The sequence below is a fragment of the Ruditapes philippinarum genome, unplaced genomic scaffold (genome assembly GCF_026571515.1).
Source record: "Ruditapes philippinarum isolate M1 unplaced genomic scaffold, ASM2657151v2 ctg19_1_1_1_1, whole genome shotgun sequence".
Taxonomy (NCBI): Eukaryota; Metazoa; Mollusca; class Bivalvia; order Venerida; family Veneridae; genus Ruditapes; species Ruditapes philippinarum.
In genome coordinates, this window is record NW_026854201.1 from 411503 (window position 1) to 555681 (window position 144179).

Below are 144179 nucleotides of genomic sequence, written 5' to 3' on the forward strand. Positions count from 1 at the left end.
TATTAAGTTAATATGTCAAGTAACGGGGTGAGAAAGTCAAGAAATATTGCATATATAGATTCATTTACATTAATGATACCTTATATAGGCCTGTATTCTAGAAATATTATGACTAGAATGCCTGCAGGAATGTTTAACACCTCAAATGTTTACCGACTATTGGGACTATTGATCCAAGAACTCTCCTATTTCATTGTCTCTCTATTGATTCATGATATAGCCACTTTGCAATTTTTATCTTAGATAATGCTCCATTCATGCTCTACACAAACTTTGAAGTTAACATGTTCAGTTTCTTTTAACAGGGTGTTTTTGGATTTTAATATCTGAATAAGTTAGTTTGGTACATGTGATTATTGAAGTTCAAGTTTTGATCAGTGATGCTGCTGTAAACTCAGATAGTTAATCAAAGAATATGTGACAAATAAAAGTAATTTACGTGCTGGATTGTTAATATGCTACTGTTAGTTTTATATGATTATGCTATACATGTTGCTTATAAGTGGAGAAAAAGTATGTGTATATTAAATATAAAATTTTGCCCTGGGCAAATATAATTGCAACCAATAATGGGTGGCTTCCCAATTGAAAAAACCTTTCATTTCCCAATGTGTCTGAAAATTTCCCCAAAAAGAATGTTTCTGTACATTCTAATCATTTAACTACTTGATATTCTAATGAAGATCAATACATATGTATACACTCGGGGATGAATTTATCATATGAAAAAATTTTGTCAATGACTTCTTTATTGAGCTTGAATTTTCCAAAAATAAAATGCTAAGCCTCTTCCCAATTTTGGGGAGAAAAGCCCTGTTGTGTTTTTAATCTTCGTAAGTAACAGTAAGTGAGTTTTTTGTTTTATTTGAATTTTTTTCAGTTCATGTATCACATTAAATAATCTTGATTGTTACAGAGTAATTACTCATAAAACTTACATGTCTGTTGAGTAAGATTATAATTTATAAACTGATTAAGTTAGGTGTATGTAGCTATAACTAAATATCTCTACTTTATTGTGCAAAAATATTGGTTTCTGTAAATCCTTATGTTTATATATTGAGAAAACTTTACCAAACATGACTTTGTAATAAAATGCACTTGAATAATGTAAGATGATTTAAATATTCAGCTGCCATTTTTTGTAGCTTCAGTATTAATTCTCTGCATTCCCCACCAATACTTTATTGGAAATTTACCATTTTTCTTTCGATTTAGATAATTTTTTTCCTTATCAAGATACAGTTACAAATGTTCTACCATTTTACAGACAAGTCTGATATTTATTGCTTTAATTCTGATTGGTATATATGTTTTTATGTGTCATTGTCAACAAATCTAATTGGTTAGAAATTCTATCTGCAACTAGATATCTTGGTATCTTTCATCTCCAGTCAGGCTGCTAATTTTCACCTGTAACTATAATGTTATGTCAATATTTCATTTTAAAACTGAACAATGAGTTAAAGAATTCCTAATGCATGAACATTTATATTTTTTTCCATGGATTAAAATCTTTTGCAAGTAATCATTCTGTAAATTCTGTCCTGTTCTTTTTAAAATCAATGCAATTTAGGAAATATGAATATTTATATTTTTATTCATGATGCACAATAAAAATCAAAGGAAAATATATAAATCAGTACTAAGGTAATATGTTACAACAAGTGAAATTTCTTACACTTGCAAATATTTGCAATAGCAAAGTAAACCTGTGTGGTAACAGCTATGGCAATCATCATCAGCATCAATATAATGCAGGTTGTGCTCAAAACTCCCGAATGTTTTGGTTTATACAGAATTTATTTTAGTTTGATTGTATAGGAAGCTATAAGCTTTTAGACACACTTTCGAATCCGTTCCTGGAACCAACCTGTACTGAGCAATGAGTGTAAAGTTTCTTGCTAAAGGAAACAACATTGCCCCTGAGGGGGTTTAAAACCCATCGCCACGATCAAAAGATTACTTCTGACGCTTAACCACTCCCAGTCGCCACAAAAAAAACAATTTATTTTTTTAAATTTTTCATACATCTTTTCAAGAAACTCCAAAGGCTAACTATGTTTTTCAATTTAAACCTTTCTAAATTTAAACTAAAAAATTTTTGTATATTACAACAATCTGATTTAAAGACATGACGAAATTTTTGTTTCTTTAAGTAAAAAATCATAGATTTCCCATCATTTTTTCTTCAAGAGCTTTAATAGCTTAAGTGTGGACATATTGTTTATTAAATTTCCTAACCAGTATAGTTACACTTTTAAGAAAGTCCATTTGCTGTAATGTTTTTTACCTGATTATAAGTTTAATATTTTCCAGTTAAGGGATAATTAATCTAGCCCAAAAAAATTTATTTTTTTATGAAACGTGTTTATTCCTACAGATAGTAAACATTAGACAAAACACCAGTTTTTTTTCTGCTCTGTATCAAGATTTGCAGGGAAAAAAATTTTTAATAAAATACTGAAATTTTTTCCCAGTTTTTTGTGTTTGGGATAAATCTTGAAATAGTGCTGACTTTTTTGATTTGGTAATTTCGGGAAAAACTAAAAACAAGATTTTAAATTTTTTTGGGGCCGGTTTGGAGTCGGGGGGCTCACCAGGCTGAAAACTAAACCAAACCCCAGGAAATCTTTGGGAGATGCATTTACGAAAATTTGGTTTGCGGGTTCCGGCATCCTAGCGAGAGTCTTATCTACAAAGAGACCAGGAAAATAAACTTTACAAAATGCTACCAATATTCTGTAAAGTAAGTCATTTTAAAATCTGAATTCATTGTTGTTATATTTTATGGACTTATTTGCATTAAAAAAATCAGTGGATTTTTACTGACACTGATAGGAGAGTTCTAGGTGGCAGGGCCCGTGGAGCTGGGAAAATTGCATCATGGATGGAAAATAGCTGGGAAAGTTTAGTAACAGAAAAGAGTCCATTTAATGTTTAATTATCATACAAAACTATTACCTTAACTTCAAAAAAATGATCCTCTTTAAATATAATGGATCTATGGGGAAAAAAGAGAAAGAACAAGATTTCTTTAATAGGAGATAAGGATTCTTTTTTAAGAAAAAGGGGAAGTATATAGAGGTGAATGTGGCCAATTTTTGCCTCACATTGGCCCTTAAATCACTTACAATTGTTGACAATTATCAAGTGGATTTAGATCTTTGAACTCATAGATGAAATTAACTACAACCACATACTAAATATATGATATCTTATATAATTATGTACTATATTTCTTCTTGATTTGATTTTATTAAGGATTCAATCTTTTTTGTTGCATGTTAAGTTCTTCATATATTGAAATATTATCTTGTATCATGTAAAGATTTAGAATGTTAATGGCGATGTTATTATTGATTATAGATATTTGGAAATGTTGCTGCAAGCTCAATGACAGAGAAGTTTGGAGATATTCTACAATTTTGCTCTCATGTATCAAAGTTGATGGTAACAGAGGTTAGGAGGAGAGCTTCAAACCAATCCACAGGTACTGATTGGTGATACAGTATTTAGATATTTAGTTACTGAACTTTAAGTCAAGATGCAAGATAAAATATGAAAAGTTTTCATTATAAACTCATACCTTATTTTGAGATGGCAAATCTTCTGGTATCAGTGGGATAAGTTATTGATCTGTTATTGTAACTATATATGTAACTTATACAATATATGCATTACAGAGGAAGCAAGCTGTGCTATTGTAAAGTTCCTTGAGATAGAATCAACGGAGGAATCAAGTGCTGGCTGGATGTTACTAACTACCATTAACTTACTGTCTATGGGTAACCAGGCACTGATTGACTGTATGACAGCAGCTTCCCTTCCCTCAACACTCGTTAAATGTCTTTACTTATTCTTTGATTTACCTGAGTTAAAGGAGCTAGATGAATTAGAACAGGGCTGTGAATTTACACCAAGAGAAAGACGGGTCCTTTTACAGAAGATGTTTGTACAGGTTTGTTCCCTTCCTCATAGAAATATTCTTACTCATATACCAAAGATTTGTTATTTCAGACAAAACTACTTCAATGATTGTAATGATTTAACTAAAAATTATGATCGTGCAAAACAATAAGTTAATAAGTTAAACAATAAAAATTGTCCTAAAATTTACGTCTGGAATTACCATTTATAATTATTATGGAAAAGGAAAGCCTAATGAAAAATAATGATCTGTATCTTAAAATATTTATTACTATCGGTATATTACATAATTTTTGAAAGTGTACTAGACACAGTAGTGTAATTGACATGTTTGAACTAGGACTGACAAATTAACTTGTCATTTACAGGTGTTAGTACGACTATGTAACCACACATCACCAGCAGAGGAGTTGGCCAGAAAGGATGATCTTAGTTTATTATTTAGTGCAATAACCAGCTGGTGTCCCCCTCATAATGTTGTCTGGAGGAAAAGTGCTGGTGAGGTGCTGGTTACCTTATCCAGACATGGTCTCACTAATGGAGTCACTAAATATATACATGGTAATAATATTAAGCCATTTTATATATAGAAGTTACATGGTAAATGTTGTGTTTAAAAAGAATTTTAAAAAATTAACATTATGAATATTCAATAAGATGTTCTTTATAATAATGATCTTGTAATGAGGCATGGAGATGACACATTGCTCATTTAGACTGTCAATCTGTTCTAACAAATGTAGCTAGGAAAGAAATAAGTGCCTGTGAAGTTTAGCATTCATTCTGTTGCTTTTATGTTTTTAGCTCACCTGTCACAAAGTGACAGGGTGAGCTTTTGTGATCGCTTTTCGTCCGGCGTCCGGCGTCCGTCCGTAAACTTTTACTTTAAATGACATCTCCTCATAAACCACTAAGCCAATTTCATCCAAACTTCACAGGAATGTTCCTTTGGTGGTCACCTTTAAAAATTGTTCAAAGAATTTAATTCCATGCAGGATGGCAACCGAAAGAAAAAACTTTAAATATCTTCTTTTAAAAAACCCAAAGAGCTAGAGCTTAGATATTTGGCATGAAACATCTTCTAGTGAGTGTCTACAAAGTTTGTTCAAATAAAAGCCCTGGGGTCAAAATTTGCCCCTCCCCAGGTGGTCATTGATTTTCCCTATATGCATAAAGTAAAAACTTTAAAAAATCTTCTTTTAAAGAACCAAAAGAGCTAGAGCTAAGATATTTAGCATGAAACATCTTCTAATGAGTGTCTACTAAGTTTGTTCAAATAAAAGCCCTGGGGTCAAAATTGGCCCCGCCCTAGGGGGTCATTGATTTTCCCTATATGCTTATAGTAAAAACTGAAAAAATCTTCTTTTAAAGAACTCATTGGGCTAGAGCTAAGATATTTAGCATGAAACTTGTTCTAATGAGTGTCTACCAAGTTTGTTCAAATAAAAGCCCTGGGGTCAAAATTGGCCCCGCCCCGGGGGTCATTGATTTTCCTTATATGTGTATAGCAAAAACTTAAAAAATCTTCTTTGAAAAAACCTTAATAGCTAGAGTTTAGATATTAAGCATGAAACATCTTCTAGTGAGTGTCTACAAAGTTTGTTCAGATAAAAGCCCTGGGATCAAAATTGGCCCTGCCCCGGGAGTCATTGATTTTCCTTATATGTGTATAGCAAAAACTTAAAAATCTTCTTTGAAAAAACCCAAATAGCTAGAGTTAAGATATTAAGCATGAAACATGTTCTAGTAAGTGTCTACAAAGTTTGTTCAAATGAAAGCCCTGGGGTCAAAACTGGCCCCGCCCCAGGGGTGTCATTGTTTTTAACTATATGTGTACAGTATAAACTTAATAAATATTCTTTTAAAAAACCCAATGAGTTTCTTTTAAAAAACCCAATGAACTACAGCTTAGATGTTTAGCATGATTTCATTATATGTGTGTAGTAAAAACTTAACATCATGAAACATCTTCTTATGGGTGTCTTCCAAGTTTGTTCAAATAAAAGCCCTGGGGTTTAAACTGGCCCGGCTCCAAGGGCCTATATACAGGTGAGCGACCTCAGGGCCATCATGGCCCTCTTGTTCTATAAAGGTTTTTATTTCCAGGCCATAGTTATGATAATTAATTGGTTTGTGTAATATATATGTGGGCACTTTGTTGAATTGTTGAATGTTTATATCTTCTCCTTACTGAATTATAAAGCTTTATTCTACTGAACTAACCAGATGGGCCTAAATGAAGAAGAAAAAACAGTAGAATAATAATGTCATTATGTGCATCTGTATTTACTCTGTATGTATAGATTTTTGGTTCTGCATCTTTACAAGCCTTACATACATCTGAATTAAAGTGAATTGGATCAATCAATACTAGACCTAGTTTTCTTGATAAATGTGGCTCTATTGGTTTTATTCAGTCTGATACAAAGTCTTTTTTCATTGATGTTATTAGGTTTCATTAACAAAGCACTTTAGAAGCAGATGTCTATTTCAGTGCCATTGTTTTAAACATGTACATTTTTAAAATATTCATATTATTTGTATGACACAGATAAAGGTTGTGTGAGACATTGTGTGGAGAACATGCAGAGAGCTCAGGATTTATCACCACTAGATCTAGTAGAAATGTTTGTAACAGTGTTCTGTTTCCTGAAGGATTCTAGTGAGGTGTCACATACACTTCTAGATGACTTTAAATCCTGCCAGGGTTACACTTACCTCTCTGAGTTTATCTTAAGGTGATAGTGTGTTTTTATTAAAATAAAGTACTATTTATTGATGTATTACATTTTACTTATTGAAATCTTCTTAATTTGTTTCACTTTAAGATTTGTTACAAGTTATCATATCAGTCAGATAGCCAATTGTTGATTAAGTATTATAAATAAGTTTTTAAAACAAAGAGAAATAAAAAAAGGGAAATCAAATACATGTATGTTTCCTGATGTTTATCTTTATATTTAAATCATTGGTATTGAAGATTAGAGTTAGATACCAGTGAGGAGGCTGTCCAGGCCTTGCGCAATCTATTACTGTTGGTTGGGTCTCTCACCACCTGTGGCTACACAGAGATCAAACCCAGCACTGCAAGCTCCGGTTCTATATACCAGATACCAGGTTTCTCTCTGCCACAACCAGCTGGTAAAGGTAATTATCTAATGTGATATTTGTTGTAATGACCAACGTTATATATATTGTATATTATATATATTGTATGCATGTCTCATGTTGTAATATCTGTCAAGATAAATATCTTACTTAATGGTTAATTCAGTACAGTTTTTACAAATATAATCCTAATGAGTAATATTTTCAAAGGTCAAATTTATTTTTTTGATTGTTTACATTTAATACTAAAATGATGATGGTATAAAAACATGTAGATGTACTTTTGTAAAACAGTTACTAGGCTTCTTGTTAGAGACACTAGAACATTTCTTTACATTTCATTATTGATGGAGCCATGAAAATCAAAACTTATTGCCTTATGTGTTTAACTTATTAAATTTCTACTGTTTTCCTTTGGTGTTTTGTTGGATACATGTACTTACATGGTTTCTACACCACACTTGAAAGGAACTGTTTTATAAAGAATAGTCTTACACATTTTATTAAAACATATAAGATTGTAGCTATAGTGTATATATAAAATTTGCACTCTTTTTTTCAATTGTGAATAGTATTTAGAGGTATTGTACATTTAATTACATTACTGGTCTTGCTTTTTATTGATTTTTTTTTAATTCATTAAGCTGGGTATTAGGGGTACTTTATTTTTGATTTTGCAGGCTATATTTGGGAAATTGTTCCCTCTTATATACTAAAAATTTTTTTGTTTTAAAGAATAGTTTTTGTGTAGAATCTATGTTGTGTAGGATGTAGTGACCTATCAAGACAATAACGATACAGGGAAGAAAAAAACCCTTTCAAATACAATGTTAAAATAATGAGATACAATCTTTGCGAAATTGCTTTGAGAATGAGCTATTTGTCATATTTCTAGCATGCAATTTGTAAATTTTGTGATGTTTTACTATTATGTTACTTCAGTATGCATTTGAAAATACATACATTGTTTATGATGTATTTTTTAAGATTTTATTTAATTTGTTAAAAATGATAACTGCACATGGAAAAAGAGAAATAATTCAAAGACATAACATACTTAATTCAAAATTACTAGTTACAATAATTTGAAATCTGTGATAACAACATGTGTGTTTATTTTTAAAATGATGTAATAAATAGAGGATATTTGTTTGTTTTGCATGTAAGATTGAAATATAATTTCACTGAGTGAACACCAGATGCAATATTTTCATGAGTGGCGTAGCCACGAGTGAAAATATAATAGCTGGTGTTCACGAATGAAATATATTTCAATCTTATATGTAAAACAAATAAATTTTCTTTTTATTTCATGCTTTTTAAGTGATTTTAAGTAATTTTTACTGATTTTGCCGCGTAACGTCGCGCATTCTCCGTTGTGACGTCATCAAATCATGACGTCACAGCATGAATTTTAAAATATAGGTCTGTTAAATTTCTCTAATTTTGTTATATTTTTAACATGATGTATGATGACATCGACTTTCTTTTCCTACAGAAGCAAAATTTACGCATATCGGCAATTATTTCTGCCTGTTATTTCATTTAGTTATGATTTTCTTTTCATCCGCATTCAGATATAGTCCGGCTACAGTGAAAATTATATTTTATAAATTTCACTATAGGGTTAACGCACGTTTTTCCGTGTTATAACGTCTGCAGAGATCCGAGGAACAGTTGGTGCCCGAGCCCGGTAGGGCGAGGGCTCCAACAGTTCCGAGGGACTCTGCAGACTTTATAACACGAAATAAACGTGCGTTGTCGCTATTATAGCATAAAATTTTCAAACAGATTTGTGATGTATAGTTTATACAAAACACAATTACATTAAATTCTTGTGCTTGGACGGTATTTATCCTATTCTATGTTTTACGTATGCGTTTCATTTTTCCGGGGCCAACAACTTGGAAAATTCTCGGAACCGAACAAAATTTTGAATTTTAATTGATTTAACAAAGCTTGGCCTTTGGAGATTAATTATCTCAAGAAAAAAAAACGTTACATTACTCTACCCTCTACCCCAAGACAAAACATGACCCTCAGAAATTCTTAGAGTGATTTCAGATTGACGATAGAAAAAAGATCAGTGACATCAGAATCGGTTTGTTTTTTTCAAGCAAACAAGTTTATAAAAAAATCAGGCACTAAGCATTATTCTCTCAAAGAAATATAAAGAGCATTTATCAACATTTACATAATTAAAAAACATGTTCTCATATTAATTTTTCTGTTATCTAGTTTTGTAAGTTAATCGGGGTGTTAGGTAGATTCTACTGTATTTGTTTACATTGACAACTGTTCGTTTCTTAGAAAGGGCGACAACCAAGATTAGCACCGATGTCTATACGCCGTTTTTCCGGCATAGTTACTGGAATATGCGACTGAGGCCCTCGAATCAATAAATTTCAATATAACAAGAACGCATGACTCTTCGGCAAACAGGCCAAATCGTCATTTTTTGTCTGTTTGTTTACTGGGCCCTGTATGTATTGCGCATAGGTGAAACCGGGCTATAACAAGAGCGCGTGACTATGTTAACACATGGTTTTGGTCCCGTTATAACATGGGCAAAAGAGGGAAAAATAGCCGATTTTATGCTATAATAGTGGTTTATCAGAATATAATCATCTGATATATTACAATAAAACACTGGAAAGCATGAAATAAAATTTGAATATTGAGCTCTACATGTAATTAGCCTTTCTAATGAAGTGGACCTAATTTTTAGCCTGCCTGAGCATATCATTTTAAGCTGAGTTATCTTAGTCAATTTTACATGTAGTCTGTTGTGTGTAATTTTTGCATTGTCAGCAGATTCTGTTGTCGTTACATCTCCTTCTAAACCAATTAGCCAAACGTATTGAAACAACATGATACTCATTTATAAAAATACAATGTAGATATACAATTTCCTGGTTCACTGAATCAGACGACAGTCAGAGACAAAGACACATAGAATTTTGATAAAACTTCATTAGAATTTATTTTATGGTCCTTGAACAATGAAAATTGCCTAGACCACTCAGCAAGATAACCTCCAGAGTTAAAATGTAAATGAGCTTTAACTGATATCTCCTTAAAACAGTTGAGTAGATTTGGATGAAACTCAGTAGAAGGTCCTTAATTGGTCCTCTGCAAAATTGGTAAAACTCACTGTGTTCTGTTGAACAAAGCTGCCAGAGCTTGAATTAGAAAGGAACTCAAACTGACAACGCTTAAAACTCAAAGGAAATTATCCTTGTTACTGTATAAAATCTGAACAAGACAGCCACCAGAGCTTTAAAAGGGGAAGAAATGATCTGTAAATGACAACTCCTGAACCATTTGCACAGATTTTGATGAAACTTTAAAGGAATAATCTTTATGTTGCCCTTTACAAACACACACAAGATTGATTTATGATTAAAATAAACATGAGTATTTACAAGTTTGAGTTTAGAGAATATGAACCATTACATTTTGGCTTTGTTTCTCAAATGAGTAATTACTTAAGAAATATTTTTATATAACATTCGCATCTCCCCTTTTCTCCCCTCAGAAACACGCTGTTTTTATTTTTTTTGCATATGTGTTAGATTTTTCATGTGCAGTAAAACTATGCATTTGCTATTAATACAAAAAAAAAAAAAAATAGTGGAAAAAATTAATGGACATTGCTTATGGGTAAACTTCAGTAAGAAAGATTTTTCTACAATGCATGGAATACCTCTGAGTAAAGGTATAAATTCTATTTTTACAGAGATAATACATGTGAATGCTAGTCCCAGTTCCAGTTGAGTGATTTATTTATTTATTATTTCTATCTATGCGGGTGTGGGCTAACACTGGCTAGTATTTGTTGATATTATTATAGTCTTCTAACTTGCTTCTCACATCTTCTGTAAGTTATACACCACATGTAATTTGTAACTGTCTAGCCAACAAAAAAAAACTGCTATTTAATATCATTTCTGTCAAATATATAAAGCAATAAAAATAACTCCATTCTTAAATATTTCTATAGTTATTTAGATTCTGTTTGTGCTCTATAGCTTCTTAAATACACTTAGTCAACAAAATTAATGTTTTATTGTGCTTGACAAATAACTAGTATTTGGATGAAATGAAACTTTGATACATAATTATGTAAATCATTTCCATTGGTAATAATGTTGTTTTTTTTGCATTTATTTATTCTTGCATTTTGATTTATGTCTGCTTGTATCCTGTCCTTATATTTTATTGATGAAGGGATATTTATTTTAGAGAGCTAGAAACTTGCATGCTTGTACAATTGTTGGGCTAAGTTATTGTATGGATATAGGTGGTTCTATCAATGTTTTGTCATGTCTACTATGTATATATATATGTTTCTGTTAGGGAGACAGTTATACAAGAGGTTTGCTTGCAGAGGGAGTTTTATATAATATAACTTGTAAGATGGGAATATACATTTATGATATGTATAAAAGCATGATGGCTACATTCCTGTCTAAAATGAAAATATCACTAGTGATAGACTGATAGGTAAGGTATACAATGAGGTACATTCTGGTTTGGTTACCTTGGTGATGGTTTGTATTATTGGACTTAATTTTACAGATTTTTAGCTTGATTATTCCAAAAATGGGGAGCGCTTTTGTACTTATCACACTTTGGTCAAGTTTTTATGTGCAAGTTGAAATTTCCACAAATGCTGAGGAGAATGGGTTGAAACTTTACACAGAGAGCAAACTTTTCAGGACCAATAACTCTAACATAGATTTTGAAAGAATTATGGTCCTTTTTTAACTTGGAAAATTTTTCATTATTCAGGCTCTTGTTTTACTTTTAAGCACTGAGAATGATCCAGTATACTGTCCGGCCAACGATTCTTTGAATAAAGTTTCTTTTTATGACAAAATTCTTAGGTGAAACATTCAGAACTTAAAATGCTTTTTTTCTATAATTTTTATTTCTTGTTTGAAGTTTAGTAATAATATTAATCACAGCACAGCTTTGCTTGTATAACAGTGGTAACTATCAATTTGTGAGAATTTCTTTTATCATTTAGTCATCACTGTGTTAATATTTACCCTGCTGAACTTTATTAATGGTCTTGTCCTGTATTGAGTATAAAACAGTCTCTAATGAGTTTAAGTGATTTAAGCATCAATATACTGACACTTTGTAGCTAAAAGTTTTATGTATTAGCCTGATGAGACTGAAATTAATGCTAAAAAAAGAAAAAAAAAACTCATTATTATTAATTATGAGAATTTTTGTATGATTATATGAAATTAATGCTGAAAGAGATAGATTTATTTGATACTTTATGTAACAGTGTTCATACTTAAACTTAAGATATGTTAACTGCTGGTTTTTAAAAAAATCTATGGTTTCCCTATATACAGTATTATGTAAATTGTTAGGTAGTTCTTTTGATATTGGTACATATTTTAGTTACCGACATTAATTTAAATTTATTTTAGAGTCTTCAAACTATTAGATTTTATCATAACATCATATAAACTTCAATTATTTCAGGTGTCAGTGTAAGAAATATCCAGGCATTTCAAGTACTTCAGAATGTGTTCTTGAAGGTGAGTGTCAAGCATATTGAGTTTAATATGAGTATGAATATCAGAATAACGTTAGATATGAGTACATAAATTACCAGTATTATGTGTGAAGAGAAGTAGTTCCTGTACATAAAATATAATCATAACAATTATAAAGTGTAGTTATATCAGTCCTGTGTTTCATTTATAAATCATAGAAGAGACCATTTTTCCAGAGGTAAGTAGATATAGGATTCAGGAAATACAGTGTGGACTAAACGCTGATACTATTTCCTGGTACTGTTATCCCAAGGCATTCATTGGAACTACTAACATGCCAGTATGTTGCATAGTGTTCATGTATCTACTACATATTATTATCATATGCATAGCAAGTTAATTATATATCAAAGGTGAAAGTCGGTTCTTTTCATATTTGTTATATAATACATCTTTGATGTGGCTTTATTTAGGCAGTATCTATCCTATCCAGGAGGTACTTATTTAATCTTTATTGTAGACTTCCTTAAATCTAATCAGTATTGTTTGTATTATTGTATATTACAGGCTCAGTCAAGTGCTCTATGTAATACAATATTAGATGTAATGAGCAGTATATACCATCAAGATAATGCCAACTATTTTATATTAGAACCACAGCATACTCTCTCACAGTTTGCTGAGAAAATTCACCTGAAATCTCTTGATGTACAGGTAAAATATATATTAGGTGTTGTTTTCTCTCTGCCTATGTTATTACTGATATTGACAAACAATGAATTTTGTGTTTTCTGTAAGGCCCATTTAAAGTGAGAAATATGAAGGCTTATTGCTGTGTTATGATGAAGAATCATGAAAATAAAGTAGCTAAGGTGAACCAAACTGTTAAGAAAACTTAGTTGGAATACCTCAAACTTTCAAGGATTACGCTTTTTATTATATATCTTTTTATTATTTTATGTAAGTGATCCATCCAGTTTGCTTATAGGTATAAAGTTTCACACACAGATGTAAGGTCAATGGAATTTTTAAAAGCATTAATTATTTGATTTTTAATGATTAGATATTGTATAAAACACATACTTGGTAATGCTCAGTATAAAACATGAAATTTTTCTTTTGTATAAAACATGAAATTTTTCTTTTGTTGTCTATGATGCCTTTAGATGATACTAAGTCTGTAAAACAGAACAGCAAATGGTGAAAATATACTCTTTTCTTATATTTCAGGAGAAATTCTTTGAGTTGTTAGAATTCATAGTCTTCAATATAAACTTTGTGCCATGTAAAGAACTGATAAGCTTAAGTCTGATCCTGAAAACACAACAGTAAGTAAACCACATCATGTTTTTATTGTTGAAAAAGCAAATTGTTGTATATCTATGCCTTCACATATTGATGGATGTTTACATGCATGTTTAGTAGAGATCCATACTGTACGTTGATGAATGTAATCTTCACTTTGAACATCACATTAGGGACCATGGATTCTTTCATGTGAGGAATCTTATCTAGCTACCCAATGGAAGGTCAGTGGTCTTACTCAGACGTCTACTTGAGCCTGAAATAATGCATAGTTGCACCTCAAGTCTTCCTTGACCAGTAAAGCTTGAATGTTGAAGTATAACTTTTACAGTGTGGTTTGACTTCAAACTCTACAAAACAAACGGTAAAACATTGTTACATGATATTTGACTGTACATGTACTAATTTCAGCTCAGTGCCAAATAGCATTCTATGTATAAAGAGTTTACAGAAGATTCTACAATACCATGCTGTGTTTAAAGATGTATACAGGGAGGTTGGTATGTTAGAGGTGCTCATTACATGTCTACACAGATTTGCTGCTTTATTGAAGGACCCTCATGCAGATGGAGGTAGTAAAATGTTATCATTATGACAATTTTATTTTTTAACAAAATATTACAACATCTTTACATATATACATGATAATTTTTTGTGAATATTAAACTTCATTTTCAATGAAAATTCTTTCATCAAATCTAACAAAGATATTTCAGGTTTAATACATGTATGATATTGGAATTATTATAAGAAATTATTGGTCTTAATTTCCTGAAACTTACTTGTGCAAACAAGCTTTAGTAGGTTACAAAACAAAGTTTTATTGTGGCATAAAGCATGAAATACTGAAAAAAAATGCTAATAAATGCACTGAAGTAAAAGTACAAATTACATTGACTTATTTAAATTTGTAAATTTTAGAAAAGCTAAATTGTTTGTCATAATCATCTCTTTAGTGTTCAGTAATTATATATTCTGCTAAAAAATTGTGTTAAGATACATCACAGAAAGTTTAAAACATAGCACAATCTACTCAATCTCTCTGTCCCCTTTGTAGCATATTTGTAATGTGAAAAACTCTTTAAGTTGTTATCATTTGATATAAGCACATAATGTTAAGTTAATTAGCATGTGATGATTGAGTTAATTGGCATGTTATGGCATAATATCATTACAGTGAATATTTCAGATACTACCAGAATGACAGCAGAACAAAGAGAACTGGGATTTTTAGTGATGGAAGTTTTAGCTACGTTGCTTAGCAACAGTAATCAAAACACAAGTAAGTATTTGTTCTTATATGTCAAGCATGTCAAAGTATTACAATTTCTTAACCTGAGGACATATACATGATAAAGTAGCGGTTGCTGATGTTATCCATTAAAGGCTTCCCGTGGATTTGAAACTTTTGAGGTTTTTGAAATTCAGAAATTCCTTCAGCTAAGTTGGAAAGATAAGCTGAATGATATTTGTTTTCTCAAAACATTGAAGCATTACTTTAATGTTTACATTTTAGAAATTGCAGAATACATTTCCTTCAATGTTAATAAAATAGTGAAATGTGTATGTTATTTACAGATGTGTTTAGAGAATGTGGAGGTGCAAGATGTGCTCACAACATGGTACCATTTGTTGAATGTCGACAACAAGCATTAAGTATAGTACAACAGCTTGTTCTGTCACCAGGGGGAGATGATGACATGGGCACACTACTTGGTCTTATGAACACAGCAGAGGTTACAAACCTTGAACTCAAAACTGCAATATTAAAAGTGAGTTGTGAAATCAGTCAGTTATTGTGTGTTCTTTTCTTTTTTTGAATTTTTCGTATTGGTAGTACTTTAATATGTATTGAAATCAAGGCTTTAATATGTATTGAAATCAAGGGAAGACAAATCCATTACAAATACAGGTATTCAGTGAGATAGAAAAATCTAACAAAGTGAAATTATACTTGAACAAAACAAACAAACAAAAACAAGTATTTCTTGTTTATAGACTTCACAGTACAGCATTGTGTTTGAATTTAAGGTTATCATTTTGTAGAATGTTCAGTCATGTTAAAAAAGACCAATTAAGGTTAGGATATTGTTTATAGAAAAGTAAATATATAAACATGTATATGTGTTTTATTTTGTTATTACAATAGTTACATTAACAGGACTGTTGTGTTTGTATTTCAGTCATTATTGAATGTATTACGAGAGAGTCATAGAACACGTACAGTATTCAGGAAGGTTGGAGGATTTGTCTATGTTATGTCTGTACTTGTTATAATGGAAGGTTGTCTAGCTCATCCACCCAAACAACCATGGGACAAAGGTATAAATCATTATTCTAACTGAATTTCTGTATGAATATTACTGTATCTGTTGTCCAGAATAATGTTTTATATTGCCATGACATTTTCAATGTTGATACATATCAAGTATATTAAAGATTAAACATTATTTATGTGATGTTTTCAGTGAGCCGTTATGAGGTATTGACGATGTTAAAGACTGTGTTCAGCTCTCTCACTGTTGCAATGAGATATGAGCCTGCTAATGCCAAATTCTTTGCCACAGATGTAAGTATTAAATTAGTTTGTATGTTTCTCTAAAGTATATTGATGGGGATATGATTGTGTACCTGCTTTATTTAAGTTGATAAGATATAGATTAAATAAACAGTTACTGGACAGTTTATATTTAACATGATATAATTTAAGGTAGCTGATTTCTATGGTAATTACATTTAAGCTATTTATCAATCATTACCAAAAATTCTCAATTATAGATATACTATGATTATTTTTTGTGAAAATACTCTTATTGCAGAAATTTATTGAAGTTCTTACTACATATGTTGTCACTTTAGTGCAGTTATGGAGTAACTTCTATTAAATTATACTATATGAGAGTGCATAGACTATGTTTTGGAAGCTGCATAATCTTAGATACTTGTCAAGTTAATTTGGTCCTTTCTTTAAAGTCCTTTCTTTGTGCTCTTCGCACAAATTAGCTATTGAAGAGGGTAGACATAGAAATATTGAAAGAAACCAACGCCTCTGTACAAAATGCAATATGAAACAAATTGAAACTGAATATCACTTCTTGTTAGTATATCCATATTATAACAACTTAAGGAAAACATGTTTACCTAGATATTATTGCTCATAGCCTAATTTAAATAAATTCATATCAATAATGAAATGTACGAACAAAAATGTAATTGTTAACTTAGCAAAATTTATTTATTCAGCAATGCAACTGAGAAATGAATCTACTTAATACATTTGTTTGAAATTGATCTTTTCGAAAACCTAGCTAAACACCGTTTTCCGGTACGTTACCGTTTTAGCTCTGGGGAATTACATCAAATGAAGTACATAACACAGTTACGTGATATTTCGATTTTTCTATCAGTATTTAACCGTTTAAGGTGAAAAAATTGATGTTTTTGAAAATTATCAATATTCCTTTAATATCTATTCCAAATTATTCAAAAAAATAAATTGTTTATAATGAAAATCAATAAAATTCAAACAGACGTAGTGGAATCTTCCATAATAAATAAGGTTATTTTCTGCGTTAACTTGTGTATTTACTTTATTTTTTGTATGGAATTATTCATACAATGATATCTAATTATTTTCTTATAAAGAAATAATTACTTTATTTCAATTTGATTTTAAAAAAGGCCGAAAACATCGAGTTCGCTATTACACTCCATTGGGTGAATTCCCCAGAGCTATGTACAGAAAGTACCGGAAAACGGCGTTTAGCTAGGTTTTCGAATTCGTGAATAATGTACGCTGATAAATAATTATGTATATGTATAATTTATCATGTATGTATCTTACTTTTCTGTACTTTGTACTGCCAAAATGTTACTTGGCGATGAACATGTATATGTTTTTGCCAATAAATTATTTGACTTGACTTGACTTTAAAAAACTGCCAATTTGTTACTGACACTCTGTATTCATATTGTTTAACCTATAGTTTGTTGAGTTTAAGAAATAACATATCTTCTCATTGGGAACCCAAAACGTTTTTTTTACATGTATAGCAATTATCAGTATTTTCAAATATCAAATTAGAACGAATATATCTTTATCCATATATGGTGAACAAAGTTCACTTATTAAATAAAAATTATAAATATATATGCAAGATTACAGACAAAAATGTTAAACAGTTGTATATTGATTGATGACATATTACAGGTTAGATATGATAGTTTGACAGAAGCTGTAAGATTGTTGGGTTGTTTCTCATCTACCCCAGATATAACAGCACTAGATGATGATACTGACTGCTCCTCTCTCACTGAAGGTTACCAGGCATTTGAAGAATTGTTTCATCAAAACAAGGAACCAAGGTAAAATTGCCCAGCTGTTATGAATCATACAATCAATTACAAGATATTTTTGTGAAGAATATATTTTGCTGAAATCATATAGAGCTTGTTTGTTGGTCAAAATTTTGGTGATAATACTTCTATGAGCCACATGTTCAAATGCGTATTTTCAGACTTTTAAGTTACTTTAGTCTCTGAATACTTGTCAGCTCATCAACATTTTTACCTTATCATTTAATGTAAGGAATGGTTTATTGTTTCGATATATAAAAACTGATATTTTTTATTTCATAATCAGAATGAGAGAAGATATACCAGTGTTGTTAGCATCAGCATGTCAGATGGTCAGATATCTGTATGATATGGCACTCGATGCATTTGAAAGGTGATATATTTTAACTTTCTAGATCAGTGTTTAATTCAGTTGTATTATCATAAGTAAAGTGATTGATAATGTTTTTTTAATAATTTTAAGCTTGACCTTTCGAAGAATAATCACCTAGGCATCAATGTCATGTCACTTAAGTTTTTCCTTGCAAGTTGGTATCTCAAAAACTACTGAAGAGAATGGATTGAAACTTCACAAACTTATTTCAGAGCATAAAAGGAGGTCTTTGTTTAAGGCCCATAACTATGACAATGACAGAATTATGGCAATTTTTGGACTTGAAAATTTTTACATGATCCAGGCTCTTGTTTTACTATCAAGCATTGAGAACAGTCAAGCAAGCTAAACATAATTTCTTTAATCAAACAATTTCATTAGGGTATGTAGACTAGCTAACCTTAAAATTTTGCTAATGATGACATGTAAAAAGATATTCTAAATACATTTGTTTTTGGATTAACAATTATAAATTTGCTGTATTTATTGTTTAAGACCATATCTGGTGGCTAGTGCCAAGAAGAGTGATTCCCCTTTAACCAAGCGCCACACTGTGTTCCAAGAAAGTCCATCTGCTTCACCACAATCCTCACCAAAACTAAAGAGAGCAAGTACAGGCAGTTTATCTCTACCTGTAAATGCTGCACACCCAGAATTCATCATCCACGCCGGAGCTGTACTGTCAATATTTCATCTACTTCCTGCCGTAGCTAGTGACAATGATAAATTATCCAAAGACTTGAAAGTGTTTATAGCAGGATTGTTGAAGAATTTGTTGAGAAAAGAACACAATCAGCAAGTTATGTGTGATGCAGGATTTCCACATGAGTTATTAAGTCATGGAAATATATCACTGGCAGATGAATCACATCCTCTCCATCCATCATTACAGTATATGTTTGAACGTCTAGCATCTCAATCACTCACTCCTAGAGATTTAAGGTAACATCATAATTATATACTATGTTTATTTTTTCTGCAACTACATATGTTGTCATTTGCCACTGATTAAAAAATCATGTAGGATTAGTACTCATTTGTGGAGAATTATTCAGATAGCTTACAGAATGTGGTTGGTTCTACTTAGGTGCCTGTTCATGCCTGTAATAAGGCATGGAAGGTATTTCTCCACCAGTAAAACCGAAAAGTCGCCATATGACCTATAGTGTGTTGGTTTGATGTAAAACCCAACAAAAAAAACTTGTTGAGAAATCAGTAATTTCTTATTAGTTATTGAAGAAAGTGGGTTACTTATTAGTTATTGAAGAAAGTGGGTTAAGTGGATCTAATACAGAAATATGTTAAAAAAATATGAAAAAAGTCAGGGTAAAAACAAAACAAAAATACATTGCAGAGAAAATAGCTGTATGCCAGTAAGAGAAAGTTTCGGTTAACAGATCCTTGATGATATTTTGTTTAAATGACTAGTTGACATGTTAATTGTATTACATCATTAATTGTTAGCATCTATCCCACACCATAACTTCCAATAATCTAATTGCTTTGATTTATCCTTGTACAGAGACTTCTTGAGATTAGGGTCACCTCTTAACTGCCGACCAGCAGATGAAGATCTTGAACATTCTGAGAAAGTGAACAAAAGTTGGCCGCTATCGAGACATGCTAGTGTTGAGGAGAAGAGAACACCATTTGAAGTGGAAAGAAAATTGAAAACCACAGGATGTCCAGTGCCATTAACTAGAGTAAAATGTTTAGTATCAATGACAACACCAAAAGATGCAAGAATGCATGGATCAAGTGTAACTCCAGCATTTGTTGAGTTTAACATGAATGCTGAAGGGTTTGGGTGCTTGTATTTGCCCAGTATAGCCCCACAGGGACCACCAACACCTAGTGTAGTCAGTGGGGTTGTAGGTGCAGCAGATCCATCAGTTATAGGAGGCATTGGGTCAGGTAGTTACATGCTTCTTTCCAAATTTCAGCTTTCATTAATGACTGTCTTTTGCCTTTTGGTTAAGGTTGCTTGACCCTCACCTTTATGGGTTTCAATCCTGCCAGGGACTTTGGGTTCTTTCAAGTTGGGAAGCTATGCAGCTAACTTACAGAACATTGGTTGTTTGACTCAGGTGAAATAGTGCACAGAGGGGCAACTGAGATCTTCCTAAACTAAGCTGGAAAGTTGCCATACAACCTATACTTTGTTGGTGTGCCATAAAACCCAACCAAAAAGAAAGAAGCTTTTAAAGACATAAAGAATATTGTACTTTGGACTGATTTAATCAGTGATTCATCTAAAATTGCATGTTAAAGAGGTCTTAAACTGTCTCAAAATTCCACAATTTTGTACTTCATAACAGCAGGTGTCAAGTGCCGTGTGGCAGCCGTAAAAAGTTGCCCCGTACTTCACTTCAGTGTTGTTATATTTTCTGGTCCTTCGGGATCATTGATGCCAACACTATAAAGTGTTGAGAATTGAGTACCGCTCAAGCCGGTGCTAGGGGGCGTGAGGGATGTTGCACTTATTCATTATCCCACATGTACAGACTCAATCAAACCGAGTCTGCAATTCTTATGTTATTTTGTTGTGATTAATGCTTCCGAGAGATCACTTTGTTTCCAGAATTTTAAACATATGCTGAAAAAAACTAAAAAAAATTGTTGTATAGGTTTATCATGATTGTTAAATTTGGAGTATTGATTTTATTCCAATTTGAGTGATTGCATTTTCCATTGTTTGATGTTTCAGTAATTTCTTGCTTTTCTTTAGGAGAAAGAGTGTTCCCACCACAGTCAGGACTAACATTTTCATCTTGGTTCTGTGTTGACAAGTTTAGTGTATGGGGCACTGACCCACACCCGGTTAGGTTGTTTACCATCGTCCGTAATCTCCAGGGGCGAGAAGAAAACTTGATATGTCTCAGTATAACTTTATCACCGAGAGATAAATCACTGTATGTTTGTACACAAGAAACTCTCATGCCATCTTCTGGTAAGCATTCTTAAACTTTATCTTATCTGTTCTATAAATTTGTATGAGATATCATATGCATTATATAAATTTACTACCAAGCAGAGTTTGATATGATTTGTTGTCTCCAAAAGTAAACTCTACAGAATTTTGATATTGTATGCAAATCTTTATGATTGTTGTTATGGTAAAATATTTGCAATATTTATTTATTGAAACATATATTAGGATGTTATGGTAAAACCTGAATAAATTTATGATGAAAATTTGTTGCAGCCCCATCTGATGATCTAGGAGAACCAAAGTTAACTGATAATTTGGTAAAGTTTTGGCACCAGGACCTTGACCTAGAGGGTCAGTGGCACCATTTAGTGCTCATCTTCCATAGAGCTGGTATCATGAAGAACTCAAGTGTCAGTCTGTTTTTGGATGGGGAGCATGTCAATACTCATAAGGTATAATGTTTTTATGTGCTGATTTTAAAGATTATAATTAACTTACCAGCATATTTGACTTATTTGTGATAGAGAATTGACAAAGAGACACAAGTGTTACACACCAAACCTGCAGACATTTCAATTTTTTCGTTTTCAGAGTTCTTTAGATAATCTGTTTTCTCTTTATAAACTCATGATTATGATAATTTCTATCAAATTTAATTTCTTAGTTCATTAAATTAACTTCTGTGTTAATGTAGTCTCTTATTTAATATTACAGTTGCACTATATCTCTCCAAACCTCGGGGTAGGAGGCTCAGCAAGTCCAACAGCTTTCACTTCAGTGTTTGGCTATATTGGTACCCCACCTCAGTTGAGACGACAGTCTAGGCTTACATGGAGACAGGGACCATGCCATCTGTTTGAAGATGTCATTTCATCAGCTACAGTCAAAAATATATACACTCTAGGACCAACTTATATAGGAAGTTTTCAGGCACCATATTTAGGTATTTACATAGAAGTCTGCTTGTGTATGTTGATATTTGGCATTGTTTTCCCATCATTAACATAAATAATTCCAGATCTTTGTAAACCAAGGTATTGCCTAAATATGAAATTCAATTTTTTTGTTTTTGTTTTGCAGTTGCAAGGTCTTCTTGAAAATAAATTTTGAAAAAAGTAAATGAACATTTAGAAATATTGCTCAAAAGAATAATATAAAGTTGTGTTTTATTTTATGTAAATGACAAATGTTGCCTCTCTTTATACTGATATTTACTGAACTTCACTGTAAAACAATGATATTGTTATAAAGATGAAGCAAGGGGTAATTATATTTATTGTTATATCTTCAGAAGATAAAGACATGCAGGGTCCATTTATCAGTGAGGAGAAGCTTGTATTTGGTGTACATGCACATGCTATGTCACAAATGACTATCTCTAAAATGAGGAAGATTTATAACAAAGTTGACAGCAAGTCTATAGCTAAACAGGTAAAATCAGTCTGGTTGAAACAATATAGTAACTATTTCTTGTTTATGTGCCAGTGATAGCTCCCTCTATACTCTTGTCTGGTTAACAGGAACAGTTCCAAATTAATGGATATTTATATTTTTCTTAAAATAATTGAAATTTGGAACTCATTCTGTGTTTTCATTTAATAAATTAAAACAAAAGTTTGCTTATCTTTAGCTGGTATATAGAAGTCAAAGGATGTAGGCATTTAGATTTGCTATGTTTGTGATAAAAGTATTAGCGATCTTGTCAAGTGCTTTTCTGTTTCTATTTTCATCTGTGTCTTTGTAACATGTTTTATTTTTGCTTTGCTGATGAACATCTTTTTATTATCAAATCCTTCAAACATGTTCTCCAAACATGCTTCCAATAAGTAAGTTAATTTATTTGAGTCTAGATATACTTGATCTAAGTTAACAGATATATAGGAGTTTTTTTATTTCTGTTTTACAGCTGGCAATGTCATCACATGACAATGCTACACCAATCAGAATACTGCACAACTCAGCTGGACATCTAGGAGGCTATGCTAGATGTCTTGGTGCTATTCTCATGGGATATCTAGGTGAGTATTCTTGATTTTATCTCTGTGGCCTCTTATTGTGAGATAACTTAATAATTTTCAAGTGCTGATAACTGTTTATTTGCTAATTAATCCTAAAGAAGCTTAAGTTATACCTGTTTATTTCTGATGTAAGGTGAAGGTGTTTGTGTTACATTTCTATGGTTTTATTTGGTGTATGGTGGAGGTGATTTTTATTGGTTGAGGTTCCTGACTGATCTGTCCTAATCTTTGTTATTAGGAAGCCATTCAGATAGCATACAGAGGGATGAAGGTCCGGGCAGTTTGTCGGCCTCAACCAAAATAAAACATTCAGATATGTTACAACAGGACAGAGTTACTTGCCAGGTTTCTGCATGCACCAATATAACACAAACGAATAAGCAAACTGATATTTCTTCAGGAGTGCGTACATTTTGTCCTATGCCAGTTGCTAAGATGCTTCAGAATGTGGGCGGGACTAAGACATTACTTGGTTTGGTTGCTATGACAACTGATGTAGAAGGCTTGTATGCAGCTGTAAAGGCGTTGGTCTGTGTAATCAAGAGTAACAAACAGGCTCTTCATGATCTGGATAGAATCAGTGGCCATCAGGTAATTGTTATCATGGTAGTAAAACCATTTACATATGTTTAACAGTGTTTTACATTTAAAGACATGTTGTTTGTATTTTATTGAGTAATCGAGATGTGCTGCACCTACAACACGCATCAGTACACGTTAGTAAGTTTAAATTTCCTCAATGTTGGATAAATCTAGGAATCATAAAATTGTTCTCACTATATAGCAATGTCACTCATGCTCATCTTTTTACAAAAGTTTGATCTTTTTGAAACAATGCTTTCTTTGATATACTATACAACAAATTGAAAGATTGTTGAGAACAGGGCATTAGGATAATGGAAAGTCTAGTGATCTAAAGGTCACAAATTTAGTTTAGAATTACTTAATTTTCATAATATTTGAAGATATGTTAAATTGAATGGTTGGTCAGCTATGCTTGAAACTAACTTAAGTGGACAAATCAGATAGAACAATGTAAGCACTAAATTACTTATTTACATATTTTCCAGATTTTAGCCATGTTGTACAAGAAGAAACAAGGGTTATTAAACAGTCATATTCTACATCTGACGTTTTCTCTTGTTGGTACAATAGATAGTGGGAAAGAAAGCTCTACCATACCGAACAAAAAGGCATTTGAGGATATACTCTGTGATCTTGAGGTGAAAATATTTTATATTTTATCTTGATTCTGGTTGTTTATAGAGCAATCAACATTTGTCCAATGTGTCAACTTTCATTTGTTAATAATGTAAAATACATGTATGTTTTATTTCAGGTGTGGCATGATGCTCCATTTGATCTACAGAGATCACTGTATGAACATTTTTATGAATTGCTAACAGATTCCAGGTGAGTAAAATACTATATGATTGAAAATATATCATAATTTATCTGCTAAATAACAATGTCTTAAGTTTCTTTTAAGAAGAAATATTTTTAGTGATAAGCATGTTATACTTTTATCTGGAAATAATTATGTTCTAAAACCTATTTCATTATTTAACACCTTATTTCTTTAAGTCAAATGTTTATTTTCATGATGAGTTTAAAAAAAGGTATAGTTTGTTAGTGTTCTTACTCTTGTTTGATCGGATTTCAGTGACCAGTCCAACAATTTAAAATTGATGCGTGAGATAGGTCTAGTATCTAGGTTACTACATGTGATGAGAGATCCTCGTCTCTCACAGTCTACACTAGACACCATGGCCAGTGTGATAGGGCTGTTACTGGAAGGTCCACCAGATTCACAGGCATTGCTCAAGTTAGTTTACTACAACTATTTACACATACAGTCCTTCATGAAATATAAGTTTCATACTGTTTGAATCAAGATATTCAGTTAACTGTCATGAAATTTATTCAATAACTGTTGAAGAATGGTATTAAATAGAACCGCCTCCGTGGTTGAGGGGTTAGAGTAGATGACTTCTAATCCAGTTACCTCTGGCGTGGGTTTGATCCCCTGGAGATGCTTTGGTAGTTTAGCACGGAGGAAGGTAGTCTAGTACTGGTGTAACTCTCCAGGAACGATGGTTAGGAAACTACCTGCCTATATGACTAAAATACTGTTGGGGAAAAAGCATAAAATGAAACATGTATTGTTGTAATGCCAAGATCATAGAAACTATCAATACTTTGTACAATATTTATTCTATAAATAAAGTAAGTGGATTAATGTTTATAAAAGATGATGAGGAATCAGTTTCAGGTTCAAATTTCATACTATAATTGATTATGTTTCAGACTTGGTCAGTTTTTGGTATTCACTATACCAGAATCTCACTCAGAAAAGTTATTGGTCGTAGAAAACCCATCTACCCCCAGTGGGAATTACATCATTATAGAAAGTAAGTATAAATCTACTGAATTGTTTTTAATTCCATATACATCAGTTTAAAAGGATGTGTTAACTAAACTGTATTACTATTGTTAACTTTCTTTAAGAATATGTATCATTATGTTGTTTAAGCTTTCTAATCGTGCTTTATGAATGAAGTATAAATTTCAACTATATGTAACAGTGTGTCACATGTTTCAGTGTGTAGTATAGTAACAATGTTGAAATAACAAACATAAATATGTTGGGATTAAGTAAATATCTTTGCTTTTGTCAGTCTATAACCTTTTATAAGCATTATTAAATAAACAATTTATATTTCTATATATAATCAGCTGATGATCCAGGTGGTCCCTCTATACAGAAAGTAAGGTTGAGGAATACATTGCTGGGTGTTGTACACAGATTACTCACTCAGAGTTTATCATCTCCTAACAACAGGTGACATGTTGTTTCAATCTTGTACATGTTATTTAACTGAAAGATGTGTACCAATATTGAAAGAGTATTTAGCAAAACTCACTTTTCAACAAAATGTTTCTCTATCGTCAAATAATAGAAATGACAATTTTTCAAGACTAATTGATGAATATTTTAAAATGAAACAGGCATTTTAACCAATAATCTTTTTATAAAATGTAACACACCTTTTGAGTATATCTAGATTTTATAAAGAAGTTTTAATAAGTGATTGTTTGATTTATTACAGTTTTTGTGAAGAGTTACAGAGAGTCCTTGGTTTTGATTGGATACTTTTATTCCTACAAAGTCACATCCATTCTACAACAGTGATTAGAGCTCTCCAGATACTCTTGGTTATGTTCAGAAACGCTACCGTTGTTGCACGGTTTAGAGAGGGTCAGTATGGTGGAGGTTGGTTAAAGGATACTGAAATGATTGTGAAACAACATTCTGGACCAACTATGTTGGGTAAAATCTTCTTTATTGTTTAATGCACCTGATATGTGAGATAAGGTTCATGTTTTGTTTTTATCTGGTTATATTTTATGCTAAATATGATTGTAACACTCTTACTAGAATAATTTTAAGTACAATCTTTGACTATAGCACTGTAATAACTAAGACATTGTAGACTCAAATACGGAAATTAGACTTGTTAAATATTATTTGTTTTATTGGGCTTGTAGTTGCATCAGTAATATTATTATAGAAACAAAATACCAGCATTTTATTGCAGTAAAAGTAATGTTTATATTTTCAGGCTTCAATGTACACTCGGGACATCATAGTGAGACGAGAGAAGTGAATCAGGAGATCTGTCATGTACCTGGATTTACTGTATTACAATGGCTGTTACCTAAACATAACAGTGTACCAGAGGTCTATTTCTTACTAATGGCAATGCTTCTTGGTCAACCTGTCCAAACTATACCTGCAGATATTCAGGTATGACAAATGCTGAAAATGCTCATATATTTGACTGTTAATTCTTGAAGCTTCACATCTCCTGATGTACAAACAAATTTTTAAAATCATTTAACTTAGGAAAGATCGAGAGTTCAGTATTAAGAATAAGCATGCCATTATTATGAAGTTTTTCATGTTTTATGTAAAATATAGCTAAGTTTTCTAGTTGCATCACCGTACAGGGTTTTACGGGACGCAGAATTCTGCGTCCCTATACGCATAAATTTTGACATGTACGCATATAAGTTATCCACTTGCGTCCAAGTGTACGCACAAAAATAATCCTAGACAATAGATGTTATTGTTTCTGACCCGACATGATTTTATCTCTTTCTTCTCGAAGCTCACAAAATTCCATTTAAATCTAATACAGCGAGCAGAAAATACTTGCATTGTTTATTTCGGAAGTTAACATAATTGAAATCTACTGCGCATGCTATTTGCAAGTGCCCGCTGCAGAAACTGATGACGTTTATCGTGCAAGCTACAGTAACTGATGACGTTTACCGTAAAATCTATTTTAGGTAGCTGTTTTTGGTTTTTCTATTGCTATATTTAGACGGACTATTTATAACAAGCAATTACTATTGGTTAGCGTATCCAATGTCGATGCGAATGTATTTTGTACATGAACGGCGATAATAAAAAAAGGCAGTGCTTTTTGCAAACTTATTTTCATAGTGTTATAGAAATTAAGTCACTGGGTATGTTATTATCGTTGGTGTTATAAATATAATGGTTTCGGCGAACTTAATTTATGACTGGGTCATCAAGTATGTCCCAGCTTATGAGGAGGTGCAAAAGCGGTTTCGTCAGCCTTTTGTTATATGATATTTTTAAAAACGCAACATATTTAGCTGACTGGTCCGTAAAGATATCTATTGTGTGTTTACTAGTTCAGCTAAAATATTTACAAATAGATCAGTACAAATTTTCAGTCTGTTGGTGTAATCACCTTATCAATAAAAAAATATGCTACTAAAACTTGACATTCCAGCCACTCAAAGACTTAAAAGCCTTGGAAATAGCACATGATATTATTGTAAAGGGCTACTAAAGGGCTATAAAAAAACCTAGTGATAAAAGATATTGAAATCATATACTTCTTATGAAAACAGTACAATATACATGCATATCTCTTACAGGGTAAATAAATGATTTTAAGCAAAATAGAGTGGTCTTCATAGCCTTTTATAGTGAATATAATTTTGGACCCCTAAAATTCAGGCCTGGACCCCTACTTTTCTAGGCTGTGCATCCACTGGACCCCTAAATTTCAAAGAGATGTAAAACCCTAACCGTATATCTATGCCTATTTCTAATAGATAAAGTTCTTTCTGTATATTGTTTTTATCTGTTTCACCTAAATTATGTAGATTGTGGAAATTGCCGTAGACAGCTTAAATCACTATAATTTTACATTTAACATTATCTTTACTATTTACAAACCTTGTGTAACTTTCATAAACATAGCATACATCTGTAGGTGTGCTGCATTTAACATTATTTCAACATTAGGAAATATATCTCAACAATTTTCAATTCAGAACCTTTAAGACATTTAATTTTTGGTGACACAAAATATGAATATGTAGATATAGGTGTAAAATCTGTATCGTCAGTCAGTATTTGACAAAAAAAGGAACATTGAATAAGCTTTATTGATTACTTACAGTACATATATTGGTATATTTCAGTTGAATCTTGACTCAGTATGGACAGTATTGTTTGGAGCCCCATTAAGTAAACAGACAGCAACTTTAACAAGAGATAAGGGTATACAGCTGTGTTCTGATGCTGCACTTATATTGCTTACTATGATCAGAAGTATGCTTAACCCTGTAAGTTATATTCTTAATAATTTTATCATAATTCTTAGCCAACCAAATATTACACCTTTTTAAATATTTAATATTATTATTATATCATAAACAAGTAATATTGTTAATATTATGGTAAATTTTTAATTTGATTATTTTTTTTAAATCCCAATAAAATGTATTTGAATTAACATTGTATTGTCCAACAACATTGACCTGGCACTCTTGCATTTGACCCTGTAGTCGGTATATTCCGTAAGCTTTACGATCTGCTTGTAAATTGATATGAATGTAAATATTGAATTGTTGAAATTATGTAACTTAAAAATCCATCTTAGCGCAGTTGGTAAAGGACTTTCACTTGAAGAATGTAGACGTAATCTGGTAGTTCGAATCTGGTAGTTCGAATCCTATTACAGCAACTTATTTTTTTTTTCGTTTTAATTTTAAAATTACCATTAAAACTATTGCAAATCTTTTATTTGTTGTCACCATCAGTGAAGTATTTTTAATAATTGCCTTTATAGCGTGTATGCACAAAATCACAAACGATTGCATAATGTCACAAAAAGAACCGTTGAAAGATACTGTTATAAAATAAAATAAATATACAATTGTGTATAAAAACACCACGTAAAAGGTTTTTCTAAAACCAGGTCTAGTAAAACTATTTCATATTAATTCTTGCAGGTAAAAAAAAAATAACGTGGTGTTGGTAAAGATTCGAACCATAGATCTTCAGATCGGTAATCCGACATCTATACCAATACACCACGCCTCGCTGACGAGTGAAGTTAGCAAATATATTATATATTCAGTAGATACTGGTTAGTGTTTATTCAAATGACCTTTACGAAAATTAATGAAGTGCCAGGTCAATATTGTTGGAAAATACCAGTATCATTGCTGTACTGCAGCAAATTTTCTAATAGCAAATACTTTTTTTGCTGTGATATATTGAATGTTTAAAAATATGAAAGATTAATCAGAAAAGGTTCAACAATTTAACTAAATTGTGTACAAATTGTAACATTTCTCGTATAAATAGAGATTTATTAATATATAAAAATCTACAATAAGACATAGCAAGTCATGTTTGATTGCAAAGTTTGCCAATACATAAATATCACAAACATGAATATTTAGATTCATTTTAATTATTTATTACTTAATTATTATTTTCTTTTTAATTTGGAAAATTTCTGTATATGACAGGTGTTGGATCATGAGGGAGAGAACTGGGCGAGGGAGTATCCTGTTACATTGATACAGTTTTTACTGTTTCTCTACCATAACCATTCTGACTTTATACAACTGTCTACACAGCCAGATTTTATAGCTGCCCTGTCTGCTACATTGTTCCCTTACTTCTCACCAGACTCAGACGAGTGTGTCACCACTCCTGAAGATGAATTTAAGGTAAGATATTTACCATATATGATACAATGTCATTATACCCCCACCACAAAATGTGGGGGGGGGGGGGCTATAATGGATTCGCTTTGTCGCGTCGGTCGGTCCGTCCGTCCGTCCGTCCGTCTCCATTTTCGTGTCCGCTCTATAACTCCTATACCACTTGAAGGATTTTCTTCAAACTTGGCTCAAATGTTCACCTCAGCAAGGGGATGTGCAGAACCCATGTTGCCCATGTGTCAGCTCAAGGTCAAGGTCACAATTGAAGGTCAAATATCAAACACAATCATATATTAGACAGTATGTCGTGTCCGCTCTGTAGGTCCTACAATAATTGAAAGATTTTCTTCAAACTTGGCTAAAATGTTCACCTCAACAAGGGGATGTGCAGAACTCATGTTGCCCATGTGTCATTTTAAGGTCAAGGTCACAATTGAAGGTCAAATATCAAACAATCAAATATTAGACAGTATGTCGTGTCCGCTCTGTAAGTCCTACACTAATTAAAAGATTTTCTTCAAACTTGGCTCAAATGTTCATTTCAACAATGGGATGTGCAGAGCCCATGTTGCCCATGTGTCAGCTCAAGGTCAAGGTCACAATTGAAGGTCAAATATCAAACAATCAAATATTACACAGTATGTCGTGTCCGCTCTGTAAGTCCTACACTTATTGAAAGATTTTCTTCAAACTTGGCTCAAATGTTCACCTCAACAAGGTTATGTGCAGAACCCATGTCACTCTTTTTCCGGCTTAAGGTCAAGGTCACAATTGAAGGTCAACAATTGACTTAGAAAATGTTCTTTAATTTTAACATATATCTGAATATATCTGAAACTAGGAAAGGTATTTGCTTGAAACTTAAAATATAAATGAAGTGTCACAATTAAGATATGCTGGTCAAGTTTCATACTCTGTATTGCATTTTAACAAAGTTATGCCCCTTTTTAATCTTCAAATTTACATACAATCGCATATTAGACAATATGTTTTGTCCACTCTATAAATCCTATACTAATGGAAGAATTTTCTTCAAACTTTTCTCAAATGTTCACCTAAACAAGGTTATGTGCAGAATCCATGTCACCTTTGTGCAGGCTAAAGGTCAAGGTCAGACTTGAAGGTCAAAAATTGACTTAGAAAATGTTCTTAGATTAAAACATGTTCTTGAATATTTCGGAAACTAGCATAGGTATTTGCTTGAAACTTAAAAGATATATGAGGTGTCACAATTACGATATGCAGGTCAAGTTTCATAACTCTGTATTGGATTTTGACAAAGTTATGCCCCTTTTTAAGTCTTTAAATTTACATACAATCAATACTAGACAATATGTTGTGTCCGCTCTATAAATTCTATACTAATGGATGGATTTTCTTCAAACTTTACACAAATGTTCACTCCAATTGGGCGATGTGCAGAACCCATCTTACCCTTGTGCCAGCTGAAGGTCAAGGCCACACTTGAAGGTCAAAAATTGACTTATAAAAAGTTTAGTATATTGGGAAAATGAAAGGTTATTTGTAACTGTTTCGAACATGATTTGATAATAGATATTTTTACTATTACCTGTACAATTAGTCTTTTTTTCACCAGAGATAATTTCTTTTTATGTATTTGTGTCACTTAAGTTATTCCCTTAACCACCTTTCCAAGTTGTCTTCTGTCAAGGACATTGGTGGGGGTATGAGTCGCATTCAGAGATAGTTCTAGTTCCAATAGCTGGGCAATAAATGGCATTAACCTAGAAGCACTTAACTGCAAGCTATTGTTAAAGAAATCAAGTTATCATCTTTCTGGTAAAAGCAGTTAATATATATTTGATGAAACAAATCAACCTTAACCATAAACTCTAATAAAGCATTTGTAGCTGTATTTAAGAATTTAATATTAGAAAACTTCAATACAACCATTGGTTCTACAATACAAAGTTCAAATGTTTATCTGCTATATTTACATGTAATTATTATAATACCATACAATGAGGAAAGGAATTGAATTAAGTTTATACAGTTTTCATTCTTATCTTAAGCTGGCAATGTAGCATTTTCTATTATTATATTAAATGACTTGTGTTATTTATGGTATATTTTTTCAGCCATTTCCAGAGAGTGATGAGATGGTATATGTTAGATCACCTGATAGAGATAGAACATGTAAGTTAACCCTGTCATATTTATCAGAATACAGTGCAGCCTCTGCAGACTGACCCCCAGTGGAGTAATTACCTCTTTAAAACAAAAGCCTCTATAGAAAAACAGTATCAATTCTTCTCAAAGTAAGACTTCATAATAAATCTGACCTGTCTTGAGCTACACCTCTTAGCAAGAACCAGTATTTGTCATCCAAAGGGTATTGTTCTACAAAGGTTGTTCAATAGTTTTACCTTCCCCTGACTCTTGTATTATAGCATCATATTATGGTAAGTTTTTAAACAGTTTCCGTTGGGGTAGTTATGTTTTATTTAGAAAGAAGACAGGTTTTCATATAACTGAAGTAAAAATTACATTTGGTCAAAAGTTTTAAGGATGCCATTGCCTTTATGCCTTATGATATCAACTTGATAAAAAGCAGTATTTAAAATGACACCATTTTATTTCAGGTTTTTTGTCGTTACATCCAGCTAGGAAGTTTGTTATAGATTTTCTAAAGACTATTGTTATAGACAGTATGTCACAGCCAATGTCCACAAAATCAGCTTCAGTTATAGATATTATGTTAGAGGTGAGTTATATCAAAGTTTCTCATTTCTCTGTATATGTTGTTTTAACTTTCAGTGTATTTGCCTTATACCTAATTTACAAATATTTCCTTACAAGTTGAGTTTTAATTGAAATTGACTATAAGATGTAGTAATTTATAGTTCCCTGGTTTAAACCATTTGTCTGTATGAGGAGGAGTCATAACAAGTGTTTTGAGTATTTAGAAAGGGATGTATTTAATCATGTACTAGACAATATTCTGACTAAATATTTTGCAACATGCGGTACCTCTAGGGTAATTTTAATGGGAGTATACTTGACAGGCAATGTTTTATCTTTCAAATTTATTATACAGGCTACACCTGAGCATGCAACTCGTGCCCAGCAAAGAGAATATCAGACACAGATGTTGAAGAACATCATGGACCATCTGGTTGCTGTTGATGTGTTGCTAGGAGACCAGGCAGCAGTTCCTATCATGGCTGGTGGAAGTTTTTCTAACTTAGCTAGCAGTGTGTTCTATTTTACTAGTAGAGTCGTAGATAAACTCTGGCAAGGTATATTACTCTTTTCATATTTCCTGCTTACTGTAATAGATGTTGCATATATTTTGCCTTTGTATTTCTTACTAGTATTGTACAATATTTTAATATTTCAAGCTTTGTTTGAGGTGACTGATAGTAACAAATGACCAGACATTTTAGAAATCTTTGATTTTTTGTTTTGTTTTTGTTTTTTTTATGCAAAAATAAAGGATTATAATTCATTGAAAGAGTATACTGTAGTGGATACTAACTTGCAGTGTATGTATAGTGTATAAAAAAGATAAGGGTTCAGTCAGGGTCTCTCTGGCGTGGGTTCGATCCCCGGGAGATGCTTTGGTAGTTTAGCACGGAGGAACGTAGTCTAGTACTGGTGTAACTCTCAAGGAACGATGGTTAGGAAACTACCCGCCTATATGACTGAAATACTGTTGGGAGAAGACGTAAGATGAAACAAACAAACAAACAAAAACAGTCAGGGTCATACTTTAAACCATCATAAAATGATAGTGACGGTTTCCTCAATTGTCATTTGGCATAATGAGAATATTTCTAGAAAAGTGAAATGTACCTGGGTAGAATATTTTGTTAGTATGTTTATGATTTGATATATCGCTGGAGTAGCACTTTGGGGTTTGTGGTCACATATTGAAAGCTAAAAAATATTCAGAGTAACCTAAGTTCTGTGAAGTACTATGGGGTTATTGGAAAGGATTTGTATATTTGGTGCAATTCTCTTATACCTGACAATAACAATGTAAAAAGAAGTATTCCAACTTTATGCTAAAAAAGCATCAGGAAAAAGGCAATTTACCCAAAGTAAAGTTTTATTATGTTAAGAATGATAGTATATTTCTATTTAATGTTTGTGTTCATTTTCAGGAGTGTTTACAAGGGAAACAAAGGAAATATTTGACTTCATAAGCAAACTGATTTCCCAGGCAAAAAGAAAATGTAAGTAAACATGGTAACACTTTAATATCTGTGTTGGAAGTTCCTTAAATTTCATAGTTTTAGGATTTACTACAGAAAGGAAGTGTTCAAGATAAGAATTCAATATCAATGGTTGATCACAAAACTGTTGTAAGTACTTCTTTATTTCATATAAGTTACTGCAGTTTTATAATCAACCTTTCTACAAATTTATTAAGCTCATATGTCAGATGAGTGAGAATACTTTGTGAAAGATGTGTCTATTTGTTTTTATGCTAACAGCTTTTACCTTTGTTAAAACATCTTCATTTGATAAACATTCATACCTCTTGTTAATTCCATTTTGATATATAGAAGTACAACCTTGATCTTCAATGAATGCCTATTGGTTTATTTGAAATAATTAAATGGAACTGATAAATGTCTATGTCTGTATATTTTTACTTCCATTAATAAGAATATATTATAATTCCAGCATCAGGCCTGTCCCTGGAGTCTGTGTACAAGTCATTGAACCGTACAATCCTGTTCCAGTTGTCTAGACCTGTAGATAATGTAGCTGGTCAGACACAGGTGCTAGACTCACTCCACAAACTGACCAACAATAGAAGCCTGGTGTTTGGACCTAATAACTATGATCAGGAGTTTCTAGGTTGTCTTTGTTACTGCTTACTGAACCTGACAGATGATACTGCCAATAGGTAAACTACGAGCTGTGTGTCTGCTTCTCATTTATAACATCTCATAGAAATACAATACCAAATTAAATAATTTTAGTGCTTTGAAAATGTACATAAATGACTTTTTGTAAAGTTTCATTATGTAAAGGAGATATATCATGTTTGTGTTTTAGGCGTATTTTATTTACTAGTGATAATATTGAATAGTTGTTATCCTGTAACAGAATGGAAAATACATAAAGTTATTATTTGAAAACTAAAGTTACACTGATGTGTTCTTATTTCATATATACATGTTTGATTTTATGTTCATGTACATGTGTTTGATATTATGTAGTGAAAAATTACAATGATAGCAAACATTTAATATTTACTATTTTACTGTTAGCTACACCAATTTAAAAGAGGAGCAACCTATTCAGACAACATGGCACCTGAGTTTGGATACGGGAGGAGAGGGGTCACAGTCTGACTCTCCCAGTAAACGAGGTAGAGCTTCAACTGAAGGTTTGTTCCTCGTCTCTAAGGCAGCTAAACGTGTCTGGGAGGAGCTTTATGTCCATAAAAAACCTGTAAGTTGTTTGTTTAAAAGGAGAAGATTTAAGTTTTATTCTTGAAATGTTAGAAATCTGTGGACAAATACGAGGGGTTATCCGAAAATTCGTGGACTTTCTTTGTTGCTTAAAATATATTTAAGATATTAATTTCAAATTCTTACACTGCTTGGAAGAATTAATAACAAATAAACACAAAAAAATTCATGTGAGTAGCTTCTTACATTACAACAATATTTAATTTTACATAAACCCATGTCGGCGACAGCGGCGCACTCCAAAAAGATATTGACGTCAACGTCATAATAATAATGTACAATGTTACGCAGTCAATGACGGTTACTGCTTCTCAAAGTAATGTCCATCACTTAATGTTTTTATGCCACTTTAACACTAATGATCGTAAAATTTTCTTTTCTCTGTTCGTCTGCTGATTTTTATCAAATGTTTTTGTAGGTGTCATTTCCAAATTACAACAAAAATTTATGATCATGCAATTTTCTAATTACTCTGTGTCTGTCATATTCCCATTGTAAACAATAAAGGCGTCTGACGTTTCTAGCGATATCAACAATAATGAACGGAAATGACGTCCATTATTTTAAAGAATTACTTAAATGACATCATAGAAGAAACATGCGATGTTCAGCGGGTTTTCTACGTTAATTCGTTAATTTTTTAGTTTTTTTTTTTAGCAAGAAATATACGATGACTTACTGTGCTTTTCTACTGTGCGCCGGGTCACGTGTATGTGCTTATTTAAAAGCAATATAAAATCATTATTTATTGATATAATTAACTGTTCCTTTCAAAATGTGTTGATAATATTCTACAATGTATGCTGATAAAATTTCATTACAATACACATTGTCGTTCAAGAGATATTTAAAAAGTCCACAAATTTTTGGATAACTCCTCCTACATTTTTTACAAAATATGTAGAAATAGAATCAAAAGTCTACATGTTCTGTTTCTGTACATTGAAGTCTTAAGAATAGTGAGCTTATGCACCAGAAAGTGCAAAAAAGCTGGCAGTCATTATAGGGAAATTATAATGATGCAATCCTGTTGCATTTCATAATACATGTACTTGAAACTTTCTGTGTTCAAACCATATTAGATGTAAATAGTGAGACAAAATATTACCCAAATATAATTTGTCAAAATAATTATTATAGACATTTCACAGGTATTGTATGTTTTGCTAAAATTGTCACCATGTTTTTAGGTACTGGAAGAGCTATTTAGGACACAAATGAACAACAAAGATCTGGCAAAAACAGCTGATTTTACTGCCCCTGACCTTCATTCTGTCAGGTAATTCACATGTGTACCTTTGTAGTTAACAAGATAGTGTTTTCATAAAATTTTATATAGCTATAATTCAGTTCATCATTTTCACAAGTTTTAAAGGATTTATTTAAATCATGATTCACAGTATGTATTGAACTAGTATCACTGTTAAAACACTTGATTGATTGATTATTTTTACAGACCAGTAATTCAGGAACATGCATCACGTATTTGGGTTGTTTATGCTGAAAATGAACGCAAGGGAGCATACACAATGATTGAAAAAGTTCCACCACAAATCAAGGTATTCATACTTAGTCTTTTGTCGATGGATTTTATTAAGATTGGGCAGTTGCTCCTTTTGTAAACAAAACATGAGTTAATTCTGAAGTAAGAATTGAACTTTAATTCAGTAGAATGTTGTCTAGAGTAGTTCAGGCTTTGCGAAACTGCTGAAAATTTGCCTGACATTCGGTCAGACAAACTTTCAATTCTTGTCTGACCGAAAGAACTTTTGTCTGACCGAATTTTTTCCCCAAAATATATGTATATGGTAATACCTTGGTGTTTTTTTTGAAGACATAACAACTTTTAAAGATTTGCAACACAATTTTATTCCCTTAAATAAAACATTAGTTTATCCAGATTGATGGATTCTGTCTGGAAATTAAAACATTCATGATCAAAGCGGCCATTTTTCCATTTACCCACAAATTTTCTCGGCGGGCGCCTGGACTCGTATTCCTTTTGTTTCGCTTTTTTTTCTTCATTGGATAGTTTACGATTTTTGCCGGGCGTAGCGCCAGCGTAATAATGTAGTAACACCGACATTTTGGTTCTTAACAGTCGTATGTATCGGACACTTATAATGAAACGGCGAATCAAAACTCATTTTTCATTTTTTTATTCAAGGGAGAAAACTCGGTCTTGATCGGTCTTGGATATATCCCGGTATTCGTACCGGACATAAGGTCCGGAACTCCGAAAAAAAATATTGGACCGGCCTGATTTTTGCCGGACATGTCCGACGGTCCGGCAACTTTCGCGAAGCCTGGTAGTTGCGTTGAAATGATCATTAGAAAGGTGTATTCTAAAAGTTAAACAGTTACACATAGAGACATGGTCAAAGCAAAATTGTTTTTACACTCTCCTACCTTGTTATTATGCCAATAATTATTTCACAGAAAATCCAGAAGTATATTGTATTTTTCCATTAAAATAATCTCTTAAAGTATCAATTATTTGTGTAAAATTTCTTAAAACATGCATTTGATGTAGGAATTTCTTAAAACATGCATTTGATGTAGGAATTTAAACTTGAATGTTATAGTTTGGAACAATGTTTTTATCTATTTAAACAGACTATACAGATGATGAGCAGTAAGGTACTGAGTTTTGCTACAAGGAAGGCAAAAAGAGAACTTCCCCTTAAATCATCTCCAACTACCACATTCCATCCACATGTAAGTTTTACACACATTGCTTTACAAATAATACTTTTAAATATTTAAGGTTGAATTTTTTACCAATGTTATTGGAAGTGTTATTGTTTTTTTTCCAGTTATCTATGGTTTGTAGTTGTAAAATTATAATAGAATACATTTCAAATAAAGTGACATTATGTAAGGCTTGTAAAATTTCAATAAATACTATATAAATAAATAAACTATGATGTACATGTATAATACATTTTACATGTACAAACTGGATACCTTAATAGAGATAATCAAAATAATGTTTTATTATGCATTTTGCAAAAGTTTCTATGAAAATAAAAGTTTATTGTACAATCATGGTTCTTGTTTATGCAATTTCCAAATAAAAAATGTGTAACTTGAACAGTATTTTTTCATTTTGAAACTAAAAGGCATTGCTCAAATACAGATCTTCAGATAATGGGAGATGTTAAGAGGTATAGCTATAGACAGCTATGTAGTTTGATATACCTGTATATCATTAATAATATATATTGTTTTCAGGATTATATGATGTGGTCATTGGACCATTTATTACTGGTGAAAGATCTAGTTGAGCTACAGCACAGACAATATGTACAAACACAGGAATATATGGACAGGTTAGAAACTCATCTTCTTACAGCACTGTGAAACTGTGTATTGTATAACATTTAAACTGGTATTATAATATTCTTACATTTATACATGTGTTTGCAATATTTTAGGTACATGCACTGCATTTGAAGTCAGTATTTAATGTTGTGAAATAAAGCACATGAAATTTTGCTGTTTTTTATCCTTCCATGAACAGAAATAGATTTTAATTTTGACTATCTTTTTCAATTTGGCTCATTCACAAAAACAAAATTAAAATGTCTGATTATAAATATAAAAAGATTTCTGGCTGGTTTGCACAGGTGCAGACCCAGTTTATAGTGAATGTCAGGTGGCGGATGGGCAGATGAACGGGCGGGGAAAATATTTTCGTAACAGTTTTCTTAGCAACTACTTATCACAGTCTCTTGATATTTGGTATACAGCATTTACAGATGGTCCCATACCGTGAGATTCGATTTCAGGTCTGTCACTCATCCACTTCCTGTTTACGGACTTTGTTAAATTTTCTACATTAACCTTCAATGGTAGAAAATGTTCATAACATCACAGCCTCATGATATTTGGTATACAAATGCATCCTGGCCATTTCTGTCTTTGACCCATTTTTAATCTTTTTGAAAGAATTTTATTTGTTAATTCATTGTTTAAATTTTTCAGATATTTGACAGAAGAGTGGACAGAAATGGAGCATGAATTGTTACGTGAGAGAGGACTATGGGGACCTATAGTTGGATCTAGGCTAGATAAATGGATGCTTGATATGACTGAAGGTAAGGGAGATATAACAATATATTGTAGCTATTTGTGTTGATAAAATATGTGCCAACTGTCTGGCTGTTGGGTTTCAGCAAATGTTTTATCTGTTGCTGCAATATTATGAACTATTGCAGGCTTGAATTGATTTTTCAGTCAAATCTGTGCAAAATGCACAGTTGTTAAAAATAAAATCTTTTTTTGAAGTTTCTAAAGGCTTTCATTTATTGTGTGTTTGATTATAATATTGAAAATTAAGTTCAAGGACATTGTAGCAACACAGTACCTACAGATATGAACGTTTATTGCTTTAGATACATTTTTGCCTAAATAGATATTGATTATATGATATGTTGAATTAATAATCATTATGATTTGAATAGTTAATTTAAATCAGATTTTAAAGATCAGGAAATGTATAAAAAATATTGAATATTGTAGGTCCATTCCGTATGAGAAAGAAGATGGTGAAGAACAATATGTTCTATGTACATTATCCATACAGACCTGATATGAGCAATAGTGTAAGTATCGACATTTCTACATCCATAACTTTATTATAATGGTTTAATTACTGGGTTAATAGAAGTTTTATGAAAGCCATTTGAGAATTATCACAAATGATAACTATATCTTAACTTCATTACAAATAACTTTAAAAATGCAAACTGTTCTAGTCTTTTATTCTCAGTCTTTTATTTTGTAAAGAAAAATTTCTTCATATACCAATTCTTTCATTTCTAAAATATTTTAGTAAAATGCATTATAAAGCTTTAAAATGAACATCTCATAGTCTGCATATGTAATAGGTGTGTATTTTACAATATTTTTAGCCATTGAAATACAAGGTACCAGTTAGTAATGACAGTAAGGCGTACTATTTACAATACCGTCCACAAAGTTTATTTGGTGAGGATGTACTTCCTATCAAACTTGGTACAGAGGAACTGCCCTCTATTGATTCAGAGGTGGAAGAAAGATCACCAGAAGGTAAGCATACTGTTTCAAGAACAAAAATTAACTGTCATATTTATTGAAATTTATAATACATGTTCCCTTATTACTTTCAAGTTTGATAAGTATTGCAGAAATACATGTAATAAAGTTTTGATAAGCTAAATATGTATAATGATGTAACAATATGTATGTAATTACATGATCAGTTATTATTTGCACTGAAGCTAAATATATGATGATAGGGCAATATGTATGTTTTTATATGACCAGATATTATGAAGATTCCAAAGTTGCTACCAAAGAAGATACAGAAACCAATGCCAGAGAGTAATGATGATGATGATGATGTTGATGTAGAGAAAGTAGACCAGTCTGATACACAAGAGAGTTTAGATAACCAGTCTGAAACTGTTCAAGATACATCACAGAAGAAGGGGGATAACCAGGCTATATTGAGGTTACTTGGAGAAGGGGAAAAGGTAAAATGCTCAAATTGGGATAACAGATTTTAGAATTATTTTTGGCATTGAGGACTAGAAAAAATTTAATGATTTCCTTACATAATTATGATAATTTATGAAATCTTGACAATGCTTTAGAATTTTGGGTTAAAGAAAAACATTTATTTTTAAGTGATGGGTTCTTCAATTTATGTTCAACTTTTTTAGATGTTATGCTTTTATGAAGAAAATGGAAGGATTTATGCATGAACATTGGATTATATATATCAGAACAGTATGGCATATTTTGACATTTACCTGTTGTGTATTGTAGATATCACATATGTTCCGTCTAGCAAGGATTCAAGGTCTAGAGACAGCAGAAGGACTGTTGATGTTTGGCAAAGAACATTTCCATATTATAGATGGCTTCACTTTACTAGCAACTAAAGAGATCAAAGATATAGATACCTTACCTGATGAGTAGGTCTACTTTAAATATATTATATCAACATGTTGCTGTGTAACACCAAAGATCTAGCTAATAATGTTCATTTAGATTTTCACATGCAAGTAATATTCTTCTTCAATATTTTATTTATTTTGATATTTGCTGATTTACCAGGTATTTCTCAGATTGTTTAATTATTATTGTTGTTGCTTTTGTTTGTTTCAGCCTACATGAACCAATCATCCCAAAGGCACCAAAGAATCGGAAAAAGACGTAAGTCTGAATTTATAGTGCTTTTATGCTGATCATTTCTAATGTTTAACATCTTATGTACCAGTACTGTATAAAGAATGTGTTTATTTAGGCTATTTCAATTTCAAAGTATTTGAATTGATCATGTAGAGATTTGTCAGAATGCAAAGATGTTTAGTTTGCACAGAGATTTGATTGTAGGTGTAAACATGTCATTTTTGGTGCTTGTAGTTAAGCAATGGAGAAATTGATATATGTGTTAAGAATCAATTTGTTTAAATAACATTGACAATGCAGGTATAGAAATTTGCATAAAGAAACTTCAATAAATCATTTTACAGCAACTTCAGAAAGTTTGAATTATTTCATTGACAATTTTGAAAGTAGCAGAATATTAATATCTGATTATGATTTCAGGTACAGCAAGTTTGCGTATGAGGATATCCGTGAAGTACATAAACGTAGATATTTGTTACAGCCCATAGCTATAGAGGTGTTCTCTTCTGATGGTAGAAACTATCTACTAGCTTTTCCTAAGAAAGTCAGAAATAAAGTTTTCTCCAAGTAAGTTTTTGTCTCAATGTTTCTTAATTTTTTCAATTATTTCTTATGCTGAATACATTCCTTTTGACAATGAGTAGTTGATAATTCTATATTTTGTGTTTTTTTCCAGTCAATTTTATTGCCATAAGCTTTTTAGAGGTTAATTTTTGTGAGAATAAGGGGTGGGGTTGGGGGGATAGTGTGTTTGCAATAGTTTGACCCTTCACCCTGCCAGAAATGAAAACGTTTGCCACCAGTATAGAGTCAGGCCAGTATGCTCATCACATATACATATGTTTGTTATTTCTTGATAATAAATACATGTATTACCATATAACAGTTAATGTTAACTTTGATTATATCGTAGGTTTATGACAGTTGCTACAGCTATTACAGATAGTGCTCATCTCTCAGTGTCCGGACAGAAACAAAATGCCAGGATAGAAGCTGGGTATGTTATACTTCTTTAAACCACTTTGATCATGTAGATGGTTATCTTCATGGTCAATAGATTACACTTGATAAATTTGTATTACTTTACACTTATTGTGAAGGTTTGAAATCCCACTGATTTAGAAAAAATATGAAAACTATAAAGCTCACTTTTATTGTAGGTTGATGGTTTTTCTTACATTTTTGCTTGTGTATCAAGTATTGTAATTTCAGATCTACCAAAAATTGTTAGATTTAGTCTTATTAAACTTGATTTATATTTTAGTTTAAAAAAATTGTGAGGTGGAAATTTTAGTTTTTCAAGTTAGTGATCACTCCAAATATCATTACTGGTTTGTTTGTTTTTAGAGAGGATAGTTCCATATAATTTGTTTATGTTGTAGAACTGGTCTAATCAGCAGCTTAATAGGGGAAAAGTCAGTGACACAAAGATGGGAGGTAATGTTGTCTTACTTGAAATAATTATTGTTATGATAACATAAAGAATTAAGTGATTCAGCTTTAAACATAACATTACACTAGTGAAAAAAATACCCAAGATAATGTAGTGTTGTATTTTTTTTATAAATTTGCATGACGTTACCAATTTAGATGAATTTTATGATATATGTAAATTTTGTATTGTAGAGAGGAGAGATCAACAACTTCCAGTATTTGATGCATCTGAACACACTAGCTGGAAGATCATACAATGATTTGATGCAGTATCCTGTCTTTCCATGGATTGTTGCCGACTATGATTCTGAGGTATAAATGTTGAATATATCTGTCATGTTATATCACTTAGGGTTTCACTTCAATTTTAACAGTAAATAGTTTAAACTAGATGAAATGGTATGGATTTTATCAATGTTCACTTTGTGTCTTATCTGTAAGATTATCTTAAAATTTACTTGAAAATTGGAAATGTAATATGCCAAACAGACAATGTAGATTAATGAAAAAATAATACTTCCCTTAACATGAGACATGTTAAAGTATGAAAATGTATATATTTATATGAATAAAACAATATGATATATATATTTCATTAGGAGTTAGACCTTTCCAAAGCTGAGACATTCCGGGATCTTTCTAAACCAATGGGAGCACAGACTCCGGACAGACTAAAACATTTCAAGAAAAGATTTCAGGATTGGGATGATCCACAAGGTAATGTTTTTATAGTTGAAAGATTTCTAGACATGTCTTATATTTAAGATAATCATATTTTCTTTTTAAAAAGTGTATTTTTTTTATATCCTTAATTTTAGGTTTTCAAGACTTTTTGAATTTCTTTGAAACTTTATTTTGAATCTATGACCAATTGCTAGTTATGTGTATTTCATAAAAGTTATTCTACTTGTTAATAATTAGCTTTCATAATGACTTAACTATGCACCCAGGCTTGAGCCAGGCCAGCAACTCGTTTTGATATTATAACCACTTTAACATATATTTATCATATGAAATTTCAAATTAAAAAAAATCCCGTACATATAGACAACATTGTAAATTTAAGATATTTTGAACTTTCAATCAGAGCCTCAAAAGAAACATTCAACAAAATGTCTGCATGTTCTGATCTGCAACTCATTCATATCAGATGAATATAAACTATATATAGATGTTTAGATACATGTTTGTTTTGTGAATATTTAGGTGAGACACCACCATACCATTATGGAACTCACTATTCCTCAGCTATGATAGTGGCCTCGTACCTAGTTAGACTGGAACCATTTACTCAAACATTCCTTAACTTACAGGTAAACGTTTTGTACATTGTCAGACTAATGTCACTTAAGTACACCATTTATAATGATGTGATATTATAAGAATCTTACATTGGCTGCCGGTACAGACCGGAATATCTAGCTTGAGGGTAACTGTTTACGGCGGTAACGAGGCTCTGCCCAGTTTCCACTAAACAGTTACTCGAGAGCTAGATATTCCCGTTTATTATGAGCTTAATTTTTGGATTTATTTTATCATTCTTCCTTTTAACTAATATTGTGTTACTAATACAGTCATTGTTTATCTGTTACATTTCAAATTTGGTTACTTACATATTCTATTAGTGAAAAATGTCTGTTTTCTACAGAATGAGATTAACTGATTTATAAATAATTATTTATTGTCTTGTTTTCATGAACAAAGGGTGGTCACTTTGATCTGGCAGACCGGATGTTTCACAGTGTTAAAGAGAATTGGCTATCAGCCTCCAAAAACAACATGGCTGATGTGAAAGAACTAATACCTGAATTCTTTTACCTACCTGAATTCTTGATTAATGATAACAACTTTGACTTAGGTAACAAATTGAACTAGTATTATTTCCTTTTATGTTGTTAAAAGATACCATGTGAACTTTTTTCTCAAAACTGATCTAATGCCAGTTTGAAATTTAACTCATACTTTAAAAATTGATAATACTAATGCAAGAAGTCAAAAAGAAATTAAAGCATATTAATAGTCCAAAATAACTCAAGTTCTTTTGGTCATACAGGATATTATTCAAAATGTATGAGGATCAAATGAAGTATTAAATGAAGATGCATGTTTTGTTTATAGGATGTAAGCAGAGTGGTGTACAGTTAAATGATGCAGTATTACCACCATGGGCTAAAGGTGATCCAAGAGAGTTTATACGAGCTCATCGAGAGGTAATAACATTTTACTAGTGTATGTTTTCTTCTTATTGATGTATAGTGAGTATGTTTATTTTTCAAAGTAAAAAGTTTGATCTATAAAGATAAAGTGTAAAGTTTACTTTTTGATGGATTGGTATTACAGACTTTATCAGATAAAGAAAGTTTTAATAAAAGATGTATCTTTATGTTGACCAGGCATTAGAATCTGACTATGTAAGTTCCCGACTTCATGAATGGATTGATCTGATATTTGGATGTAAGCAACAAGGTCAGGCAGCAGTTGATTCTGTCAATGTATTCCATCATCTGTTCTACGAGGGGAATGTTGATATTGACAGTATAGATGACCCGCTGAAGAAAAATGCCACCATTGGCTTTATCAACAACTTCGGACAGATTCCAAAACAGGTGATAGTTTACTTAATATTGCTTCAGATTTTATATGTAATATACTAAGAGCTTTTTAGATTAATGGCTGTTCAGACAATTGCACATTTATAAATGTTGTGCAATGAAGAAAATGTTTTTAAACATATGTTTCTGACATTTAGAAATTTATAAACAATCTTGTAATTTATTAAATATAATGCTCTAGAACTGTCAGTGACTGTCTGACTCGTGCTATATTTCAGATTTTCCGTAAAGCTCATCCACAGAAGAAGTTAAGTCTACGAGGGGTGGAGCTTTCATCTTACCCAGCTGATAGATTGTTCTTCCATAATGTTGATAATCTCAAACCTTGTATGCAACCTGTCAAAGGTATTCTTTCATTTATATTCACAGATTGTTCATTTTGCAGGATAGAAAACATAATTTGTATGTAAAAATGACCAACATTATGAGGGCTATAATAGGTCAATTATTTTGAAGAACATTAGTTTATAATATGTATATATAGATGAATAATTTCGATCTCCTATTGTTGTTATATTATGTTTAGCATATCATTTACTGTATGTACTATCATGAATGTTTTAATATGTTAATTGAATTTTGATTGCTTTTAATTGGTTTGATCATTATGTTCAAAGACATTTTTTTAAAGATAAAGTTTTTTTTTAATCTGATCCCATGCCTTGTATCATTGAGTTTAATTTCAGAACTATCTGCCTGCTTATCACGGTGTTACTTTAAAATTATTTCTGATCTTTTCAATATTAATTGTTCCTTTATGTTTCAATTGAATTGTTTTTTTTTATAGAAATGACAATTGTTGACTGGTATATTATATAAAATATTTTAGAGTTAAAGAGTGCTGTAGGTCAGATGATGCACACTGACCGCTATGTCCTGGCTGTAGAACAGAACAAAGTTCTTATACCTACCAACTATAACAAATATCTCGCCTGGGGATTCTCAGATCTCAGTGTCAGGATAGGAAACTATGAATCTGAAAAGGTTGGTCATTCAAGCTATAATGTCACTTTGATTTTGGAAACATATCTTTAAAATTTAATATTTGAATTTCCACAGAAAAAAACAAAAGATTGCATGCCAGTTTATGCCTGAAATGATACATGGAAGGGCACATGAAGTCTTCCTCTACCAATAAAACTGGGAACTCGCCATATGACCTATACTGTGTTGGTGCAATGTAAACCAACCAAAAAAAAAAAAATACACTTACTGACTTATTGTATATACATTTCTCAGTTATCGATCTTTCTTTTCAGGCAACATCAATATTTGAAGGTTTAGATAATGGTGAAATATTGTGTGCTGCTTGTCCAAACTCCAAGGTGTTTATAACTGGTGGAACAAGTTGTGTAAGTCAATATTATTGTGCTTATTTCAAGCAAGATGTATTTATGAAATAGCAGTTTCATTTATAACATAGTGGATTTCTTTAAATTTAGAAAGTTTGAAGTAAACATCTTGTCTGATGTCACATATTGTCTTAATATTGTATGTGTAAAAATAAAAAGACAAAAACAAAATATTTCTCTTTTACACAATAATAAAGTATGTTGTGATTTATTGTAGTGTTAGTTCTATAACTGTACTTGAATTGTGTCATATTTGATGAACTATATATAGGTTGTGAATGTGTGGGAACAGAATATGAAGGATAAACGTGTAGACCTGAAACAACCTCTGTATGGTCATATAGAACCTGTAACTTGTGTAGCTGCTAGTGCAGGATATAACTTTATTGTGAGTGGGTCACGTGACAGGACATGTATAATCTGGGATCTCTGTAAACTTGTCTATGTTAGACAACTACGTGGACATACTGCTCCTGTGGCCGCTGTCTGCATTAATGAACTCACGGTAAATATCTTTATAATTTTAGAATTTCTAAAAATAAGAATACTTGTGTCGTATTTAATGCTTAGAAATAAATCAATTTTTTTCTTAAATGTTGTTAAAAATGTGAGTATGTCTACAAGTCAAAATGATTGTTTGTTTCCAGGACCATGAATACAGCTACCAATAAGTATGTCAAAACTATGTATGTATGTATTTGTAGGGTGATATAGCATCATGTGGAGGTACATATCTACATGTGTGGAACATAAATGGGGAAGAAATAGCCTGTGTAAATACAGCATCTGTCAGAAATCATCAGATACTGTGTGTAGCCATGTCTCAGGTAACCAGGTTCTTTCATGAAACATTAATTAATGGGATTGAGCAATATGAAAACAGAATATTTTAAATATTTGCATGAGTAGAAAACAAAATGTTTGATGAATATTTAAGACATTTTCATTTGTTTATGAAAGGAGAGAAATTTAACACAAATGTAGATATCTTTATTGACCTACCTTTATTTGATTAAAAAGGTTTATATAAATGTTACTTTGTTGTGAAACAATCTCTATCATTGTATGTATATGATATTTGTACATATAATTGATTGATGGGATTTTATGATTACAGTTAATGGAATGGGACAGTAGAAATGTGATACTGACAGGGAGTAGTGATGGTGTTGTCAGGGTAAGTGATGTAACTCACTATATTGCTGGGGTTAATCATATAAATTTCTAACTAGAGGAATAATGACTAATTGTGAGTAGAAAATGATTATCTGTGGATTAACAATTTCTGATTAAAGAGCAAATACTTAATGGTTGATGTAGTTTTTATCAAAAGACATGATTATGATAAAATTTTGTTCTAAAATTTTAAAATTTTGTTTTAATTAAGATATGAAATCCTGAATTTCTTTATTTAGATGTGGAGTGTGGAGTATGTACAAGTACCTGATGAAACCCAATTAGTCATACCAGAGAAATCCACACCACTGGCAGGTAACTCTGCTGGTACTGTTGATGTATCTGGAATTACCTCCCCTGAATCTAGTCAACCTGAAGATATTCCATATCGTAGAAAGCGCAGTGTATCATGTGATAGTTATGATGAAGATAACCAAAGTGCGGCAGACAGATTGCAAGACTTTAAAGACCCTGATCATTTGACTTCAAAGCTTGTTGAATTAGGTTCATCAGCTGACAGTAATAGTCATTTTATGTCAAAAGTGTTAGAAAAACTTGAAGGTACAGGAAAACCAGGCCGGGAATCTCAAGGTGCAATAGATAGAAATATCAGCACATCCAGTAGTATAAGTGACCTATACACTGGTGAGGAAGTTGTTGGTACTGATGCTGAACTGAACAGGGATGGAGAGGTGCAAAGTTTAAAATCTGCTGGTAGTATGTCTGTCTCTTCTGCAATGGAGGCAACAGAAGGTCTGGACCATGTAATAGATGCTGATGATAAGGTAACACCTTAATTTTTTAAAGATAATGTTTTAATCATAAAATATTAAAAATAGTGAATGGGCAATATAGTGAATTCTAATTTAGACATTTTTGGATCAATGTGAAAACGTTAAAAATCAGGTAAAAGGGTTATTCCTTGGAAGCAGAAATTACAGCAAAATTACATGAAAAGATTTCTATTACCAGTCAGCCAGTTTTGATTTTAAAGTGATTTGGTCCATAATGAAAGGTCTGTTTTATCATTAACATTTATGTTGATAGTATTTTGTATCATACCTGATGTCAATTTCAATTCAATTTCAATTCTTTATTAAGATGATTCAGGCCACCAGCCCATACATCACAATAAACATAAAACATAATTACATATTATAATACATAATCACAAAAAAAGTGAAAATTTACGGTAATTAACATAACAAGCAAGACTCGTAAATCACAATAAACACAAAACATATTTACATATTATAACACATAATCACAAATACGATGAAAATCTTCAGTAATCAACATATTTATAATATAAACAAGTATATAAGTAGTTTTATAAAAACGAAAATATAAACAGTGACTATTTAATTTGCCTGTTCCTGCATCTTGAAGAAACGAAAAACAAGAAAAAACAGGAACAAGGTTGTATTAATTCAAATATGCCCTTAAATAAGGGAGATTACCTTCAAGTATTAAATCTAGATAATCTAGATTGTTGCTATAATCAATTGACATAAAAAATAGTATAAAATATAGATAATCTAGATTGTTGCTATAATCAATTGACATAAAGATTAAAATTAATCAACATGTTAACACTGCAATAATGATGACCTCAGCTTTAGAGCATAATAAATAAACATAGCTAAACATTTTATTGTCTGTTCTTTTCTGGATGACATTAATACATGAAATTTGTTCAAAGTTGGATTATTATAATATTTTTTGTTAATATAATTTTCTCTTAGATGACTTTAAGTTGAACAAACTAAAATAAAATGAAATTCATTTTCAATCTGGTCTTCACAAAAGAAACAAAATCTTTGATTTCTATCAATACCTACGTGTCTCCCTTTTTCAATCATTAAAGGGTGTGATGATGACCGAAGACTTACTAAAGCATTCCTAAATTTCTTGATGTCAACAATATCAAGGTAATTTTCATACTCAAACACTGATTTTATAATTAATATAAGACGTAAGTTCAGCACTTGAATGACATTCAGCAAATCAATCTTGTAGATACTGATCATTAAGCCTTAAATTTAGCTGTTTTAAAAATAACTTTATATTTGAAGCATGCTGCTGTTTCCAACTATAACCAAACCAATATCTCTATCCAATACTGTCATAATACAACACCATATAGCAACATTTTTTGACGTATCTTTAGTCTTGCGAAGAAAGAACTCCTAGCCGCAATTTAATACAGCGCATACTTCAAAGTAACCAACAATTACAGCATTACAGGAACGTAGGGGTGCATTCATATATCGTTTACATGCATACAATTGTATTTTTAATATTATTCATATATTCAAGGCCCTAGAGTTCTGATCCACAAAAAAGAATGGGGGCAATTTTAGCATCAAACAACTTAAAAAATACATTTTTGATATAGGCATTTAATGATTCAATGATGATAATAAGGAGACTAAAACTCTCTTAGCTTTATTAGCATTGTTCTCAGCCATCTTTTGCATCGATAGCTTACTACTAAAATATAATCCAACGTAGGAGAATCCATTAACACATTGTAATTGGTTGTTATTATATGTCCATTTTTCATGACGAGATAAGTAGCCACCTTTTCTAAAGACCAAAATTTTAGACTTTTCAATGTTAACAGACAATTTCCAATCATTACAATATTTTGACAAAATATTTAATTGTTTCTGTAACCCATTTACAGTATCAGCAGTCAAAGCAACGTCATCAGCAAATAGTAAAAGTAAAATTTGTACAGTATCTGGTGTCAGCTGTATTCCAGCAATACCACTGGATGCTATAGCATCATATAGTCAAACTAGTGAAAAATAATATGTGGATGTTATTATGAGTAAATTCATGATCCGATATTTCTATGTATCTATGTATTGCAGATAATTAATTGTTCTTGAACAAAATATTGCTATTCATCATGTAAGTAGTATGTTAGTGTTCATACCAAGTCACTGAGAAATTTAAACATTGTTCTCAAGAAAGATTTTTAAAAAGGTATTAAATTGTTAAAGCTGCATGCCTCCAGATGAGTCAATATTTTAATAAAATCAAACTTGAGAAATATGTAAAATGATTCAAGATTCAAGCAATATTTTACATGTTATGTTCGGTTAATGACTGATATTTTAGTATTTACAACTATATTTCTACTGCGTTACTAACGCAGTAAGGGCTATTTATGCATATTTTGACCACTTTTTGGTAATTTACATGGCTTGAAAATGCCATTGATAATGTGGAAATGGCTTCCTTTTGGTTATATCACAATATTATACATTCAAATACAGTTTCAAAATTTTCATGAAAATTAGCATGAATCTGGAGGCGTGCTGCTTTAACTTTCTTCTGTTTTTATCAATATTTGAACTTTCTTCTGTTTTTATCAATATTTGAAATATTCTGGAAGATATTTCAATTGTAAAACAATCCACTTTAATGGGAAATAGTATCATAGTCTGAAACTATAACTGTATTTGTCTATATAACACTGCTAACAAATACATTTTCACAAGAACTAGATATATTCAGAAAAATATAAAGACTATCTGTTGATTTTAGGTTCAAACTGGACATATAGGACACAGTGTTAGTCATCCAGATATAAAAGAGGTGGTGGATTCTGACAATAAGAGGTCGTTGTCACTGGATACAGAGAACAAGAGGTCACTCTCATCAGAATTTGAAGTCATCTCTGAAAAAGAAATTAAAAATGCTACCTCAGCAGATGATATTTTGAAAAAATACAGCAAAAAGAGAACAAAAAATACTTTAAGAGATGGTAATTTTTATTCTCTATCTTTTAATTTTCAAATGTTTTGTTTTACATAGCTGATTTTCATACGTATATATATTTTCTACGTGAAAATAGTTCAACCTCGGTTGGCTCGAACTACCGATCTCTCGAACAAATTTGCACAGGCCCTCCGAGTTCGAGTGAACAAAGTTCGACTGTACATACATTTATAAATTTGTCAAAAGATATCTTCTAAGATAACTTGTTATTAAGTTCTGTATATATTTTATCAGGATTCCGATGGCAGAGACAGTTGGTGTTCCGTAGCAAGTTGACAATGCATACAGCATTTGAAAGGAAAGATAACAAGGACCCTGCTGCTGTTACTGCAGTTGCTATATCTAGGTTGATACTTACATTACACTTGTAGTTTTATAAATTAATGTTGTGGGGGTCTCCATATAAGAGTGGTTAAGGTCACTTTACACCTATCAGGTTAAATTTTAGGTCAGTGGTTCTACAAGTTCCTGAAATAATGCAAGAATGGGATCAGTACAGCTGGAAAATTGTACATTGTATAGTGACCTAAACAGTATCAGTGTGACCTAACATACATCCATAGTAAAGCTGAAAATATCCTTACTCAATACAAGCACAATAGTGCATTGCAAGTGTGTCATATAAAAAAAAACTTGTTTTGTTAGATGAAAATTAAATTGAATTGAAATTTCATTTCATAAATGGCACAGAAAAACTTACATAGTACAACTTTTGCCTTATAATGTCCATGTATGAACAATGTTAGTAATTGTGAAATGATCTCTTAGTTTACAATTGGTTGTTTTCACACAGGGACCACAAGACAGTGTATGTTGGTGATGCAAAAGGTAGAATCTTCAGTTGGACAGTGACTGACCAGCCAGGTCGTGTTGTAGCTGACCACTGGATGAAGGATGATGGTGCTGAGACATGTCAAGATTGTCATGTTAGATTCACATTCTCTGAGAGAAGACATCACTGTAGAAATTGTGGACAAGTTTTCTGCTCAAAGTATGTCACATTTCTTACAAATAAAAAACAAACAATCTTGTTCTCTTGCATTGTTTAAAACCAAATGAATTTGTTTGACTTATTCACTGACAATGTTCCAAACTATTGCCATGAATTTTGCTGTTTTCATCATACAGTAAAAACTCTGAAAACAGGACCCTGTGCGGACTTGACCAAAAGTCCGGTTTTCAGAGGATTCCGGTTTTCAGAGGTTTTATACATTCATTGATAATTATGATGTGTTTAAAAAATGACTGTTCAATCATTTTGTATTTACTTTTCAACCCTTTTGCCTAAGTCATATTTTAAGTTCTTTATGCAATAAATGTCTTAAGTTATTTTATTATGCAAATCCATGAATATAATTAAGAAAATCAGAAATTAAAACACCACATTGTCTGAAATATATCATAATATCTTTTTCATTAGCTTTGGAATATATAATTAATGGTATTTATTTAGTATTACTATTTTTGCATATAATTGATATCAAAACAAAGATAACTTCATGATCAAAATTTAAAGCAAAACAGGAATCATTTAAAAAAAAGTTTCTCAACTCTTTTAGACCTCTTATGTTAAAAAAATCATAACACTTTAAAAACATTTTTGAAAAATCATATCTACATGAGGAAAGACATAAATATGATGAAAGAGCTATAATTTAATTGACAATAAGAAATCAACATACACTGACAAGTGTTTTCACACCTGCATAGATAAAAGGAAATTACCATTACCTGGTATTTGAACATGTCACCTGTTGAGATTATGTTTAAATCTACATTAAAGTACACAGAAAGTTGACATTTGAAATTGCTGTCTGGTTTTTAGAGGATTTTTTATGCATGTTTAGCATTAGAAACAATAGAAAATCGTCCGGTTTTCGGAATTCAGAGGTTCCGGTATTCAGAGGATTTTTTTCAATGAACATATAGGGAGAAAATACAGGACTTTTAAAATGGTCCGGTTTTCAGAGGATTCCGGTTTTCAGAGGGTCCGGTTTTCAGAGTTTTTACTGTATTTAAAACTCAATTTTCATCACTCAATGAGTAAAATTTTACCTAGTTTTGCCCATGTACTAATTTACATATTAAGAGACAGTAGAATGGATTGTGAGAAGTATTTGATCATCAATTTTCTAAATAGATATAATGTTTGTTTTTGTTATAAACAGATGCAGTAGGTATGAAACAGAAATTAGAAGGTTACGCATCAGGAAACCAGTGAGAGTGTGTAAAGATTGTTACAGGAAAATTAAAGATCAACATACATTTGTTACAGAAACAAGGAAGTAAATCAAGCCGTGTATACACATTCCCAAATGGATTTCGTAGACTTGTGACAATCTTAATTGATTTGTGTTAGAACTTATAAGCAAAAGTATTGTTGATATAAAGAGGTGATATAATACAATAGGTCTCAAAAAATTGTATGCAATTTATTGTCTGAAAGCTTTATTGTGAGTAAATAAGAAGTCTGGTTTAAAGCAGAAAATTGTTTGAGTCATTTAATACCTAAATGAACTTGAACAAACTTATGCCAAGATTATAGAACAAGTCGTTTTCGCCATTTGGTAGAATGGTTTACCCAGAACAAAGGTTAAATACCAAGGATGGTAGTGTTCAGTAGGTCCTCGAACAAAAGTGTGATTGGCCTAAGTGTATTAAGCTTTAAATAAAACAGATGATATTTATACTTTATGTATAAATATTGGGTTATTGTTCTATAAACTTCTTCTAGTAATCTGTTAAAAGATTTTTTTCTTATTTCATTGATATACTCGCACATAATTTATTCATAGTGATGCGCTACTTTCTGTGTTAAGATATTGTTTTGTATTTTACTATATGTTGTTTTCTGTTATATATTAACTGGGTATGATGCAAAAATTTACCAGATTTCCAATATTTATGTTTGCAAAGCTGTACATATATGTCTAATGTTTATGTTTTAGGGCATTTCTCTAAATTTATTTGTCAATGAAATTTTTTTCATCTGTAGTTACTGTACATACATATAAGTGTTGATAAAAAGTATACATTGTTTTGTGACATTCTCCTTTATTTATGAAATAAAAACAAGTGTTCAAATAAGAAAGTAATTGTAATTGTTTCTTCTTTGCTTAAAAAGGTGATTTTATTGGTAATGATGAAAGCAGAAAACAAACAGAACAGCAGGAAAAAAACCTGAAATACACCAAGTTAGTTTAAATTTAAAGCTATTGAAGACTGTAGTCAACTTTTAGCTAATAACCAGATTTACATAATGAAATCCTTAACATTCCAGAGGCTTGTGTTCATTCTATATGTCTATATTTTATCTATGTATATCATTGTCTATATATATATAGGATACTTATAGCTAGGTTGTACTCTTTATAAATGTTCTTGTTCCTGAATTTGATAAAAAAAATTAAATTGAAGAAATATATATTCATAACTCTAGTCAATCTTAAGCCAGTTACTACAGCTCAAAATTCTTTACATTCTCTTATCATATTTATTAACAAAAATAAAGGCATTGAAATATTCTTCTTTTAGCTGTTTGTGATATCCTGGTTTTATTTCCAATGGTCCTGCTGTGAGCTTTATGTAAGAATACTTTATTTTTTCTGTATTAATGTACAAATTTAGTTTATAATTCCTGATATACATGTATCTATGAAATTATATATACAGGTATTCCTTGAACAAAACCTCTTCCAGCACTGTAAAATGTATATACTAGTACATGATATTGTAAATATACATGTAAATGATCATCTATTAATAGTATCATTGTGCAATATAAATAAAGTCACTCTGTTGTAATGTCACTTGTTAACATACATATATGTAACCACAAAATATATGCTTGTCTTTCTTTTGTATTTTTGTAAACCTGTTAGGGTATATTCAATTGCATACACATTTGTGTACTGTATAATAATAGTGTATTTAACATATGCAGTTGTGTTTATAACATCAACAGCTAGGATAAAATGCTATGTTCATATTATATTAATAAATTATTTAATCTTTTGTTTATCAAAGTCATATCTGACTCAAAATGGATATTTCTATCTACAAATGTATTTAAATATGTTTAGAATATGTGAGTATTGAAGCATATACTGCTAGAACAAGGTTGTAAATACCAAGGATAGTAGTATTTAGTAGGTCCTATAGTGAACTATGATTATCACCTGCAGTTGTATACCTGTATGTAAACACAGGCATAATGTTCGGTCAAGTCTGATTTAATAACCAAGTAGACCTCTGTTCAATTATGTGCAATTTATTTTGATCCAAAAGTTGATACTGTCATGTTGGTTTTTTATCCAACAGTTGATACAGATATGTTTTTTTTATCCAAAAGTTGATGCAGTTATTGGCTTAATGGCTTTATGGTGTCATTTATTATGGCATAGACTTGATAATTCATGTAAAAACCAAGGAGAAGCATACCGGTCATTCTTTAAATTCCTACAATAGCTTTAGTTTCAAGTTTATTTGCTTATGCCATTATTTTCATTAACAATTTGAGATAAAAGGCAATGGAGTTTTTATTATACCCCCGCACAACAAAGTTGTAAGGGGGGTATACTGGAATCAGCTTGTCCGTCCGGCTGTCCGTCCGTCCGGCCGTCCGTCCGTCGGTTTTTTCTTGTCCGCCCAATAACTTAAGATTCCTTTGACCCTTAGTCTTCATATTTGGCATGGAGGTTAGTCATGATTAGTAGATGACCCCTATTGATTTTGAGGTCACTAGGTCAAAGGTCAAGGTCACAGGGGCCTTGACTTCAAAAAGCTTGTCCGCCCAATAACGTAAGATTCTTTTGACCTACAGTCGTCATATTTGGCATGGAGGTTAGTCATAATAAGTAGATGACCCCTATAATTTTGAGGTCACTAGGTCAAAGGTCAAGGTCAAAGGGGCCTTGACTTCAAAAAGCTTGTCCGCCCAATAACTTAAGATTCCTTTGACCTACAGTCTTCATATTTGGCATGGAGGTAAGTCATGATTTGTAGATGACCTCTATTGATTTTAAGTTCACCAGGTCAAAGGTCAAGGTCACAGGGGCCTTGACTTCAAAACACTTGTCCGCCCAATAACTTAAGATTTCTTTGACCCACAGTCTTCATATTTGGCATGGAGGCAAGTCATGATTAGTAGATGACCCCTATTGACTTTGAGGTCACCAGGTCAAAGGTCAAGGTCACAGGGGCCTTGACTTCAAAAAGCTTGTCCGCCCTATAACTTAAGATTCCTTTGACCCACAGTCTTCATATTTGGTATGGAGGTTAGTCATGATTAGTAGATGACCCCTATTGATTTTGAGGTCAAAGGTCAAGGTCACAGGGACTTTGACTTCAAAAAGTTTGTCTGCCCAATAACTTTAGATTCCTTTGACCCACAGTCTTCATACTTGGCATGGATGTTGATCATGATTAGTAGATGACCCCTTATGATTTTGAGGTCACTGGATCAAAGGTCAAGGTCATAGGGACTTTGACTTCAAAAAGTTTGTCCACCCATTAACTTAAGATTCCTTTGACCCACAGTCTTCATATTTGGCATGGATGTTGATCATGACTATAAGGTGACCCCTATTGATTTTGAGGTCACTGGGTCAAAGGTCAAGGTCACAGGGACCTTGACAAAAAAAAAAGCTTTTCTTCTTAATTGCTAAAGAATGTCCTGTCCGCAATGTATTGATTTTGACATTTTCACATTTGAAGCATGTAGAATACATAACTTAGCAATGCACTGGCTTAGTAACCTCAGATTTGGCAGGGAGGTTGTCCTTGAGCTCTAAATGGCCACTGTTGATTCTGATTCTGACAAAGTGGTATGCGGGGGTATTCACGCCATGATAGTGGCAGTTCTAGTTTTTCTTGCAGATTTTTTCTGCACAAGTAAGCACTGTTTGTGTTACATTAATTGATAATTATTATATGTAGAGATGAATAATTCACAGTGACCTTTGATGTTACATAATTGTTGATAAAGTTGCTGTAATTAAGTCATGTGTGTATATTATTGAATGTGGAATATGTACATGGGCCATATGAAACATTCCTTATAACTTGCATAATTTTACATGTAACAGTGTGTTCAGATTTACAGATATCTGCACATTTTATTGTTTCTTTAATGTATGTGTTTTGATAATTTTAGGGTGAATTTAAAGGGAATGCTTCTTTCAGCCAAAAATTACTTGTGCATTTAAATGCTTTGGTAAAGGAGGCATTTACAAATATTACATCTGCTATATTTAAATATGATGAATAATTCAAGAATGTAAGTTTGGACAAATCCTAGTTTAAAGTGAATTGGTCTATAATTGAAGGTCTTTAAAACAATAAATGTATAATAAATAGAAATCAATAATATTGAGTATCAGACATAACAAAAACACAAAAGAATTATGTATGTATGACAAATGTTTGCTTATGTCAGAAACATAATTTGTTATAATGTATATTTATATAGCAGATAATAAAATTATTATTCATTATCATACAAAATCATTTAGAACTTTTTCAACATTTTTTCAAGCAATATTTTATAGGAAAACCAAATGATACATTTCTATTGTTTTTATCAATATTTGAAATACTTGTGGAAAATGTACCCATTGTAGACCAATCCACTTTAAGAATGATATATTAGTATAAATTATACTGTTGTATGATCAGTGTATCTTGTTCAGGTAATTAATGAACAAATACATGTCTTGTATACTTTACTACTTGAAAAAATACCTAATAAAGAAATAAATGTTAAGATATTACATAAAACGTTCTTCATGTGAACTGAATATTTGAATACATTCGCTAGTATTCCAGGGCAATGATATTTTTAGTCATATATGATGCCTGCAGTCTTTCTTCCAGGGCTATATTTAATTATTAATGAATGGATAAGTTAGAATGTGATCTACTATTCTGTTTTAAACTGTTCAATGTACAGCAGCTGTTTAGCTATACATGATGAAACTTGATTTATAATATACCAGAAAATTATTATCTGATATCAACTGCTTGTATTACATGAAACAAATGTGACCAAACAGAAAGGAAACCATGTATTGCATCAAAGTTTAATCTTCTATGAAGTCAGGACTTGAATTTCTGCCTGAAATTTAATGACATGTATAATAAATAAAATAATTTAATCTTGTATTGTATTTGGCTCTCATTGATTTTACTAGACTATATTACACTTGATGTTTTGTTTAGTGCTACCTAAAAATAGTCACTTGAGCAAAATATAAATCCAGGATTTTCTTATTATTACCATTTTGTTGCATTTTAAGGCATGTAGAACTTAAATTCTTTGTACTTAATTGTATAGGTTTATAATGTTGAAGATAATAAATAAAAGCAAGTTTTTCCTGTAATTTAATGGAATTATAATTTGTATTGAAGTATACACTGATAAGTGTTGATAAAATTTCAAAGCAGGTATAGCTGTGATTACCTACATGTTAAATGTTAGTTTGCTTATTGTCATTAAGTATACAAAAAAATCTGGAAAAAAAAATAAAGCAAAATAATGACAGTCTTTCCAGTGTTGTTATCTAATTCTATCATTTTTGTGTTGCCTCTACGGAGTAGTGGCGACATATAGGGATCACTTCTCCGTTGTCTGTCTGTCTGTCCGTCCGTCCGTCACAAAACTTGTCCGGACTACTCCTCATAAACTACTGGTGCAATTTCATCCAAACTTTACAGGAATGATCAGTACCAAGTCTAGTTGTGCATATTGTCAGCATTTTCCGGTTCAATGATTTTTGTCAGAGTTATGGCCCTTTAATAATTTTTGTGCCCCCACGTTAGTGGCGGGCATTTAGATTTACCCTTGTCCGTCCGTCCGTCTGTCCGTCCTTCCGTCCGTCCTTCCGTCCGTCCGTCCGTCCGTTCACTTTTGTGTCGCACGTAACTCAAAAAGTATTTGACCTAGAGTCATGAAACTTTACAGGAATGTTGATCAGCATGTGTAGTTGTGCACCTGGGTATTTTCGTCTGGATATTTTTAGTATTTTCAGAGTTATTGCCCTTGACTTAGTAAAATTTTGCAATTTTCAACTTGTGTCGCATGTAACTCAAAAAGTATTTGACCTAGAGTCATGAAACTTAACCGGAATGTTGATCAGCATATGTAGTTGTGCACCTGGGTATTTTTGTGTGGATATTTTTAGTATTTTCAGAGTTATTACCCTTGACTTAGTAAAATTTTGCAATTTTCAACTTGTGTCGCATGTAACTCAAAAAGTATTTGACCTAGAGTCATGAAACTTTACAGGAATGTTGATCAGCATGTGTAGTTGTGCACCTGGGTATTTTTTGTGTGGATATTATTAGTATTTTCAGAGTTATTGCCCTTGACTTAGTAAAATTTTGCAATTTTCAACTTGTGTGGCACGTAACTCAAAAAGTATTTGACTTAGAGTCATGAAACTTTACAGGAATGTTGATCAGCATGTGTAGTTGTGCACCTGGGTATTTTCATCTGGATGTTTTTTGTATTTTTAGAGTTATTGCCCTTTACTTAGTAAAATTTTGCAATTTTCAACATGTGTCGCACGTAACTCAAAAAGTATTTGACCTAGAGTCATGAAACTTTATAGGAATGTTGATCAGCATGTGCAGTTGTGCACCAGGTATTTTCGTCTGGATTTATTTAGTATTTTTAGAGCTATTGCCCTTCACTTAGAAAATTTTTGCAATTTTCAACTTGTGTCGCAAGTTACTCAAAAAGGATTTGACATATTCATTAAACCTTACGGGCAGGTTGCTCAGCATATTTAGATTTGCACCTGGGGTTTCGCTTGTGGATTTATCCAGTATTTGTAGAGTTATTTCCCTTGACTTAGTAAAAAGATTGACAGAACAGTGGCGCGGTGGGGGCACCCGTGTCCTATGGACACATTTCTAGTTATTTTTAAAGTTTGTCCGGACTACTTCTCTTATACCACTAATGCAATTTCAATGAAACTTTACAGGATTGATCTGTAGCTCAAGTCCTTAGGCATATTGCACGGGTTTTCCGGTTGAATGATTTTTGGCCGAGTTATGGCCCTTTGATAAAAAGGTGTTTTTTTCTGTGTGTTGCCAGATACACAAAAGCTTGTCCGGACTACTCCTCATATACTACTGGTGCAATTTTATCCAAACTTTACAGGAATGATCAGTACCAAATCTAGTTGTGCACTGTCTGTCTGTCACAAAACTTGTCCCAACATGAAATTGGCCATCATGAGGCGACACATGTGATCACTGATTGCTCTTGTATTAACCAGGTTTTCAATTTTAAAAATCCTGGTCATTATTAGATTAGTGTAATGTGAGAAGGTGCCAAACAAGATGGTTTCCGGTCAATAACTTAAGTTCGGATTGACTTATCTTATTCAAACTAGTTATATACATGATCAAGCAGGCTTATGTGGAGACCTCATTTAGGATTATTTTTGGGTCCTCTAAGGGTCAATGTCACAGTTTCTTAAAATAGAAGAACGGTTTCAGGTCAATAACTAGAATTAAGAATGAGATAGTTCAATCATGTCAATGAAACTTGGTGTAGAGCGAGTTTATGTGAAGACCTCACTTGTTGTGGTCGATTTAAGTTCAACCCTTACCATATGATTAACCTTTGCAACTAATATAGAGACTGGTCAGATCGTTGAGAAGTTAGCTGACCAACTTTAATTTTCCATCTTGATATCCCCAGTATTGTTGGTGGATAGTCTAAAAATGAAAGCTGGTCAAGTTCGAGTGACTAGGACAAAATCCCTCCCGGACAAAAGCCCTCCCATCAAAAAGTGACAAGGCGGACAAAAGCCCTCCCGTGAAAATGACAAGGCGGACAAAAGCCCTTCCGTGAAAATTACAGGGCGGACAAAAGCCCTCCCGTAAAAATGACTTGGCGGACAAAAGCCCTCACACAGCAAATACATATATGTACGTTGAATAGTTTATATTTTCTTTTCAACGCACTCAACATATTAAAATTGTAATCAGGAATATTTTGTTTTCCATTGGCATAAGCGTGTTTGTAAGAGCTTGAGCACATTCATGAGAGGCATCTGAATAATTAGTGCTAAAATCTGTAAGTGCACATTTATTCACGTAAATATGAAATGTGAAGTTAAGAGTAATAGAGTACTAATTGATGAAAAGAAGTTAAAATTATCTAACTTAAAAGTTAAAAACATTTATACTTTAAAATGTGACTTGTAATGAGTCAATTACTTTTAAAATTGACTTTGTTTGTGTAAAAAGTTACCTCGTTAAACATTTCAGGAAGGTATATTCAGAATAAAAAGGTACTTAGGTCAATTGAAAACAACAAGAAATATATGTTACAATTTTAATATGTTGAGTGCATTGAAAAAAAACAACAGGTATTCAACATACATATTTATTTTTGTTACGGGAGGGCTTTTGTCCGCCTTGTTAATTTCACGAGAGGGCTTTTGTCCGCCTTGTCTTTTTTTGACGGGAGGGCTTTTGTCCGGGAGGGCTTTTGTCCGTTTCCCGGTCAAGTTCATGTTAGAAATTATACAGGTTAAAGGGTATAAAGCTATATCTTAAGAAATATTTTAAGAAATTTAAAATTAAACAGTAAAATTATACATATATTGTTTTCCTATCTTACGGTTCAATAACATTAAAGGTCTATCACACATGAATTTTGCTTGTAAAAAGATTAAAATGTTCAGTTACAAAATATGCTCCTATTTTATTTAGGGTTTTAAGCATTTAGCAATGATGTAATTCATGCAATATTCGCTTTTAGGGCAATAAACTGCCATATTTCTTTCATACAAGCATTTTGAAGTATTCTATAATAAATTTTGTAGCATATATGAAGCTTTATACACTTTAAGGCTTAAAACGTTGGAAATTTGCTATTAACAAAAGCTTATTAAGCTGCATAATAGATAAATACAGTGTAACTTCCGAATTCTGAAATCCGAACATTTTTCAGGGTCCCGAAATTTCTCCTATTTTCTTTTTTAATAAATACCTTTGAATACCGGAACTTCTAAATTCTGAACGATTTTCCTGTAAAATTTGGGTTATATCTATTCTAATTTACTTCTAAAATCCGGAAATTGAAAAAGGTGTGAAGGAATATTATAATTGAGATTGTGTAAAACCTTCAAAATGTCATTATCGTCCAATTAGCAGTCACCATTTATCTTGGCACCTATTAGAATCACAACATGTCAAACTCTTCAATCTTAAAGTGTGAAAAAATGAGAAGTATAATCTGATGAAAAACAAAAATTTACAAGTTAATAGGTACATGAAATATACTCAATAAATTATACATTATGCATTCGTATCAACAAACCAGTAATAATGAAATTTGATATACAATGTAGTTCTAAACTTTTTTAAAGTCCTAAACTTTTGCCATTTAATGAATTTAATTAACTTCATGATTATATTTTTCATCATGTCTTACTTAAACAATTGATGTCTAATTTATGTACTTGTTAAGATAATAACGAACTTCTGAATTCCGGAAAATTCCAAATTCCGAACTTTTTGGCTAGTCCCACAGGTGTTCGTTTTTTTTAGAAGTTACACTGTATATCTTTTATATAGATACCTGCTTCTTGTGTGCTACACTATGTTTCATGATGTACACTTGTGAAATGCTCCAGACAAAATCTGTAATCATCACTGGTGACCTTGCCTATATTTTACCTATATCAAGCTGCCAATACCCACGTGTAAACATGTATTATATTAATTCACACTTGTGATGCAATCCCTCAGTCCAAAACTACTAAATTGTCCTTATACACATTTCATCTGACCTAGACTAAAAAACGAAAATAATTTGCACAGTACTCTGCCTGCAATTGTACAATGTGCTATCCAAATCCCTCAATTCATGTAGTTTTGCCCCTGATAAACCTTTTCTTGCACACGAGACTGGCGTTTCCTTTAATTTTACCCATGCTAGAAAGTTCATCTGACATGGGGGGAGGGGGGTGCCTGACGAGGTGTGTGTTATACAATGACATCATTTTAGCGCATTTTATGAATAAGCTCCGTTAAAATAAAGTTATTTTGGCGTATTTAAGAATGAAACTGTGCCTTGGATGATGTCATTTCACTATTATGAATGAATGTGTAAATTCATACAGCATACGCTATGGTTACAGATAAAATGATATTAATTTTCATGAAAAATTGTTTTATTGAGAGAAAGCATTTAAAATATGATAGAATATGCAAGAAATAATATATGATGTGTTTGGAATATCTGTCCCTCGGGTAACTGCCAATGGGTGGCATCTCGGAAAGCCTCATTAACCAACCAATGGACAGGTACCCTCAAGACGGATATTCCAATCCAAACCGCAACACACAACATATTATTCCTCTGACATCAGTGGTCTCAGGACTCTTGACCTAGAGACCTGCTTCATGTGTGCCACACCAAGTCTCATGGTATCAGGCATTACAGCAATCATGTAGCAGATATGCTCTAGACAAATCTAGACATTTCATCATCTCACTGACCTTGACTTTGCATAGATTGACCTTGCTTATGCTGATAACAACTCAGTTTGTGAACATGTTTATCAAATTTCAATTCAACACTATCAAACCATCCATACATACACTACCTCAATATGGTGAACATTTGTACCAAGTTATTTCAGAATTTTGCAATGTGATTTTGCTCTAGTTTAGCATTTTCCTTTGACTTTAAGTGTGACCATGACCTAGATGATATGCCTGACACAATGTGAAATGGTGGTGAACATTTGTATAAAGTAATACTTTAATCCCTCCATGCAGGTAGAAGATACACTCCTGACAAAACTTGATGATGTGTCTGTTTGCCCACCAGGGACCATTTCATAATATATATACATCTATTTATATACTTTTTTTTCAAATGGAGGCATAACTGGATCTATATCTAAATGGTCTTATATTAAACAGATTTTACTTGTTTGAACAAAATGCATGGCCACACAGATTTAATTATCAGTTAACTTTTAAACTCATGTTCAGATGACAGGTATGCTATATGTCCTAATTCTAACAGAATGATTGAACTTTCACCAAAGCAAATTTCCTTTAATGTTACAATACAGTATATGAACACAAATGGACAGCATCATGATATAGCATCATGATCTATAGCATTTATTAACATAATGAAAGACACATTTATAATAGTATTACTACGACAAATGAAAATTTTACAATGATTTTGTATGAAATACATGTACAAAATTGAAATACAACATAGTTCATCAATTCAAATCATTCCATGATACACTGCATATATAGTCTTTCCTTCACTTTATAAAATGTTAAAACATGATTTAAATATAAATTTTCTTAATTTCTTGAAAGCTTGGACATTTCAAATTATTGTTGCTTATAATAATTTCATTTTTACAATGTATCACTATGGCAATATTTATATTCAGTTGAAATAATTATATCTCCCTCAAGTTGTAGTGATGTAATGATATCTCCCTCAAGTTGTAGTGATGTAATGATATCTCCCTCAAGTTGTAGTGATGTAATGATATCTCCCTCAAGTTGTAGTGATGTAACTATCCTGAACAACCTCGACATCCACAGTGAATACATTCAACAATCTTTCCCTGAAATATTAAACAAATAAACTTAATAAAAGATACATGTATTAAACATGAGATTAAAATAATATCAAAATGCATACACTTGACTAGCGTAAATTTGCATGCAGAGGAATTATATACTTTTGGTACAGATATTTAAAGTGCTATATGGAGCTAAAATCAGGTTTGAAAGGTACATGTATTGGTCACCATGCCTGTTTTTTAAATGCCATATTTTAAAGGTCATTAATCAGAACTAAAAACCTATGTTTAAACAAAAATCCTCAATACCATACAATATAAAAATAAATTTACATAACAGTCACTATTCCTCTATTAAACTAAATATTTTGAGCTTTTCCCCCAAAATTTATAAAACTTAGTACTAATATTGAAATAACACTGTTTTTATGACTGATGTTACAAAATTCATGTGGTAAGAGCTGTAAATGGTATAATTATATACTTAAAAGAAAACTAGTTTTATAGTATTCCTCCATTTTTGCATACTGATCAAGTTTTGCTTTGAAGTTTGAATGTCCTTTGATAATTTCAAGAACAAAGTTCTAAAATGGAGCAGTAGTTGACCTGCTAATATACAGCGAAGTCTGTCTACAAGTTAGCGTTGACTCAATTAACTTCAAATGTCATTCGTAAGTAAGTAATGAATAGCTTTGGCTAGATTCAGTATTGCATGATTGGTACATTGTACAAACATGATCTTTTAACATCCTACATAATATAATATACCAAGATTTACACACACACTGTTTATAAATTAATCAAGATGGGTCAATTATACTCACAGCTTCAAGTTTACTTTTAGGTACACGGCAGATACAGTTGGTTCCGAAGTTTGTATTTCTTGGTTGAATACAGCGTAGGCAGCATAGATTCTCGTAACCCTGTTTCTTCCATTTAGCAATCAAGTTTGCATCAGCAATTTTCTCTTTGAGGCAGTAGTCATACAACTCTGAAATTCAATCATTACAATGAAATTCATTATATGAAATTTTGCTTGCCTGAATTATTCAATTTTAAACTAATAATATTAATAATATTGTAATATTCTTCTGTAGGCCCATGTTAAAACATATTAATGCATTTTTAGTTTGATAATTGCAATTCTATGAACAGCATAGATTTTTCTAAGACATGTTAGTTACAAAAACAATAACTGTTGAGTGCAGATACATAATCCAAACCTCCCTTTGTAGTAAAACATCGTCAACACTAGCTTAACATACCTTTTCCCAGTGTCACCACAGGTCAGATTATCAGACCCATTCCCAATGGCAAATATGCTTACTTTTTCCCAATCTTAAAAAAAATTCTCAATTGAACTGAAATTCTCGATTTCAAAAGTGACAAATTTGTTGGAGTTTTATTCCAGTATGGTATCAGAAAGATGTTTCCACACATTTCATTGTCAAATTTTAATGTATTTTTTATGCTTTGATGATTATTGCATAGGTTGGAATAAACAATTTTGCACATTTCAAAAAACTATGCCAAGAGAACTTGAAGGAGGTTTCAAAGGTTACCATATATTTTTTCCAAGGTACTTTTACCGCATATAGACATGTTTTGGCGGCTTTTTGCTTCCCCCCCCCCCCTTGAAATGCCCTACTTAGGCCCCAAACACTGTTTTTTCGTTTGAGAAATGTTGTTAACAAGAGCTGTCACAGGAGACAGCAACGCTCGACTAATAAAATACTGGACCCTGTAAGGAAGACAAAACTATGAAAGAAAAATCAATTATGTATAATTACGTATTAAGTTATAGAAATATACAAATATACATATGAAGTTTCAAGTTTGTATCTTTAATAGTTTCAGAGATATGCAAAACTTGCATGTTAAACTTAACCAAGAAAAGGAGATTTTTTTTAGTACAAAAGGGTGCATAATTCAGTCAAAATACATGGCAGAGTAATGAATCTTGAGATGTGACCTTCAATTATGACCCTTAGTACATGTGTAAAGTTTCAAGTAAATATCTTTGAAGACCTTTACCCTTTAACCAAAATTAAAAGGTTAACCAAAATTTCTAAGTTTCAAAGGGGCAAATAATTCTGCAAATATTGCAGGCAGAGTTATGCAATTTTGCAAACTGATGAACATTGTTACTATAAATAAGTATTGTAAATTTCAATTGAATATCTCAAGCAATAATTGAGATATTTGACTACAAAAAAACTTTAACCAAAATTTCTAAGTTAAAAAAGGGCATAATTCTGTCAATATTGTAGGCAGAGTTATCCAACTTTACAAAAAACTTTAACCATCGCGGACGCCGACGCCGGGGCGACTACAATAGCTCTCATTAATTCTTCGAATAGTCGAGCTAAAAACAACATTGGAACAGCAACAAATTTCCTAACTAAGGGAAAAGTTGTCACAAAGAAGAAAACTACCATTAACCTGTATAAACTAAGTTGCATAGGCTTCGTTTCCATTCTCAAATTGGTAATTAATGTTTAGTTAACCTGACTGCAAAAATACATGTATGATCAAATATGTCTTGAATTAGTAAAAAACCAAAACATACAAAAAACTAATCAAGTTGTTAGCTTATCAAAAACTAGACAACAAAAACCTCTAAATTAATCTCCCAGATTTTGACTCACCTCTACTGATGGCTTTTCTCCTGTAGAACAGATCATAGATGTACCTTGACCTCTGATGATGTAGTCTGAAGATAGGCCAGAGTGCTTCAACTTTCCTTTTCCCTTCATGAGGATCAGTCTCGGCTGAAAGGACAAATTTTGCATATCTTTTTTATAAAAACTTAAGTATTATGATTGATCTCAACAGGAATTTTGAAAAAATCGCTTTACAAAAAAAAAGTTACAAAAATATATAAAATTGGCGAAAACGGGTAAACTGCTGGAAAGGACAAAGGATTACCAGAATCGGCCTGTAATTTGCTTATTTATGAATTTTTTACAAATTTTTTTGCAACTTAAATTAAATATAAACAACCTAAAGAAGGGTATATATATGTAGTACTTGAAATAACAATAACTTTTTTTCCAAAATTGGAAAAATTTGCGACACAAATTTCCAAATTTGCCATGTGGCATTTTCCCAAAATACAGGAAAAAAGGCCTGGTGTCACCAATTCAGTTTGATTTACGCCTGGAGGTGAGGATTAAATTTATTGACATGCCCTGTGTGATATGAGGTAAGTAAAAAAGCGTGGCAAAGTCGATTTCGCTTTGATGTTCAAAACTCGGCTATGTTCAGAAACTTTAGGCGACTAAGTCGCCCAAATCGCCCAGTTGCAAGAGCCCTGTATAAACCGACCTGGTGTTTTGATGTGTTGTTCTCCCCTCCCAATCTTTTAATTTATTGTTAAATATAAACAAGATCAACGATATGTTATTATGTAAACATTTGTCTCTTATCAATGGGAATATTATTGTTTTATTGCTATACCTCCGTAACTGATATACCAGACTACCAGTTACATAAATATAAACCTATCCAGCTCGGCTGATGGTTAATTTTCTATATGTCATAAAAGTATAACTTAACTTCTTAAGAAATATTGAACTTGACGTAAATGCATGGTCTGTCAAAAATATTGACATGCCAAAGCTAGATTCTGAGATATGTTTGGGTCAGAATCTTGTTTCCAGCCTGGAGATATTGCCAATACACAAAATAGCAAGATACATGTATCTCACTGCCCCAAGTAGTACAATTAGTTGGACAAATGCATGGTCTGCCTTGTCCCAAATAAGGTCCACCCTGTCCCAATCTATGGGTCCGCAATGGTACAGTCATTCCTGTTCCAAGGTCCGACCTGTTCCTAAATCAAATTAACATGTCAGAAGTATGGTATTTAAGCTATGAAATACGTTGGGACACAAAGTCACATTTTTAGTCCCAGGAAATAAGGGAGGATGAAATGTGTGAACCAGATTGGTATTTAAACTGTTTTGGGAGAGAAACATCTGCAAACCTGAAGTTCTTCATCAATCTACATGAGTACATCTGTACGTTAAACTGTCAGACTTGACATTTCTTTAACGGTGTGCAAGAAAAAAGACAAAAGAGAAATAAAATAGGAATAAGGATAGAAAGAAAAAGGACACGGACAGTTTTTGCTAGATGGAAATTAAAAAGAAATGAAGTAACTAAGCAGAAAGTAGTTGTACACTGTAGTATCATCGTACATGATGAACTTGAGCTGACCTATGTATAATGCTTGTTTGCACATGCTCCGTATTTCTAGTAAATCTAAGATCACATGTTAAGGGTTTACAGAATAAATTTATATCTTGTGCTGAACACTCGTTGTGTTTTACTTTACTTCATTGTATCAACGCACTTGGTTTAATTTCTATTAATTATTGTTCATAATAAACGAACATTACAACATGGTGTCAGAGTAAAAACGTTTAATAAATAATCGGACATACGATAAAAAAAAAATTGGAATATTTATCTAAAAAAAAAATAAAGTTACACAATTAAATTAATATTTGAAAACAAAATGGAATTATCTGGATTGTCAGTGCCCCAAATGGACTGGGAATCTTCGAATTTACCTGAAGCTTATAATAAATTCGAGCGTCACGCAAAACTAATGTTTACAGGACCTTTGAAGAAAAAGTCTGAAGAAGAACAAGTTTCTTACTTTCTTTTATGGATTGGTGATAAAGGGCGGGACATCCACTGCACGTGGAAAGATATTTCTGAAGACGATGCCAAAAAGATCAAAAAACGTTCTACAGAAAATTCAGAACTTATGTGCAACCTAAGCTCAAGCCAATATTTGCTAGGTATAAATTCTACAATCAAACGCTGGGAGAAGAAACCATCGATTCGTTCTTGACAAAATTACAAATCTGTGCACGAGACTGCAGTTTTGCAAACACAGACGAAATGATACGGGACCGTATTGTATTTGGCACAAATTCTTCTAAGGTTCGAGAAAAGCTAATCAACGAAGGTGCAGAATTGACCTTAGATAAAGCTGTACAAATCGCTCAAAATATGGAATATTCCAAACAGCAATTGAGTTCAATGGCATCTGCGGCGGACAAGGACGTTCACCACGTGGCGAGACCTAGAAAACGTTTAATCCGAAGGCGGGAAAAGCCACAAGACAGGGACGAGAAAATGACCTGTTCTAGATGCGGGACAACACATCAAGAGGGCAAAACGTGTCCAGCAAAGGGGAAAACGTGCAGGAAATGTGGCAAACTGAATCATTTCCAGAAAATGTGTAAATCACGTAATACTGTGAACAATATAAATTGTGAGTCGGACTTATCGAGTGACGATCAGGATTTTTATGTATGCACGGTAAATGATTTCATTACTTCTCGACCTGATTGCGCAATGGTTCAGTCTATGGAGGATAAAGGGATTATCCAAAAGGTTACTAGACCGACTGACTGGGTCAAATCATTGGTCTGTGTGGAAAAACCCAGCACTGGAAAGCTGAGGGTGTGCTTAGACCCTAAAGCACTAAATGATAATATCATGAGACCGCACTACCCTATGAGGACTATAGAAGACGTGACAAACCAATTGACAGGTGCTAAGTACTTCAGTGTATTAGACGCAACGAAAGGTTATTGGTCGATAAAATTGACGGACCAATCCTCATATTTGACGACATTTAATAGTCCCTTCGGTAGATACCGATATTTGCTGCTTCCTATGGGTATCAAAAGTTCCCAAGACATATTTTGTCAAAAAATCGACGAATTCTTCGAGGACGTGACGTCAATAGTAGACGATCTTCTTGTGTATGGACGGACTATCGAAGAGCACGATGCAAACCTGACACGTGTTTTGGACCGAGCACGTGAAAAGGGTATAAGGTTTAACCCAGACAAATGTGTTATCGGCTCTCAGAAAGTTAAATACTTTGGTCACGTACTGACAGCTGACGGTCTTAAGCCCGATCCCGAAAAAATCAGGGCAATTGTAGAAATGAAAGCCCCAGAAAATAAGTGAGAGTTAGAAACTATTCTTGGCATGATCACGTATCTGTCAAAATTTGATTCAAAATTGGCAGAAATGGTAAGCCCTATGCGTGACTTGTTGAAAAAAGACATTGAGTTTATATGGGACAGTGCGCAAATTGACGCCTTTGAAAAGGTTAAACTCGCAATGACTAAGGCACCAGTCTTGGCATACTACGACCCGAAAAAGCCTGTCACATTGCAAGTCGACTCAAGTGCACGTGGTTTAGGTTGCACGTGCTTACAGGACGGCAAGCCCATTGCATTTGCATCAAAGACATTGACCCCTACAGAGAGAGGTTATGCTCAAATAGAAAAAGAGACATTAGCTATACTTCATGGTCTTGGACGTTTCAAGCAATACTGTTACGCAAGACATACTAAAGTTGAATCTGATTGCAAACCTGTAGTTTCAGTTATGAAAAAAGAAATATGTCGGTCGACCCCCAGACTACAACGTCTCTTATTACAGATTCAACAGTTCGACATAGAAGTCGTACATGTTAGCGGGAAAAGCATTCCCGTAGCGGATACATTATCCCGTCATTTTGTCAAGGACACGTATCCAGAATTGTCTGACGGACTTGACGTGCACGTGCACACGGTTATTAATAGTTTACCGGTTAGCGACGGAAAATTACAAGACCTCAGACTTTCCACACAGCAAGACAGTCAGTTTCAGACATTCAAACAAACAATTATTGACGGCTGGCCTGAATCTAGGCATGAGTGCCCGAATTCTATATTAGAATTTTGGAATCATCGGGATGAACACTCGACTGTAAATGACATAATTTTCCGTGGTCAAACAATGGTCATTCCAAGTTCATTGCGAACTGAAATGATTAACGCTGTTCATGTAGGTCATATGGGACTGACTAAAACGCTGAACAGGGCCAAGGATATTATGTTCTGGCCAGGCATGGTCAAACAGGTCACAGACCACGTGTTAGCATGCCCTTTATGCCTAACACACAGAGCATCAAATGTGAAGGAACCATTAAATCCCCACATCGTGCCCCAAAGACCCTGGCAACATATTGCCACCGACTTATTCACGCTTGACGGACGTGATTACCTTATAACTGCGGACTTCTACAGTAATTACTTTGAAGTCGATGCATTGCCAGAAACAAAAAGTAAAACTCTTATTAGAAAATTAACAATGCATATGGCTCGCTATGGTCAAGTAGAAACATTGAAAAGCGATAATGGGCCACAGTTTAGCTCAGAAGAATTTCAAAAATTTGCTTCTGACTGGAATTTTAAACATGTAACATCTTCACCTGGATATAGCCAATCCAATGGTTTCATAGAAAAAATGGTCTCAATAGCCAAAAAATCAATGAAAAAATGCCACGAGACAAAACAGACCCATATTTAGCATTTCTTGAATACCGTAACACACCTTTAAACTGCGGCTATTCCCCAGCACAACTGTTAATGGGCAGACGGTTAAAATCCATTTTGCCTACAACTAATGAGCAGTTGAAACCATCTTTCATTAACCACAAATCAGTAAGAAAATCTCTGCAAGAAAACAAGGTTACGCAAAAGAACTATTACGATAAGAGTTCGAGGTCACTTCCCCCGCTAAACAAAGATGACTCTTGCTGGGTACAATTTGGGAAAACTTGGAAACCAGCCATAGTTCTAAAAAAAGAAGGGGAGAGATCATACAAAGTGCAAACTGAAGATGGCGCTATTTACCGCCGTAATCGCCGCTTCATAAACAAAACGCGGGAAAGTTCCCTATCAATACAGAGTCCTTCCCTAATATTCTCCACCAAGGTCAAGATCCTCATGATATAATCTCAAACAAAGCACCTTTAAATGAAACAGGTATTTCCCAGAATATTAGCCATGAAACAAGGTCAGGCACAGGTTATCAGACGCGCAGTGGTCGAGTAGTAAAACCTAATAAACGTTACAATACCGATGAATGGAGCACTGTTTATTAATCATCCGGAATTGTTAGACAGTATAATGTAAAAGAGAGAGAGAGAGAGAACAGAAATAAAAAATAGTAATAATAATAATAAAAAAAAACTTTGTGACTTTAAGACTATTTAAATTGTTCTCTTCAGTATGTATATGCATTTTTAATCATCATAATTGTTTATTATCATATACAATTTTATTAACATGTGTTGCTTATTTTTTCTTTTAAAAACAGGGAGATGTAGTATCATCGTACATGATGAACTTGAGCTGACCTATGTATAATGCTTGTTTGCGCATGCTCCGTATTTCTAGTAAATCTAAGATCACATGTTAAGGGTTTACAGAATAAATTTATATCTTGTGCTGAACACTCGTCGTGTTTTACTTTACTTCATTGTATCAACGCACTTGGTTTAATTTCTATTAATTATTGTTCATAATAAACGAACATTACAACATACACAGTTACTTTTCAACCATCTAGGCAAGACCAATGCAGCTTCCGTAGTGGTGCCCAGGTCCGAGATCCTGCTGGCATAGCTCAAGCCCTTCACTTGTCGGACCTTCGTAACTATGCATGTAAGTCCCCTTTAGAAGGTTAGTTTAGACAGCTCATTCTTGAAGAATGCCAAAGAATGAGCCTCAGCAACAGATGCTGGCAGGTTGTTCCACAGAAGAATACAACAAGGAAAGAAGCTGAACTTCATAACATCAGTGGATGTTGAATATTTGAGGAATCGGGTACTGTGTAGCGACCTTGGTCTGGGTTCTTATTAAATTGAGTAACATAAAATATCAAAAAGTAAATTATGAGGGGCCATTCTGTGACGTTACTCTGTCGTCTTAAAAAATTATGGAACATTATTCAGTATCAGGTCTAGGATTTCATGATATTTATTGACAGTCTGTAAATCTATGGACCAATTGTAATTTAATTGATTGTTATATATGTAAATTTACAGACATAAAGTACAAAAATAGTTTAAGTTGTATTGAAATTTAAAACCGCATGTTAAAAAGAATAAGGTTACTGGCTATATGATTTTAATAAATGTAGCAGTATTCTAACTTTTAAAATTTCAGTCATCATACAAATATGAAACTTACCTGATTTCCTCTGAAAATATAAACAATCAATAAAACAACTCGTCTTAAGCTGCGGATTTTAGTATAAAACTAATTTGCTCTGGAAAACTTAGAATCGTGAAATTTTTCAAGTTCTGACCTTCTCTCATTTTTGCATCCAATTCATCTAGGGTTGGTTCAATTAGTTCCCATCCATCTGGTGGTGGTTTCCTACTTCTTCTCACTTTAGGCATTTTTATTTGATCTAATTAAAAATAAAACCTTTTTTAAGAAAATAATTATCGATACGTTTTTGTTTTTTATTTCTCATCAAAGTGAATATAACGTAGTGTTGATTTCACGTTACCGACACGGGAGCGGTTCATATATTGTTTAAAAATACATAGTCACAAACGCGTATCTAAATAGTAGTTTGTAACTTAATAGCCGATCCCCTGATCACGCAATATCTGCAAATATTGTGACAAAATTGTTTAAAAATGCCTAGAGGTTGGTATCATTGTGTGAAAAAACAAATATAATATACACACGTTCACTAATCAATCTTTCAATTGTTCCAATTTTTATCTAAAATAAGGCATTTGCTGTTTAAAGTTTGATGACGTAAACTGTACCAGTTGTCGGATTGGGAAAGCGGTGGTTAAGATACCCTCCAATGATCTATATTTGCGGTATTTGGCACATTCGTGAGAAATTATGTGGAATAAAATATTAAACAAATTATAGACATACAGTATGTTTACAATTGGTCTTATAGTCACTTAAAAGATAAGATAAGTTTTATTTCAAGTCGGCAAGTTTTCAATAATACAACACAAGCTCTAGAGTCAGTGTACCCGGAGTCGTACACTTTTTTAAGGAAAAATAAGAAAATTATCTTATAGTTAAAAATTCTTCTTATAATTGATAATATGAAATTAGGCAAAGCCTATGAACGGGGAAGTCGGTAAAAAATCCTTTCATTTTTCCGTTTTAAAGGTGTCATTCGGTATTATATGTACTTCCGTTTTCACTCGGAACACTCGACGATTATTATTAATCCGAAAAGTTGAGATTTGTTACGTTATCGGAATACACCGCCTTTTATCATTGAGTTACATTGTAAATGGCGGCGCCTAACTAGAACTGACACTGAAAATTTCATTGATAGGTATAGAATTCTATATATTTTTTAATTGTTTTTTATTTGAATTTTCTTTTAGATTAAATATACACATGTAGTCTATAGCCGGGCAAGCCAAAGCCAGCGGGCCCGGACTTTGACTTCCCCGTATTATTTTGAAAATTACATCCTTTGCCCATAAAAACTGATGACCAAAACGTTTCTATCTTATGTAGGTCATACTTCTAGGCGCACTTGATTTTAAGCAACACGTATAGGCCAAATATGATAAATAGTGGACTCGGTTCCGCACACAAGGCCACTTATATACTGAAAGGTTATTGTACATCTTAAACATGTTTTATAAATTATTTAACATCTCTAAGTCCAGATAAGTTATATTGTTTTGCAAATTTTCAGGAGTTCAAATAAATTTAAAGCACAGTCATTCTTACTACAGTATACAAACATTTATTTCCAAGCATAGTAGCACACAGGAAACATGTAACAGCAATTGAAAGATACTTTTTTACCACTTGTAGGTAGTAAACACAACATAAAACATTATTATTGAAGGTTTTTTCATCTGTTTAGTTATGACTTGTTCGATTAAGAGTTTGGTATCATTTTAAACAAAAGAATCAAGGTGAAATGACTTGACGTTTGGTTATTGGGAGAAGTTAAATCATGTGCATATATTTCATAACTAACAGCAAATTTGCCAAAACAAAAACATATATTTATTTTCAAATATATATTTTATAAAAATCTTAACATTAAAATAGAAATTAGCATGGTTTAATTGCTGAAAAAGATGTTTTTATGTGTGACCTACACAGCCATGTACATGTATTTACATTTTTGTCTGCACTACTTTTTGTCGGGCCCGTATGGCTAGCCAAAAGTTCTAGCCGTACGTGAGTCACGTACGACTAGCCAGGACACACTGTATTGGCTAGTCGTACGGCACTTTTCAAAAATATATATGGAAGGCGAAAGTGCATATGTTAATTATGACTTAAAGCGAGGATTTTAGTCAAGAATGTTTACTTTTTAGAGATTAATCGACGCGTTGGCTACAGTAAAGAATGTACTTTGTCATCTCAAGACGTCGAGAAAAAAATAGCGTTTGGTTGCAGTTAAATAACATCAATTGAAACAGTTTACAAAATTTTGATAATAATCCTTTTTTTGTTTCATAAAGTTTAATTTTTAAATTGAAAAAAAAAAAACAAAAAACAAAAAAAAACACCGAAAATAATTGTTGTTGGGCTCTGATAATTGCGTCAATTACCGTCGGTATAGAAGTTTGTCCATCGTCAATCATTAAGGAAAGTTTGTATTATTAAATTATTTTTCCTTTTAACCATTTTTTTCTAATATTCTTTTTATTTATTTATTTATACCCCTCCGATCATTATTTATTTCGATCCATGTGCTTAATTAAAAGATTAAACAATTCATCTTTCATACAAATCATAAGCATGAAAATTAAGGACGTTATAACATGCAACGACACTTAATTTTATTAATTAAGATAGATTATACAACGCTTACTGGTATTCATTTTTTTTACAAAATTGCGGAGCATCTTTATTAAAGTGAACAAACTAGGACAAATGCGGAGATTTGATTAAAATCGTCGTTTAAAGACACAAAATAACATATGCACTTTCGCCTTCCATATATATTTTTGAAAAGTGCCGTACGACTAGCCAATACAGTGTGTCCTGGCTAGTCGTACGTGACTCACGTACGGCTAGAACTTTTGGCTAGCCGTACGGGCCCGTACGGCTAGCCACTTCCTTTAGGGAAAGGCTGGGGTGCAAGATCCCAGATTATGTCATATCCTGTTGAAAACATGCCAGTTCAGTAAAACACAAATGAAAACTGAATAAATTCATTTGAATTTTCAAGAAAAACTGAAAAATGGGAAAGTGTGCGGGACCGGGTCCTGTGCGGAACAAGGTACACTGACTCTAGGAGCTTTTATAACCGACTGTATATAACATAAAGTATAAGATCAACAAAGATAAGACAGCTACAATAAAAATTGATTAGACATGATGTATAACACTCGCGAGAGGGGTTGGCAGTACTTAGAGATAGATAGATAGATAGTATACATAAAATAGTCCTTTTTGGATATTTTTATAAAAATGAATCAGATGCTAAAAAACTAAAATGATAGTTTACCCAATTCTACATCACTAACTTGTATTGACCTTTTGAAAACCTAGCTAAACACCGTTTTCCGGTACGTTACCGTTTTAGCTCTGGGGAATTACACCAAATGAAGTACATAACACAGTTATGTGATATTTCTATTTTTCTATCATTATTTAACCGTTTAAGCTGAAAAAAATGATGTTTTTAAAAATTATCAATATTCCTTTCATATCTATTGCAAAGTATTCAAAAAAATAAATTATTTATAATGAAAATCAATAAAATTCAAACAGATGTAGTGGAATCTTCCATAATAAATAAGGTTATTTTCTGCATAAACTTGTGTATTTACTTTATTTTTTGTATGGAATTATTCATACAATGATATTTAATTATTTTCTTATAAAGAAATAACTGTTTTATTTCAATTTAGATTGAAAAAAGGCCGAAAACAACGAGTTCGCTATTACACTCCATTAGGTGAATTCCCCAGAGCTATGTACAGAAAGTACCGGAAAACGGCGTTTAGCTAGGTTTTCGAATTCGTGAATATTAAATTTTGCTTACAATGTCTAGTATCTAAAACATTTTACTTAAAGTTCAATAATAAACCGATTAAACAATTAAAAATTTAATGAATAGTTAAATAAATAAATAAAAATACTAAAAAACGTACAGTTTTTTTTTTATATATATAATTTAAGGTAGACCATGGGTAATGGACACCATAAGGAACTGTAAAATTGACAACATAGGACAGTTATATGTCTTCAAGGTCACCTGTATGCAAAATTTAAATAAAATTTACCGTGTGGTTTATGAGTTATGGATATATTTCCTAACTAAGATTTTGCCCTTAGAAGGGCTTATTTTCAGAAATGAGGAAACTGTAAATAATCTGTAATATAATCATTATAAAAAATGTTTTTCTATTGCTCATTATTAAGAAACAAATAATAACATTCAGGTAACACATTACACAAGCAAAATGTTTGTTTCTAAACAAAATGTTCTTAATACGTATAAAAATGTTACCCTACCCCACCCACTTTTAACACTAATTTTACCATTTCCCTATCTAAAATGCCTCATTCAAAATATCCCTAAAATTTATCGAAATGAGGGTCTGTTTTCAAAGTTTGCCTAAATTTTCTCAAAGGCATATTAGTTGATCATGCGAAATATAAAATACTTTTACCGTGTAGTTTTTATTTTATTGAACTTTGAAAATATCTGGTATCATATTTGCTATAAATTTTGGCATTATTTAGCAAAAAAAATACCTAAATTAATTATATAATTTAAATCAAACCTTTTTTCTTCCATAAGGGATCAGAGAGATACATAAATAATGTTAAAAAGAAAAAAAGAAAGAAAAAAAAAAGTTGCCCCTTCTGGGGTTTGAACCCACGCCCCTCAATTTCAATGTAGTTTACAAGCGATTCTAGCCTATTTGAATACTATTCAAAGTGGAGGTAATGCATTACCCATGGTCTACCTTAAATATGAAAGACTATGGGTTATCAGGGTCTTTCAAATAGAATGGTCTGGAGACGGACCAATTTTACGAAAAAAGCTGTCTCGGTTGAGTCACGTGATTGGGTTATCTACCCACCGTGATCTGGCATAGCACATCACCATTCAAATATCAAATTATAAGATTTTTTTTGTTAAATCAACTACATTATATTATCAGTTTATACTTTAAAAGTAACAATTTTATAGATTTGCAATGAAATTAAGAATTTTCAGTTCCCGGTATCAAGGTAAAAATCTACCGCTCATATTTGAAAATAGGTCCGAGTTTAAGGAGCGTTTTTAGCTCACCTGAGCACGAAGTGCTCAAAGGTGAGCTTTTGTCATCACTCTGCGTCCGTCGTGCGTCGTGCGTCCTTCAAAAAATGGCGTCAAACTTTTCAAACAACATCTCCTCCTAAACTACATGGCCAATTGCAACCAAACTTTACAGAAATGATCCTTAGGTGGACCCCTTTCAAAGTTGTTCAAAAATTTAAATTCCATTAAAAACTCTGGTTGCCATGGCAACCAATAAGAAAAACTTAAAAAATCTTCTTCTAAAAAACCGTAAGAGCTAGAGCTTAGATATTTGGCATGAAACATCTTCTAATGAGTGCCTACCAAGTTTGTTCAAATCAAAGCCCTAGGGTCAAAATTGGCCCCGCCCCAGGGGGTCATTGATTTTTCCCTATATGCATATAGTAAAAACTTAAAAAATCTTCTTTTAAAGAACTCAAAGAGCTAGAGCTAAGATATTTAGCATGAAACATGTTCTCATGGGTGTCTACCAAGTTTGTTCAAATAAAAGCCCTGGGGTCAAAATTGGCCCCGCCCCGGGGGTCATTGATTTTCCTTATATGTGTATAGCAAAAACTTAAAAAAATCTTCTTTAAAAAAACCCAAAATAGCTGGAGTTTAGCTATTAAGCATGAAACATCTTCTAGTGAGTGTCTACAAAGTTTGTTCAAATCAAAGCCCTAGGGTCAAATTTGGCCCCGCCCCGGGGGTCATTGATTTTCCTTATATGACTGTGTATAGCAAAAACTTAAAAATCTTCTTTGAAAAAACCCAGATAGCTAGAGTTTAGATATAAAGCATGAAACATCTTCTAGTGAGTATCTACCAAGTTTGTTCAAATAAAAGCCCTAGGGTCAAAATTGGCCCCGCCCCAGGGTGTCTTTGATTTTCCCTATATGCATATAGTAAAAACTTAAAAAATCTTCTTTTAAAGAACCCAAAGAGCTAGAGCTAAGATATTTAGCATGAAACATCTTCTAATGAGTGTCTACAAAGTTTGTTCAAATAAAAGCCCTAGGGTCAAAATTGGCCCCGCCCCCGGGGGTCATTGATTTTCCCTATGTGCATATAGTAAAAACTTAAAAAATCTTCTTTTAAAGAACTCAAGGAGCTAGAGCTAAGATATTTAGCATGAAACATGTTCTCATGGGTGTCTACCAAGTTAATTCAAATAAAAGCCCTGGGGTCAAAATTGGCCCCTCCCCGGGGGTCATTCATTAGCTTGACATTTTTTTTTTATATATATACATATTATATATATACATATATATTTAATATATATATATATATATATATATATATATATATATATATATATATATATATATATATATATACATGTATATATATATAAATGTATATATATATATATATAAATGTATATATATTATATATATATATTATATTTATATATATATATATATATATATATATATATATTGTATATATAGATATACATGCATACATATACAACCAAGTTTGTTCAAATAAAAGCCCTGGGGTTTAAACTGGCCCCGCTCCAGGGGCCTATATACAGGTGAGCGACTTTGGGCCATCATGGCCCTCTTGTTTAAATTTATGCATTGTTCAGTGACAAAATAGAAATTGATTTTACACAGAAAAGATGTTATCAAATCGTATCATGTAGAAATATTATAATATTTCATGATGTTATTTGCAAATATTTGATGTTTAATTTGGTGCATTTTCAAAATGGCGCCGTTTATCGGCAAATATTCTGAACAAGCAATCTATGTTTTTTAAACAAATATAGGTTTAAAAAAACATTATTTTCTGAAATATTTATCCTTTTTTCACAAGTTTAAAGATTTTTAAATAACATCATGTCGTTTAAATTTTCATTTTTGCTCTTTTATTTAATATTCGCCCTTTTCTTGAACACTTATATAATTTGCGTATAGCAAACTATACCGAGTAATACCGAGACATGTTAAATTGAAGCGAGAAGGGTTTACATAGCGTGTTTCCAGACCATTCTATTTGAAAGACCCTGGGGTTATCAAACAAATACACAAAGACAGAAGGGATCATACATGTAAGTCAAACAGTTGAACTCATTTAACAGCTAGCTTGAGTCGTGCTGGAAAGATAAGCAAAAAAAAAAAAGATCACAAATAAAGCAACATCATATCTAGAAACTAAATGATAATATTAACATAAGCAGCCAGAAATCATGCAGGGAAGAAAAGCAAAAACACATTTAAAGCAAAAAAAAAAAAAACTCACTCAGAAACTAAATAATGAATGAGACCAAAAAATGTTCATACCCAGAAAAATAAACAAAAAGTGAAGTAAATAAAGAAATAGAAGTTAGCTGCAAGCAATACATTTGCACTGTTCCAGGATGAAATTAACTTTTAAACTGAGCAAAATTTGAACATTTTCTAAAATTGTCAGGTAGAGAATTCCATAAAGCAGGTGCAGCATACCTGAAAGATTTTTTTACCAGTAGTTGTAGTTCTTACTTGCGGGATCTGCAAAATATTTGAATATTTAAAATTTATACCAGATGTTTTCTTGACAATAAGGTCAGACAGAACAGCAGGAGACATATCATGAATTTTTTTTAAAAGTTTCAATGGCCATAGCCCTCATTCTTCTTATTTTTAGAGTTGGTATATTAACTTTTATCAGCATATCTTCATAACTTGAATTAAAATCATTATAGACAAATCTAAGTGCTCTTTCCTGTAGTTTTTCCATCTTTTTAGTATTATTTTCTGAACAGAAATGCCATGACATAGGACAAAAATTAAAAATAGACAATATAAAAGTATGAAAGACTGTTAACCTATTTGTTTGATTTAAATTGTGACCTATTCTTTTGAGGATGTTAAACTGATTAGCAGCTTTTTAGCTCACCTGTCACAAAGTGACAGGGTGAGCTTTTGTGATCGCTTTTCGTCCGGCGTCCGTCTGGCGTCTGTCCGTAAACTTTTACTTTAAATGACATCTCCTCATAAACCACTAAGCCAATTTCATCCAAACTTCACAGGAATGTTCCTTTGGTGGTCACCTTTAAAAAGTGTTCAAAGAATTTAATTCCATGCAGAACTCTGGTTGCCATGGCAACCGAAAGAAAAAAACTTTAAATATCTTCTTTTAAAAAACCATAAGAGCTAGAGCTAAGATATTTGGCATGAAACATCTTCTAGTGAGTGTCTACCAAGTTTGTTCAAATAAAAGCCCTGGGGTCAAAATTGGTCCATCCCGGGGGGTCATTGATTTTCCCTATATGCATATAGTAAAAACTTAAAAAATCTTCTTTTAAAGAACCCAAAGAGCTAGAGCTAAGATATTTAGCATGAAACATGTTCTAATGGGTGTCTACCAAGTTTGTTCAAATAAAAGCCCCGGGGTCAAAATTGGCCCCGCCCCGGGGGGTCATTGATTTTCCCTATATGCATATAGTAAAAACTTAAAAAAATCTTCTTTTAAAGAACTCAAAGAGCTATGGCTAAGATATTGAGCATCAAACATGTTCTTATAGGTGTCTACAAAGTTTGTTCAAATAAAAGCCCTGGGGTCAAAATTGGTCCCGCCCCAGGGGGTCATTGATTTTCCCTATATGCATATAGTAAAAACTTAAAAAATCTTCTTTTAAAGAACCAAAAGAGTTAGAGCTAAGATATTTAGCATGAAACATGTTCTAGTGAGTGTCTACCAAGTTTGTTCAAATAAAAGCCCTGGGGTCAAAATTGGCCCCGCCCCAGGGGGTCATTGATTTTCCCTATATGCATATAGTAAAAACTTAAAAAATCTTCTTTTAAAGAACTCAAAGAGCTATGGTTAAGATATTTAGCATCAAACATGTTCTAATAGGTGTCTACCAAGTTTGTTCAAATAAAAGCCCTGGGGTCAAAATTGGCCCCGCCCCGGGGGTCATTGATTTTCCTTATATGTGTATAGCAAAAACTTAAAAAAATCTTCTTTGAAAAAACCCAAATAGCTAGAGTTTAGATATTAAGCATGAAACATCTTCTAGTGAGTGTCTACAAAGTTTGTTCAAATAAAAGACCTGGGGTCAAAATTGGCCCCGCCCCGGGGTCATTGATTTTCCTTATATGTGTATAGCAAAAACTTAAAATCTTCTTTGAAAAAACCCAAATAGCTAAAGTTTAGATATTAAGCATGAGACATATTCAAGTAAGTGTCTACAAAGTTTGTTCAAATAAAAACCCTGGGGTCATAACTGGCCCGGCCCCAGGGGTGTCATTGTTTTTAACTATATGTGTATAGTAAAAACTTTAAAAAAATCTTCTTTTAAATAGCCCAATGAGCTAGAGCTTAGATGTTAAGCATGAAACATCTTCTTATGGGTGTCTACCAAGTTTGTGCAAAATAAAAGCCCTTTGGTTAAATTGGCCCTGCAACGTGGGGGGGGGGGGGGGTTGGGGGCCTATATACAGGTGAGCGACCTCAGGGCCATCATGGCCCTCTTGTTTTTAACTATATGTGTATAGTAAAAACTTAAAAAAATTTCTTTGAAAAAACCCAATGAGCTAGAGCTTAGATGTTAAGCATGAAACATCATCTTATGGGTGTCTACCAAGTTTGTTCAAATAAAAGCCCTTGGGTTAAAATTGGCCCTGCCGTGGGGGGGGGGTGCGAGGCCTATATACAGGTGAGCGACCTCAGGGCCATCATGGCCCTCTTGTTCAAAATATGCTCATGTGGTAAAAGGTTTTTCAAGGCCTTGTGTGTCTATAATGGCTAAAAAAATCAAAGGAAAAGTAACATTAGTACCATTTCGTAAGTATGTGCGTCTGTCCGTCCGCTTTTCTTGTCTGGTACATAACTCTGTAACAACAAGAGGTATCAACATGAAACTTTGTAGGTGAATAGATCTCACTAGATAGAAGTGCAGTGCTAAAGAACTTTAACTCTGCCTTGCCTAATTTTGGAGTTATTGCCCTTTGTTCATTTTTACACTTTGAACCTTGTCCGGGACATAAATAAATATCAACATGAAACTTTGTAGGTAGATAAATCTCATTGAGTAGAAGTGCAGTGCAAAAAATTATAACTCTGCCTTGCCTAATTTTGGAGTTATTTCCCTTTGTTCATTTTAACGCTTTGAACTTTGTGTAGGACATAACTCTGAAACTATAAGAGATATTAACATGAAACTTTGTAGGTAGATAGATCTCATTGGGCAGTTGTGCAGTGCCTAAGAACGGTATCTGTGCCTTGCCTAATTTTGGAGTTATTGCCCTTTGCTCATATTTACATTTTGAAATTTGTCCGGGATTTAACTCTGACGCTATAAAGATATGAACAAGAAACTTTGTAGTTAGATAGATATCATTGAGTAGATGAGTAGTGCAAAGGACAGTAACTTTGTCTTGCCTAATTTTGGAATTATTGCACTTTGAACTTTTTTCGAGACATAACTCTGAAACTACAAGGTATATACTTTTCTGTGACCAGTTCTTGTTAAACTTGGTAGGGATATTGTTTAATCTTGTTGGAAGATGAGTGATTGTAATAAAATGTACTAACTTCACATGTTATCATTTTCTGCTTATTAATAAAGATAGTGCCACACTTTCTCAAAATAAGTGGTAGGTGTTTATAAATTAACAGCCTATAATTTTGTAGTAAGTGTAAAGGATCATCAAATATATTTCACAGTTTTAAATCAAGAAAGTATGAGGATTCATTAAGACAGACACCAATTTATAGGTAGATGATAAACAGAGGTGATAAAATGTATTCTATTCTGTGACTATAAATATAATATGTACATAAGTATTGTTCTTTAACACTTGAAGGTGGTGGAAGAGCTCCAAAGAAAAATTATAAGGGAAGAAGTCGTCACTTCACAGATGAAGAAACCTTGAAAGAACAGTTGGATAAAGAAAGAAGAGAAAAACAGTGGAGGGTATGTAAATTTAATCATTTAATGATTATTTTGATGTGTTAGCAGTGATACACTAGAGTAAATAGAAGCTTTTAGATTACTGTCAGGGCTCTTGTTTGGTCAAATTTGGGGCCGTATATGGCCCCATTCCCCCATTAAAATAGTGTGTTTTTCTTCTTTAAAAACAAAAAAATTGCTACTCAAAAATAATATTTAATGGCCATAGATCAGGGATCATATTTATAAGTTGAATTTCACACAAAGTATCAAAGGTGTATTCAATTTCATTGGAAATAACCAAAATATTTCATGACAGCAGCTTATTGTTGACAAATTTGTTAACTGACTCTTGTTTTTGCTTGTTTTCAATGAATTAATTTTTTCTGTTGAAATTCCTCCTTGAAAATTATTAATGTATTGTAGAAACAACGTGGTGATGATGTTCAAATGTATGCATATTAATGTATTGTAGAAACAATGTGGCGATGATCATTAAATGTATACATATTAATGTAGTGTAGAAACAATGTGGCGATGATGATTAAATGTATACATATTAATGTATTGTAGAAACAACGTGGTGATGATGTTTAAATGTATACATATTAATGTATTGTAGAAACAACGTGGTGATGATGTTTAAATGTATACATATTAATGTATTGTAGAAACAACTTGGTGATGATCCTTAAATGTATACATATTAATGTATTGTAGAAACAACGTGGTGATGATGACGATGAGGAAGAAGAAGAGGAGAAGAAGAAGGAAGGTGCTGAAGGTGGAATTGCTGAAGAGAGTGGTTCAGAATCAGACAGCTCAGATTCAGATAGTGTTAGTTACATTTATAACTACTTGTTCATAGCAGAACTGAAATTGTTTTTAACTTACTTATTTACAGTAAATGCTAACAAACTTGGTTACTGAATAAATAACATGTTAGGTATATTTGAATCTACTCATTTAAAGCAATACTTAATTCAGTGTAGTTATTTTATTTTTAAACAACTTTATTCACCAAAAAATACTATATTATTGGTATATACATTGTCAGGATAGCACTATTTAAAGTCAGCAATCTCTAAAATATGTATTATCTCAAGTTTGATATAGTAAAGCTGTTATTAAACATTGGAAATGGTAAATGTTTACAGTTTTGTACATTCTAGGATAGACATAAAGGCGTGTCACACTTGATAGCAATAGAGAATCCTAACAGAGCTCTCAAGAAGTCTAAGAAAATCGATGCACTAGACACAGCACCAAGTGCTGGACCTCAGCTCAGTAGGAGGGAAAGGTTGCTATATATAATATCATAGTCAAATGAAGAATTATTTGAGCTGCGCCATGACAAAACCAACATAATGGGTTTGCGACCACCATGGATCCAGACCAGCCTGCAAACCCTATGACAACTACATAACTGACAGCGAACAGCATGGATCCTGATCAGACTGCGCGGATGCGCATGTTGGTCTGGAATCATGCTGGTCGCAAACCCATTATATTGGTTTTGTCATGGCGCGGCTCATTTCACTTTTGCTTAAAATATTTATGGTTATTTAACTGTACATTACTGCAATATATTTGGACGAGTACACAGCTGGATAAACCACATTGGACGAACTGCAAGGCATATCCAATTTGATTTCTAAAGCTGTGATTGTATGTACAATAAATAGCTTTAGTTGACTAGCAATGACAGTCACTGATAGCTCACAATTGATTTCTGTTTTGTAAATATAATATATAAATGATGGATGCAAATAGTGGATAATAAACAAGTAAATGTACAAAGCAAACAAAATGACCAAGCATCATAATTTGTGTACTATAATCTAATGAATAGTTTAATATTATGAGTAAAATTAATTAGTTATTAAATTTATTGTTTGTAATAATATGCGTCTAATTGGATACAATCATCATTTTAAATTTTTAGAAAAGATGCAAATTAGTATTTATCTATATTATATACTTAAAATAATTAAAAGGCCATTATTCTTCCAAAAATGTTTAACAATACGCACCAGGGCTTAGGGCACCTGATGAAGCTTATGTAGAAAAAAATGTTGAAAACTTGGTGTAATCACATTGCATCATTTCTTGTTTATTACTGAGTTTTAACCTTGTGTAAACAATATCATGATATTTCCCGGAATAAGTGATAACAAAATATAACAATTTTCTGTTATTTGTAGAGAAGAATTAGAGAAACAGCAGGCAAAAGAACGTTACAATAAGATGCACATGGAAGGTAAGACTGAGGAGGCACGTAGTGACATGGCTAGACTAGCTATCATACGTAAACAAAGAGAGGACGCTGCAAAAAAACGAGAGGAAGAAAGATTAGGTAAAATTTTGTCTTGTTAAACATCAGTAAATAATCTCATTTTTGGGGGGTTCCATGGCCGAGTGGTTAAGATTCTTTTATGTGAGGAAGCTATCCAGCTAACTTATGGAAAGTCGGTGGTTCTACTCAGGTGCCAGTTTGTGCCGGAAATAATGCACGGAAGGGCACCTGAGGTTTTCCTTCACCAGTAAAGCTGGAACATCGCCATATGACCTATACTGTGTCCGTGTGACGCAAAACCCAATCAAAACAAATCAAAACAAACTCTCATTAATTTTGTAAATGAAAGAAGCTGATAATCTGTCATAATTTGATTTATTATAGAATGATTTATAAATAAAGTGAGTTGAAATTTTTATTAAGATTTCAAGATAAGAACTGAAATGATTTCTGTGTATTTCTTGTGTTATGCATCAGTAAATATTCTTTCTATAGAAAATAATCAAGTATATTTTTATTTATTACCCACTGTTAAAGTAAGTGTAAAGAAAAGGGGTAAATAAGAGCTTCTGTTCGAACCTTGGAAAATGTTGTCCAGAAAATATTGTAATTTAACATTTTTGTGTCGCCTCTACAGAGTAGTGGCGTCATATAAGGATCACTTCTCTGTTGTCTGTCCGTCCGCCCATCTGTCAAAAACTTGTCCGGACTACTCCTCATAAACTACTGGTGCAATTTCATCCAAACTTTACAGGAATGATCAGTACCAAGTCTAGTTGTGCGTATTGTCAGTATTTTCTGGTTCAATGATTTTTGTCAGAGTTATGGCCCTTTAATAATTTTTATTTTTAAAGTTTGTCCGGACTACTTCTCTTATACCACTAATGCAATTTCAATGAAACTTTATAGGATTGATCTGTAGCTCAAGTCCTTGCGCATATTGCACTGGTTTTCCGGTTGAATGATTTTTGGCCAAGTTATGGCCCTTTGATAAAAAGGTGTTTTTTTCTGTGTGTTGCCAGATACACAAAAGCTTGTATGGACTACTCCTCATAAACTACTGGTGCAATTTTATCCAAACTTTACAGGAATGATCAGTACCTTGTCTAGTTGTGCACTGTCCGTCTGTCTGTCCGTATGTCACAAAATTTGTCCCAACATGAAATTGGCCATCATGAGGCGTCACATGTGATCACTGATCGCTCTTGTTATCCCCCGCCGATGGAATCGGGAGGGGGATATAGTTTTGGCGTTGTCCGTCCGAATTTCGTTTCCGGAGTAGTTCTCTGCAACTACTGGCTGGAATTCAACAAAACTTTATGGGAATAATCAATATCAAGAGGAGATGTGCATATCGTCGGCTTGTTCCGGTCAGACACTTTAACTCACGAGTTATGGCCCTTGATTAGTTATGCAGTATCCATATTGAAAAATATTTGTTTCCTTGCTACTTCTCTGCTACTACTGGCTGAAATTCAATGAAACTTTATGGGATACTAAGAGGAGATATGCATATAGTTGCCTTGTTCCAGTCAGATACTTATAACTCAGATTTATGGCCCTTGATTAGTTATGTAGTATGCATACATCTCATTGGCATTTCCAGATTTTACTATTTAACACAAAGTTATGGCTCTGTTATTGCCCTGAATATTTATCAAGTTCAAAGAATATTACTGTTTATGCCATGATTAATATATAAATAAAGCCTTATGTCTTCAGTTGTTGTGTTAATAATAACCAGTACTCGGCGGGGGATATAAATTCAACGAATTTGCTTGTTGAAAGAGTTATTGTTGGCCCTCTGCTGATGTTTTGTCATATGTAGAGAAATACTCTACTGTGTGCAACTCCTACAGTTCTCCAGGGATTTCAACTAAACTTTAGAAAACCATTGTTACCATGTGAACTTGTGCAGATTGTTAATACACTAGGTCTCATTCTATTGTGTCAACTTCTGTTATTTGTTATAGTTCATGAATGATTTTAAATAATTTAAATTGTGTTGTTGTTATTCTAATTTCAGCAAGAGAAGCAGCAAAACAGAAATCTTGATGTCATATGAACCATTGTTAGTTAGTGAATGTCTGGTTCTTGTGGAAATTTGTTGATTGTTGACTATAAGTGCTTCTCATAACTTACAATAAATTTACATGATATGTTGTCACATATTGTACTAGTGCAATTATGATACAGTTATGTAAAAGAAAAGGAGTGTTCATCTCTATTTTTATTCAAACTTTAAATGTTATTCTCAAGTTTTCATAATTTCAACTTCTTTCCATCCTGTTTGATAATCTTCAGAAGTATTGAAGAAAAGTTAAAACATTTTCAGAAAATTATATGCTTAAGCCTTTAGTATTGTTGCTTTGTTTGTCTTATACAGGTTCAAAACAAAGTTTATACAAATGATCAGTAGCTATTCCTCCAAAAGTTGACTACAATATTTAATAGTCAAGCCAAGAGAAATTCTTTACAACATTAACAAGATAAAGTTTCCTTAAATTTTATGTTAAATACTTCTGTATAGTTAAGAATCTTAGTGTCATAAAATCAAATTTTACAAGAAATTCTACCAAGTTTGACCATAGTCTTTGTCAACCTTTCTAAATTTTTGTTACAATTTTAAATGATATCCATATTATCTAAAAGACTAATGCAAGAAATATGTCTGTAAGTAAAGTATGTTGATTGAACCATTGTAAAGCAGATATATAAAGCAATTTAACTGCTGAGTGAGACAGGAAGGTATTGAGTAATTGGTAATGTTTTTAGATTGATGTGAAAACAATTGCCTTGGTCATTTTAATTTACTTCTTGAAACAAACCAGCTTCCAGAAATTTGCTGAAATAAGATGAGAGTATTTTGTCTCTAGGTACATTTATAAGGAGATAGGCAGCTTAAATAATAAGTACATTTGTATGTAAACTTGATGTAGTTCACATACATGTACATTTGATGTTTGATTTTCATAAGCAAGTTATTTTTATGAAATGCATTTACTTTATTTATTTCTTCATCATTTGAATATTGCATTCTTCATTTTCCCAGTTTGCAGATTAATCTTTTACAATACTTTCTTTAGACTAAATTATAATTGATATTTAACCTTAGATTTGTTCTATAACTTATTAGCTGTGACTATGTATTTGACCAAGGACATATTCAGATATTGCAAACTGGGATATTGTCATTATTTGACAGAAATGTTTTTTCTTCACTTGAATATATGTATGTAACAAATGTATGTATAAATGACATGATTTTATAGATGTCTCAGTTAGTGAATGTTCCTGAGAAACATAAATTTGATGTTTTGTGTCTGGCAAAGAACAGTTGAAAACTGAAAATATGAAATTAAAAGACCAACCTAATCAAAGTTAGTGACTATAACTAAAGAATTAAGTATATTGCAACACAAGTATAAAAATGCCATATTCTTGCATCTGAAATATTACAACCATATATCAGAATATACAAAGGTTGTTGTACATTTGAATATTTGTAATTCAGGGTTTTGTCGTTTTATATTATTGGGCTTCTATGTTATACTTTACCTCTTAGATATTTAAAAAATATATACTTTATTTTACACTCTAAATTGGGTCAGGCTGTGTTTATATCTCATTATGTAAGAGCACTCTGTTTTAAACATTTGTTTTCAGTTTGTGATCATTCTGTATAATCTTATAAAGTTCTTTTTTTTTCTGTAAGCTGAAATTAGCACAGTCTTAGATTTTCCAGAAAACTCTAGTTGTTGTATGTACACACATTATTCTAATATCAAATATGCTTTTGTATTCAATATGAAAAGAATTAATTGGTTAATATCTTTAAAAAATCTTCTAAAAATCACAACATTATGTTCATCAGAAAGCACAGCTGTTAGATATAGATGTAAAGAAAAGTGCCAGTAATTATTATACTGATAATAAAAGTGTATTGGTTTAAAAAGGTTGGGAACAATAGTTTGACTTAATGCTTCACTAAGTTCAGATTTTAACTTATGTGCCAGGCTGTTTGATTTTGCATGGAGTAATCTGCCCTCCACATATCTGGAAGAAACAGTGACTTTCCCTACATCAATATGAGTCTGCTGCAGATATTGTACATGATAATATGTACGTGTAGTTTTGATGCATAATGTAAAAAACATGTCAAGTTCTAGAACATTTCTGTAATAATTTAAATATTAAATAAATTTATAAATTGTATTTAGTGTTTTGATTTCTTGAGTACGGAGACCCTAAGGTGAGATTTTTGACACTTTTTCTCGGGCAATTAATTGTTTTTACGAAATATTAATTCATTTTTACGAAATATCAATTCGTTTTTACGAAATATTTCGTAATTTCGAAATGTTAATTCGTTTTTACGAAATATGAATTCGTTTTTACAAAATCTTATTTAAGGTCATTGTGAGCTTGACAAAGAACCTACTAATCTCACAAAGGGATCATTTTCAAGCCTGGATCAAACTTGCGATTAAAAGCCGAATGGTTCTGAAGTTATTATAAAGTGAACAGAGTTTTTGAGTGAGAAGTCATTCTCTATCCAAAATGGCCCCTTTTTCCCCCAATGTCAAATACATGTTCCTATCAGCATTATTTTAATTTTTGAGGCAATTATTTTTTTCTGACATGTTTCTTTTTGCTATGTTATTTCTTTTATCATAGTAAAATTTAAGGGGGTGGGTGGGGCGTTCTCCGGACTTTCACTTATCTAATCAATTTAAAAAAGTATATTTCCTTACAATTTATGTATGGGCACCATGCGATCATAAAGAAACAACATTTTATTTCAAAACTCAATAATTTTGACAGAAACAAAAAAATGTCCGTGTTTGGATTTGAAGCACAGGACCCCCATTTTAACTAAATTTTCCTAGCGCGTGTACTACCACGAATGTGGCGGCAACGCTATTCAAAGGCGACTATTTTAATTAATATAGAATAGTGTTAAGTTATAAAACTTGGGGAGAAAAAAAAATCACTATTAATATTGCATTTACATGAGGAACTTAGTTTCGAGACTTTATAAATAACTATGTGAAACCCTAGAAAAAAAATTCGTTTTTACGAATTAATATTTCGTAATTACGGAATATTTCGTAATTACGAATTAATATTTCGTAATTATGAGATAATATTTCGTAAGAAACGCATTATTATTTCGTAAAAAAACAATTAAGTTGAGGGGGGGGGGAGTTGGAAAATGTCAACTTAGGGACTCCGTTCTTTAGTTTTGTATTTTGTAAATGAAATTTTACTTGGCTTCTAAGCTTTAAAACTACAGTTATACTGACACCAAAATTTTGTACATTGAGAGATTTTACATCTGCAATACCCTTAAGCTAACAAAGAGTAACATAGGACACGAAAGTTTTGCTCTTTAAAATAAGAAGCATGATTGTCTCCTGAAGTCACGGCCACCAATATTGGCGACCTTTTATCAAATATCATAGACTAATATTGTACTAGTTAAGAAGCATCAAAGGGCTAGGAATGTTTTCAAATCTGCATCTTTTCTGTTATTGATATGCTGCTCAAATGCCCAAATTGACTTGAAAGAACATTGTACTGATTAAAGGCTTAGAAAGAAACCCTTTTCAAAGAAACTGTTACTCAGGTGCTCGTTCGTGCCTGAAATAATGCAATGCACGGAGGGTCATCTGAGGTCTTCCTCCACCAGTAACCACACGACCTCTACTTTGTTAGTACCACGTAAAACCCAAACAAAAACAACTACAATTGATACAAAGTATACTACAAGGCTTATTTCGTACGCAATAAAGTGCTTATTTCTTAATGCTTATTTTGTACACATTTATAGTGCTTATGAATTGTTATTACAATGGAAATGGTGAAACAATAAATTATTAATGGAAGTCCTGGTTTATGTTATTATGCTTTATACAAAATCAGCTGTAAATTCTATGATAAGCTCATTGTACGTAATACAAGATAAATAACTGTGTTTGAATTTATTGTAACTGAATTCTCAATATTACTCTCCCTTATATATATAATGCTGTTTCATAGAAAATTTTGCATTCCGAGTATAGACCTCTATATGGTATAATGTATCATAAATGGGCCCGAACCTGAACGATGACTGCTCACATGGATGACATATATTTCTCGATAATTACACGCGCATACCGGTATCTTGACTGTGTGTCTTGACTAACGTATGATTTGCCTTAACGTATGCTTTGCCCTTACATGATTTTCAGTAACGAAATTTTGCCCTCACGTATGATTTGTCTTAGCGTATAATTTGCCTTAACGTATGATTTCCCGAAATGTGCCCCATAGTTTAACTCAACGTTTGCAGTGTATCATAGACCGATCCTGCTTACCATTGGTTCTATACCTGTTTGGGTGCTTTGATTTACTTACCGCCGCTGTATGCTTTTTGTATAGGTTATACACGTAAATGTATACTCGTAATATAACCAATGATGGAAATTAATACAAATATTAATACTTTCATACATCAATATCCTGTAACAGTCTTCATATTGGAAATGTCGGACTTAAACACTTCCATATATTAAAATACTCTCAGGAGATAATTAATCTTCTACACCCGTTCGTCAGATGTATGACTTAACGTTTTTTCTCAGAATGAAACAAATTACAAAAACTTTCCTAGCAATTTAGTTCCAACATTGGCAATCATCAGTCGATGTCGCGGCTATATGTGTATTTCTCTAGCCAGCCATCGTCACGTGCAAAATTACTTGAGTCCTAATATACAATTAAATGTTTTATGATACATGCTAATTTCAAATTATTCATTCAAAAGATGAGACAAAGGAAATTTTGGAAAGTTTTCAAAATTCTTTGTTTTGTATTAACCGAAAGTTATCAAAATATATCTTTTCCGCTACCAGCATTTGAATTATAGACGTTTATGTCAACTGCCTAGTTTTTGCAGCGGATAAAATATTACGATTTTAAAAAGAATTGCTCCTTTATCTTTAAAAAATAGTACAGCTCTAAGTATATTTATAAGTACAACAAGTACAAAAATTCCAAATAGAATATTTGTCTCAATGAAATACAGGTCAAGTTCGGATATGGGTCATCTCGGGTCATAAACTAGGTCTCAGCAGCTAAAAATAGAAAAATCTTGTTAACACTCAAGTGGCTGCAGTTATGATCCAAATATCCTGGAAATTGATGAGAAAGGTTGTGTTGACGATTTCTAGGTTAAGTTCGAATATGTGTCGTCTCGGGTCAAAATGAAGGTCACAGGAGCTAAAAATAGAAACATCTTGTTAACACTGTAATGGCTGCAGTTTTGATCCAAATATTCTGGAAATTGGTCAGGTAGGTTGTTTTGATGATTTCTAGGTCAATATAGACTATGGGTGGTCTCGGGTCAAAAACTAGGTCACAGGAGCTAAAAATAGAAAAATCTTGTTAACACTCTACTGCCTGCAGTTTTGATCTAAATATCTTGGACATTGGTTAGGAAGGTTGATTTGATGATTTCTAGGTCAAGTTCGAATATTTGTCGTCTCGGGTCAAAAACTAAGTCACAGGAGCTAAAAATAGAAATATCTTGTTAACACTCCAGTGACTGCAGTTTTGATCCAAATATTCTTGAAATTGGTCAGAAAGGTTTTTTTGATGATTTCTCGGTCAAAATAGAATATTGGTAGTCTCGGGTCAAAAGCAAGGTCACAGGAGCTATATATAGTGTAACTTCCGAAAACCGAACACCCATGGGACTTGTCAAAAAGTTCGGATTTCAGAGGTTTCCGGAATTCAGAGGTTTATGATAATGTGGACAAGACTAAGCCACTTAATATCACTAAATGTCAAGGAAGATGTGGCCATTACTGTAATATCATATATAATAGTCTTTTAATCAAGATAAAGATGTGAATGAAAAGAATACATTTTTATCTTACCTGCAAATGCTTTTGAATTTCTATCAGTTTGTAGAAATGTTGTTAATTGCATAAACTTACATATCGTCCGATTCTAGTTAATATATTATTACATCAAATGCAATAAAATCCCTAAAGACGTTTGATGCATACATTGTCCAATTAATTGTCATTTAATCCGCTAATAAACACTTCAAATTAACTGACCGCCGTAAATTACTTTGATTAACCGCATCACTTCAACCATACCATTTCACAGTTTGTGATTTTAACGCGTGTCAAATTACACGATCACCGCTATTTAGTAAACAATCGAATGGGAGATTAAATCTTCCTGCAGGGTAAACATTCTCGATTTACAATGTATTTCACACCTTTGGATATTTCCGGTTTTTGGAGGTAAAATTGCATTGATTTCACTCTAATTTTACGAAAATATAGTCCGGAATTCAGAATTTAGAAGTTCCGGAATTCAGAAGAATCATATACATAGAAAATAGAAGGGAAAAAATCGGGACCGAAAAAATTGTTCGGTTTTTAGAAGTTTCCGGATTTCAGAAGTTCCGGAATTCGGAAGTTACACTGTACCCGGTATCTTGTTAACACTCTAGTGGCTGCAGTTTTGACCCAAATATCATGGAAATTGATGAGGAAGGTTGTTTTGATGATTTCTAGGTCAAGTTCGAATATGGGTTATCTACTGTAAAAAACTAGGTCACTATAGCTAAAAATAGAATTTACTACATACAGGAGCTTAAAAAAACCCCAGAAAAATCTTAGGTCTTCTTGGGCCAAAAACTAGGTCACTCTGCCTAGATATGGAAAAACCTTGTTAACACTCTAGAGATCCCATTTTTGACTCAATTGTCATTAAACTTGGTCAGGATGCCTGTCTAAGTAATTGCTCGGATGTTCGATGGGTCAGGCGAGCGATGTAGGGCCATCTTGGAAATCTTTTTTAATTTAGTAAAAGCAAACAGAAAACAGTCTAATATTTCGCAAGTCTACTGTAATACATATAAATGCATATCTTTCGTTAATAGCATATACTGTTTTTGATAATGAACATTACGATAGTTAGATGTATACATGTAGAATATACATGTATACTGCCAAATGCATGCTGCATGCATCACTGGAAAAGTTAGCCGGCAATTTAGATCGAGGTTTGAAATATATCTTAGTAATGACCCAATATGTATTACATGTACTCTACGGCCCAACATGTAATACGTAGTTTAAGACCAAACATGTAATACCTGGTCTACGACCCAACATATTTTACGTCGTTTACGACCCAATATGTAATACGTGATTTACCTCCAAACATGTTTTACGTTGTTTAAGACCAAACATGTATTACGTAGTCTATGTCCTAACATGTATTACGTAGTCTACGACCGAACATGCATTACATAGTCTAAGACCCAGCATATATCACGTGGTCTAAGACCCAACATGTATTTCGTAGTCTATGAACCAACATGTATTACGTGATCTACGATCCAACATGTATTACGTGGTCTGTGACCTAACATGTGTATTACGTAGTCTATGAACCAGCATGCATTACATAGTCTACGACCGAAAATGTATTACATAGTCTACGACCCAATATGTATTACGTAGTCTACGACCCAACATGTATTACGTAGTCTACGACCCAACATGTATTACGTAGTCTACGACCCAATATGTATTACGTGGTCTACGACCCAACATGTATTACGTAGTCTACGACCCAATATGTATTACATAGTCTACGACCCAATATGTATTACGTAGTCTACGACCCAATATGTATTACATAGTCTAAGACCCAACATGTATAACGTAGTCTACGACCCAACATGTATTACGTGATCTACGACCCAATATATATTACGTGATCTACGACCAAACATGTATTACGTAGTGTACGACCCAATATGTATTACGTGGTCTACGACCCAATATGTATTACGTGATCTACGACCAAATATGTATTACGTGATCTACGACCCAACATGTATTACGTAGTGTACGACCCAATATGTATTACGTAGACTACGACCCAATATATATTACGTGATCTACGACCCAATATGTATTAGGTGGTCTACGACCCAATATGTATTACATAGTCTACGACCCAATATGTATTACATAGTCTACGACCCAATATGTATTACGTGGTCTGTGACCTAACATGTGTTTTACGTAGTCTACGACCCAATATGTATTACGTGGTCTGTGACCTAACATGTGTATTACGTAGTCTACGACCCAATATGTATTACATAGTCTACGACCCAACATGTATTACGTGATCTGTTACCTAACATGTGTATTACGTAGTCTACGACCCAATATGTATTACGTGGTCTGTGACCTAACATGTGTATTACGTAGTCTACGACCCAATATGTATTACATAGTCTACGACCCAATATGTATTACGTGGTCTGTGACCTAACATGTGTATTACGTAGTCTACGACCCAATATGTATTACATAGTCTACGACCCAACATGTATTACGTGGTCTGTGACCTAACATGTGTATTACATAGTCTACGACCCAATATGTATTACGTAGTCTACGACCCAAAATGTATTACGTGATCTACGACCCAACATGTATTACATAGTCTACGACCCAATATGTATTACGTAGTCTACGACCCAATATGTATTACGTAGTCTACGACCCAATATGTATTACGTAGTCTACGACCCAATATGTATTACGTAGTCTACGACCCAATAAGTATTACATAGTCTACGACCAAATATGTATTACATAGTTTACGACCCAGTATGTATTACATAGTCTACGACCCAATATGTAGTACGTAGTCTACGACCCAATATGTATTACGTAGTCAACGACCCAATATGTATTACATAGTCTACGACCCAATATGTATAACGTGGTCTACGACCCAATATGTATTTCGTAGTCTTTGAACCAACATGTATTACGTGATCCACGACCCAACATGTATTACGTGGTCTGTGACCTAACATGTGTATTACGTAGTCTAAGACCGAACATGTGTTCCGTAGTCTTTGAACCAACATTTATTACGTGGTCTAAGACCGAACATGTATTTCGTAGTCTTTGAACCAACATGTATTACGTGGTCTAAGACCCAACATGTATTACTTAGTCTAAGACCCAGCATGTATTACGTTGTCTAAGGCCCAACATGCATTACGCAGTCTAAGACCCAACTTGTATTACGTGGTCTTCGACCTATATGATCTACGACCCAACATGTATCATTATATGGTCTATGGCCTAACGTTTATTACGTGGTTTTAACATTGTAGGAAATGAAATTGATATGCTGTTCCATATAAATAACTTTAAACCAGAGTACAGGCTTTTGTGTACTTTACGAAACTTGTGGTCAATGACCTGAAAACTCAAAATGAACAAAATAGATCTGCTTGACAAATTACATTATGAAAATAGGGACAGCTGTCACTACAAGGTCTATATATCCCCATTCTAGCAATTATACTAAATTACCACAGGCTGAAATGAGAAAGAACGAACGTATTTCTCAATTGTTCAATTTTCCCCCCTACGGAATAACAGGATGATTATATATGTTCCTGAAGAAAAATTGTCTACCAAACAAGACTCATTAGAACTGAAACGGTCGTAAATGAACTTTGCTACATTAGAGAATTGATGTGACGGAATTTATCAAATAGTTTCATAAAATGATCTTTGGAATACCTATCACTCATTAGCAGGTTATATTTTGTATAGGAAGATATGAAAGCAAAATTGACGGTCGTTGTATTATAAACGCGCTAGCATAGGGTACCGATGCGTACATTTTTTTTTATAATGAGCACTGAATATATCCAAGGATTGTATATCCTTTAATTATCAGTTAATAATAGTTTATTGTATTGTAACGTATTCTACTCCTAATAATATAATAGTCACAATGGAATTGTTATGATGTTTTAAGAACGAAATCAATGTTATTTCAGACATAAAAATATTCATAATACCAGCAAGTTACAAAACGGAAAATGTTTTGATAAATGAAATCCTTGATTGTTTAATTTAATGTCCAGACTATATCACAATATGCCACATGCATAAAGAAAACCAAATTTTAATGGTATTTATAGTGTTACTATTGTTCTTTACATTATAAAGCATTGTATTGTCATTAAAATGATAACATGCTGTAAAAATCAGTCTCAGAAGTACAACGAATCAGTCTCAGAAGAAGATGGAAGGCAGTGGTTTTTGTTAAGCTTTATTTCACAGTACGTCAAATTTCTAAATCAGCAAAACGAAAAGATCAAACGTTCTGTTATTCTAAGAAAGAATACAAAGGCCTATATGTGCACACGTCTACATTGAATGTAATATGTCCGACTAACATGTCTTGCCATGAATATAATATAGAGTATAAACGTTCTAACATAAATGTTCAATTACTTTATTTACAGATGATAAATTGTTTGTACTTAGCATAGAATTATCATATAAATATGTTCAAATATGTATTGCGAATAATATATACAATGCTCGTACCATTCATAAAAGTAGTTTCAATTATTAAGTCCTTCGAAATGACGAACATAACTGTTATAATGATTTTATTTGGAAAAAGTAACATCTGAAAATGTTTTTTTCTACGGCGTTGATCATAGAATCATCAACGTGACACTTTCATATGATTCCTTAGAATAGATCAGAATACCTTTACCGTTTAAAAACGCTTATATACTGATAGAAATAATAAACAGTGTATATAATGATTTATTTTTTAACACTTAAAAACTGCTTGACACATCTAATGATATACTTTGTTCACAATTAGGACGTTCAATGTTCATTAATTTGGTGAAAGGTCAGACAGTTACTATACACAATGGATTCAAAAGATTTATAAAACATATTGAACAATTCAGACGACACTCTCTTACTGAATTATATTTACATAATATTCTCTTTCATCACTATTTCAGTCCAATAAGAAGAAAAAGATGAGTCTGGGGAACAAATTACAGCCACGTGATGTGTCGAGTTAAAGTCAAAGTGATAAAACAGACAGTGCATTAACAAAAAATAGATAATTCTGCAACATGCAGTATGACATAATTTTCTAGTTAATGATTGTATAATTCTAAACGCGTATTTTAAGATGATTTGGTATAAAACGCTCATCGCTAAACGATGCAAATTTCTCTCTTGCAACAGAAATAAAATGCTGTAAATTTTGTCCTTTCAGAACCGAAATCAATAACCAACAGTACCACGTTACATAAGACATGTGTTTCTCACGAACAAACTTTTAAAGCAGCATTCCTCCAGATTCATGCTAATTTTCATGAAAAGTTTGAAAATGTATTTCAAAGTAAAATATTGTGAAGTGAACAAATAAAGTAATTTACACATTGCAAACAGCACTTACAATCCACGTCAATTGCCACAAAAGAGGCCAACATAAACAAAAATACCTCTTACTGCAATGCAGTAGAATTTTAGTGATTGATACGGCAAAATCAGTCATTAATAGTACATAACATGTAAATAATTAATTAGATATTGAATATTTTTACTTTTCTTAAGATATTAATACATTTGTCTAAAGATTGAATTTCTTGAAATATATTTTGGCTCATCTGGATGTGTGCAGCTTTAAGACAGCTAAATAATATAATAATAACAACACTGAAACACAACTGGAAGAAAAACATGAAAAAACTATATTTTGTACGTCTGAAATACTTTGTTTTCTGAATATTTTAAACATTCATTTTAAGTTCAAAGTTCGAAACAATTAATCGGATATTTTTTGTTTCAATTTTCAAAAACCTGCAACAACTATTATCAGTATCTTTGCAGTTTTATTTCAGGCCTGACATTTTCACCAGAAAGATAAATAGTGGGGATATTTAGACGACCTTTCTGTTCAGATATATTCATTATTCTTTTATTAACATTGTGTAATTCATATTCCAAAAGTAAGGAGTTCAAGTGTCTAAAAGACAGTTTTTTGAACATTTTGTTCTTTGACTTGTAAACAAAAACCATGGAAACTTGCAAACAATACGAAGAGGAACTTAAGAAGTAAAGCCCCAACAGGCATCATAAATTTACTTGTTGAGTCATATGTGATAAAGATTACACATTGGTTGTTATCCCTAATAGAACAGCGTTCTCTCAACTACTTCCTGAGTGACTATAGCTAGTCGTTTACTGCTCACTTCAACTTTATCGTTATTTTTCAAAATACTTTCATTTGAGCACGATTTATTTACTTGTCAAGTGCTTGTAGATAATTTGTTTCCTGACTGGAATTAAAGGTTTTCACCATTTTTTCACCCATCTCACCCTTATGTTTACATATCAGCCCTGTTTGGAATTTCATTCATTAAACACATTATCAGGGGATAAATTGGAAATATGTCACCTATCATCGTGGGAGGTCTATGCAACAAGAGTTAAGAAATAGAACATGTCTTATCCTGTAAATCAAGTATTAAGATGTCCAAATTCAAATAAATAGTAGCCTTCACACATTAAGGTTTGCTTGTACAACTAAGTAATAATTGATGTTGTACTTCAAAATCCTACCGTCTGTTGAGGCCTTAAGACAAATTGGAATTACGATATTAAAATGAAACAATTCAAAAATCTCGACAGTTACTTAGACATGAATAAATGTAATGTATACATTTTGTCGTGTACGTAAATATTCACAAAGTACTAAACTTTCCTTTCGCAATATGAATGCGTGCCAAATATACATTGTTCAGTACATAATCATTATTTAAAATCATTAAATTGTTAAATTTATTGAGTGTAGAAACATTTACACGCAATTTTCTAGGAATGTCTTTCTCAAATGTTTGATGTTGTTCCTTGCGAAAGGGCGACAACTAGTACTGGCAAACGGTTTGAATTAAAGCTTACCCAGGAATGATGAACTGTGCTCTGGTTAATTCAATGTATCTCCCTGTCCTGTTACCACCATCACCATTTGTACATCACTATTGCAAAGCTTACGAATTCGTGCTGTCTACAAGGCCATGCATGGATCATCTTAATGTTATTAAATTATTTAATTACGAAGTAATTCTTAATAAAAATACAAAGGAATGGGTTCCACCATTTTAAAGCTGTTCTATTTGCGATGACGTCACAACGGAATTGAATCGAAAAAAAAACAACAAAAAACTAGCCTTCGTCCAGATATATGAAACATATAGAAAATGTTGTAAATATGATAGATGTTATGTGATTTAAGCACAATTAGTTATCTTTGGATCTAGAGACAAAACCCGACTATAATGTCCCAAGATTTACAAACTTAAAGATCGAAATATTTTTAATACGGCGGTAGAGAAATGATGGCAAACAAAACATGCAATGTATCACTTGCATAGAAAACAATCATATCTTTCATACAATCTTGATTTTTTTTTATTATTTGCTCATTTATATTGATGATCTATAAGAGAGCAGCTTTAATTTCAGAATAATTTAGCTTTGTTCTCTCTCAACATAACTATGATTCAAAATAAGACCGGGTATTTTAATGATTTGTTTTTCTTGGACATCAGTTTATAACGATGCATCAATTACTTGAATTCAAACGTTTAGCAACAATAATGAAAATGTACATACATGCATATGTTGGTAACATTTGAATTTGAAATTGCTTGAAGGCATCTGAATAGAATATGGTACAAAATATCTACAGACATAGTACTTTAATAACGGTCATGTATATTAAAATTGATAAAATACTCGGATATTTGGTGGAAATATTAATTTTAACAGCATGGCAGTTGGACGCTTGATAAAACTATAACGTGCCGACGACAACAACATCATCAACATCAACATCAACATTTTATTTTGTAAATAAAGGCCTCCGGCCCAAAATACATAATATAATCAAAACAGAAATACATATTTAGCTGTGTCTACAATATACATTGTACTTTCCTATTGATCTATTGATATTAATTATCAACAATTTTCATAATTTCATGAACAAAAAAAGCAATATTCTTTATGTTTTCTTCATTTTTAGTTTTAATCAAATTACAAAAATTATGGAATGTATAATCATGACTGTACCATGGAGATATATAACGTTGTCTTTGTTGGGAAAATCTATTACAAATAAAAAATACATGAAATTCATCTTCGATGAACGAATTGTTATAATTTTGCAAACAGTGTTGGCAAATTCGCTCATTTCTTGGTATACCCAAATGTCGTCCAGTTTCTATATATAATTTATGACTAGAACATCTAAATCTCGATAATGATCTTTTTACATAAAATGGCATATCAATAGATAAATACTTTTCAGGATTTAACATAGATTTGAAAAATTTATAGGTGTCACATCGGGGTGAATTCTGAATTTCTTCCATCCAATTTTGTGTCTTACAATCAATAATTCTTTGTTTAAATTGACAAATAAATAGATTGATATCCCCAATTTCTTGACTTAGCCATACAAAGCCAAACCCATAAGTATACAATAAGTTTTTTACTGAAGTAGCCCAATTTTTTCTTTCCAACATTATCTTGTCTAGTTAACATCAAATAACAATTTCTAGGATATCTGTGTTCTGGCATACAAAGAAGTTTACACCAATATTTGATAATTTTTACATGATGATCAATACATAAAGGCATCCTTCCACATTCTCCCAATGCAACATTATCATTAACAGAATAATTTACTCCTAGAAAATCTTTACAATATTGTATTTGAACTTGTTCAAGAATTTCGGAGATCTCACTTCCATAAATTTCGGCACCATAGGTAAGTATAGGTTTTACCATAGAGTCAAATAATTTAAAATAATCAGAGTGTAAAAACTTTCCAAAATTTCTTTGATATGATTTAATAGCATAAATAGATTTCCTAGCTTGTGCAGCAAGTTTAGTTTTTGCTTTTGTCCAAGATAATTTAGGTGTAAATAAAAGACCCATATATTTGTACATTGGTGTGACATATACTGAACTGCCGTTGTAAAACCATTTTTCATATGACCTGAGCGGTCCACCGTTTCTAAATACAATAATTTCAGTTTTATTCTCATTTATAGACATACCGGTATTATTACAAAAATCTGAAATTGAATTTAATTGAGACTGAAGTTCGATCGCAGTATCGGCGCAATTTGCAACATCATCAGCGAAAAGAATGCATATAATATCGGGAATTTGATCCGTAATGAATATACCGCGATGTCCCTTATTACGCAGAAAGGGAGATAACTCGTTTATATACAGGTAAAACATTATCGTACTTGTTACGTCCCCTTGTCTTGTACCTATGTTACATTTAAAATAGTCTGTAGTTTTGGTAGTACTAACTTGTACACATCCACGCAGTTTTGAGTACATTGATAAAAGAACACGAAATAAATTCCCCCTAACGCCACATCTGTTTATAGTATTGAATAAATTAAAATGTTTAAGTCCATCAAATGCTTTTTTAAAATCTACATAAAGAACATAAAATCGTCCGCCCGGTTTACTAATATATTTCTGTACCATGCTTTGTAATATAAAAATATTATCAATTGTAGAGTAACCGGCTCGAAATCCGGCTTGGGATTCGTCTATTTTATCAAATTTCTCAGCCCAATTACATAACCTATCATATATAATATTAGAAAATATTTTATACATACCATTGATTAAGGAAATTCCTCTATAATTAGAAGGGTCATCCTGAGGCCCCGACTTGTACACAGGTACTATAATACTATCCCTCCAAATGTCTGGGAAAACCCCAGTACTAAATATCTTATTAAACAATTTACAAAGGACAGGTGCGATAAATGACGAAGTATTTTTATAGAATTCTGCTCCGATGCCATCACTTCCCTGTGATTTTCCGCATTTCAATTTGTTTATACTTTTGATGACTTCATCGGAGGAAATTTCAGAATTTAAATACTGATTTTCCTCATCAGTATTAACTCTAAAGTCCCAATTACTTTCACATATATTAGGTTGGTTACTTTTAAATAATAACTCATGAAAATAATCAAACCAAGCTCCCGTATCTATCAATGAAGATTGTTCATTTATATTACCATTTCTAGATTTTAACAGTTTCCAAAAGGCTTTGGGATTTGATCGTAACGTAATTAGTTGATCGCGCTTAGACTTTTGGTAAAGATACTTTTTTATATAACAAGTTTTTTTAAAACGTTTTCGGAGCGCTACAAATTGTTGAAAGTCTAAAGTGTTATTAGTCCAGCGAAAACGTCGTAGAGCTGCGTATTTAAGCTGCTTAGTTGTTTCACATTCTCGGTCCCACCAGGGTTGATTATTATTCACACTATTTTGCGATAAATATCTAACGCGCATATTTGCTGATGATTTTTTATAAATATTAATGATATGATTAACTGCATTGTTAACACTTAGATCTATTTCATTAAGTAAATTCTCTCGTATAGAATTATACTCCGCGGTAAATAATTGTAAGAAACCCGCCATGTACCTATCATTCCATCTATATTTGTCGACATGTACTTCATTAAAGGTTTCATTTTTCTTATTATATCTAACAAATGGTTGCCCTCGTTCTAAAGTCAATCTTGCACAAATTGGTAAATGATCTGATTCGTGACGCTCTTCAACGTTAAAATAACTTATATGAGAAAAAATATCAGACGAGACAATGTGATAGTCAACAACACTTGCTCCATTGTAAGTTAAACAAGTAAAATTACCTGCAACATCATTGTATAATCGACCATTTAAAATATGGATACCATGAAACCATTTTAATTCTACAAGAGACTTCTCAGATAAGTTATATCTCTCAATATCTTTGTTATTTCTCGTCTGAATCATATTCAATTTCTGTATAAAATATTACACCAAAATATTCATGTGATATATAATGTAACAAATCCTTCGTACGTGGATTGAAATCGCCACCTAAGTATAAATATAGATTTAAATACATATTAATTAAAATTTCAATATTACTTTGAATGGTTTTAATTCCGTTTTTTCCGATTTTTGTTATAGATATTTGACCCTTCAGAAGAAACATAAACAACGTAAAAAATTATATCTTGCATGGATCTATACAAAGCACTTTTAATATATATAACTATACAATCTTGTAAGTCGGTGCATATACGTGGAATAAAATTGTTTTTTATCAGGTGCGATTTAATATACACGGAAACACCACCACTGTTTCGTAAAGAGCCAGAAGATTTTAAACGTATGTTATCAAAACACGTATAATCATACAAAATATTTGCAAATTCATTTTCAACATCATTCCAAGTTTCTATCAAACCAATAATGTCAAACCTTTGTAAATAATTTAAGAAATTGTAGTCATGTACATGTTTCTTTAAACCGCAAATGTTCCACGTGACAATGTTTATATTTACACTTGGGCCTTGACCTGTTTCCTAGTCTCCGCCTAAAACCTCACTTTCGATTCCACCTTCGTTTCCTGATTGGTCGCCATCGCTAACAAATGTATCATGTGACACTGTTTCCCGCCTAAAATTTCGATCACGTGGTCCTGTAACACGTTCGCCTCTCACTCGTGTAGATCCGATTCTGGTAATCTGATTGGTTAGATCGTCATATTTGTAAACACTATTGTCAACAATAAGTTTATCATAGCGTAGTGACGCGTATTGTCCACTATTTCTAGCCTGTACTAGTTTTTGACCTAATTCACGCCTTTGTAACTGAACACGTTCTGTGAAATCTTCCCTTACTGAAAAAGGAGACCCTCTATTCAAAACTTGTCTCGCTTTTTGGATAATATTTTCGCGATCCTTAAAGTTGGCGAATTTACAATTATTTAAGATTCTTGACAATAATGATCACTGACATAAATACCAAACAAACATAATTTCTCGAAAATTCTTCTATGACACCAATGTCATTTTAGATTTAGATATACGTTCTTTGGAGAACAAAATGGTTTTGACAAACATTATATGACTTTGCTTTATCGTTATGTGTCAAAAGGGGAGCAGCCGTTTTTCTTAATTTCACAGCTGACAATAGCTATGATTGTCATTTACCAATGCGTGTCATTTATAAAGATTCAACATTATGTTTTACAAAATATAAATAGCATCAGAGACGTATATTATATTTAAATATAGCTCTCTGATAACGCTAATCGAACTGACTTATCCCATAAATATATCATTTATGTCGTCATAAAATCGTGCCAGTTTAAAGAAAACAATATTTTAAAAAGCCTTATTTGAATGTTTTCTTCATCTGTATATTTTATGTACATGTGTATATCTTTCTTGGATTATTTAAAATTCGATATATCACAATTCTTACTCGTATAAAGCTATAGTCTATATCTGACGCAAAAGAAATTGTTTTATTTGTTTGAAAAGTATGCTTCCAAAATGCTTGAATGAGATAAATATGCTAATTTATTGCCTTAAAAGCGAATGGTGCATTCACAAAATCATTGCTAAACGGATAAAACCATACTTAAAATAGCAAAATAATATTTTTGCCGGAACATTTATTCTGTTTGTTTATGTACATTATTCATGTGTATTAAATAACAAAGACATTCTGTGTTACAACTCTTTTCGGGAATCAATCATATAAAAATGGAACCAGTATAATTTTACTGTTGATATATCTTATTAAAAATGTCATAATGTATAGATTTATACATTTTAATATATATTCTAATTTTTCAAATTGACACTATTGTTAAATATGACAAGGGTCGAAGTCAAGATGTCATATTGTTTTATTTTTCAATGCTATAACAATGTATGTATTACATTTCACACGATTTGTTATTGACAGATTAAACGGAGTAAGAATTAGATTTGAAGATAAAAAACACCATTCCTGTTGCATTTTTAGTAATCATAAACATAGGAATTCAATAGAACATAGATGATATTTCTTGATGCAATAAATCAAGCACAACTTTTCCATGAGATTTGTGATCAGTGAACTGGTAGTGTGAGAACATAAACAAATACATTTAATTTATAAGATTGAACAAGATGAATGCTATGATTCGCATCTTGTCAGTCTTCATGCTTGATATCAATGAGTGACACCGTACTGACACGTAAAGGTCAACTTTTCCGTCATTCTCCAAGTTCGTTCAGGCATAATGTTTTATGTTGTCCAAGTACTTAAAATAAAGCAGAAAATAGCACGCAATCATTTGTAAAGTTTATAGTTGATAAAGACATTATTAATTGCAATCACATTTTACAATTTGAAAGTGGCAATCGAACGTTTCCAGATTTTTATTATTTTTATTTAAAAACATCAAGGTAAATTACACGCTACTATTTGATTATAACGAAAAACTGTTTTGATTGTATGTATATATAATATATAATTACGTATAATGAGTAATTAGGAAGAACGGAGGGAAATTTCGGGTCACTTTTATTTTTTTGCCAAGACTCCGCCTCCTTTCACGCATGTATTGGTTTATCGAACATAAACGTTTGTATTGGCAAACAGATGTGACTCCATAAGTCTTCATTTTAATTCCGAAACTAGGGATATACCAGGTTCAACATCACTTTATTACATTATCTCTCTCGCACAATCTTCTTTTTAAATACCCCGCACCCCCCCCCCCCCCCAAAAAAAAGAGTTTTAAAAAACCATTCTTAATTTGAAATTGATTCTGAGGCAATACTTTATCACTATTACAGGCATTACAAACATAGTATCTAAGGCCTAAAAATGTTCACGGAGAAAAAAATCAGATTTATATATAGAAGATAAGACTCTTGTTACATATGTGAGAAATGATATACGTCACCTTAAATGCCTGACTAGAACATTTCCTTGAATATAAGAACACAATCTGGAGAGGTTCAAATCATTACAGCCATTCATCTGAGGAAATTTTTCCTTTAATTTATTCTCTACACAGTATTTATTATGTTACATTGAAACTGTTAGTAATATCAGTTTCATTGAACGCCGCCTTTCCTTGTTGATCTTGTTTATCATATTTTATTGAACTAAAAAAGGGTTACTTTATTATTTGTTCATTTATATTTTATGTTTCTAACAGTTTCGCATGTATGGGCGACTAACAGAAACATAATAATTTCTACCTTAAAGGCATATATAAATATCAATAAATATTATCAATCATAATCAGTATTTGTTAGTAATCTTTATATTGTTAAAACGCAAAGTTGTTCTGCATGTTTTAATCACATTTCAAGTTCTTTTTACTGGACTTACCACTTATAGTGTCAAATATATGTGATTAAACATATTAGTGACCTTAGTAGGACTACGACCAATTAAATAAATACATACACCACGAAGTTTCTATAATCATACATAACTAAATATGTAATGATATGTGTAATTTATCATGAATACGCTTCCCAGAATAATAGAAATAATGTAATCTCTATCTTTGCTTATAATATAGCTCCAGATCTTATAAATATAATAAACATTTTACAGAAACATTGACTTCTATCCGGCCCAAAGCGAATTATGAGGTCAATAACCAATACACAATACAAATTAATATAGTTAGTACAGTTAGTAGTAAGCGTGACAAATTTCATAACAACAGTTTGGGGCAGTCAATACAATATTTGTATGTACATGTATCTATTCACAAATTTGCCAATGATTAGATGAGAAGGAATAAGTGTTATCATCAAATGTTTATTTTCATTTACGGAATGATATAATTATTGTATGTATTACTTAAGCTTTGGCAATATTGGAAAGTATAGGCAATTGAGGGCATCTCAGAACTTATAGTACTATGATCATGGTATATGAATTTGCTTTGAAAATATTTCAGCAAAATGTTTCATTCACAAAATGTCAACTTTAATGAATATTGAATGGCACAGTATTTTTGTCGGAAATGATGTGAACAAGTTCAATTTAGTGCAAACACATTCGATCTTATAATATCTTTTCATTAATACTTTATGATATTTGCTTTTTAGTGTAAATACCCGGATATAATTTTAACAAACATTTATTGTTACAAAATTATCAATGCAGAATATTCTGCTGTACTATCGGACAGCAATTAACTAATTTATGAAGTAACACTATTTAGGTTTTTACAATGGATAAACAGAGTTTGGAAAAACAAGATAAAAAGGTTAAGAAATCATAACGAAAGTCGAAGTCAATAAACCATTACTTTAACGTCACAGAGAACAATACAGAGAACTTTAACTGTTTGTTTGTTTTCTGTTGTTTTTTTTACATCAATTTTAACATATGTTTTGGTAATATTTCAGGGGCCGATCCACCAAACTGACTTTCTTTGATAACTTACCAATAATAACCAATTGTCCTCAAGAGAGTGACTACATATTTCTGATTTCTGAAACAGTGCTGAGAAGGAAATTGCCAATAGAATCAAAGTTGGGGATCAGTGACCACTGGATTACTAATCCGATACTCAAGGGCATATTTAAACTCTTTTCCGAAAGATGAAGGTTATTGTTTAGATGAATTCTTTACTTTACAACTTGGGTGTCAATAGCAGAGTTATTAAGGTCGTTGACTTTAAGCCACTTGCTCCTCACCGCTGTGCATTTGCATCCCGCAAGGGACTTTGCATTATTTCATATTTAGCTGACTTAGGGAACACCGTTGGTTGTCTTCGGGTTGTCCTCGGGTGCCTGTTCGTACCTGAAATAATGCACGGAGGGTCACATGAGGGTTTCCCTTACCAGTTAAGGTAGAAAGTCGTCTTATGACATCTACTGTGTTGGTGCGACGTTAAACCAAACTAAAAACATCTACAACAAAAAAAATCAAAACAAAAAACTAGAAAACAACATAAAACACACATTTTAAAATACAAAATACTTATAAACGTTTTGTCTATTTATAAATCAATATTAAATAAAGGTCAAATGTTTTTCTTTCATCTCGCTGGCATGTTTCGCGTCCTTTTCCTTTTATCTTTCGTTTCAAACACGAAGATATAACACGTAAACAAATTAAATTACAGAGAATCTATAAGAGATACTTTATGTTTACCGAATTGCAATACTTTATTTCTTTTATCCATTATTTATTCATTTCTTTATACTTTCGTTCCATTGTCTTTCTAAATGTTCACATATTGCTTTTATTGTACTTAGGAATGGTGGATCGCTCAGATAATATAGACCGGAAGAAATTCAGAATTCATCCCGATGGTACACCTATAAATATTTCAAATCCATGTTAAATCCAGAAACATATTTATATATTGATATGCTATTGTATGTAAAAATAATCATAATCCAAATTAAGATGTTCTAGTCACAAATTATATTTAAAAACTAGAAAACATATGGTTATACTAAGATATGAAGGAATTTGCCAACACTGTTTGCAAAATGATAACAATTCCTTTATTAAAGATGAATTGCATATATCTTTAGTTTTTACAGAATTTCTCAACAAAGTTTTATATCATCATGGTACAGTCATGATTATACATTTCATATTTTTAGTACTTTGATTAAAACTCAAAATGAAGACGAAATAAAGAATATTGCTTTTTTTTGTTCATGGAATTATAAAAATTATTGATTTTTAATGTTGTTAAAATTGAAAGTAATCAATGTTTCTTTCACAATTTTATATTATTTTTAGAAGGTATCAAAATAACCATTATGACGTTTCAAAATGCTATTATATTTTGTATTGAACATGAAAGCCGATTATATTTTAGATTTACAAAAAGACTTACATTTTGTCCCCTATCTATTTGTATCTTTCTTATATGAGCATGCGACAAGAACAGCCAATTTGTAAGTCTTGAATTAAATTTCATTATTAATTTAATTTAATTATAACCTTATACACAGTATTCATGTTAGAGGAATATCATCTTGATAAAGGTTTAGTCAAATAGGCCGCAGACAATTCTTATATGACGTGACATACTATTCTGTCGGTAAACGTTAAGCAAGTGACTAATAGAATGGATTCATGTTCAATGCTTAAGTTAATACGGACCATTGCAAACGTAAGGTCAATCGTTTACAGTATTATCTTTCCCCAATGTTCTTTTTGTCATCTTTGCTTGGCCAGTACGAGAAATAAGAGACAGGAAAATGAAAGTAAACCCCGTGGTTCTCGGCGTAAATAAACATAAAATGTCCCCAGACACAGGATGTGGAAGTGATAAAATATCTACAATGATAGTAACTATCGTGATTCTGTAACACATAACTCCTTACTTGAAGAGACTTTTCACCATAAACGATTGTTAGTAGAAAATGTTTATGTCCATTGGTTTGCGACGAAATTGTCACACTGCGTTCTTTAATTAAGAATCGAGGTTAATAATGTTTTCCTTAATAATGATCGAATAAATGATTTTGTAACGGAAACAATACTAATTTTATGAGTAATAAGACATACGTAAAATAAATAGTATTTCTCTGTTGAAGTGAGAATATTTGGAAATTTAGTTGTTAAAAAAAATTGAATCTTTAAAATAATTCCAGGATACATGTAGCTATTTAACATTTAGAAAAAAAATTAAATTTAAAAAAAGTCTATCTATTTTATGGGTTTATATCCAATATTTTATGTTAAAAGCTACCCACCATTATATGCAGTCTGCTATTTGTTTAACTCTATACTCTTAGAAATGAATGATTGCCGAAAATGATTTTTAAAGTGTGATTTATACTTGTTATATTAAATTCATTGACATCTTAACAATTTACGCATCTGTGCCAGTGTGCTCTGAGTGGCGCTATTGGATGTTCCGCAATAATGTTTTAATCAATGAGACAAAAACGTTAATTTAGAAACTATCAGGTTGGTAAGCATAAAATGTATTACATATTAAAAAAACTTTATTGCGCGTAAATTGTATACCATAAACTTTCAATAGCATTCCTGTTTAAAAACATAATTTCGTCTAGACCAGTCATTTGATTTGTCCAAACACGTAATTTGAAATAATTTAAGCTATTCTATTTTCGTCTAGCATTATGTATGGTCATTAAATGGTGCCTGTCTGAAACAGGAAATGAGACACAATCCTCATTAGCTAACGTTTATTATATAGTTTAGGAAAGATGCACTGTTCCTCTTGTAAGTTACACATTTACCTTCAGACATATAGAAAAAGTGTATCGTTGTAATGTTATAACAATCTTAATTTATTGTTAATCAATTATTGAAATATTTAGTTGTTTAAAAAAACAACTTTATTGCGCGTAAATTGTATACCATACACTTTCAATAGCATTCCTGTTTAACAACACAATTTCGTCTAGACCAGTCATTTGATTTGTCCAAACAAGTAGTTTGAAATAATTAGCGCCATTCTATTTTTATCAATATTATGTATGGTCATTAAATGGTGCCTGTCTGTAACAAATAATGAGACACATTCCTCATAAGCTAATGTTAATTTTATATTTTAGGAAAGATGCACTTTTCCTCTTGTAAGTCATACTTATACCTCCAGACATATAGAAAAGGTGTATCGTTGTAATGTTATAACAATATTACTAGTATTTTATTGTTTATCAATTATTGAAATATTTAGTTGTTTAAATAAAAGGATATTACATGCAGTTATATTATGAAATACAATTGTCTTATCAACTAATACCGCTGTATGTTTTTTGTATAGATTATACATGTGAATGTATACTCGTAACATAACATTGTTCAAAACACTTTCTGCCACAAACGACGGAAGTTTTCTAAGACTTTCATACATCAATATCCTGTAACATTTTTCATATTGGAAATGTCGGACTTTAACACATCCATACATTAGAATACTCCCAGGAGATAATTAATCTTTTACATCCGTTCGTCGGACGTCTTTTCTCAGAATGAAACAAATTTGAAAACTTTCCTAGCAATTTAGTTCCAACATTGGCAATGATCAGTCTATGTCGCGGCTACTTTACAGTTTATTTGTATTTCTCTAGCCAGCCATCATTACGAGCAAAATTACTCGAGTTCTAATATGATACAATTAAATGTGTTACGATATATGATTATTTCGAGTTATTCATTCAAAAGATAAAACAAAGGAAGTTTTTGGAAAGTTTTAAAAATTCTTTGTTTTGTATTAAGCGACAGTTATTAAAATAAACCATTTTGATTCTTTTCCGCTGCCAGCATTTGAATTGTAGAATGTGCTCAAAACATCGTTCTGGGGACGTTTATGTCAACTGCTACAAAGAAATAGTTTCAACTGAATTAAATCCATTATTTCATTGAATTTTTTTACAGATTTGCCCGGATCAATGTGGAAACTTCTCGTGAATTATTGTTTTCGCAGCGGATAAAATTTTACGATTTTAAAAAGAATTGCTTCTATATCTTTAAAAAGATAGTACAGCTCTAATTATATTTAATAAGTAACAAAAATCCATATAGTTTTCGGATAATATCTAGGAATGTTATAATTGATGAAAAGAAGCAGAGTATTAAATTGTAAAGATAAGAGTGGGGTTTCTAATATTGAATCATGTTTATTTTAAACAGCTTTGGAAGGACGACATATGAATGAAGCGTTTTCAGTTTTCATTTGGTTTCAAATAATTTGCCATTATTAATTAAAAATTTGAAACAACGTATTGTCGTGCGGCGTGTTGTAGCGATGTCACATTGTCGGTCGGCTCAAATCAAATGATTAAATATATATAAGCCAAGCGACAGGCCGACAACGCGCTACACGACAACGCGCCGTTTATCGTGCTTCGCTAACGACAGGACGACAAAACTACAGTACGACAACGAGGCGTTTAGCGCGTTTCGCTAACGACAAGACGAAAAGGCGATAACGATATAGGTTGTGTTGTCGCTATCGACAACGCAACGCGCAAAATGTACCAAATTAGCCACCATATTATTCCGAGTATTTCCCCCATACTCAACATGTTTTACGTGGTCTACGACCCGATATGTATTAACGTCGTCTATGACCCAACATGTATTACGTGGTCAACGACCAGACATGTATTACGTGGTCTTCGATCCAACATGTATAACGTGGTCTACGACCAAAAATGTATTATAAGATCAACAAGCCAACGTGTATTACGTGGTCTACAACCCAACATGTATTATAATCATGTTCAACGACCTTATATGTATTACGTAGTCTACAACCCAACATGTATTACGTGGTCTAAGATCCAACATGTATTACGCGGTCTACGGCCAAATATCTATTACGTGGTCTACGAACCAACATGTATTACGCGGTCTACGACCCCACATGCATGTCTACCACCCAACATGTATACCGTAGTGTACGACCCAACATGTATATCATAGTCTACGACCCAACATGTATTATATGATCTACGACAAAACATGTATAACGTGGTCTAACACCCAACATGTAATACGTGGTATACGACCAAATATGTATTACGTTGTCTACGATCCAACATGCATTAGTCTACGACCCAACATGTATTATATGATCTCCGACCAAACATGCATTACGTGGTCTACGATCCAACATGTATTACGTGGTCAACGACCCAACATGTATTACGTGATCTATGAACCAACATGTATTACGCGGTCTACGACCCACTTTGTTTACCGTTGTTTACGACCCAATATGCATTACATGTTCTTTGACATTACATGTATTATATGATCTACGACCGGACATGTATAATTATATGGTATATGACCTCACGTGTATAACGTTATAACATTGTAGGAAATAAAATTACTATGCTGCTCCACATATAAATAATTTTAAACCAGAGTATAAAACTAAGAAACAGGCATTTTGTGTACTTAACGAAACTTGTGGTCAATGACCTAAAACTTAAAATGAAAAAATAGACCTGCTTGACAAATTACATTATGAAAATAGGGAGAGCTGTCACTACAAGATCTATATGCCTCCTCTCTAGCAATTACACTAAATTACCAGAGGCTGAAATGTGAAAGAAAGATGGTATTTCTCAATTATTCAATTCTTCCCTCTACGGAATAACATGATGATTAAATATATATGTTCCTGAAGAAAAATTGTCTACCAAACAAGACTCATTTAAAACGATAAGGTCGTAAATGAACTCTTGCGACATTAGAGAAGTGATTGAATCGTTTCATAAAATGATCCTTGGAATACCTATCACTCATTAGCAGATTACATGTATATTTTATACGGGAAGATGTGATCAAGACTTAATTATTATAAACGCGCTAGCATACAGTACCGATGCATACATCTTTATAATGAGCATTATTGTATTATTAGTACCGGGCATTTTACTAAGTAAATTGAACTTTCAAGAACAATGGAAATAACATTATGTTATAAGAATGAAATCAAAGTTATTTCAGGCATAAAAACATTTATTATACCAGCTAGTAAGTTACAAAACGGAAAATGTTTTGATTAATGAAATCCTTGATCGTTTAATTTAATGTCAAGACTATATTAAAAGATACCACATGCATAAAGAAAACTAAATTTTATGGTATTTATAGTGTAACTATTGTTCTTTACATAATGAAGCATTGTCAACGACTCCCTGAGGTTTGTGGTCATTAAAATGGTAACGTGCTGTAAAAATCAGTCTCAGAAGTACAACAAATCAGTCTCAGAAGAAGAATATACTTTAAAATTGGAAAGCAGTGGCTTTTCTTAACCTTTTCCCTTATATAAGCGTGTTTCGAAGGCTATTTGCCCCCCCCCCTTTTTGAGGCCTCAAACAGTGAAAAAATGCCCTATTTAGGCCCCAAACACTGTTTTTCGTTTGAGAAATGTTGTTAAAAAAGTGACCACTTTTTCGGCGCCGTCCCCCATCCAAATATTACATCAGGGGGTTGCCAGAAGGGGAATGTGCCCCCTTCTGTTTGGGGGGTTTGAAGGGGGCGGAGTCCCACTCATCGCCAAGAAAATTTTGGACATGTGACAGGCTAAAATGGCCTCAGGTCGATCTTAGGTTAACTAGTAATCGACGCTGAAAAGCCTTTTACTCTATCTCAATTCATTGAGAAGTTGCAACACTTTGAAATCAGTTTTGATGGAAAAAAACAATGCAAAATAGTGATTTTTGGCAATTTTGAGACGTCCCCCCGTTGCCATGGTAGCAGGAAATTTACCATTGAGCATGTTGTTACAGAGGCTATGGTGTAGTCAACATTTGTGCCAAGTTTCATTAGTATTGAAGCATTTTTCATAGTTTCATAGCATTTTGAACTTGTTACAGGAGGGTTTTCAATGAAAACGGCCATTTTTCGCAATATGCTCATGGGGTAAAAGGTTAATTAAAAAAATAAAAATTATCAAAAAACAACAATTTTTCACCAAAATTCGGTGTTAGGGCATGTGTTAACATGGAAAATCTAGTTTTTGTGTCATTCCAAGGTTTTTCATCATTTTTTGTTAACCTTTCCCCTTATATAAGTGTGTTTCGACGGCTTTTTGCCTCCCTTTTGAGGCCTCAAACAGTGAAAAAAATGCCCTATTTAGGCCCCAAACACTGTTTTTCGTTTGAGAAATGTTGTTTAAAATAGTGACCACTTTTTCGGCGCCGTCCCCCATCCAAATATTACATCAGGGGGTTGCCAGAAGGGGAATGTGCCCCCTTCTGTTTGGGGGGTTTGAAGGGGGCGGAGTCCCCCTCATCGCCAAGAAAATTTTGGACATGTGACAGGCTAAAAATGGCCTCAGGTCGATCGTAGGTTAACTAGTAATCGACGCTGAAAAGCCTTTTACTCTATCTCAATTCATTGAGAAGTTGCAACACTTTGAAATCAGTTTTGATGGGAAAAAAACAATGCAAAATAGTGATTTTTGGCAATTTTGAGACGCCCCCCCGTTGCCATGGTAACAGGAAATTTACCATTGAGCATGCTGTTACAGAAGCTATGGTGTAGTCAACATTTGTGCCAAGTTTCATTAGTAAAAGGTTAAGCTTTATTTCATAGTACGTCAAATATCTAAATCAGCAAAACGAAAAGGTCAAACATTCTGTTATTTTAAGAAAGAATACAAAGGCCTATATGTGCACTTCATTGAATGTAATATGTCCGACAACAGTTACCATGTCTTGCCATGAATATAACATATAGTATAAAAGTAATAACATAAATGTTCAATTACTTTATTTACAGATGATAAATTGTTTGTACTTAGCATAGATCATATTAAATGATTCCCCACTTCAAATATGTATTGCGAATTATATATACAATGCTCGTAGCATTCATAAAAGTAGTGTCAGTCATAAGTCCTTCGAAATGACGAACAAAGCTGTTATGATGATATAGTTTGAAGCAAATAACATCTGCAAATGTTTTTTTTCTACGGCGCTGATCATAGAATCATCAACGTGATATTTGCATATGATTCCTTAAAATAGAATAGAATAGAAGACTTTTACCGTTTGTAAACGCTTATATACTGAAAGAATAATAAACAGTGTATAGTAAACACTAAAAAAACTGCTTGACACATCTAATGATATACTTTGTTCACAATCAGGACGTTCAATGTTCTTCATTTGGTGAAATGTCAGACTCACAGTTACTGTACACAATGAATTCCAAAGATTTATAAAACATATTGAAGAATCCAGACGACATGACGTCACTCTCTTACTGAATTATATGTCTATAATGTTCTCTTTCGTCACTTTTTCAGTCCAATAAGAAGAAAAGATGACTCTGGGAAACAAATTAGAGCTACTTGATGTGTCGGGTTAAAGTCCAAGAGATAAAACTGACAGTGCATTAACAAAAAAGATACTTCTGCAACAGTATTGCATAATTTTCTAGTTAATAATTTTACCATTCTAAACGCGTATTTTAAGATGATTTTATTTGAAACGATCGTGGCTTAACGATGCAAATTTCTCTCTTGAAGCAGAAAATAAATGCTGTAAATGTTGTCCTTTCAGAACCGAAATCAATAACCAAAAGTACCACGTTACATCTCAACATGTGTTTCTCATGAACAAACATTTAAAAATAAATACTGAATAATAATTACACAGAAACACAACTGAAAGAAAAGCATGAACAAACTGTATTTTGTAAGTCTGAAATACTTTGTTCTCTCAATATTTTAAACATTCATTTTAAGTTCAAAGTTCGACACAATTTTCCCGGATATTTTTGTTTTAATTTTCAAGAACCCGCAACAACTATTTTCAGTATCTTTGCAGTCTTTTTTCAGGCCTCACATTTTTCTTAAGAAAGATGAATAGTCGTGTATATTTAGACGACCTTTCTGTTCAGATATATTCATTATTCTTTCGAACTCTTCTCTAGTTTATTCAATGTCTCTCCTGTCATGATACCACCATCACCAACTGTACATCACTTTTGCAAAGCGTACGATTTCATGCTGTCTACAAAGCCATGCATAGAACGTCTTCATATTGTTAAAATATTCAGATACGAATTAATTCTTAATAAAAATACATAGGAATGGGTTCCATCATTTTGAAGCTGTCCTAATTTCGATGACGTCAATACGGAATTTAAAGGAAAACAGCATTCTTCCAGATATATGAGACATATAGAAAATGCTATAAATATGATAGATGATTATTGATTTGAGCAAAATTAGTTATCTTTAGATCTAGAGACAAAACCCATCTATAATCTCCCAGGATTTACAAAATTAAAGACCGGACTATTTTTAATATGGTGGTAGAGAAATGATGATAAACAAAACAAGCAAAGTATCACTTGCATAGTAAACAATCATATATTTCATACATTTCTGATCTTTTTATTGTTTGCTTATTTATATGTAAACATTTGGTTTATACAGAATTTATTTTAGTTCCTTTAAGACCGGGTATTTTAATGATTTGTTGATCTTGGACATCAGTTTATAACGTTGTTTCAATCACTTGAATTGTTACAAGTCATGTTATTCAAACGTTTAGCAACAATAATGAAAATGCTTGTTGTAAGCGAAGCACATACATGTATATGCTGGTAATGTTTGAATTTGAAATCACTTGAAGGAATCGGACTAGAATAAAGGGATGATGTTTCTGTAAGTTATCACACGTGAATACAGTGTGTGAACTAAGTAAAATGTTCCATTACAAAATATTTTGCAAACACTTTTATTTGGAATTTAACTGTAAAGCAATTTAAATTCATGCATGTGAAATTTACTCAGAAGAAAACATATAATATACTATTGTCATACAGGTATTTTGGACGTTTTTTCTTTTCAAAATAAAAAATGCTGCATTTAGAATAAGGCAGAAGCTATGTAAGTTGATCTATTGTCAATTATAACAAAATCCTCCGTGCCAAGCGTGTGTTTAGTTTTAATATATCTATTTTAGCTCGATTTTGATGAAAACAAAGAGCTTTTTAACACCACCTTTGAGTCTGTCTCCTAGAACATGCCAGTACTGTTGTTATATAAGGAAATATAGCCGTGACTCCTGTGACCCAAGTCTAAAAATCCTTGGGTTACGACACAGGTATTTTTACCACTAGGCCATTTTTCCCTCGAATTAATTATGTTATTTACTATTAAGTATTATATTTATAGGAATGCAATCCAAATCTAATTAAATGTTTCTGTGAAAATTTAATGTTTTAATGTTCAGTGTGATTTTTTTTAAATATTTTCTCCTTCAGCCTGTAACTAGGGGACATGGACGATAGAATGCATGTATGAATGTCGTGCAAGACCAAGCTTAAAACCGAGTCTGCGATATTTTCAATTATGCGTGTTTGTAAGTTTGTTTTTAAATGTCTGCATTATTTTATTCAAAATTTGGAAACCGAACTTTCATAATTTTCATACTTTTATTTTGATATGACCGAAAGAATTTCCGGCGTATTATGTTATACCCCCTGGCGTCCGTCCGTCTGTCTGTCCGTCCGTCAGCAATTTTATTTCCGGAGCATAACTTAAGTTCCTTTTGGCCCACAATATTCAAACTTCATAGGATGATTGTCCATATTAGGTAGAAGACGCCTATTGATTTTGGGGTTACAAGGTCAAAGGTCAAGGTCAGTATTACTTTAAAACTGAAAACAGTTTCCGAGCATAACTTAAGTCCCATTTGGCCCACAATATTCAAACTTCATAAAATGATTTCTCATACTAGGAAAAAGACCCCTATTAATTTTGGGGTCACATTGTCAAAGGTCAAGGTCATTATTACCTTAAAATTGAAAACAGTTTTCGGAGCATAACTGAAGTACCATTTGGCCCACACTATTCAAATTTCATAGGATGATTGTCCATATTGGGTAGAAGACCCTTATTGTTTTTGTGGGGCACAAGGTCAAAGGTCAAGGTCACTATTACCTTAAACCTGAAAACAAAACAGTTTCCTCTCAATAACTTAAGTATTAATTTACAACTGTAAAATGTTATAGGGTGAATAGCCATTCCAATACATGATCCTTTTTATTTTTAGGGTAATAAGGTCAAAGATCAGGGTCACAATGATCTTTACACTGAAAATTGTGGTTTCTGAAGCATAACTTAAGTTCCATTTGGCCCACAGTGTTCAAACTTCATAGGATAATTGTCAATATTGAGAAGAAGACCCCTATCATTGTTTGGTCACAAGGCCAAGGTCACTATTACGGTAATACTTTATTTAATTCCCATGTCTTACAAATGCTTCATCCTTACAAAGAAAACACTTTCGGGCATACAATGCTCCGCCTAGCGGTGCTCTTGTTGATATTGCACTATACTATCTCTCCCTAGTTTAATTCTTCTTGAAATTCATTTTAAATGTCAGACTATAACATGTCTTCTTAGTGAAGAAAAGAAGATAAATGTCAACCGCATCATTCATTTATGAGGTGAATAATTTTACGTATAATGAGTAATTAGGCAGAACGGAGGGATATTTCGGGAAACTCTTATTTTTTTCCCAAGACTCCACCTCTTTTCACGTATGTAATGGTTTATCGTACATAAACGTTTGTATTTGCAAACGGATGTGACTCCATAAGTCTTCATTTTATTTCCGAGACTAGGGATATACCAGCAACTAGGTCTTCTCTCAACTCCACTTTGTTACATTATCTCTCTTGCAAAATCTTCTTCTTGAATACCCCCCACCCAAAAAATAAAGAGTTTTAAAAAACCAATTTTAATTTGAATCTTAATTTGAAATTGATTCTGAGGCAATACCTTATTATTATTACAAACATAGTATCTAATGCCTAAAAAGGTTCACAGGAAAATCATCAGATTTCATATAGAAGATAAGAATCTTGTTACATATGTGAGATATGATATACGCCCACCTTAAATGCCTGACTAGAACATTTCCTTGAATATAAGAACACAATCTGGAGAGGTTCAAATCATTACAGCCATTCATTTGAGGAATAATGTACCGTAACATTAGTATTAAATTTCTATAAATTAAGTTCCGCTTTTGTATGTTCTTCAGCAATAATGAGTAGGCTCATAATTGTCAGGAGAATCTTATTCCCTGCCAATTAATTTTGGTATGTGTAGCTTTCCTACCCTTTCTGTCAAAACGTCGGCAATCGATGGAAAGTCAGAGAAGCATTCGCTTTTAGCGTTTTTCTTTCGAGTATCGCAATCGTATACAAAATATGTGTGACGAACGAACTTGTAAGAAACAATTTATTAAGAAGTGTTTGTGATGTTTGATGGACTTGCCCGAGGTTGAAGGTTCTCTGAACAAAGCTTTTTTCAGAATCAAACACGTGGGTTCAGATCCCTCAATAATACCTCAGATCCGCAAAAATATTATAACTGCATGTTTTAAAAGTTATATTTAACTAAACAAACCTAAATTATAAATCAGAAAGTAAGATTCCTCCCCACAGCAACCTTATTCCACTGTTTTGATATCAATGTCTATGGTTACATTTATCTCCAGAATAGTTTACTGGAATACTAATCCGATGCTCAAAGGCATATCTAAACTCTTTTTTGAAAGATGAAGGTTATTGTATAGATGAATGCTTTACTCTACAACTACGGTGTCCGTGGCAGAGTGATTAAGGTCGTTGACTTTAAGCCACTTGCTCCTCACCGCTGTGCATTTGCATCCCGCAAGGGACTTTGGATTATTTCATATCTAGCTGACTTAGGGAACACCGTTGGTTGTATGTGGGTGCCTGTTCTTACCTGAAATAATGCACGGAAGGTAACATGACAGTTTCCTTCACAAGTAAAGGTAGAAAATCGCCATATGAAATCTACTGTGTTGGTGCGACGTTAAAACCAACTAAAAACAACAACATTAACAAAAAAAAACAAAAAACACACACTACAAAATACAAAATACTTCTTAACGCTTTGTCTATTTATAAATCAATATGACATCAAGGTCAAATGTTTTTCGTTCATCTCGCTGGCATGTCTCATGTCCTTCTCCTTTTATCTTTCGTTTCAAACACGAAGATATAACACGCAAACAAATTAAATTACAGAGAATCGATAAGAGATACGTTATGTTTACCGATTTGCAATACTTTATTTCTTTTACCCATTACTTATGCATGTCTTTATACTTCTTAAACATACTATTGTCTTTCTAAATGTTCACATATTGCTTTTATTGTACTTAGGAATTGTGGATCCCTCAGATCATCCCGATGTGACACCTATATTTTTTTCCAAATCATGTTTAATCCAGAAAAATATTTATATATTGTTATGCCATTTTATGTAAAAAAAATCCCCATAATCCAGATTAAGATATTCTAGTCACAAATTATATATAGAAACTGGAAGTATGGGTATACTTACATATGAGAGAATTTGCCAACACAGTTTGCAAAATGATAACAATTCCTTTATTAAAGATGTATTTCATATATCTTTTGTATATAACAGATTTTCCCAACAAAGACACAGTTTTATATCTTCATGGTACAGTCATGATTATGCATTCCATTTTTTTGTAATTTAATTAAAACTCAAAATGAACAAAAAAAAAGAACATTACTTTTTTGTTCATTGTATTATGAAAATTACTGATAACTAAAAATATAGGAAAGCATGTCATAGATAACAACGTGTATTGGAGACACAGCTAAAATATGCATAACTGCTTTGATTATATTGCGTATTTTGGGCCGGAAGCCTTTGTTTACAAAAAAATGCTCTTGTTAAAAAATGAAAGTAATCAATGTTTCTTTCAGATTTCTTTCATTTTAAATTATTTTTAGAAGGTATAACACCCCCCCCCCCAAAAAAAAAACAAACAAACAAAAAAACCAAAAAAAAAAAACAAAACATTATGACGTTTCAAAATGCTCTTATTTTTATATTGAACCTGAAAGCCGATAATATTTTAGATTTACGTAAAGACCTATATTTTGTCCTCTATCTATTTGTATCATTATAAATATATAAACATGTGACAAGAACAGAGAATTTGTAACTTTTAAATTTAAATTCATAATTGCGACATGACCCTGTCGTAGTTAGAAAAACGAGTATCAGATAAACTAAGTTGAGCTGTTATATAACCTGATACACAGTTTTCATGTCAGAGGAATATCATCTTGACAAACGTTTGGTCATAAAGACCGCAGAAAATACTTATACGTGACAAACTATTCTGTCGGTAAACGTTAAAAAAGTGACTGATAGAAATTAAGTACAAGTACGTGCTTAAGTAAATATGGACCATTGCAAGGTCAATGTCAGTCGTTTACAGTATTAACTTTCCCTTATGTTCTCTTTTGTCATCTTTGCTTGGCAAGTATGAGGAATAAGAGACAAGAAAATGAAAGTAAACCTTGTGGTTCTCGGCGTAAATAAACATAAAATGTCCCCAGACACAGGATGTGGAAGTGATAAAATATCTACAATGATAGTAACTATCGTGATTCTGTAACAAATAAATCTTTACTGGAAGAGGCTTTTCACCATAAACGATTGTTAGTAAATTGTCTCATATTCAACTGTTTTTTAATGTCACACTGCTTTCTTTCATTAAGAATCGAAGGTGATTATGTTTTCCGTACTCATGATTCGAATAACTGATTTTGTACCAAACTTGAAACGGAAACAATAATCATTTTATGAGAAATAAGACATACCTAAAAATAATAGTATTTCTCTATTTAAGTAAGAATGTTTGGAAATTTATTTGTTCAAAAATTTAATCGTTCCATGATACACGTGGCTAATTAAGTGTGGAAATGACTTATACTTGTTATATTAAATTCAAAGACATCTTAACATTTTACGTATTTGTGCCATTGTGCTCTAAGTGGCGCTATTGAATGTCCCGCAATAATGTTTTAATCAATGAGACAAAAAAAAATAAATTTGATAAGCATAAAATGTACTATATATTGAAAGAGCTTCGTATAATTGGAAGCTTATTCATGATGCAATCTGTAAATTTCTGCAGTTTTTTTATTAAATATCATAAACGTTTGTGTTACTTAAGAAAAACTAAGATGCTCTGATTTATATCAAATCACATGGTTAGCAAAGTTTTGATTACATTACTTAAAGCTTTGTTATAAGTCGCGGTGTAAGCCCTATTTGTTAAAAAAACTTTATTGTGCGTAAATTGTATACAAACCTTCCTGTTTAAAACATTATTTCGTCTAGACCAGTCATTTGATTTGTCCAAACACGTAATTTGAAATAATTTAAGTCATTCTATTTTCGTCTAGCATTATGTATGGTCATTAAACGGTGCCTGTCTGTAACGAGAAATGAGACACAATCCTCATTAGCTAACGTTAATTATATAGGTTAGGAAAGATGCACTTTTCCTCTTGTAAGTTACACATTTACCTTCAGACATATAGAAAAGTGTATAGTTGTAATGTTATAACAATCTTTATTTATTGTCTATCATTTTTTGAAATGTTTAGTTGTTTAAATAAATGTATCATGTATTTTGATATTAACTTAATTATTCAAATCCTTATAAATCTATGATGTTACAACAATACATATTTCCATGCATTTTTCATCGGCCCGTAAATCAAATAACTAACATATGTAGAATAAAAACAAATATCAGTTTGCAAATAAGAGACTGTTCGATACATTCTTTAGTTTTATAGCTTTCTATATTGAATTTCTCCTCTTTATTATTGACAGATAATGCTTAAAAGGTTTTGAAACAATTTTATCATGGCCAAGATATTGTAAATATTATATCTTATTTTTCAACAATTTAATATGGAATTCGAGCCAAAAACTTTACAATATGTAACTTCTTGATCACTGGTATGTTGTGTTCTCCGTGTAATGCTGTTTCTGGTTTGTATATGTCCACTGTTGTGTGTGTGCGTGTGCGTGCGTGAATATGTGTGTGTGTGTGTGTGTGTGTGTGAGCGCGTGCGCGGATAAACGTGGTTATTCCATTGTATAGAATGTAAGAAAGTTCACTTAGTTTAAAGTTTGCATAAATTTATTCACTATAATATCATGCATGACCATAAAATCGTGAAACAACATCATCTTGCTCATGTAATAATTTCCCCTTCGACAGTTCCACTAAGTACGAGGATACGACACGACTGACTGTCCAGTATAGTTGTTGTGATATAATACTTACTTTATATAAAACTTGATATACCTTGTAGAATTTATCTATGTGGTTAACATATTTGTAACATCATTCCTATGAATTGACAAATTTGATGAAATGAGTAGTTCTATTATTTTGTCAATCAATCATTTGTAATTCCCTTGTATTTTGTTTACAGACTTGTTTTGTATGTTCCATTAAATCGTGTCAGGTTTAAGAAGACAATATTCTATCAAGCCTTATTTGAATTTTTTCTTCATCTGTATATTTTATGTATATCTTTCATTCGATAAATCGGTTCATTTTACGAGATTTTGTTTTCTTCTTTCACAATACTAACTCATATATTTTCCCGTTTGCACATATATATTATAATGTTTCACTACTTATCTTAAAATATATTCTAATTATTTAAGATTGCATTATCTTCAAATTTACACTATTGTTAAATATTACAACGTTCGAAGTCCTGATGTCAACATTGTTTTATTTTTCAATACAATTACATTCTATACGATTTGATATTGACAGATTGAACAGAGTAAGAATTGGATTTGTAGATAAAAACTGTGACGTACCACCAGCCCTGTTGCCTCCATAGAACATAGATAATATTTCTTGATGCAATAAATCAAGCGCAACTATTCCATGAGATTTGTAATCAGTGAACTGGTAGTGTGAGAACATAAACAAATAAATATAATTTATAAGATTGAACAAGATGAATGCTATGATTCGTATCTTGTCAGTCTTCATACTTAATATCAATGAGTGACACCATACTTACACGTAAAGGTCAACTTTTCCGTCATTCTCCAAGTTCGTTGAGGCATAATGTTTTATATTTGTTCAAGTTCTATAAATAAAGCAGAAAATAGCAAACAATCATGAATAAATTTTATAATTTTTTTATAATGATAAAGATGTTTTTAATTGTAATCACATTTTACCATTTTGAAAGTTGGACTTTTTAATATTTTAACTATATCATTTTAAGATTATCGAGGTAAATGACACGCAACTATTTGAATATATTGAAAACAATTTTTACTTTCGATACATTATATTGTATATTTACAAAACCGCCTCCTTGGTCGAGGGGTTAGAGTCGATGACTTCTAATCCAGTTACCTCTCTGGCGTGGATTCGATCCTCGGGAGATGCTTTGGTAGTTAAGCGCGGAGGAAGGTAGTCTAGTACTTGTGTAACTCTCCAAGAACGATGGTTAGGAAACTACCCGCCTATATGACTGAAATACGGTTCGGAAAAGGGGTAAAAATGAAGCAAACAAACAAACAAATTGTATATTTACAAAAGACCTATACTGAACAAGGCTTGAGACGTTTACCTTACACTGCGTTGGTGTACGATGATACAATCAGAGATAAAAAGGTCAAACAACATGCTTAGTTTGCTGGATGGTCTTAGTGTCAATTATTTCATTATGTCAGTTTGAATTTTGGAATATTGGAATGAAAACATGCAAATGCTTTGTTTGCTGGTTGGTCTTGGTCTCATTTATATCATCATGTCAGTTTGGAAGATTAGAATGTAACCATTGTTGTTTACTAAATAATTAGACAGTGGCAATGTTTAAGCATTACTGATTTTGATGTTAATGGATTTGAAACCACTATGTGCAGTTTAAACATATTTATGGAGGTCAATGATAAACTGGAACATAACACAACACTTTCCTTAATAGAAAGAAACTTAAATTCTGATCCTTGATTTAACGTAGTTGCTCAATATACATAATTGCAGAAAAATATTCTAGACGTTATGTCGTTTGTTTATTCTTTTATCTTGTCTTATTGTATTTTGTCATTTTTCCTGTCTTATATGAGAAATAAGGAAGTCAGGACAACAAAAGAAACTCATGATTCATGACGAATAAACAGAAAATATCTCCAGACTAAAGATGAGTAAGTGATAAAAAGCGTTTAAAGACTGGGTAGCGGAATGGTATACATTTTCTTAAAGCATGTTTCCATCTTATCGACAAGATGTAGACGAATTATATACATTCCTAAACGACGAAGAAGTCTCACAAAATCACACAATTTTTGAAAATTTTAACTTGTTATCTATATTTATGTTTTTATTTTGATAGATATGTTCACTGTTCTCTAACATTTATAAACAGTAAACTTATTTTGATTCGATAAAAATCCTCCGTGCGTAGCGTATGTTTAATTTTAAAATATTTATTTGAGCTCGATTGTGAAAACAAAGAGCCATTTAAAACCACTTTTGAGTCCGCTTCCTGGTACTAACTAGCACTGGTGTTATATATGCAAAAATAGCCGTGGCTCATGTGTTCCCAGTCGCGAAATACCTGGATTACGAGGCAGATACTTTAACATATCTCCCTCCAATAAATTGTGTAAATTACTATTAAGTATTATATTTTAAGAAATGCAAATGTATTAATGCACAATATGATTTTGTTAAAATGTTTCTTTCTCCTTCAGCCGGTAAAAGGGGACATGGACGATAAATTGCATGTATCAATGCCGTGCAAGAACAAGCTTCAAACCGAGTCTGAAATATTTACAATTGTGCGGGTTTGTAAGTTCTTTAATGTTTGCATTATTATATTCAAACTTTGAAGACCAAACATTAATAATTTTCCTTTCTGCACTTTTGATACTTCAGTATAACATAATCTCATATCTTACTCTGCTCCTCCGATGAGAAAGTATGTGGATCATTTTAGAACACAATTTTTGTTGTAATTTTAAAAAGAGAGCACTTTTGATGATGACTCTGCAACAGAACCACAATCACGGGAAATAAGATTAAAATCATTTTTGTTGATATGTTCCTAGTTTAATTCTACTTGAAATTAATTTCCTGTTAGTGAAGAAAAGAAGAGAAATGTCAACCGCATTATTCATTTGTGAGATGAATAATTTTACGTATAATGAGTAATTAGGCAGAATGGAGTGACATTACCGGTAAATTTAATGTTTTTTTTTATCAAGACTCCACCTCCTTTCACATATGAAATGGCTTGTCGTACATACTTTATGACTATTACAATATTACAGGCATTAGAAAACTATGATTTTCAACATAGTTTCAAAGGCCTTTAAATGTTCACGGAGAAAATAATCCCAGATTTATATATAGAAGATAAGACTCTTGTTACATATGTGAGAAATGATATACGCCCACCTTAAATGCCTGACTAAAACATTTCCTTGGATATAAGAATATATATATGGAGAGGTTCAAATCATTACAGCCATTCATTTGAGGAATAATGTACCGTAACATTAGTATTGAATTTCTATAAATTAAGTTCCGCTTTTGTATGTTCTTCAGCAATAATGAGTAGGCTCGTGTTTGTCAGGAGAATCTTATTCCCTGCCAATTATTTTGGTATGTGTAGCTTTCCTACCCTTTCTGTCAAACGTCGAGAATTGATGGAAAGTCAGAGAAGCATTCGCTTGTAGCGTTTTGCTATCGAGTATCGCAATCTTATACAAAATATGTGTTTGACGAACAAACTTGTAAGAAACAATTTATAAAGAAGTATTTGAGATGTTTGATGGACTTGCCCAAGATTTAAGGTTCTATGAACAAAGCTTTTTTTAGAATCAAACATGTGGGTTCAGATATCTCAACTGGCAAAAATATTATAACTGCATGTTTTAAAAGTTATATTTAACGAAACAAACATAAATTATAAATCAAAAAGTAAGATTCCTCCCCATAGCAACGTTATTCCACTGTTTTGATATCAATTTATATGGTTGCATTTATCTCCAGAATAGTTTACGGTACAACGTGGTGTTATTGAAAAAAGGTCTGAAAAGTAATATCATGCACACGACTGGTTTTAAGAATATTCTATCATTAAGTAATGTATGCTAACTTTATTATGTTACTTTACCAATGAATCGTTTTGTCACAAAACTCATTACATTGAAACTGTTAGTAATATCAGTTTTGAACTAATGAAGGGTTACTTTATTATTTGTTTATTTATAAACACCACGAAGTTTCGCATGTACGGGCGACTAGTAAAAACATAATAATTTTCACCTTAAAGGTCTATATAATTGGAAATATTATCAATCATTATCAATATTCGTTAGTACTTACCATTTCTAGTGTCAAATATATGTGATTAAACATAAGACCAATGAAATAGATACATACATCAATAAGTCTCAATAACCATACATAACTAAAAACGAGTATGTAATGTTATGCGTAATTTATCATGAATACGTTTTCCAGAAAAAAAAAGAAATAATGCAACCTATCTTTGCTTGTAATATAGCTCCAGATCTAATAAATACAATAAACATTTTACAGGAACACTGACTTCTATCTGGCCCTTAGCGAATTATGAGACCAATAACCCATTCACAATACAAATTAATATAGTTAATACAGTTAGTAGTAAACTTGACAAATTTCATAACAACAGCTGGGGGCAGTGAATACAATATTTGTATGTATCTATTCACAAATTTGCCAATGATAAGATGAGATGGAATGAGTGTTATCATCAATTGTTTATTTTCACTACGGAATGATATAATTATTGTATGTGTTACTTAAGCTTTGGCAATATTTGAAAGTATAGGCAATTGAGGACACCTCAGAGCCTATAGTTCTATGATCATGGTATATGAATTTGCTTTGAAATTATTTCAGCAAAATGTTTCATTCACAAAATGTCAATTTTAACGAATATTGAATTGCACAGTAGTTTTGCCGGAAATGATGTGAGCAAGTTCAATTTAGTCCAATTTAGTCCAAACACATGCGATCTTATGCAATATTGTAGCTTTTCATTTATACTTTATGATATTTGCTTTTTAGTGTAAATACCCGGATATAATTTTAACAAACATTTATTGTTACAAAAGTATCAATGCAGAATAGTCTACTGTACTATCGGAAAGCAATCAACTAAATTTATGAAGTAACACAATTTAGGTTTTTTTGCTCTTACCAATATCGTCCATGAACAGGCTCAATCAAACCGTGCCTGCAACATTTTCAATTTTGCCTGTTGGGCTTTCTTTTCTCTTCATTTTACAATGGGTAAACAGATTTTGGAAAAACTAGGTAAAAAAGTTAAGAAATCATAACTAAACCAATACTATAATATCATATACAACAATATAGAGAATTTGTTTGTTTGTTTTTCTGTTGTTTTTACACTAATTTAAACATATTTATGATAATATTTAAGCGGTCGATCCACACAACTGATTTTCCTTAACAACAAATCAATAATAACCAATTGTCCTCAATTAACTGACTACATATTCCTGAATTCTGAAACAGTTATATGAAGTAAATGGCCAAAAGGCTCAAAGTTAGAGTGATAAAGGCTGTTGACATTAAGCCACTTGCACCTCACCGCTGTGCATTCACATCCCGCAAGGGACTTTGGATTGTTTCATGTAAGGAAGCTATCTAGCTGACATAGGGAACACCGTTGGTTGTACTCGGGTGCCTGTTAGTATCTGAAATAATTGAAATAATGCACGGAGAGGCACATTAGGGTTTTAGGGTGTCCTTTACCAGTAAAGGTAGAAAGTCGCCATATGACATCTACTGTGTTGGTGCGACGTTAAACCCAACTAAAATACTACAAAAAACACTCCAAAATACAAAATACGTGTACTGCTTAACGCTTTGTCTATTTATAAATCAATAGCACATAAAGATAATATGTTTTTCTTTCATCTCGCTGCCATGTTTAGTGTCCTTCGCCTTTTATCGTTCGTTTCAAGCACGAAGATATAACACGCAAACAAATTAAATTACAGAGAATCGATAAGAGATACTTTATGTTTACCGATTTGCAATACTTTATTTCTTTTACCCATTATTTATTCATTTCTTTATACTTTCTTAAACGTACCACTGTCTTTCTAAATGTTCACATACTGCGCTTATTGTACTTAGGAATGTAGGACCGCTCAGATCATATAGGGCGGAAGAAATTCAGAATTCATCCCGATGTGACACCTATAAATTTTTCAAATCCATGGTAAATTCAGAAAAATATTTATATATTGATATGCCACTTTATGTAAAATAATCATAATCCAGATTAAGATGTTCTAGTCACAAATTATATATTACAAGACTTATGGCTATACTTAGATATGAGGGAATATGCCAACACTGGTAGCAAAATGATAACAATTCCTTTATTTAAGATGAATTCCAGGTATCTTTTGTTTTTACAGATTTTCTCAACAGAGACAAAGTTTTATATCTTCATGGTGCAGTCATGATTATACATTCCATATTTTTATTTACTTTGATTAATGTTCAATATGAAGAAAAAATAAAGAATATTGTTTATTTTTGTTCATGGAATAATAAAAATTATTGATAACTAATATAGATATATTTGAAAGAATGTCATAGATAACAACGTGTATTGGAGACACAGTTAAGATATGCATAGTTGCTTTGATTATATTGATTATTTTGGGCCGGAAGCCTTTGTTTACAAAAAAAATGTTGTTAAAATTGAAAGTAATCAATTTTTCTTTCACAATTTTGTATTATTTTTAGAAGGTATCAAAATAACCATTATGACGTTTCAAAATGCTATTATAGTATGTTTTCAAACTGAAAGCCAATAATATTTTAGATTTACGAAAAGACTATTACATTTTGTCCTCTATCTGTTTGTATCTTACTTATATGAATATGTGACAAGAACAGACAATTTGTAACTTTTGAATTTAATTTCATAATTGCGACATGACCTTGTCGTAGTTAAAAAAATGAGTATCAGATGTTGTTAAATAACCTTATACACAGTATTCATGTCAGAGGAATATCGATCTTGACAAACATTTGGTCATATAGGCAGCAGTCGATTCTCATATGACGTAACAAACTATTCTTTCGGAAAATGTTAAAAAGGTGACTTCTAGAATTATGTACAAGTATGTGCTTAAGTAAATGTGGACCATTGCCAACTCAAGGTCAATCGTTTACAGTATTATCTTTCCCTAATGTTTCTTTTGTCATCTTTGCTTGACCAGTACGAGAAATAAAAGACAAGAAAATTAAAGTAAACCTGGTGGTTCTCGGTGTAAATAAACATAAAATGTCCCCAGACACAGGATGTGGAAGTGATAGAATATCTACAATGATAGTGACTATCGTGATTCTGTAACACATAAATCCTTACTTGAGGAGGCTATTCACCATAAACGATTGTTAGTAGGAAGTGTATATGTCCATTGGTTTGCGATTTCAACTGTTTTTATATGTTACACTTCTTTCTTTAGTGATATTGTTTTCCGTCCTAATGATTCAAATAAGTGATTTTGTACGAAACAACACCCGTTTTATTAGTAATAAGACATACGTTAAGTTAAAAGTATTTCTCTATTAAAGTGAGAAAGTTTGAAATGAAGTTGTTTCAAAATTGAATCTTTAAAATAGTTCCAGGATAGTATCCGATACATGTAGCTAATTGATGTTTAATAAAAACAAACCCTAGAAATTCTATCTCTTTTATGGGTTTATATCCATGATTTCGTGTTAAAAGCTATCCAAAATTATAATAAAACTGGAATTTGTTCAACTATATACTCTATAAAATAAAGATAGCTGAAAAGATTAATACTTCATAATATATTAAATTCAAAGACATCTTAACATTTTACGTATATGTGCCATTGTGCTATAGAGAGGCGCTATTGGATGTCCCACAATAATGTTTTAATCTAAATGTGACAAAAAATTGATATAGAATGTATCAGGTTGATAAGCATAAAACGTAATATCATATATTGAAAAAGCTTCGTATAATTGAAAGCTTATTTATAATGTCGAGCAATGATGAAATCGTTGCCACTTTTATGTTTTGTGCCAAAAAATTCTTTCATTTCTTGTTTGTCTTTTGAATTTTCAAACTTTACTTTGTTTTGTATATCCCTTCAGTTTTTTATTGAATATTTAAACGTTTTTGTTAAAACTAAGATTCATATCAAATCTGATTAAGCATATTTTTGCTTCCATCACTCAAAGCTTCATTATTTAATATGATAAACAAGATCAACAAGGAAATGCGGCGCGTTGTTTACCTTATTTGTTAAAACCTTTATTACGACGTTAATTGTATACCATACACTTTCAATAGCATGCCTGTTTAAAAACATAATTTCGTCTAGATCGTTCATTTGATTTGCCCAAACACGTAATTTGAAATAAATTGAGCCATTCTATTTTTGTCTAGCAATATATGTGGTCATTAAACGGTGCCTGTCTGTAACGAGAAATGATACACAATCCTCATTAGCTAATGTTAATTATATAGTTCAGGAAAGATGCAGTTTTCCTTTTGTAAGTTATACATTTACCTTCAGACATATAGAAAAATATATCGTTGTAATGTTATAACAATGTTATTCTTTTGTTTATCAATCATTGAAATGTTTTTAAACTAAATGTATCATGTATTTTGATATTACATGCAGTTGTATTTTGAAATACAGTTGTATCATACTTATACCGCTGTATGCTTTTTGTATAGATTATATATGTGAATTTATACTTGTAATGAAAAATTGTCTCAAAACATTTTCTGCCACAAACAACGGAAGTTTTCTTAGACTTTCATACATCAATATCCTGTAACATTCTTCATATTGGAAGTGTCGGACTTTAACACTTCCATACATTAGAATACTCTCTGGAAATAATTAATCTTCTACACCCGTTCGTCGGATGTATGACTTAACGTTTTTTCCTCAGAATGAAACAAATTAGAAGACTTTCCTAGCAATTTAGTTCCAACATTGGCAATGATCAATCTATTTAGCGGCTACTATACATGTTTATGTGTATTTCTTTAGCCAGCCATCGTCACGTGCAAAACTACTCAAGTCCATATATAATAAAATTAAATGTTGTACGATATATGATAATTTCAAGTTATTCATTCAAAAGATAAGACAAAGGAAGTTTTTGGAAAGTTATCAAAATTGTTTGTTTTGTATTAAGCGACAGTTATTAAAATATACAAATTTGATTCTTTTCCGCTACCAGCATTTGAATTGTAGAATGTGCTCAAAACATCATATAGTTGACTGGATCAATGTAAAACTTCTCGTGAATAATTGTTTTCGCAGCGGATAAAACTTTACGATTTTAAAAAGAATTGCTTCTATATCTTTAAAAAGATAGAACAGCTCTAATTATATTTAATAAGAATCAAAAATCCATATAGTTTCGGATAATTTCTAGAAATGTATTAACTGATGAAAAGTAGCAGAGTATTAAATTGTAACGATAAAAGTGGGGTTTCTAAAATGGAATCATGTTCATTTTTTACAGCTTTGGAAGGACGACATATGAATGAAGCATTTTCAGTTTTCATTTGGTTTCAAATTATATATCACACAATTTAAATAAGGACTTTATTTATAATATGGCGTTCTACTGTTCTTAATCTCTTCTTTGTCAGCCTTATTTTATTGTGGCTGATTTGGAACACTTGTGTGTCGTGTTGTCGCTAGCGACAGCACGAAAAAGCGTCAAATGGCGCGTTGTCGCACTGTCGTCCTTTCGCTAACGAATCACGCCAAACGGCGCATTGTCGTGCGGCGTGTTGTAGCGATGTTACATTGTCGCTCGGCTCAAATCAAAGGATTTTGTTTGGCGTGCTTCGCTAACGACAGGACGACAAGACGACATTGCGACAACGAGCCGTTTAGTGCGTTTCGCTAACGACAAGACGAAAAGGCGATAACGATAAAGGTTGTGTTGTCGCCATTTACAACGCAACGCGCAATGTGTACTAAATCAGCCCCCATATTATTCCAAGTATTTCAGCCTAATATTTCGTAAAGTCTAGCGTCATACATGTAGATGTTAATATATTGTTTTTGATAACGGACATTACGAAAATTAGATGAATACATGTAGAATATATACTGCCAATGCATGCTGCATTACTGGAAAAAGTGAGTGGGCAATTTAGATCGAGGTTTGAAATAGATCATAGTAACGACCCAAAATGTGTTACGTGGTCTAGTAATGCTTGGTCTACAACCGAACATGTATTACGTGGTCCACGGCCCAACATGTATTATATGACCAAACATGCACTACGTAGTCTACAACCAAACATGCATTACGTGGTCTACGACCCAACATGATTAACGTGGTCTACGACCAACTTGTATCATATGATCTACGACCAAACATGTATTACGTGGTCTACAACCCTATATGTATTACGTAGTCTACGACCCAACATGTACAATATGGTCTACGACCCAACATGTATAACGAGGTCTACGACCCAACATGTATTACGTGGTCTACGGCCTAACTTGTATTGTATGATCTTCGACCAAACATGTATAACGTGGTCTACGACCCAATATGTATTTTCGTTGTCTTCGACCCAACATGTATTACGTGGTCTACGACCCAACATGTATTACGTTGTCTACGACTCAATATGTATTACGTGATCTACGACCTAACATGTATTACGTGGTCTAAAACTCAACTTGATTTACGTGGTCTACGACCCGACATGTATTACGTGGTCCACGACCCAATATGTATTATAAGATCAACGAGCCAACGTGTAATACGTGGACTACAACCCAACATGTATTACATGGTCTAAAATCCAACATGTTTTACGTGGTCTACGCCTAAAGATGTATTACGAGGTCTACGACCCGACATATATTACGTGGTCTACGACCCAACATGTATTACGTGGTCTACGACCCAGCATGTAAAACGTGGTCTAAGACCTTACATGTATTATAAGATCAACGAGCCAACGTGTATCACGCTGTTTACAACCCGACATGTATTATGTGGTCTAAGATCCAACAGTATTAAGTGGTCTAAGACCCAACATGTATTATGTGGTCTAAGATCCAACAGTATTAAGTGGTCTACGACCCAACATGTATTACGCGGAGTACGACCCCACATTTATGTCTACCACCCAACATGTATACCGTAGTGTACGACTCAACATGAATACCGTAGTCTACGACCCAGCATGTATTATATGATCTATGACAAAACATGTATAACATGGTCAAACATCCAACATGTAATACGTGGTCTACGCCCCAGAATGCATACGTTATCTTATGAACAACATGTCTTACGCGGTCTACGTCCCAAGATGTATACCGTTGTCTACGACCCAACATGTATTATATGGACTACGACCTCACATGTATTACGAGGTCTACGGCCCAATATGCATTACATGTTCTATGACATTACATGTATTATATGATCTACGACTTACGTTATAATAGTGTAGGAAATAAAATTACTATGCTGCTACACATATAAATAACTTTAAACCAGAGTACAGGCTTTTTGTGTACTTAAAGAAACTTGTGGACAATGACCTAAAAACTCAAAAAGGAAAAAAATGAACTGCTTGACAAATTACATTATGAAAATAGGAACAGCTGTCACTGCAAGATCTATATGTCCAATCTAGCAGTTACACTAATTTATCATAGACTGAAATGTGAAAGAAAGAACGTATATCTCAATTGTTCAATTCTTCCCTTTACGGAATAACATGATGATTATATATTTATGTTCCTGAAGAAAAATTGTCTACCAAACAGGACTCATTTAAAACTATAAGGTCGTAAATGAACTCTTGCGACATTAGAGAATTGATTGAATCATTTCATAAAATGATCCTTGGAATACCTATCACTCATTAGCAGATTATATTTTATACGGGAAGATATGATCAAGACTTAATTATTATAAACGCGCAAGCATACAAGTCCGATGCATACATTTTCTTATAATGAGCACCGCATAACTCCGATGATTATATTTCCATGAGAATAGTAAGATTTATAATCAGCCAATTAATAGTTTAAATTGTGTTGTAAAGTATTCTACTCCTAATCATATAATAATCATTAGAGTGTTAAAACTTATGCTAGATACCAGTTAAATTTAATTACTAGTATCGGGAATTTTACTAAGTAAATTGAACTTTCCAGAACAATGGAAATAATATTATGTTCTAAGAATGAAATCAATGTTATTTCAGGCATAAAAAACATTTATTATACCAGTTAGTTACAAAACACAAATGTTTTGATTAATGAAATCCTTGATCGTTTAATTTAATGTCAAGAATATATTAAAAGATACCACATGCATAGTGAAAACTAAATTTTAAGGGTAATTATAGTATAACTATTGTTCTTTTCTTTATAAAGCATTGCCAACAATTAGGCTGAGGTTGTGGTCATTAAAATGATAACATGCTGTAAAAATAAGTCTCGATGTTGTACCGTCTGTTAAGGCCTTAAGACACATTGGAATTACTTGCAGCATTAAAATGAAACAACTCAAAACCCTCGACAGTAATATTAGGCATTAATAAATGTTATGTATACGTTTATCATTTAAGTAAATATTCACAAAGTAATATATGAATGCGTGCCAAATACACATTGTTTAGTACATAATCATTATTTAACGCCATTAACTGGACACTTAAAAACGAAATGTAACCAAGAGCCGTCCGATTAGTTCAATAGGCGTTGGACTGTGAATCGGGCGACCCGGGTTCAATTCCCGGACGGCGCAGGTCACATTCGTTTCGATTGGTCATGAAATCCTTTCTCCGGTCATTCGCTAGCGTATACAGATGTTATCCGTTCCTTGCGAAAGGAATGCAACTAGAACTGGCAAACGGTTTGATAGCTTACCGAGGAATAATGAACTATGCTCTGGTAAATTGTGGCTCCCTGTCGTGAGTAATCCGCAACATCACCATCTGTACATCACTGATACAAAGCTTACGATTTCGTGAAGTCTAAAAAACCATGCGTAGAATATGTTAATTTTGTTTATGAAGTAATTCTTAATAAAAAATGCATAGGAATGGTTTCTACCATTTTGAAGTTGTCCTAATTTCGATGAGGTCTCACCGGAATTGAATTGAAAAACAGTCTTACTCCAGATATATGAAACGTATAGAAAATGCTGTAAATATAATAGATGTTTAGTGATTTGAGCAAAATAAGTTTTCCTTGGATCTAGAGACAAACCAATCTATAATGTCCAAAGATTTACAAAATTAAAGATCGAAATATTTTTTAATACGGCGGTAGAGAAATAATAACAAACAAAACATGCATAGAAAACAATCATATATTTCATACACTCATACATACACTCTCTCAAGATTACTATGATGCAAATTCGACCGGTATTTTAAGGAAAAGTCTCTCTAGGACATCATTTTATAACGTTGTTTCAATCACTTGAATTGTTGCAAGTCATGTAATTCAAACGTTAAGCAACAATAATGAAAATGCCTGTATAAGCGATGTACAAACATGTATATGTTGGTAATGTTTGAATTTGAAATTACTTGAAGGCATCTATCTAGAATAAAGGTATATATAGTACTTCAATATCGGTCATGTATATAAACATTAAAAAACTACCCAGATGTTTGGTGAAAATATTAATTTTATCACCATGGATAAGACTATAAAGTGAAAACAATTATTAAAAACTCTTGGCAATAATGATCACTGACATAATAACCAAACAAATTTTCTCGAAAATTCCTCTATGACACCAATGTCATTTTAAATTTAGATATACATTCTTCGGATGACAAAGTGATTTTGACAAACATTATATGCCTTTGCTTTATTGTTATGTGTCAAAAGGGGAACAGCTGTTCTTCTTAATTTCACAGCTGACAATAGCTATATATTATATTTAGATATAGCTCTGTGATAACGCTAAACGAACTGACTTATCTCATAAATAAATCATTTATATTTACCAATATCTGTCGTCATTAATTCGTGTCACGTTAAAGAAAACAATATTTTATCAAGCCTTACTTTGATTTTTTTCTTCATCTGTATCTTTTGTGTATATCTTTGTTGGATTATCATAAACTCGATAAATAGGTTCAATTTACGTAAAAGACTTTATTTTTCTGTCACAGTGCCAACTTGTTTATATTATCCCGTTTGCATATAAAATATTTCAATATTTATCTTATATAAGCTGATTTAAGATTGCATTATGTGTAAATTTACACTATTGTTAAATAGTTTTGAATGTTGTTTCATCTTTCAGTGCATAGCGATGTATGTATGACATTCTACAATGTTTGATATCGACAGAGTATTAGATTTTTAGATAAACACATGACATATCACAATTCCTGTTACCTTTTTTTCCAAATCAAGTATACTAGAAAAAAGATTTAAGTGATACAATGCATTTTTACTCAAATAAATACGCCAGGCACTTAATTATTTAAAATTTATGAAGCTATATGTCAGCTGCAAAAAGATGTCTGAATTCTGAAAACGAATACTTTAAAATGCCTGTATAAATGTACAGCTACTATTATATTTCCATAAAGCGTAACGGGCATGTTCAAAATCTTTACCTAACAGTTAAACCCTATTAAAATTAACAGCATAATATTTTGTTCCGGAACATTTTATTCTGTTTAAGTACAATATTGAGGTGTGATAAATAATAGGGACTGTCTTTGATAAAACTCTTTCGAAAATTGAAGTTGAAGTTATGGAAACAATATAATATTCTTGTTAATACATTTTATAGAAACATTACATTTGCTGTATACGCTTTAACCATGTATTTTCCTGAAAAGCATAGACCTATTTACACTTAATGAATACCAAGTATATAAGGTGTTTTCAGAAGGAAAATGTATGCTGAACAAATAAGAAATATATCTTTCGCTACTCTCCCAATTACCATTGTCGGAAATAAGAATCGTCAGTCACAATTGTAAAGTTGTCTCCAAACGAAAGTTTATGATGATTACACGAAACGTAATCGTTGGCGAATTGGGAAAGTATAGGCCTCTACAAGCCGTATAAGATGTAACATTTGATCACAAAGTTCGTAAATGATATATACCTTTTCAAATCTTTAGATTATTGATTGGCACCATTTCTTTAAGCAAATGAGTTCTAAAATACATATATCATTGATGTTTGGTTATAACCACCTCATAATACGAGGCATGGGCTGTTTGAAAACGCTTTATTATATATCTTTTCAGTTAACACTTTTACTTTCATAAATATAACTTTATGTACGTTAATGACGTACACAGAAAACATATCATGTAAAATTGGACATATGCATCATAACTAAAAGTATATAAAATCTTAAGACTTGCACAGGTGGAAAGGTTGGATAAAAACCGATAATTAAATCTAGAACCGAGAAGAATGAATGCCACTTAGTCAAGAAGTTACAAAATAGATGATATCTTAGGCCCTTCATTACATTATAATACATAAACATAGGACCTCAATAAAACAAGAAATTCTCTATACATGATATTTCTTGATGCAATAAATCAAGCACAAATATTCCATGAGATTTGTGGTCAGTGAACTGGTGGTATGAGAACATAAATAAATAAATTTAATTTATACTTAATATCATTGAGTGACACAATACTGACACGTACTTCTCCGTAATTGTAGGCATAATGTTCTTTATTTGTTCAAGTCCTTAAATAAAGCAGAAAATAGAAAGCAATCATCAATTAATTTTATGGTTTTATTTATTTGTGAAAAATTCTTTTAATTGTAATCACATTTTAAAATTTGAAAGTGGCAATTGGACTATTAAAGATTTTTACTATATCATTTAAAGATCATCGAGGTAAATGACACGCATCTATTTGAATATAACAATAACTATCTTGACTTTTGCCATTTCAAGACAATACATTATATTCTATATTCACAAAAGACCTATACTGAACAGGGCTTGACACGTTTACCTTACACTGCGATGGTGTACAATAATACAATTTGAGATAAAATTCTGGAAACAAAGACGGTCAAACACCATGCTTTGTTTGCTGGTATATTAGTTGTATATATGTTTCCGAGTTGGAAATGTCGGGACGACATTTTTCAGCTGGGGGGAATGTGTCATGGGGTATACATATTTATTACATTGATTGTTTATTAACCTATACTTAACCGATACTTCCAATAAACTATCCTAGATTCTATCATTTTTAAATTATATCAGTTGTACATGGTACTCTTACAGGGTGTCATATGCAGTTGTTTGTATTAAAACTCCTTGTCGTTGAATTCGATTTACTTTTGCACGGGTTTATAACGAACCGTAACTCCTTCCGTCTTTCTCCGCCATTATTTAAAAATTCAAAACAATAACAAAAATGGCTTAATGAAATATGAAAGAGGTAGTGAGATAGGT

At 32.2% G+C, this 144179-nt stretch overlaps 3 protein-coding genes across 3 annotated transcripts; 2 read left to right on the forward strand and 1 right to left on the reverse strand.

The window, feature by feature from the left end:
* The first annotated feature begins 2689 nt into the window (after nt 1–2689).
* LOC132739400 (WD repeat and FYVE domain-containing protein 3-like) lies at nt 2690–60142 on the forward strand. The gene is made up of 69 exons (XM_060727099.1): nt 2690–2749; nt 3370–3493; nt 3687–3961; nt 4299–4491; nt 6482–6668; nt 6911–7077; nt 12544–12599; nt 13125–13271; nt 13788–13885; nt 14274–14434; nt 15052–15144; nt 15441–15634; nt 16046–16184; nt 16331–16431; nt 18073–18227; nt 18505–18591; nt 19087–19533; nt 20114–20505; nt 21320–21541; nt 21797–21975; nt 22238–22466; nt 22815–22954; nt 23430–23541; nt 23942–24132; nt 24612–24764; nt 24881–24954; nt 25205–25366; nt 25849–25952; nt 26278–26383; nt 26652–26872; nt 27165–27349; nt 29068–29211; nt 30406–30609; nt 32703–32760; nt 33207–33328; nt 33662–33863; nt 34731–34802; nt 35257–35482; nt 35850–36033; nt 37244–37332; nt 37510–37612; nt 38670–38771; nt 39288–39385; nt 40041–40153; nt 40578–40660; nt 40970–41126; nt 41364–41572; nt 41868–42016; nt 42210–42257; nt 42654–42800; nt 43147–43230; nt 43616–43670; nt 43860–43979; nt 44267–44384; nt 44874–44980; nt 45372–45525; nt 45786–45877; nt 46061–46273; nt 46498–46624; nt 47109–47263; nt 47539–47631; nt 47903–48136; nt 48336–48458; nt 48749–48808; nt 49047–49592; nt 52366–52585; nt 52834–52945; nt 53393–53590; nt 54768–60142. The coding sequence occupies exons 1-69, from the start codon at nt 2729–2731 to the stop codon at nt 54886–54888; spliced, it is 10557 nt and encodes a 3518-aa protein (XP_060583082.1). The 5' UTR covers nt 2690–2728; the 3' UTR covers nt 54889–60142.
* Nucleotides 60143–65719: 5577 nt separating this feature from the next.
* LOC132739403 (protein BUD31 homolog) lies at nt 65720–75570 on the reverse strand. The gene is made up of 4 exons (XM_060727101.1): nt 75360–75570; nt 68834–68956; nt 67010–67176; nt 65720–66227 (listed from the first exon to the last, which is right to left on the reverse strand). The coding sequence occupies exons 1-4, from the start codon at nt 75451–75453 to the stop codon at nt 66177–66179; spliced, it is 435 nt and encodes a 144-aa protein (XP_060583084.1). The 5' UTR covers nt 75454–75570; the 3' UTR covers nt 65720–66176.
* LOC132739402 (28 kDa heat- and acid-stable phosphoprotein-like) lies at nt 75566–92698 on the forward strand. The gene is made up of 6 exons (XM_060727100.1): nt 75566–75709; nt 86102–86211; nt 86908–87024; nt 87360–87487; nt 88392–88543; nt 90510–92698. The coding sequence occupies exons 1-6, from the start codon at nt 75700–75702 to the stop codon at nt 90536–90538; spliced, it is 546 nt and encodes a 181-aa protein (XP_060583083.1). The 5' UTR covers nt 75566–75699; the 3' UTR covers nt 90539–92698.
* Nucleotides 92699–144179: the final 51481 nt, after the last annotated feature.

Bases quoted from the DNA above. Each gene is read 5' to 3' on its own strand.
- LOC132739400 (XM_060727099.1), top strand. From the start codon at position 2,729: ATGCTACCAATATTCTGTAAA. The intron at 2,750-3,369 runs GTAAGTCATTTT...TATTGATTATAG, and splicing joins TGCTACCAATATTCTGTAAA to ATATTTGGAAATGTTGCTGC. The intron at 46,274-46,497 runs GTGATAGTTTAC...GCTATATTTCAG, and splicing joins TCGGACAGATTCCAAAACAG to ATTTTCCGTAAAGCTCATCC.
- LOC132739403 (XM_060727101.1), bottom strand. From the start codon at position 75,453: ATGCCTAAAGTGAGAAGAAGTAGGAAACCACCACCAGATGGATGGGAA. The intron at 68,957-75,359 runs GTCAGAACTTGA...TTGTCCTTTCAG, and splicing joins GGATGCAAAAATGAGAGAAG to CCGAGACTGATCCTCATGAA. The intron at 66,228-67,009 runs GTGAGTATAATT...TTAATATTTCAG, and splicing joins CTAAAAGTAAACTTGAAGCT to GGAAAGATTGTTGAATGTAT.
- LOC132739402 (XM_060727100.1), top strand. The intron at 86,212-86,907 runs GTATGTAAATTT...AATGTATTGTAG, and splicing joins GAAGAGAAAAACAGTGGAGG to AAACAACGTGGTGATGATGA. The intron at 87,025-87,359 runs GTTAGTTACATT...TGTACATTCTAG, and splicing joins ACAGCTCAGATTCAGATAGT to GATAGACATAAAGGCGTGTC.